Source organism: Oncorhynchus kisutch, linkage group LG2, assembly GCF_002021735.2.
Source record: "Oncorhynchus kisutch isolate 150728-3 linkage group LG2, Okis_V2, whole genome shotgun sequence".
NCBI lineage: Eukaryota > Metazoa > Chordata > Actinopteri > Salmoniformes > Salmonidae > Oncorhynchus > Oncorhynchus kisutch.
In genome coordinates, this window is record NC_034175.2 from 72,461,778 (window position 1) to 72,605,956 (window position 144,179).

At 43.1% G+C, this 144,179-nt stretch overlaps 6 protein-coding genes and 1 long non-coding RNA gene across 16 annotated transcripts in view; 2 read left to right on the top strand and 5 right to left on the bottom strand.

Annotated features, from left to right (window-relative positions):
- The window catches only part of LOC109903377 (interferon alpha/beta receptor 1a-like), a 20,892-nt gene extending 18,255 nt beyond the window's left edge, over positions 1–2,637 (bottom strand). Inside the window, exon 1 of one of the 2 annotated variants that reach the window (XM_031801283.1) lies at positions 2,537–2,637. Coding sequence is in view for 1 of the 2 variants with exons in the window: in XM_031801277.1 (XP_031657137.1) it covers positions 2,446–2,497 (52 nt within the window). In the remaining variant the exon portion in view is untranslated. Of the gene's footprint in view, positions 1–2,445 lie in introns of both variants that reach the window. The other variant, XM_031801277.1, reaches the window with a different exon arrangement.
- Positions 2,638–13,061: 10,424 nt separating this feature from the next.
- Positions 13,062–39,370, top strand: LOC109871044 (interferon alpha/beta receptor 1a). Of its 2 annotated transcripts, none has more exons than XM_031801263.1 (7): positions 13,062–13,173; positions 23,103–23,229; positions 24,088–24,272; positions 33,924–34,084; positions 36,214–36,367; positions 36,532–36,689; positions 36,831–39,370. In XM_031801263.1, the coding sequence occupies exons 2-7, from the start codon at positions 23,225–23,227 to the stop codon at positions 37,209–37,211; spliced, it is 1,044 nt and encodes a 347-aa protein (XP_031657123.1). In that variant the 5' UTR covers positions 13,062–13,173; positions 23,103–23,224; the 3' UTR covers positions 37,212–39,370. The 2 variants fall into 2 exon arrangements, with proteins under 2 accessions (XP_031657123.1, XP_020317413.2); XM_020461824.2 differs by having other exon boundaries at positions 13,065–13,283.
- An 11,300-nt stretch (positions 39,371–50,670) lies between these two features.
- LOC109871051 (interleukin-10 receptor subunit beta) lies at positions 50,671–63,011 on the bottom strand. 3 transcript variants are annotated; one of them, XM_020461837.2, is made up of 7 exons: positions 62,669–63,011; positions 62,026–62,152; positions 60,205–60,377; positions 59,720–59,874; positions 53,894–54,041; positions 53,574–53,719; positions 50,671–51,815 (listed from the first exon to the last, which is right to left on the bottom strand). In XM_020461837.2, exons 1-7 carry the CDS (start codon positions 62,733–62,735, stop codon positions 51,654–51,656), a joined length of 978 nt encoding a protein of 325 aa, XP_020317426.1. In that variant the 5' UTR covers positions 62,736–63,011; the 3' UTR covers positions 50,671–51,653. The 3 variants fall into 3 exon arrangements, with proteins under 3 accessions (XP_020317426.1, XP_020317436.1, XP_020317446.1); XM_020461847.2 differs by having other exon boundaries at positions 51,051–51,815; positions 62,026–62,168; positions 62,669–63,005; XM_020461857.2 differs by lacking the exon at positions 62,026–62,152 and having other exon boundaries at positions 51,051–51,815; positions 62,669–63,010.
- Positions 52,213–78,828, top strand: LOC116356294 (uncharacterized). The gene is made up of 3 exons (XR_004204812.1): positions 52,213–52,362; positions 53,848–54,093; positions 77,400–78,828. It is a non-coding gene; the product is annotated as an uncharacterized LOC116356294 (long non-coding RNA).
- Positions 78,829–80,009: 1,181 nt separating this feature from the next.
- crfb2 (cytokine receptor family member b2) lies at positions 80,010–96,455 on the bottom strand. Of its 2 annotated transcripts, XM_031801208.1 has the most exons (9): positions 96,306–96,455; positions 95,065–95,218; positions 94,286–94,415; positions 92,567–92,745; positions 92,150–92,295; positions 91,755–91,920; positions 91,545–91,657; positions 84,176–84,954; positions 80,010–82,916 (listed from the first exon to the last, which is right to left on the bottom strand). In XM_031801208.1, the coding sequence occupies exons 2-8, from the start codon at positions 95,111–95,113 to the stop codon at positions 84,181–84,183; spliced, it is 1,557 nt and encodes a 518-aa protein (XP_031657068.1). In that variant the 5' UTR covers positions 95,114–95,218; positions 96,306–96,455; the 3' UTR covers positions 80,010–82,916; positions 84,176–84,180. The 2 variants fall into 2 exon arrangements, with proteins under 2 accessions (XP_031657068.1, XP_020317459.2); XM_020461870.2 differs by having other exon boundaries at positions 80,010–84,954.
- crfb1 (cytokine receptor family member b1) lies at positions 95,764–105,679 on the bottom strand. 2 transcript variants are annotated; one of them, XM_020461882.2, is made up of 8 exons: positions 105,521–105,679; positions 104,999–105,114; positions 103,486–103,606; positions 101,561–101,721; positions 101,185–101,333; positions 99,647–99,806; positions 99,329–99,456; positions 95,764–98,974 (listed from the first exon to the last, which is right to left on the bottom strand). In XM_020461882.2, exons 2-8 carry the CDS (start codon positions 105,045–105,047, stop codon positions 98,087–98,089), a joined length of 1,656 nt encoding a protein of 551 aa, XP_020317471.1. In that variant the 5' UTR covers positions 105,048–105,114; positions 105,521–105,679; the 3' UTR covers positions 95,764–98,086. The 2 variants fall into 2 exon arrangements, with proteins under 2 accessions (XP_020317471.1, XP_031657044.1); XM_031801184.1 differs by lacking the exon at positions 104,999–105,114 and having other exon boundaries at positions 105,521–105,678.
- A 7,936-nt stretch (positions 105,680–113,615) lies between these two features.
- LOC109871076 (uncharacterized protein C21orf62) lies at positions 113,616–118,227 on the bottom strand. 4 transcript variants are annotated; one of them, XR_004204809.1, is made up of 4 exons: positions 118,102–118,227; positions 117,865–117,990; positions 114,977–115,897; positions 113,616–114,878 (listed from the first exon to the last, which is right to left on the bottom strand). XR_004204809.1 is itself a non-coding variant. In XM_020461909.2 (3 exons), the coding sequence occupies exon 3, from the start codon at positions 115,832–115,834 to the stop codon at positions 115,073–115,075; it is 762 nt and encodes a 253-aa protein (XP_020317498.1). In that variant the 5' UTR covers positions 115,835–115,897; positions 117,865–117,990; positions 118,102–118,227; the 3' UTR covers positions 113,616–115,072. The 4 variants fall into 4 exon arrangements, 2 of the variants coding, with proteins under 2 accessions (XP_020317498.1, XP_031657238.1); XR_004204808.1 differs by having other exon boundaries at positions 113,616–114,896; XM_020461909.2 differs by having other exon boundaries at positions 113,616–115,897.
- Between the last annotated feature and the right edge of the window lie 25,952 nt (positions 118,228–144,179).

Sequence of the window (144,179 nt, forward strand, 5' to 3'; positions counted from 1 at the left end):
GACATTTTAAAATACACACCGCATGGCCAAAAGTATGAGGACACCTGCTCATCAAACATCTCATTTCAAAATCATGGCCATTAATATGGAGTTGGTCCTCCGTTTGCTGCAATAACACCCTCCACTCTTCTGGGAAGGATTTCCACTAGATGTTGGAACATTGCTGCAGGGACTTGCTTCCATTCAGCCAGGAGAGCATTTGTGAGGTTGGGGACTGATTGTTGGGCGATTAGGCCTGGCTCGTAGTCGGCATTCCAATTCATACCAAAGGTGTTCCATAGGGTTGAGGTCAGGGCTCTGTGCAGGCCAGTCAAGTTCTTCCACACCGATCTCAACAAACCATTTCTAAATGGACCTCACTTTGTGCATGGGGGCATTATCATACAAGAACAAGAAATGGCTTCCCCAAATTGCTGTCACAAAGTTTGAAGCACAGAATTGTCTAGAATGTCGTTGTAGTTGGAGACTTTTATCTCCCTCACCAACTTTAAAAATCTGCTATCGGAGCAGCTAACCGATCGCTGCAGCTGTACATAGTCTATCGGTAAATAGCCCACCCAATTTACCTACCTCATCCCCATAATGTTTTTATTTATTTACTTTTCTGCTATTTTGCACACCAATATCTCTACCTGTACATGACCATCTGATCATTTATCACTCCAGTGTTAATCTGCTAAATTGTAATTATTCACCTACCTCCTCATGCCTTTTGCACACAATGTATATAGACTTTTTTTTAAATAAAAAAATAAATACAAATTATACTGTGTTATTGACTTGTTTATTGTTTACTCCGTGTGTAACTCTGTGTTGCTGTCCGTTCACACTGCTATGCTTTATCTTGGCCAGGTCGCAGTTGTAAATGAGAACTTGTTCTCAACGGTTAGGCTCTGCCCACCTCCTTGCTCGTTCTACCTACTCAGGTTTTGTTTAAAGCGCAAATTGTCTCGAAAACAAAACAGCCAAATACTCCGTCTAAACGTGAATCGATTCACAATTCCGGTATGGTTCTAGCAACAAATCCCTTTACTGTCATATCACATCAAAATAATTTAACAAACGCAAAATATACTTACTGTACACCGTTTTAAAGATTAACACAGTTGCAGCCGACAGTATTTTTCAGTGAAAACACATTTTCGGCGTCTGTCTGTTCGGAGACGCTGATGGCTAGCTAATTAGCACAGGTAACTGTTTTCCGTTAACAAGCACTGTAACATGGAAATATGGCTGAGTGGCAATCCAATCCTAACCCTGTGTAATGGAACCGGGAGTCAAGGACGAGCTGTGCGTTCGTGACTCAACTCTGGCCATCTATTCCGAATCCAGAGCGCTCGTCTGAGCGCCGGAGTGCAGAATAACTGTTTACAAACACTCTACAATACAATTATTGCCAGCAGCACAGGCACCATCCCTCTAGATAACATGAACACAACACAACACAATCAGCTCTTCTAGCTTGGGTACTTGACTGCGGTTGATGTCGGAACGCTCCGATCAACCCTACGCCTCCCAAAGGTGTTCAATAGAGTTGAGGTCAGGGCTCTGCAGTCCAGTCAAGTGTGCACTCTGAATTTATGAACGGACAATACTTTGCATTTGCGAACGTCCAGAGCACCCTGGCACTCCAGAGTGAATTGGACGCGAAAACGTAACAATTGTATCCATATAACATCGGGGCCAACATCTATATAGCTAATCCCAAATTTCGTCCTAACGTAGCTATCGAGTGGTGCAGCGGGCTAAAGCACTGCATCTCAGTGCTAGGGTTAGGATTACCACACCGCCGAGAGCCTGAAAACCAGCTTCTATCTCAAAGCCATCAGACTGTTAAACAGCAATCACTAACAGACAGGCTGCTGCCTACATAGACTTTAAATCATTGGCCACTTTAATAAATTGATCACTAGTCACTTTAATAATGTTTACAATAATTTGCATTACTCGTCTCATATGGATATACTGTATTTTATACAATCTATTGCATCTTACCTATGCTGCTCGGGCATTGCTCATCCATATAAATATATTCTTACTCCATCCCTTTACTTAGATTTGTGTGTATTAGGTAGTTGTTGTGGAATTGTTAGGTTAGATATTGCTGCACTGTCGGAACTAGAAGCACGAGCATTTTGCTACACTCACAATAACATCTGCTAATCATGTGTATGTGACCATTAAGATTTGATTTAAAGGCATCACTACAGACCCTGGTTCAATCCCGGGCTGTATCACAACCAGCTGGTGATCTGGAGTCCCATAGGGCAGTGCGCAATTGGCCCAGCGTTGTCCTGGTTAGGGGAGGGTTTGGTCGGGGTAGGCTGTCATTAACCGATTTGCCTAGTTAAATAAAGATTTACAAATATATGTAAAAAAAACAAAAAAAAACATCCATTACAGGGATCTCTAACTACAGCTAAATTAGCTAGTTGCTGTACTTACCATTGGTTATTGGGAGAGACCAGAGGAGAACGAGTGCAAAGCCCACCTTCATGATGAATAATGATTATTTAACAAGTAATCCAAAAACTACCTTCGCAGATCGTTCATCTTCCCACTCCCAGCTTTAGTTGCTGTGGCCAGTTGATTTGGTCCCGGTTCAATGGAACATCACCGGATAAACAATCCGATATGGACGCCAACGCAATGACATATATGGAGATGTGTGAATGACGTCGGAACTCAGTAACTTTACTCTGATTGGTCCTACGTGATTACGTTTTTTTGTACAGATATATAGATAGATAGCTTTGGCAATGTTAACACATGTTTCCCATCCCAATAACGCCCCTTGAATTGAATTGAATAGATAGATAGATAGCTTCTTAGCTAGTTCGTTTGCAATAACAAAATTATATTTGTTAATAGCAAATCTGAATGCGATGATGCACACGAGGTCTATTCACAAAACGACCAGCTAGCGATTGTTTAGCTAACACTAGCTATTTAGCGAGCTAGATGGGTGACGCATTTATTTATTTGTACTCAACCTTTATTTAACTGGCATATGTACAGTGTTAAACTGTGCGAATAGTGTTGTTGCACGTATACCTAGCAGGTAAATTTAATTTTAAACCACAACACTCTTCGCCCAGTTTAACACTGTAAATAGGAATTTGTTCTTAATTTACGTGCCTAGTTAAATAAATAAAAATGTATCACCCATCTACTTTAGTGCATAGAAAAGCAGTGTCTTTATTGCAGCGTCAAGATCAGACCTCCAACAAGATCGTTTTGAGACCTAGCTAGCAAAAGAACCAATGCCAATACAAAATTAAAAACAACACACCTCAACCTCAAATGTCTTTAATCCCACCTGGCCTATCAGAGGTCAACATGGAGCTACCATTATATTGCGTACACTTTTTCACTAATCCCACCTGGCCTATCAGAGGTCAACATGGAGCTACCATCATATTGCGTACACCTTTTCACTAATCCCACCTGGCCTATCAGAGGTCAACATGGAGCTACCAGCATATTGCGTACACCTTTTCAATACTTCCAGATCTTTTCTACAGGTTTATTTGGGTATCAGGGATTAGTTTCTACAGGTTTATTTGGGTATCAGGGATTAGTTTCTACAGGTTTATTTGGGTATCAGGGATTAGTTTCTACCGGTTTATTTGGGTATCAGGGATTAGTTTCTACAGGTTTATTTGGGTATCAGGGATTAGTGCCAATGGAACAAGACCAGTCCCAGATAAACACTGCATTTGTGGTCTAATGGCCAACATCACAACAACTATCAACTATCTGTGCTATTAAGTGTAGTATGCCTGCCTATCCTAGGGTTAGTAGGGAGCAGGCTTTCCTACCTGTCATGTAAAAATATTCCCAGCGTTAAATAGTTCCCAATCGTTATGCTTGTATTGTGATGTCATGTTGTACAATTTCTCACAGCGTGAAAATGTTCCAAATGTAATCATTGCACACGCATATCTTTGTGTGAATGGCTGAGCTTGTGCTGAAGGCATTTCATGGTGCCGTTGTCAGAGATATTACAACACTGTATATAGCCATAATATGACATTTTAAACGTCCCTATTCCTTTGGAACTTTGTGAGTTTAATGTTTACTGTTTATTGTTTAATTTACATTGATTTTAGAGAAAGGATATAGGAATCCTATTGGGCAAGGAATGGAGGAACGTACAGTATAACGGCCCACCCAGCAGACTGTCGACCAATCGCATTCATGTTGTCATGCTGTGTCGAGCGGTTGCTAAAGTCAAACGCGTGACAGTGTACGAGTCGAGAAACGTGCCTATTTTCCTCAAAAGTACGTAATATCACGATCCCAAAGTTTTACAGTATTACAGATATCAAGTTAATTATCTCACATCTCGGAAAATATTTGTATTGTTGTTCTTTCCTGTTGATGAAATTCATGCAAATGTTGGGTTTTTGAGCTAGCGCCCAATTGACTCCCATTTCCTCATTGAAGGAGCGCTCTCCTTGTACCAGAATCGCTCTGAATGAACCGCGTGGTCCATTGACGAAGCATTTGCGACGAACGCAATGGTAGTTATTCCAATGGAGTGGCCCATCTCATCAAAAGTATCTCTGCTGTTGCTAATGTCAGACTCCACCACTCTGTGAGGCACATCGATCTGCAGGTTGAACATAGTGAGATTGTAGACTCCTAAATGGATAGCTGTAAAATCCCCTAAACAAACTGCACTAACTATCTACTTCACATGCTGATATTATTTTTGGTATTATTGTTTGTACCTAGCCAGCCAGGCCATAGAGAGAGCATTGCAATGTTGATTTTTGTAGTTGACCTGAGCTTTAACGGATTTCCACAACGATTTTCACGTTGCTAGATTACCAACCATTTAATAATGCCTAAGTTAACCATTTGTTCACACATTTTTTGTTCTTTAACACGGTCAATTATAGAAATGGGTGGTTTTGGATTTTTACTTCAAGGACAATTTCAACAATCTGAATCTCACACTATGCAATTCGATGTCTGCTTGCAATTGAAACATTGCAACATGGCCTGATAGTTGCCTTCACACTGTGCGATTTCACAAGCTAATTCTTTACACTCGAGCCTCTCCCTTCTATCCTTCCTTTTCTGTGTACGATGGCTGTAAATACATTGAGAGAAGATAAAGGCATTTCTCCTAACGTTGTTCACCCTGTTATGCTGTGAAAGCAAGGGAGCCTTGTCCACCACATACAGCGTGCGGATGACAAGCTTTTTGAGACTTTATTTTTTGTCAGGAGTTTTTCAAATGTATTAATGAAAGTCATATGTTGCCGACTAGTGGACATTTAGTGTACTCTTCTGGCATAAATATCACAGTCTTCTTAAGCTAGGCTGAAGTGGCTTCCCCTCCTTTATCTGCACTATGTGAAAATAACTGTTTATCTCTCCACCATATTGCTTAGACTGTTCTTGTATTTTCAGACCAGTTCAAATTTAAAAGAGAAGAACCAATGTATTTGCCTGACTACCCAGACTCCTTGCTCTGGACATATGCTACACCACGCCCACAGACATTATTTTTTTTCTCCGCAATGAGTCTGGATCCGAGTACCTCCCCAACGATTTATAGAATGCAAACACACTCTAAAGGTTTTGATTGGTCCCAGAAACTGTTGGGTTTGGCCAGAGTTAGAACACACGGTAAAGCGGCGTTTAGAAAATGTGTCATTGGTTTTTGATACTCTGATTGGTTAGAGATGATCCAATCGCTGATGACTTTGTTTAGTACAACACCCCTCCTTTTGATGTCACCACCAATGACTTAATTGATGTCAGTTTCAGACTGAAGTATGTAGCGAACGACAGAACAGCGGAACAATTCAGTTAAATTCGTCAGGCAACCAATAATACTGATATGGACTAAACTAAAACCAAATCACGTTTTATTTGTCACATGCGCCGAATACAACAGGTATACCACCTTACTGTGAAATGCCCAATGCAGTTCAATAAATGGAGTTAAGAAAATATTTATATTTACTATTTATTTACTAAGTAAACTAAAGTGAAGAGAAAAAAAAATCAAATCAAAAAGTAACACAAGAAAATGCCATACAATAACAAGGCAGGGGGTACCGGTACCGAGTCAATGTGGAGGCTATATACAGGGGGTACCGGTACCGAGTCAATGTGGAGGCTATATACAGGGGGTACCGGTACCGAGTCAGTGTGGAGGCTATATACAGGGGGTACCGGTACAGAGTCAGTGTGGAGGCTATATACAGGGGGTACCGGTACCGAGTCAGTGTGCGGGGGTACAGGTTAGTTGAGGTAATTTGGAAAGTGACTATGCATAGATAATAAATAGCGAGTAGCAGCAGTCTAAAAAGTTCTGATGGCCATTTGATTAATTGTTCCATAGTCTTATGGCCCGGGGGTAGAAGCTGTTAAGGAGCCGTTGGTCGTAGAATTGGCGCTCCTGTATCGCTTGCTGTGCGGTAGCAGAGAGAACAGTCTGACGTGGGTGACTGGAGTCTTCAAAATTTTTAGGGACTTTTTCTGACACCGCCTATTATATAGGTCCTGGATGTCAGGAAGCTTGGCCCCAGTGATGTACTGGTCCGTACGCACTACCCTCTGTAGCGTATTACGTCCATAACAGGCGGGTGATGCACCCGATCAGGATGCTCTCAACGGTGCAGCTTGTTGTGGAATAATCAGAATTTACTTCTCATCAGAATGTGTTTGTATAATACTGTGGCAGGGTTGCAGTATCTGTTCTATGTCAAGACTAAGTTGCTTGGGCCGCAGAGAGGGGAGAGATCAAAGTATCATCATGTGTAAACATATCTTTTGCTCCACTGTGTCTGTGTGCCAGTTCACTCCCTACTTTTTCCATCGGGGATGGCAGTGTCTGGAATCATTGTATCCTCTCCGTGAGCTTGTCCAGGATTGGTTGTATTTAGAGTTGGTTGTATCTAAATGACAATTTGATATATGCCTGTTGATATGGAGGATTGGTTTATGGTTCTGGGGTTTGAGTAAGGAGACAAAGCTGAACGATTTATTATGTCTATGCTGTCTGACTATGTGTGTTCTTTGCTATTAAAGGATCGCAGTTGCAATGCAGAAGGGGCTCTCAGAGAATTCATTGATAGACACAGAATTGATCTGAGAGTCACAGGATTGTGATAGAGCTGATATAATTAAAGATGGACTTTGATAACTAACTCTGACTTGTGTTGTGGTTTGCTCTCATGATTTGGTAAATAGAGGAAATTTCCACGACAAGCTGTAGAACCTTTTGTGGATCTGTGGACCCATGCCAAATCTTTTCAGTCACCTGAGGGGGAAAAGGTGTTGTCTTGTCCTCTTCACAACTGTCTTGGTGGGTTTGGACCATGATAGTTTGTTGGTTATGTGGACACCAAGGAACTCAACTCTCAACCCGGTCAATTTCAGCCCCGTCGATGTTAATGGGGGCCTGTTCGGCCCTCCTTTTCCTATAGTCCACGATCAGCTCCTTTGTCTTGCTCACATTGAGGGAGAGGTTGTTGTCCTGGCACCACACTTCTAGGTCTCTGACCTCCTCCCTATAGGCTGTCTCCTCGTTGTCGGTGATCAGGCCTACCACTGTTGTCGTCAGCAAACTTAATGATGGTGTTGGAGTTGTGCCTGGGCATGCAGTCGTGGTTGAACAGAGAGTTCAGGAGGAGACTTAGCACGCACCCCTGAGGGGCCCCAGGGTTGAGGATCAGCGTGGCAGATGTGTTGTTGCCTACCCTTAACACCTGGGGGCGGCCCGTCTGGAAGTCTAGGATCCAGTTCCAGAGGGAGACGTTTAATCCCAGGGTCCTTAGCTTAGTGATGAGCTTCGTGGGCACTATGGTGTTGAACGCTGAGCTCTAGTATTTTTATTTATTATGGATCCCCATTAGCTGCTGCCAAAGCATTAGCTACTCTTCCTAGGGTCCAGAAAAATTAAGGCAATTTTATACAATTTTAAAACATTACAATACATTCACAGATTTCACAACACACTGTGTGCCCTCAGGCCCCTACTCCACCACTACGACATATCTACAGTACTAAATCCATGTGTATGTATAGTGTGTATGTTATCGTGTGTGTGTGTGTCTGTGCCAATGTTGGTGTTGCTTCACAGTCCCCGCTGTTCCATAAGGTGTTTTTTATCTGTTTTTTAAATCTAATTTTACTGCTTGCGACAGTTACTTGATGTGGAATAGAGTTCCATGTTGTCATGGCTCTATGTAGTACTGTGTGCCTCCCATAGTCTGTTCTGGACTTGGGGACTGAAGAGACCTCTTGTGGCATGTCTTGTGGGCTATGCATGAGTGTCAGAGCTGTGTGCCAGTAGTTTAGACAGACAGCTCGGTGCATTCAACATGGCAATACCTCTCGATGAACAGTGTTCTCACATAGGTGTTCCTTTTGTCCAGGTGGGAAAGGGCAGTGTGATTTGAGATTGCATCATCTGTGGATCTGTTGGGGTGGTATGTGAATTGGAGTGGGTCTAGGGTTTCTTGGATGATGGTGTTGATGTAAGCCATGACCAGCCTTTCAAAGCACTTCTTGGCTACCGACGTGAGTACTACGGGTCTGTAGCCAGTTAGGCAGGTTACCTTCACTTCCTTGGGCACAGGGACAATGGTGGTCTGCTTGAAACATGTAGGTATTACAGACTCGGTCAGGGAGAGGTTGAAAATGTCAGTGTAGACACTTGCCAGTTTTATTTATTTATTTATGTTTTGGGTGGTTGGTCATTCTTGATACACACAGGAAACTGTTGAGCGTGAAAAACCTAGCTGCATTGCAGTTCTTGACACACTCAAACCAGTGCACCTGGCACCTACTACCATACCCCATTGAAAGGCACTTAAATATTTTGTCTTGCCCATTCACCCTCTGAATGGCACACACACAATCCATGTCTCAATTGTCTCCAGGCTTATAAATCCTTCTTTAACCCGCCTCCTCCCCTTCATCTACACTGATTGAAGTGGATTTAACAAGTGACATCAATAAGGGATCATAGCTTTAATCTGGATTCACTTGGTCAGTGTGTGTCATGGAAAGAGCAGCATCCGTTACCTACCTTATCTTCATTCTTTGTATTCTCTGAAACATTTTCTTTACGTCTATCATTTTATATTTTTTTGTCTGCGTCTCCCTCCCTCTCTCTCTATATGTCTATATGTTCCAGTGGTGTGCCTGCCCCCAGTCTTTAGCAACGTGTCCATTGTCTCCTTCAACCTTGAGCACACTCTGACCTGACTGCCCTGTTCAGGGACTCCTGCCAACACCCACTTCACAGTTCAGAGCCTCAGGTACGCTCTTACTCTTCAGTCCCATGCTTTCCTTGTTCTATCCTTCTAGTGTAGCTGCTGAGTAAGTGCTTTTCTTTTTCGATCCTTCTAGTGTAGCTGCTGAGTAAGTGCTTTCCTTTTTCGATCCTTCTCGTGTAGCTGCTGAGTAAGTGCTTTCCTTTTTCGATCCTTCTCGTGTAGCTGCTGAGTAAGTGCTTTCCTTTTTCGATCCTTCTAGTGTAGCTGCTGAGTTAAGTGCTTTCCTTTTTCGATCCTTCTCGTGTAGCTGCTGAGTAAGTGCTTTCCTTTCAGCTGGTTACGTGGTAAAGGCAAAATACTACACAATTGCAGTGATACAATCTAGGACAGTTTAGATTTGATTGTCCTTAGCTTTGTTTTCCCCTCTATATCTCACTCTCGGTTACTCTATTTCACTTTGTCTCTCGTTCCCTCCTCCAGGAAGAACTCATGTGAAGGATTGTGCCAGGTTGAAGACCAACCAGCCATATGACCTCTTTAACAAGTTCAAGGATTCCTTCTGTTACTGTCAGGCCCGTGTTCAGGCCTTCACCCTTAGCCAGAAGTCCAACTGAGTGAAACTTTAGTCTGCTCTAGTGGTGTCCGTGTCAGGCTGTGGGAACTGCCCTTACATCCAGGGGCCTACAGCGCTCTCAAAATTAGGTGACTTCTAATGAGGTGCGCCAGGGACAAAATACTCAGGTGAGATTGACGATAAAAACATTTTTTTTAAATCAATTTTAGAATGAGTCTGTAACGTAACGAAATGTGGAAAAAGTCAAGGGGTCTGAATACTTTCCGAATGGAATATACCTAGAAAAGAAAGCAAGTTCTGAGAATGTGGTCAAACCCACTCACATTCCCTTTGAATATAACCTGGGAATGTCATTCTTTTTAATTCAGTTAAGAACAAATTCTTATTTACAATGACGGCCTACCCCGCCCAAACCCGGACGACGCTGGGCCGGCTTAGGGTATTTAGATCACATCGATAAAAGGACAGAATATCTTGTAGTTCACTGAACAGTGTCATGAACTGTATGTTAAATAACTAGGGAGAGTGAGGAGAGGTGTGGCCATGCAACTCTTGTGAATGCCACTTTTGTTAAATTCCCTGCAAAAGGGATTGAACCCACATGCAGGCATTTTAATAACAATCATTAGATACACATTTCAAGTCAACATAATATAGTAATATTTTTTACCCCAGTAGGTGCTGTATTAAAAATATGAAATGACTTTCTTTTGCTGTTGTTCATACTGCAATGTTTAATCCGTTTGTGTTATTTATTTTAATCCAGGCATTGTACATGATAAACAGTGTCTTTGAAGTCAACATGTTACCCTTTTTGGTAATGTACAAAGAAATACCATTCTTAAAATTCTCCAAATGAAGACATGAGCATCGTTGGGGTGATGGTTAAGGGTTTAATAATGGACATTATAAACTGGGTGTTTCGAGCCCTGAATGCTGATTGGCCGAAAGCCATGCTATATCAGACCGTATACCACGGGCATGACAAAACATGTATTTTTACTGCTCTAATTAAGTTGGTAACCAGTTTATAATAGCAATAAGAAACCTTGGGGGTTTGTGGTATATTGCCAATATACCACAGCTACGGCCTGTATCTAGGCTCTCCGCATTGCGTCGTGCAATAACAACAGCCCTTAGCCGTGGTATATTGACCATATACCACAAACCCCCTCAGGCCTTATTGCTTAAATATACTACAGCATCTGCATTACATGTAGCCTTAATTTCAACTACCTCTCTTTGTAGCCACTGGGGTTGGTAAGTTGCTCTCGTTCAACAGCCTCTCGTTCCACAGCCTCTCGTTCAACAGCCTCTCGTTCCACAGCCTCTCGTTCCACAGCCTCTCGTTCAACAGCCTCTCGTTCCACAGCCTCTTGTTCAACAGCCTCTCGTTCCACAGCCTCTCGTTCCACAGCCTAGGGTTTAGTGTAATATTTAGTCACAGTATTGTATGAAGTCACAGTATTGTCCTGGATTTACTGTCGGTGCCGGAGATGGCTGCTGTTTTACGGGCTACTAATCAATTGTGCTATTGAAGTTTTTTTGCGTTATTTGTAAGTTATTTTGCATATAATGTTTCTGCCACCGTCTCTTATGACCGAAAATAACTTCTGGAAATCAGGACAGCGATTTCTCACCTCGTACTGGACAAGATTTTTTCTTTAACGAGTCGGACGCAAAATATTTACTTCAGACACACGACAAGGCCCACATCCACATCATTCTTATGAAGAAGATATCTGGGAAGTAGGTCGGGGTCTTTGTAAGGATCCGACAGCGAGTGAGTAATCTTCCTCTATCATCAAATCAAATCAAATCAAATCAAATTTATTTATATAGCCCTTCGTACATCAGCTGATATCTCAAAGTGCTGTACAGAAACCCAGCCTAAAACCCCAAACAGCAAGCAATGCAGGTGGAGAAGCACGGTGGCTAGGAAAAACTCCCTAGAAAGGCCAATACCTAGGAAGAAACCTAGAGAGGAACCAGGCTATGTGGGGTGGCCAGTCCTCTTCTGGCTGTGCCGGGTGGAGATTATAACAGAACATGGTCAAGATGTTCAATGTTCATAAATGACCAGCATGGTCGAATAATAATAAGGCAGAACAGTTGAAACTAGAGCAGCAGCACAGTCAGGTGGAAGTTGAAACTGGAGCAGCAGCATGGCCAGGTAGACTGGGGACAGCAATCATCAGTCCTATTAGCCAACATGCAATCATTGTGTAATAAAATGGATGAGCTCCGATCAAAACTATCCTACCAACAGGGACATTAAACAGTAATATCTTATGTTTCACTGAGTTGTGGCTGAACAACGACATGGATAATATACAGCTGGCTGGGTTTTCGGTGCATCAGCAATATAGAACAGCTGTATCGGGTAAGACAAGGGGTGGAGGTCTATGTCCATTTGTAAATAACAGCTGTTGCATGAAATCTAATATTAAGGAAGTGGCCAAGCTTCCTGCCATCCAGGACCTCTATACCAGGCGGTGTCAGAGGAAGGCCCTAAGAATTGTCAACGTCTCCAGCCACCCTAGTCATAGACTGTTCTCTCTGCTACAGCACGGCAAGCGGTACCGGAGCTCCAAGTCTAGGTCCAAAAGGCTTCTTAACAGCTTCTACCCCCCCAGCCATAAGACTCCTGAACAGCGAATCAAATGGCTACCCAGGCTATTTGCATTGCCCCTCCCCCTTTTTGTACACTGCTGCTACTCTCTGTTTATTATCTATGCATAGTCACTTTAACTCTACCTACTTGTACATATTACCTCAATTACCTCAACTAACCTGTGCCCCCGCACATTGACCCTGTACTGGTACCCTCTGTATATAGCATCGCTACTGTTATTTTACTGCTGCTCTTTAATTATTTTTGCAAGCATGCATAATAACAAATCAACATGCTATATTAATATATGAACCTGGTGAAATTCACAAAGCATTTTAACAACTGTTACATTCACCCCTCCTGAATTTCACCAACCTTGTAAAACTAAACAAAATAATCTACCAAGCATAAAATAAAATAAATTAAACTATTGTTGCAAACTAACTAGCTAGCTATATATCTAACTATCCTTTTATGTGTTTACCAATATCTGATTATCCATTGATCTCATCCATGTCTTGACGACGGTGTCGCAAACTACGTACAAAAAACGTAATCACGTAGGACCAATCAGAGTAAAGTTACTGAGTTTCGACGTCATTCATACGTCTCCATATAAGTCATTTCGTTGTCGTCCATATCGGATTGTTTATCCGGTGATGTTCCCTTGAACCGGGACCAAATCAACTGGCCACAGCAACTAAAGCTGGGAGTGGGAAGATGAACGATCTGTGAAGGTAGTTTTGGGGGGAAAAACGTACCGTTGGATTACTTGTTAAATAATCATTATTCATCATGAAGGTGGGCTTTGCACTCGTTCTCCTCTGGTCTCTCCCAATAACCAATGGTAAGTACAGCAACTAGCTAATTTAGCTGTAGTTAGAGATCCCTGTAATGGATACGTTACCTTCGGTCAAACTCGGTGGGTTTATATCGACTTGATTTGTAATATCTGAGAGCTATTTAAACATTCGTTTCTAATGGCGGGTGGTACGTCAGTGGCTGAAACCCGTGTGTTAACTACATGAATATAGATGTCGACCCGATGATGTATATGGATACAATATTGTTATGTCTTCGCCTACACGGGGTGTGTTCGTAAATTCACTGTGGAGTATCAGATGGTGCTCCGGATGTTTTAGAAAATCAGAGCATTGTCAGATGTACCTTTTTTTTAAATAAATTAGGAGTGCTCTGGTTCGAGGTGTAATGGTTGCTCCAAGCATTCAGGCCACACATGCTAGTTACTACTTCCTTCTGACCATTTTTCTCTCGCCCTAGCAGAGCTGCTTAGTCTGTTAGGCACACGGCCATATTTTCACGTTACAGCGCTTGTTAACGGGAAATGGACGGACTGACGTTACCCGTGCTAAGTAGCTCGCTATCTGCTTCTCTGAGCAACTGTGTTTACACATTTGCGGCGTCTGTCTTTGTTTATACACTGAAAAATAATGTAGGCTGCAACTGCGTTCACCTTTTAAAACCGTGTACAGCAAGTATTTTGATGTGATATGCAAGTAAATGGATTTGTTTCTAGAACCGTGCCGCAATTGTGAATCGATTCACGCTTACATTGAGTCTTATATTGAGTCTTTTTTCTTTCACCTTTTATTTAACCAGGTAGGCCAGTTGAGAACAAGTTCTCATTTACATCTGCGATCTGACCAAGATAAAGGAACGCAGTGTGACACAACAACACAGATTCAGTCGGTGCGTCAGGGTAGCCTAGAGGTTAGAACGTTGTGCTAATAACCTGAAGGTTGAAAGTTCAAATCCCCGAGCTGACTGTCGTTCTGCCCCTGAACAGGCAGTTAACCTTCTGTTCCTTGGCCGTCATTGAAAATAAGATTTTTTTCTTAACTGACTTGCCTAGTTAAATAATAATATTTTTTTTTTTTTTTTTTTTTTTAAGAGTTAAATTACAATTTAGCAATTAAACACTGGAGTGAAAGATGTGCAAGTAGAGATACTGGGGTGCAAAGGAGCAACCAAAAAAACAATATAGTGAAATAATATACCTGCTGGAGCGTGTGCTACGCGTGGGTGCTGCTATGGTGACCAGTGAGCTGAGATGAGGTGGGGCTTTACCTAGCAAAGACCTATAGATGACCTGGAGCCAGTGGGTTTGGTGACGAATATGTAGTGAGGGCCAGCCAACGAGCATACAAGTCGCAGTGGTGGGTAGTGTATATGGGGCTTTGGTGACAAAACGGATGGCACTGTGATAGACAGCATGCAATTTGCTGAGTAGAGTGTTTGGGGCTATTTTGTAAATGACAACGCCAAAGTCTTTACGAAGTTTTACTAGGGTAGAGGTGTACAGAATGGTGTCGTCTGCGTAGAGGTGGATCAGAGAATCACCAGCCGCAAGAGCGACGTTGTTTTGTGTATACAAAGAAAGAGTCGGCCCGAGAATTGAACCCTGTGGTCGGAGAATCACATAGAGACTGCCAGAGGTCCGGACAACGAGCCATGCGAACTCTATCTGAGAAGTAGTTGGTGAACCAGGCGAGGCAGTCATTTCAGAAACCAAGGCTGTTGAGTCTACCGATAAGAATGTTGTGATTGACAAAGTCGAAAGCCTTGGCCAGGTCGACGAATACGGCTGTAGAGTAATGTCTCTTATCGATGGCGGTTATGATATAGTTTAGGACCTTGAGCGTGGCTGAGGTGCACCCATGACCAGCTCTGAAACCAGATTGCATAGTGGAGAAGGTACGGTGGGATTCAAAATGGTAGGTCATCTGTTTGTTAACTTGGCTTTGGAAGACATTCAAAAGGCAGGGTAAGATAGATCTAGGTCTGTAACAGTTTGGGTCTAGGGTGTCTTCCCCCTTTGAAGAGGGGGATGACCGCGGCAGCTTTCCAATCTTTGGGTCTCAGACGATACGAGAGGTTGAACAGGCTAGTAGGGTTTGCAACAATTGTGGCGGATCATTTTGGAGGTTCCTGATTGTCTAGCCCGGCTGATTTGTAGGGGTACAGATTTTTCTGTCCTTTCAGAACATCAAAAACTTTTAATGGGGTATGCTTACTTAATATGAGGAAAGCACTTTTAAAGAATAACCAGGCATCCTCTGTGTGTATTTTTATTTATTATTAGGGTCTGTAGTGATGCACTGAGATGCAGTGCCTTAGACCACTGAACCAGGGTCTGTAGTGATGCACTGAGATGCAGTGCCTTAGACCGCTGATCCAGGGTCTGTAGTGACGCCTCTAGCACTAAGATGCAGTGCCTTAGACCGCTGAACCAGGGTCTGTAGTGACACCTCTAGCACTGAGATGCAGTGCCTTAGACCGCTGATCCAGGGTCTGTAGTGATGCACTGAGATGCAGTGCCTTAGACCGCTGCGCCACTCGGGAGACTGAGGCTACCCTGCCGCCTCCACACTCTAACCACTAGGCTACCCTGCCGCCGGAGCTGTACTTTTATGGCCAAAATTGTAAAACATAGATGTCGATGCTTGGTTCAGATTTGGTCCGGACAACACACATATTTTAGGATAATTGCGCATTGGTGCTCTGATGTAAAAACAATCCTCGTCACATAGCAAAATATTTATTCCCATATGCGTGTAAAATGGTCGACACTGTAGAGCCCTGCATAGGATACATCACCATGAAGAGAATAACATTCATATCCATAATTAATTATGCATTTCTGTGTAGTACAGACCAGAGACCCGTAATTAAATTCTGTTACGGGGTGTAAATCCACTTTATTTACTGTAGTTCAATAACCAAAATATATATTTTCAGAGTCTATGTGTCATGTCATAGCTAACGCCCCTTTGTTTCTGCAGATATATAGTTGAATTTGAATTCAAAGCAAATATTTAAGACTATTTGGGAAATGTGGACATGTTCAGTTAATGAAGGGAGATTTTACTGAAATTCTCTTGCCAAACTTTGCATCTGTGCAGTTCTTCCAGTAAATGTATTTTCATAAAATGTTCAGTGTAAATTGTTAAAAGTAGTCCTTGTGCATAGAGATGTATGGCTTGTTAAACTTTTGAAGTTGATGGTTTTTGTTTGGGGGGGGGCTTGGCATTCATTTTTAAGTGAAAAATCTTGAGTCACAGTTTAATGCTGTCACTGTGGAATTGCCCTGTAGCCTAAGACCCTCTAGCAACCTTTTAATAGACTTGGAGAGGTTAGGTCAGGGAAGAGGAACTAAAGTCAGCAGACCCTAGCCTAGAGTTTCCTGAATTCCAATGTTCCAAATCGGTTTCAGTGCTTCAGTGACAGTTTGGAAAGTTATGCTGTTCTCCACGCTGTATAATTCCTTTATGGTTGAGTCACTTTCTGGATCTTGGATGTGTCATACTTCATGTTCAATGTACTGTTATTTACATTGTCATCAGCAGTGTAACTGGTTTCATTGTAGCCAAGCTATTTATAACCTGGGATGATTCCCGAAACCATGGTTAGCTTTCTGTCACACCCTCATACTTTTTTTTATTTTATAACTCCAACACCGTGGACTCTGTTTTGGAGTGCAAAGGCTGAGTTAGAGGAAACCAGTCATAACCAGTCATAGTCATGCACAGAACAAATTAGGTAACAGGAGGATCTCGATCCAGGATTTGTTGAATGTCTCCACAGTGACCAATAAACTTAATCTTGACATCTAGCCACTTAGTTAGCAAAACAAATGCATAGCTGAAGACCCTGAGCTGGATATAATTTGACACAGCTTAGATTTCTTATAGTTATACTTGGTTTAGCAGGCACCCTGACTTTGCCCCCCCCCCCCCCTGATTTAGAAAGAGGAAACAAAGATACAGATTTGAGTCCGAGGGTGCACTGAAGCTTAGCACACACAGATGTTAGGGGAACTGTTCCCTCTAAACTAGATGCCCCCCCCCCCCCCCCCCCCCCCCCCCCCATCTGATGCAACATCCTGTTGAGGCATTGGGTCTCAGTCAAGCAAGCTCTACAAGGTTTTTTTCCACACCAGCAGGAGTGGAAAATATCTCTGATTTTGTTCTGGCCATTCTCACACACACATTCTCAAGTACATTATTTTGGGGGGGAAAAGAAGGTATGAAATGCTTTTTAAATTTGTACACTTTTTTTGGGGGGGGGGGGGATTATGATGAAAGTGGCCATTTTAGGCTCTTAAGATATATATACATGCCTTATGATGACGGTATCATTATACTCCTTATTTTTATTTTAAATTTTACCTTTATTTAACCAGGCAAGTCAGTTAAGAACACATTCTTATTTTCAATGACGGCCTGGGAACAGTGGGTTAACTGCCTGTTCAGGGGCAGAACGACAGATTTGTACCTTGTCAGCTCGGGGGTTTGAACTCGCAACCTTCCGGTTACTAGTCCAACGCTCTAACCACTAGGCTGCGCTGCCGCCCCAAGTTTACTCTAACATATGGAGAAACCTGTCTTGATTCTTAAGTAAAAATGTTAACATGATGTTCAAATGTTAACATGATGTTCAAATGTTAACATGATGTTCAAATGTTAACATGATGTTCAAATGTTAACATGATGTTCAAATGTTAACATGATGTTCAAATGTTAACATGATGTTCAAATGTTAACATGATGTTCAAATGTTAACATGATGTTCAAATGTTAACATGATGTTCAAATGTTAACATGATGTTCAAATGTTAACATGATGTTCAAATGTTAACATGATGTTCAAATGTTAACATGATGTTCAAATGTTAACATGATGTTCAAATGTTAACATGATGTTCAAATGTTAACATGATGTTCAAATGTTAACATTATTTGCTAATATAAACAAAACAAAATATCAGTAAAAACACCCCCTTTTTCTTGGAACAATATTATAGTCGTTTCTGTTGGCTCAACTATCGTGTGCATTGTTTTTGCAGTTCAGTTGTTAAATTAAAATCTCTCTACTGTCATATCTAAGCCAAAATGACACCAATATCGATGAACATTTGCAAATCAACTTGACAGGCGGAACACGACACACCGCCTCTCGTCATGATCCGTCCGGCTGTTACAGAGAACCATTATACCAGATTTTTGGCAAGGTCGCTAGCATTAGGGTATTCGGGCAAGGTCGCTAGCATTAGGGTATTCGGGCAAGGTCGCTAGCATTAGGGTATTCGGGCAAGGTCGCTAGCATTAGGGTATTCGGGCAAGGTCGCTAGCATTAGGGTATTCGGGCAAGGTCGCTAGCATTAGGGTATTCGGGCAAGGTCGCTAGCATTAGGGTATTCGGGCAAGGTCGCTAGCATTAGGGTATTCGGGCACTTATAAAAAAATATATATATATTTTTTATATATAGAGTAAATCCATTTGAACTGAACAGGTTTTTGGTGCAACAATTTTTTATTAAATTCACAATGTGTCTCTCTCATGGGCACATTTCTGCTCATTTAAAAACTAAGGATGTGCTACCTTTAATATTTTTTTTTTTTTTAGCATTCCTAACATTGCTGACATCTTTCAGCCCTATCTCAGAGTTCTAAACCGGTCGACCAACTCAGTTGCTACGCAACAGTATCAGCTAGCATCTATCTAGGTAACACCAGTTGGATGAGATGCAAAGGAAGATTGATGATTTATTATTTTTATTTTTTTACAATTTAATCCGTTTACACAATACCCAATAATGGCAAAGCAATTTTTCAGACCCTTTACTCAGTACTTTGTTGAAGCAGCTTTGGCAGCGATTACAGCCTCTAGTCGTCTTGGGTTTGATGCTACAAGCTTGTCACACCTGTATTTGGGGAGTTTCTCCCAATCTTCTCCAGATCCTCTCAAGCTCTCAGGTTGGATAGGGAGTGTTGCTGCACAGCTATTTTCAGGTCTCTCCAGAGATGTTCGATCGGGTTCAAGTCCGGGCTCTGTCTGAGCCACTCAAGGACATTCTGAGACTTGTCTCGAAGCCACTACTGTGTTGTCTTGGCTGTGTGCTTATGGTCGTTGTCCTGTTGGAAGGTGAACCTTCGCCCCAGTCTGAGGTGCTGAGGGCTCTGGAGCAGGTTTTCATTAAGGATCTATCTGTACTTTGCTCCATTCATCTTTGCCTCTCCTGACTAGACTCTCAGTCTTTGGCGCTGAAAAACATCCCCACAGCATTATCCTGCCACCACCATGCTTCACCGTGGGGATGGTGCTAGGTTTCCTCTAGACGTGACATTTGGCATTCAGGCCATAAAGCTCAATCTTGGTTTCATCAGATCAGAGAATCTTGTTTCTCATTGTCAGTCCTTTAGGTGCCTTTTGGCTAACTGCAAGCGGGCTGTCATGTGCCTTTTATTTTTTTTTGTCTGGCCACTACTGTAAAGGCCTGATTAGTGGAGTGCTGCGGAGATGGCAGAACCTTCCAAAAGGACAACAATCTCCACAGAGGAACTCTGGAGACCTGTCAGTGACCATCAGGTTCTTGGTGTTTTTTTTGCTCTGACAGGCTCTATCAACTGTTGGTCCTTTATCTAGACAGATGTGCCTTTCCAAATCTTGTCCAGTCAATTGAATTTACCACGTGGACTCCCAAGTTGCAGAAACATCTCAAAGATGGTCAAACAACATAATAATCATCCCTTGCTCGTGTGACGTGTGCAGTCAAACTCCATGCTTACTAACTTTGTTAGCTATGTGATAAAATGAGTGTCTTTGAACCCAACAACTGTTTTAAGGGAAAAAAATAATAACCAAAGATGACTAAACATTCAATCAGTACTGAAAATCCAACTTTTTGGAACAAAATGTGCTGTCATCACCAGACGGACAATTTTTAAATCAAGTTGATGCATCTATTACAGGGTTTGTAGCGTACCGCCTAGTGTCACTGCCCTGGGATATGACGGTCTTGGGTTCGATATGTAGACAATTCTCTTTTGTGTGTAATGAGCCTATAGCCTGCTGTTCCATCTTGAGTTTTCATTTGAAGCATGTTGCTATATGTGGCTTGTTTTGGATCATTTGCAAAGACATTGGAAACTTTATTGTAGTCAAATTTTGTTCTCAAGTTATTGCAGTCACAGAGCAACCAGATAAAACCGGGGCGGCAGCGTAGCCTAGTGGTTAGAGCGTTGGACTGGTAACCGGAAGGTTGCAAGTTCAAAACCCCTGAGCTGACAAGGTACAAATCTGTCATTCTGCCCCTGAACAGGCAGTTCCTAGGCCGTCATTGAAAATAAGAATTTGTTCTTAACTGACTTGCCTAGTTAAATAAAGGTAAAATAAAAATGTGATTTAATGTTTACTGGAGAGCATAGGTGGAGTTCGCATTGTTGTCCTCAAGAATTTCCTTTTTCGGCTTCCGACCAATTTTAATACTCTACAAGTACATCAAATTTCCAGAGTGGGCTCTGCTAATTCTGTGTGAATCAGTTTATGAGCACTACCAACACAGTGAATGGGGAAAATGGATTCAAAGTCAATCCATCTGCTGGTGACTTGCTGAATGTGCAATCCTAAAGGAGGGCTGTGATTGGTTAATGAGCTATAATGTCCATTTCTATGTAATAGATGAATCATATCATTAAAAGTACCAGAGCCTACACTGGAAATGTTTCTTCTGAAGAAGAGTATATTGTTTACAAACGGTATATCTATAAAAAATAAGCTAAATCGAAAAGCGTCCTTAGGAGATATCAATATTTTTTATGTTGATTAAATGTGACATTTTTTTATTAAAAATAAAAATAGTCTAGACATACTCCATATTTGAGAGAACACAACAAGGAGTTATAATGACGCCAAGATGTCTATCATGTTTATCTACGTGTTTACAGATCATTAGGGTCTTAAATGGCCACTTTAATCATGTTTAAATGATAATAATAATAGTTTGCTACAAAGGTAAAAAGCATGTTAAACATCCTCCCAATGCTGTTCCTATGTGAGAATTACAAGAACATTCTGACATACTGAAAATATTTCTCGCTGCCGTGGAATCGGCCAATAGAAACGCTGGCGTGGAATCGGCCAATTGAAACGCTGGCTGGCTAGTGAGGTCACTGTCAATGTTGCCAGTCAATTGTTTCTTTCTCACCACGGGTGTGTTTGCTTATTTGTTCTTCAGAGATTTTAAATATTGGATAAATTCCTCTTTGTTGAATATTTCATGTTGTCCACAGGACATGTGAATTGGTGGTTGGCTGTGAAGAAATACAGTGTCGTGTATTTGGCTATGCCGGATTAAGTGATATTCCATAAAATAATTTATCCGTAATTAATATTACTTGATTGAGCTAATCATGTCAATGTAATTCATTAGAGTCGGCACCACGAAATAATATTTATAGAGCTGTTATCTTTCGAATAAACTCTTAAAGACCTAGTAATATTTTACATCAATAGCAGTCAATATTAATCATCTTAATTCAGTCTCATCTGAAAGTTGTAAATTCTTGGTTATCTGCATGAACCCTGGCTAACAAGTTGAATCAGCAATTCAAAATTGGGTTTAATTATTTATTTACTAAATACCTAACTAATCACACAATTAAACATACACATAATTAAATCATAACTTGATTACAAATTACGTCATAAAGGAAAACATCCCTAAGCGGGCGGAACAGATTTGACAGCTTGTTACACAAAAGAAAAGGGCTGGGTTTGAGTGAAACAGCGGGAAGACTGTGGAACAAAGGGTGAAGCTGTGCTATCGTAAATACAGTATTTTATACATTCTAAATTACCGCCCATTTGGAAAAGGAAAATACAATAAATATTTACTCTGAGCTGAGCTTCGGTAGGTTGGTGGTAGATGGAAGGCCGTGTTGCCCAACCGAGTCCTTTGAAGAATGTCTCTGCTGGTAAATTGGATACGTTGTTGTGTGGTAGATGGGATACTCTGTCTGTTCCTTCCTAACCTGCGTTTGCAGCTGCTGATGCTAATTCAACGGCTAGGAGGTATCACTTCTGTAGTGAATAAGAGTTCAAAGGTCAAACCATTCGCAACCAAAGCTCACGCTGATGTTGGCTTCGTTCTGTAGTTCTTATCTGAACCATTCTGACATCGGACCGTCGTCCTCACATCTTCGGAACAGGAGGTTATATTGTCGCCAAGGCTTTATATAGGAAGGGATAGGAGGGCATGTTTGAAAAGTGTCCCATCCCTTCACAGGGGAGGGCCACTGATTGAGCAGAGCCCTACCTTATGAAAACCCAAATCTCACATTTTAGAAGCTAAACTCACATTTCATCCCATCATGAATAATTTCATATTCAAACATTTATATTGAACAACAATTCCATGTGAATCCGATAACTCTGATGTGTAGACTTTCCACTGTAGAGTTTGTCATCTTATCATTGATGAGAATGTCTCAGATGACATCCGAACTGACATCATATTCATTAAGTACCACCGCATATGTTCAATTGGTCGGATTACCAGAATATAGTTCATTTCCTCGCACCTTCTGATGTTCCCAGAATCTTTGTTATCCAAAGGGGTTTGCAAATGTAACATCAGTAGGGTGGAGAGAGGAAAAAGGGGGAAAGAGGTATTTGACTGTCCTAAACCTACCCCCAGGCCAACAGCCTAAAGTATGCAAATGTTGAGGCTATTTTAACTTCAAAGTTGCTGCCGAATCAGTTGATAATATCCAACTCCCATCATATAACATGTAAACAACACGGTACCAAACAGTGAAGAACTATTCAGTGACCCGGTCTGCCTGTCTTACACTCTGTGTTCCAGTGCTTGCAGAGCTGCCTCAACCTCAGAACCTGACTCTGCTCACCCTGAACACACAGTATGTACTGACGTGGGACTGGGACCAGACGACCACAGGCAACTCTGTTACCTTCACTGTAGAGTACATGGCGTAAGTCACCAGATGCACTCGCAGACCCCTCCTACATGTCACATACTGTAGTTCACCTCCTACATGTCACATACTGTAGTTCACCTCCTACATGTCACATACTGTAGTTCACCTCCTACATGTCACATACTGTAGTTCACCTCCTACATGTCACATACTGTAGTTCACCTCCTACATGTCACATACCGTAGTTCACCTCCTACATGTCACATACCGTAGTTCACCTCCTACATGTCACATACCGTAGTTCACCTCCTACATGTCACATACCGTAGTTCACCTCCTACATGTCACATACCGTAGTTCACCTCCTACATGTCACATACCGTAGTTCACCTCCTACATGTCACATACCGTAGTTCACCTCCTACATGTCACATACCGTAGTTCACCTCCTACATGTCACATACCGTAGTTCACCTCCTACATGTCACATACCGTAGTTCACCTCCTACATGTCACATACCGTAGTTCACCTCCTACATGTCACATACCGTAGTTCACCTCCTACATGTCACATACCGTAGTTCACCTCCTACATGTCACATACCGTAGTTCACCTCCTACAGGTCACATACCGTAGTTCACCTCCTACAGGTCACATACCGTAGTTCACCTCCTACAGGTCACGTGATACCGTAGTTCACCTCCTACAGGTCACGTGATACCGTAGTTCACCTCCTACAGGTCACGTGATACCGTAGTTCACCTCCTACAGGTCACGTGATACCGTAGTTCACCTCCTACACCCAAACAGTGACTGACTCGTCTGCTTTATTTTACCACCATGAGAGTCACGATCTGGTATTAGGCCAAGACTGCCTCTCATCACTGACCCTCTCGCTCGCTCCCCAACAGGAAGTACAAGATGAAGATGAAGAAGAAGAACTGGAGCCGTGTGTGTGAAAGGACCACACGCACCCGCTGTGACCTCACAGGTTCTGATCTGCACTACCTGGGAATGTACGTTCTCCGAGTCCGAGCCAGTGCAGACGGAGTCAACTCGGACTGGGTCAACAAAGACTTCTGCCCTGATATAGATGGTGAGAGGAATGGGAGAAGGCAGACAGACTTGAGCACAGATGGGAAAAACTAAATGAGAGAAGAAAATCAACACAGTTGCGAACATTCACACATTTAAACGCCCACCAACACCCACACACCAACACCTACACACCAACAGCCACACACCAACAGCCACACACCAACAGCCACACACCAACAGCCACAAGCGTGTGTTGATTGAGTTTGAGTTTATTTTATTTTTTACAGGGACAGTGCACATTAATCAACGTTTCAGTAAAACTGCCGGTTTTAGCCAGCCGGCTAATTTTCAACCTCAGTCCCTGGGCAGGTTATTAAAAACAATTTCAATATAGACAATCATTGAGCAGTGAGCACCCGCAGAGCAACATAGGACAAGCAAGATGTAGCATACAGACAGAACAACATTGAACAGATAGCAGCAAGACAAAATTCATAAAAGCAACAAAGTGTTTCCATACCTCACAAGCTACAGACAACATGGAAAATGGCAACACACAGCTAGTGACCATGTTCACAAATCTGATTGACCTTTTAGCCATTTTGTGAAAGTGTGATATGTGGTGCAGTTATGTGTGTCTGATGGCAGTGTATTCCAGACATGGGAAGCTCTCACAGAGAAAACGGATTTACTAAAGGTGCTTTTCCTTAGGGGAACTATACAGTCACCTCTCATGGCAGACCTTGAGGATCTGCTGCCATATGTCTGGGTTTTCTGTTTAACAAAAATATTGAGTGGAGGGGGAGCCAGGCCATTGAGGATCTTGAATACAAGACATGCGTCGGTGTATTGCACAAGATTTTTCCTGCTCAGGAGCTCATGCTTTCTGAGGATGTAACAGTGATGATGGCTATTGGGCTTCCTATCAAGCACTTTGAGAGCCTGTTTGTTGACAGACTGAATAGGTTTTAATGTTGTACAGCAAGCTTGGGCCCAACTAGTCAAGCAATATGTTAAGTGGGGGAGTATCATAGATTTGAAGTACAGTTTTGCTACCTCCTGTAGTCAAACAATTTCGTATAAATCGGAAATGAGCTAGGTTGAATTTGGTTATTTGAATTCACTTTTTCACATGCTTTTTTAAAAGAGGTTGGAATCAAGTATGATGCCAAGGTACTTAAAATCAGATACCACCTGGAGCTTCTCCCCTGACAGACATCTGGCTCAGTAGCATATGTTGCCCTCTTTGTGAAGAACATGCAAACTGTTTTTTTTTTTCATTTCATTTTTCACATTGAGATGCAAACACGAGTCACTGAGCCACTTTGTAACCTGGACCATTACAGTAGTGAGTTCTTGTGCAGCTTGTTGTTTGCTCTGCATGCACATTAATATCACTATTAATCACAATGATTTATTCTAGCGCATCTAATATTGAGATTGCTTTTCAGGACTTATAGTTGGCTTTTGATGTTATTCAGAGGCATCTTTTCAAATTGACACTTGTGCTTAATGCAAGAAACTAAATGTGTGATTTTTTTTTTTCTTCTCTTAAAGTTAACAGATGGCGTCACACATTTGATAGGGTCACCTATAAGTATCTTGGGAATTGGTTAGATGAAGCTGAATTTGAAACAATATTGATAACCTGACGAAGAAACTGACGTTGAAATTGGGTTTCTATTTTCGGAACAAATCTTGCTTTTCAATATCTGTCAGAAATAATCTTGTTCAAAGCACTTTATCGGTCCTCGATTTATGGTGATATTGTCTATATGCAGACATCCACAAGTACCTTACATTAAGTCCAGAGTGTATCATGGTGCTTCAAGATTCATGGAAAATGCTACATCAATTACCCATGGTGCAATGTACCTCTCCACCAGGAGTCTAAAGCACTGGTACACAACTCCCTTTGTATCTCTGTTCATTACTGACCAGATCAGTCACTCAATACAGTCTTCGTTCAGTCGCTGCTGTCCTTGTCTGTTCCTAAGTCTAGATCTGAGGTGGGGAAGGCATCTTTTTCCCTTAATGCCTTCATCCTGAAATATGCTTCGAAAGATATTAAAGTTATGGGAGGTTAGTGTCTTTGCCTGTTTTTAAGACGCTGATCGACGACACTGTTTGTGATAGCTGCAGTTGTTTCTAATCTTCAAATGTATCTGTAACTTGTGACACTTAAGCTGTGTTCGAATACTCATACGAACTGCTCTAACTACAATTAGTGACTTAAATTGAGTATGTATTCTGCTTATTGGTCATAGTGTGGATGTAGTTAGTATGCCAAAAGTTTCCGGATGTTGTACTGAATTTTAACAAAGTTTATTTTTTTTTTTTTTTTTTTTTATTATTATTTTTTTTTTTATTAACAACAAATCAATACATAAAGCACATGAGGGAACACAAGCATACATAGATTACAAATAATAGACAATCGAGCTAGGGGGTACAATATCACATTACAATTACACAAGGACCTTAAGGGCATGCATATACTTACAATTCTAACAGCTTTTTTGTTAGTAGAGCATTTAACCGTCTTAAAATACAGTTCAATTTCTTTTTGTAGGGTACGAAAATGTGGTTTTCTGTTTGTAAATTTACATTTGTGTATATGAAATTTGGCCAAAAGAATAATGAAATTAATTACATAAAAATGATTCCGCTTATTTCTATTGTATGTAAAGAATCCAAACAGTACATCTCTCCACAATAGTGTAAAATCTTCATAAATGTGTTCAATTATAAACCTACTGATGTCTTGCCACAGTTTTCTTACATGCATACAATGCCAAAAAAGATGCACAACTGTTTCTGGGTGGTCATTACAAAAGGAGCAATTTGAGTTGATGTTTTCCTTAAACTTCTTCATATAGTGGTTGGCAGGATAATATTTATGAATAATTTTAAAGGAAATTTCCTTAATTTTGTTAACAAGTAGGTATGTTTGTGGCAACATCCAAACTTTTTTCCAACAGATATTATCAATAAATCCATTCCAATAAGGCATGACATAAGGTATAGATACAACATCCTGCTGAAACAAGGATCGTATCGCTCTGTTGTTGAATGGACCAAAAGAGAAACAAATCTTTCCTACTGATGAGTCAACAGGGTCAATAGAAGGTAGGCTCTGAGGGTCAGGTCTTGACATGTTCCTGAATAACATAGCAACACCTGAGGGAATGGCATCTAAAACAATTGCAAAATCTTTAGGTGTTACAGGGACCTTGTAAAGTGATAAGAATTCTTTATAACTGAGTAAAAAACCCTCTGCATTTACCAGTTGGCTCACCAATAGGATATTATTTCTGAACCAATATTCTAAAAACAGAGAGGTATTTTTATACAATATATCCCGATTATTCCATATATAATATCTGTGTGGAGAAAAATTGTGTTTATAAATTAAGGACCATGACAAGAAAACCTGCCGATGAAAAGCAGAAAGTTTCACTGGAACTTTGTCAATATTATAATTGCAAAACAACATGAAGTTAAGGCCACCAAAAGTAGAGAAGACATGATGAGGAATAAAATTCCAGATAGAAGTGGGTCTTCTTAGGAATTGTTTTATCCAAATGATCTTGAAAGTATTATTTAAAGTAGTAAAATCCAGAAAATTCAGTCCACCATTCTCATAAGTGTTCATTACAACAGTTTTCCTAATGTAATGGGTACGGTTTCTCCAAAGAAAGTTGAAAAGCATCTGGTCTATCTCCTTGCTTATTTTACGGTCAAGATATAAAGATAGAGCACCATATGTTAGTCTAGAGATACCTTCAGCCTTGGTTATCAGGACTCTACCTTTTAAAGATAAGTCCCTCTGTAGCCATTGATTTAGTTTCTTCTGGGTTTTTTTAATAAGAGGGTTAAAATTTAGTAAGCCTCTAGACTTCTGATCCTTTGTAATGGTTATGCCTAAATATGTAAGTTCTTCTTTTACTGGAATACCATAATATGAAGGTGTCACACAATCTTTGACAGCCATGAGTTCACATTTCTTAATGTTAAGATATAGACCAGACGCTTTGGAAAAGGATTGTATCACATTGATCGATATGGGAATTTGGTTAGCGTCTTTCAGAAAAAGTGTAGTATCGTCAGCCAGCTGGCTTATAATAATTTCTTTACCAGCTATGGAAATACCTTGTACAGGACTATTATTTAAAGAATTTGCAAGAAGTTGGGTGATTAATAAAAACAGGTATGGAGAGATAGGACAACCTTGCCTAATTCCTCTCTTTAACTCAAATCTAGGTGAGGTGCCATATTTCAATTTGATAGAGCTGTTACCATTTGCATAGAGAGTCTTAATAGCCTTACAGAAAAAATCCCCAAAGCCAAGTCTCTCAAGGGAGTGGAAGAGAAACTGATGCTCTACTGTGTCAAATGCTTTATAAAAATCTAAAAATAATATGAAGCTATCCTCAGTTATTAGGTCTGAGTAGTCAAGTACGTCTAATACTAGTCTGACATTGTTAGAAATATGTCTGTTCCTCATGAAGCCAGACTGTGTTTCATCAATAATTGCATCCAGAACTTCTTTAATTCTTTTTGCAAGTAGTGAGGCTAATATCTTATAGTCATTATTAAGAAGACAAATTGGACGCCAGTTATCGATGAGCAGCACTTCTTTTTTAGGTTTAGGTATCAGTGTTATTAACCCCTGACTCATTGTAGGAGGGAGAACATTGTTTTTAATACTCTCTAAAAAGACTTCAAATAGGAAGGGAGCTACTTGTTCAGAAAATAATTTGTAAAATTCTGATGTAATTCCATCAACACCTGGTGATTTATTGTTCTTTAGATGTTTGATAGACTCTATAATCTCTTCAACTTTGATGGGTTCATCACACTGTTTAGATTCTATATCACTGATAGAGTGAACATTATTCAGTGAGTTAAAAAACATATCTGTGGATTCCTGACAGTACGTAGAGCTATACAATTTTCTGTAAAAATTGCTGCAGTATTTAGCGATTAATTTTTGGTCATCTGTAATAACACCATCAATGTTTAACTTATGGATAGTGTTATTTTTAGAGTGAAATTTCTCAAGTCTAAAGAAATAGGATGAATTCTGTTCTCCCTCCTCAATCCATTTTTTCCTAGATCTAATAAAGGCTCCTTCTGCTTTTAATTTATATATATTATCCAGTTTATTTTGTAACTCAATTAGTTCAATCTTCTCCTCCCCCAAGAGGTCAGCTGGGGACCTCTGAGAAAGGGAAGTTATCTTAATGATCACCTTTTCCTCCTCAGCTCTTCTGGTCTTAGCAAGATTACTACCATATTTTCTAAGATATTTGGACACCTCAAATTTAAAGAGCTCCCAGTTCTTGCAATAAGATTTTTCTTCACAAGCCCTTTTCCAAAAGTGTGAGAGCAGATCTTTAACCTCAAATGTAACGATATCATTATTTAATAATGAGCCATTTAGCTTCCAGTAGGATGTTCTACCAAGGTTCGTATCAGGGGTAAATATTTTGATATCAATGTAAATAGCCTTATGGTCTGTGAGGGGAGTAGTACAAATATTTGTAGTAACACACTCACTATCAATACATTTGGATATAAGCCAAAAATCTATTCTGGATTGTCTGGAGCCTGTTTTGTTACTCCAAGTGAAAGATCTTTTGGCCGGAAACCTCTCTCTCCATATATCAGTAAGATCAAACTTTTCCATAAAAAGTATTAAACCCAAATTCTGATTGGTTGGCCTACCTGGGGGCCATCTATCAGTTGAATTATCTATTGTAATGTTAAAGTCCCCTCCTATCAATAATAACGAATTGGGAAATTTAGATAACCAATGAAGTATATGTTTCTCTATAGATTCAAGCAACTCATCATTCTCATGTTTGGTGTTGTACCCGTAGAAGTTTACAGTAATGAGTGTAATGTCATTGTAACTGATCACAAGACAAATAAAGTGACCAAAGGGGTCACATTCCGAGTGTAGAATATTACCACCAAAGGTATTTTTCATTGTAGTGACACCAGCAGAGCGTTCAGATCCATGGGAAAGCCAAATATCGTTGCCCCACTGTGACCTCCAGAAGTTGGCATCAGCAGAAATTGAGTGAGACTCTTGAAAAAAGCAAAAATCTGTTCGAAATTGTTTAGCAAATAGAAATAAGGCCTTGCGCTTCACACTGTTTCGTAACCCCCTAGCATTAAGAGATAATATAGACAAAGACAAAACAACAAAGATTATATAAAAGTATAAACTGTAGTAGGATGAGTCAAAGACGTAGGAGCAGTGAACGTAAACGATAAGGAACCGAGATCTGCACCATTTAAGTCAATTTAAAGTGAAAATAGCTTATTCCATAACCTTTGAAATTCAACTCAACTGGAAATTATGTTCAAGACCAAACCAAGGGTTCTTGTAGTAAGAGAGACTAAAAATCCTCTTTAGTGTAATCAGGAACTATTTTGAGAAATAAAATAAATAATAATTTAAATAAAAGGGTACCTACTATTTTAAGTACATATGAAAACTGATCATAAAATAATTGTATAACAAAATGTTTTACATATAAACGTTCCTAAGACCTTTTTTGGAAATAAGTATTAATAACTAAATAGAACAATAACCGTGTAAAGTCAGAGCAGACCTGTATGCCATTTAGGACAGTATCTTAGTTACTGTATACATAAAACATAAATTCAGCTTTCAATCTTCTTCGTAAGTTTATAAACAAAATAGGACTTCTGGTCATACAAGAACAAATTAATGAATTGAAATACCTGAGTATTCCTTTAAAATAGTCACCTGATGCTTGTTAGGTAAACCACATAAGGAAAATGAGAATACCATGGCTGAAACCATCAACCTGTTCCTTCTGGTGAGATTTTAGGGAGGAATATGGATTTCTGAACCGTTGATGAAACCTCGTCCTCCGACGAAGTAAGCAGCCTTCCCCTCACTTCGTGCTATCTTGATCGTTGGCCACAACTTGTTCCTTCTTTCTATGTCTTCCGGGCTGAGATGCTCGGCGAAACGCATACCATGGCTCTGAAGGAAGGCGTTCTTCCTAGCAGCTTTCCAGACAGCATCCCTGTAGAATCTGGTAGTGAATAGGATGATGATACCCCTGGGTCTTGAATCGCTTTGCTGTTGCTTCTTGCCGAGGCGATGTACAACGTCGATGGTATCACCAACTTTGTTCTTCTCTGCAGGCAAAACTTCTTGGCAGATACGGATAGCCTCTCCTCGCACATCTTCATTCTCCACCTCTGGCAAGCCGTAGAGTCTCAGGTTCCATTTTCTTGTGTATTGTTCCAGATCAGTGAGACGTCTATGGTAGACATTGTTATTCTTTTCCACCCTTTCCACATTTTTTTCAACTTTTGCCACTCTCGTTTTCACATCATTAATTTCACCACATGCAAACTCCACAGTCTTTTTCAAGCCTTCGATAACCATGGTGTTCGCGCCTACCATTTTCTCAATGGCGTCACACCTGGAGTTGATGAGTAAGGAGAGGGTAGCCACGATGTCAGAGTTCATGTTGGGTTTTTTGGAGGGTGGAGGTTTGCACGGAGTAACCGGTAAAGAGGGGAATTCGTCATCTTCAGCATTCGAAAGCATGATATTATCCATAGGCAAAGTGTAGTTATGGCAGTTGTCTATAAGCACGTTTCTCTCTTGTTGATTAGCAATAGAACGGCTAACTTTTTCCTTTCTTTTTTTGTCACGACTTTGCATGGACATGCTGAAATAAATTATCCAATTATCATTCCAGTCACAGGAAAGGTCTTATATCTTGAACAAATAAAAATAATGACTAAACTTTAAAGAAAAAAAAAAACAATTTTCACAATCTTTCTGAAGTTTGGTACGGACCCCGGAAAAAAGCGTCTGTTCAAGCAGCCATCTTGGCAGTTCTCCGAAATAGTTCTGAATTTTAACAAAGTATACAAGCAGTAGACACAATTTCTGTGCTTTTAGGGCCCATAATGCAATTCCTCAGAAAAGGGGGTGTGGCTTCACAACATTTTCGGATTTTATGTTTTTGGTGGAAAATATGCAGCCGAGGTCTGACGAGAGAGAGGATACAAATTCATTGCTTTAACTAATTATGACAAATGTTGAGGAATGTCATAAAGTAATTACTTTTCAAAAAAGTTACACATTTTGTTAGCTACGCTATCCTTACGAACCACATAGCATATTAAAGCAGTATGTACTGGTTTGTGAGCTTAGCTAGCTACCTAACGTTAGTTGGCTACTAATACATTGGACTTGCCAGTATATTAACTATATGCTATTTAACTACCTAACGTTTATTGACTTGATTATTCACGTCATGCTTAGCTAAGTGCTATAGTCGTTGTGCGTTCTCAATGGACATTGTTAATTCACTCTGGCTAGCTACTCCGATTTCAGAGCACTCTCTTGTGCCAGAGCGCAGAATACATTCTGAATTCATGAACGTGCTTCTACACCTGCATTGCTTGCTGTTTGGGGTTTTAGGCTGGGTTTCTGTACAGCACTTTGAGATATCAGCTGATGTACGAAGGGCTATATAAATACATTTGATTTGAACTCGCAATACCGGTGTCAGTAAACATCCGCAAAAAAAGCGTAATTACATTCTTTCCATTAGCATAGTTAGTCACCAACGCTCTGGATAACATGAAACCAGCCTAACCAGCTCTGCTAGGGCGAGTACAATGGTCAGAGTGAAGTGTTCTCTCGTTTGTGTCTGGAAGTAGCTAGCAAGCTAGCCAACATTAACCAGTTAGCTTGGGTGCTTGACTGCCATTTGACGGTCAGGACGTTCGGACTCGGCCAGAGCGACGAGCTCTGAATTTATGAATGCCCAGATCGCACGCTGGCACGTCAGATTTACGAACCCACCCGAAATTGTGCGATGTCTAGCTAGTAATTTGCAACGCTAACAAGCTAGCAAGACTTTGCACAGCAACAGTATCAATTTTCGGTAGACAGGCGAAGTGCAAGTACCCTCAACTGAAAGGGTACCGTTAGTTTACAGTATACTAAAACGAATTAATAGTATGTTTTATTTACTCATTAAGTAATACAGTATGTTAGTATCGGTAGTTGGTTTCTATGACTACGCTGCTATTTCCCTGTTTTGCCTTCTTGCCAGGTCGCCCTCGCAAAACAGGTTTTTAACAATGTGTCACGAACCGGCTCAAAGCCCGTAACAAAAGGTAGACAACGTGGATATAAGGAGTAACTAAACATATGTTTATTAAATAAAGTAACTAAGTACAATATACAATCACTAGTGTAAGTGAGTGTTCTGCATACATGAATGTGATAATGCAGGGTGTTGAAAGGTGCCAAAGCAAATGACCAAAAAAAACACCAAGATACACAACACAATCTGTAAAGGTGTCACCAGGCCCAGGTGTTTCCCATGTAGCTGACGACCCTCCCAACTCCGCCCACCTGCATCCTAATAAGGAAACAAGAACAAAGAGAGAATACGGCAGACAGAGTGGGAGGGTCGTCACAAATGGGCCTTACCTGGTTAAATACAATTTTAAATAACGCACCAACCGGCCCACACACAACAATATCCTCCCGCACACACACAACTACACTCACTCACAAACAGTTAATCTGTCATTCACCAAGAATCATTCCCAGGACTCTGGAGTTGCCTGTATGGCAACTATTGATTATTAGTGAGTTTAAGTCTTATCTGTTCTTCCCCCTGTCTAGCTTCGTTGGGCCCACCGTCCAGGGTGGAGATGGCTCCTGTGGGGAACCTGCTGGATGTGACCATCTCTGACCCCCTGACCAGCACCCAGCACTCCATGAAGAAACACGTCCTTTTCCTGTACTACCGCATCCTGTACTGGAGCCGCTCTGATGACCCTCAGGTACTGGCACAACCTTCTGTCTTGTTTTGTGGCCTCTAAAGACTCCTGGGCCTCCCCTCAGTAACCCTGGGACTGCTGTCTCCTGGGCCTCCCCTCAGTAACCCTGGGACTGCTGTCACCTGGGCCTCCCCTCAGTAACCCTGGGACTGCTGTCACCTGGGCCTCCCCTCAGTAACCCTGGGACTGCTGTCTCCTGGGCCTCCCCTCAGTAACCCTGGGACTGCTGTCACCTGGGCCTCCCCTCAGTAACCCTGGGACTGCTGTCACCTGGGCCTCCCCCAGTAACCCTGGGACTGCTATAAAATACCATTTACATTATGTCAGAATATGTCACTGAGGGAGGGTAATGTGACGTTTACATTATGTCAGAATATGTTACTGTTAGACATCAGGGATCCTCTGGGAGGAGAAGAGACACAGTCTGGTATCAATAACCATGACAGCCGTGAGTTGGGGAGGAGTGAGCACTTTGGGGTAGAGGTCAGGTCAGATTAACTGAGGAAGAACAGATCTCACCAAGGTTCTGTCTAACAACAGAGATGCATTGGCTGTTGGGTTGTGGAAGAGGAGACTCAGCCTAGGAGACAGGGTTAAATATCAATGCTTGTGTGAAGTGTTTTTTTTTGTCCCGAATCACCGCTGTAACGACCCTTTGGGAAGAATTAAACTTGGTTTAGCTTCTCTAGTGTCTGAGTTATTTAGCATTATGCAGGGAACTGGTTGGTGCTTTGTATTCTGGAAGGATTTGAAGGGTTCTATGATGGTGCTTTGTATTCTGGAAGGTTTTGAAGGGTTCTATGATGGTGCTTTGTATTCTGGAAGGTTTTGAAGGGTTCTATGATGGTGCTTTGTATTCTGGAAGGTTTTGAAGGGTTCTATGATGGTGCTTTGTATTCTGGAAGGATTTGAAGGGTTCTATGATGGTGCTTTGTATTCTGGAAGGATATGAAGGGTTCTATGATGGTGCTTTGTATTCTGGAAGGTTTTGAAGGGTTCTATGATGGTGCTTTGTATTCTGGAAGGTTTTGAAGGGTTCTATGTTGGTGCTTTGTATTCTGGAAGGTTTTGAAGGGTTCTATGATGGTGCTTTGTATTCTGGAAGGTTTTGAAGTGTTCTATAATGGTGCTTTGTATTCTGGAAGGTTTTGAAGGGTTCTATGATGGTGCTTTGTATTCTGGAAGGTTTTGAAGGGTTCTATGATGGTGCTTTGTATTCTGGAAGGTTTTGAAGGGTTCTATGATGGTGCTTTGTATTCTGGAAGGTTTTGAAGGGTTCTATGATGGTGCTTTGTATTCTGGAAGGATTTGAAGGGTTCTATGATGGTGCTTTGTATTCTGGAAGGATATGAAGGGTTCTATGATGGTGCTTTGTATTCTGGAAGGTTTTGAAGTGTTCTATAATGGTGCTTTGTATTCTGGAAGGTTTTGAAGGGTTCTATGATGGTGCTTTGTATTCTGGAAGGTTTTGAAGGGTTCTATGATGGTGCTTTGTATTCTGGAAGGTTTTGAAGGGTTCTATGTTGGTGCTTTGTATTCTGGAAGGTTTTGAAGGGTTCTATGATGGTGCTTTGTATTCTGGAAGGTTTTGAAGTGTTCTATAATGGTGCTTTGTATTCTGGAAGGTTTTGAAGGGTTCTATGATGGTGCTTTGTATTCTGGAAGGTTTTGAAGGGTTCTATGATGGTGCTTTGTATTCTGGAAGGTTTTGAAGGGTTCTATGATGGTGCTTTGTATTCTGGAAGGTTTTGAAGGGTTCTATGATGGTGCTTTGTATTCTGGAAGGTTTTGAAGTGTTCTATGTTCTCTGGAACTCTTCCAGTTGAAACAACATCAATAACCCTTCTGCTGTGTCCCTGTGTTACACCAGAGCAGATGGGTATGATTTATATATCATCTCTATGTCCCAAACCGTTCCTGGAGTACCCCCAACCGTTCCACTTGTTGAGACGTATTCAGGACTAGCACATCTGATTCAACTTGTGAAGGGCTTGATGATGAGTTCACCACTAGAATCCCATGCTCCTACTGGAATGGGTGAAATAAGTGGAACGTCTGGGGGGGTAGTGCAAGAGAGGGCAGCGTATCCCAACCCTGTCTGATTTTATAACGTGTTCTTATTGGATGTTCAGGGTCTGAAGCCTAAACTGTTGGACTCTAGCAACAACCTGGTGACGCTGCCTGAGCTGGAGGCCTGGACGTGGTACTGTGTCATGATCCAGTCTCGCTACGACTACTACAACAAGACTAGCAGCTACACAGAACCCCAGTGCATGCAGACGGAGGGTAGGAATGAACACTTCACACTAAAGACTTGGAGATTTGTTTCCAAATTGCTTGACAAATTACCTACCTGTATAATGTGTGTGTGTGTAGAGATGCCAGAGAGCGTGTTTTACAGGAGTAATAGCATAATAAGGCCACTAAAGTGTGACTGTCCTCGTCCTCAGGTGACACCCCGTACGGGCAGATCTTCCTGTACTTCCTGGTCTCCATGATGGTGTGTTTCCTGCTCGTGTTGCTTCCCTCCTACGCCTTCTTCAGGTTCTACAGAGTCCTCAAAAACACATTTTACCCCTCTATCCAGCTGCCTGCACACATCCAGGAGGTAGGCCTCACAAACGCTTACTCAACAGCATAACAGTAGTATCCAGGTGTACCGTCCATCCTGGTGGGTGTGTCTGGATGTTTAAGGGTGGTTGGGAATAAGTAATGACAATTTTATCTTTCTCTCTTCCCCTCCCCCCAGTACCTCTGTGACTCCTCCCCCGGCTCTGACATGCCCCGCCTCCTCACTGCTGATTCAGAGGCGGAGCTGTGCTGTGATAAGCTGACCATCTGTCCTGAGGTGGTGCTACTGGAGATACACGTCCCTCCTCCCCTCACAGCGCCCCCCTCAGAGCTGGAGCAGGACAGCGGCAGGCACATCCGCCAGGACAGCGGAGACTCTGGAATCTACTCCACAGAGGGAGGCTCCGCCCAGCAGGGTCGTAGTGGTGGGGAGCCAATCAGGAGAGACCAGGAAGTGGACTCCTGGCAGACACGGGTGCAGGTCAAGCTGGAGGAGATGGGAAGAGAGTCGGCTGACGAAAGAGATCTGGACGAGGGGGTTGTGGATGTTTGCGTCTGAGGAGAAATGGAGAGAGGAGAGCTGGGTGGAAAGCATCAATGATGGTGGCGGTTTGTAACGAGGAAATGAGAATGGTTGCACAGAATGTTCTCAAGTCTCCGTCTTGCTGCTTTTCCTCAAAGGACACTGAAGACGATGACGTCTCTGAGCCAAAGACGCATCGTCACCTGTCCTGCCTACATTAAAGGAAACATCTACTCCAAATATCTTATGATATTGTTTCATTAAGTCCACTGTTGATACAGTCCCAAAATGTTTTGCATGTCGACAGATAGGTTTTCAAAATATTGGACTTTCAAGAAGCAAAGTGTCACATAATGTAAAATGCATCATTGTGTGCCAAGTGACACTTTGCTTCTTGAAAGTCCAATATTTTGAAAACCTATCTGTCGACATGCAAAACATTTTGGGACTGTATCAACAGTGGACTTAATGAATTCCATGTTTCTGTGTTTTTTTTTTTTTTCAAGGGTATAGAAACAAGCTTTAAAATGTCAGATTTAGTATGGGGGGGGCCCATTTCACTTCAAGATGTCTAAAACTCCCCAGTCCATCTTGCTTTTCTATGGCCGGTGTAATGACTGACATGTTTTAGTGTAGTTTGGAACACGTTTATCTCATCTCAAGACTCGGCTGGTCACAGCCAAGGGCGTACTTTCTTGTTTCCAGTGAATTCTGAGACCGTCGCTCCATTTTTTGTGTCCTGTGAAGTGTGTGAATCCAGGGGGAAACAGGGTAGCTCATTGTGTTTAAACAACAGGGTATCAGTTTTAACCATTTCAATCCCAAAAAATCAACCTATTTTTCCAGTCAAGACATTTTCTTGAAAAGGAATGGTTCTGGTTAATTCATCTTCAAAACGAATCCTGTCGTGTGTTTGTGTGTGCCTTGGATAGATAAGAGAGTACATTGGCAGCAGTGCATTTCGGGTGTGGGCGTGTGTTGTCAGTGTAAGTACTGAATGTTTGAGAGTCGTGTGTGTGTGCTTAGTATAGATGATAGACAGTACATTGGCAGCAGTGTATTTGGTGTGTGTGTTGTCAGTGTAAGTACTGAATGTCCTGTGTGTACATAGTCACTGCACGTAGTCCGGGTAGCCATTTGAAGAGCTATTTCGCAATCTTAAGGCTTGGTTATAGAAGCTGTTCAGGGTCGTGTTGGTTCCAGACGTGGTGCACTGTGGTTGCTTGAGTCTTTCACAACGTTTGGGGCCTTCCTCTTGACACCGCCTGGTATAGTGGTCCTGGATAGCAGGGAGCTCTGCCCGGGTGACGGACTGGGCCGTAATCCGTGGTGGTTTGCCCTGCCACATCTGAGTGCCTGTTTTTTATTGTTACCTTTAGAAACGTTGAATTAGTTTTGTCCTTTTATGATTCTTATAGAATCTGACATCAGGAAGTGTCATGTTTTCTCTCTGATACCTTTTATTGTTTGACTTCATCTTTGTTTTGAAAGGTGCTTTGGTCCAACTGTTACTGATTGGGCCCCTGAGTCTTAAACAAGAACTGAATCCCTGAAGGTCTATGTTTATTGATGTCTCTCTTCCTCTTTCTGATGGTTTGTTCGCTGAGGTGGAACAACTTCTACCTAGAGCAGGGCTGCCCAACCCTCTTCCTGGAGATCTACTGTCCTGTAGGTTTTCAGTCCTGGCCTAGAGGTTTTGCCACCACATTTTGTCAAAGTTAAAACAAGGAAATAATAATCAGCATAGCATTTGGATAAGAAGTGAGATGAAACCAAATGCATTAACAAATCACCATACCTTGCATCTGTCAAAGCCTCATAACCACAGCCAATGCAAATATTTATCGTCTACGCTTTATACCAAGCTGACGTCTGACGCAGAGTTATATTTACCTAATGTGAGTTAAGTAGTGAATAGTGTTCCCAAAATATTGTCGCATTGTATATCGTTGGGCATGCTGTACAATACTGAGAGCCAGTTTCATCATAGCGCTTGATGGTTTTTGCGACTGCACTTGAAATGTTCTCCATTGACTGACATTCATGTCTTAAAGTAATGAAGGACTGTCATTTCTCTTTGCTTATTTGAGATGTTCTTGCCATAATACGGACCTGGTGTTGTACCAAATATGCTGTAAACTATTGCTTCCAAATGGAGTTGAATTCATATTAAAGAAAGTATCTCTCATCTCATACCCCTTTGCCCCAGGCCTTTTATTGTATACTGACACTACTGATTTTTGTAGTGTAGTCTGTGATTAATAAATTAACACTGGGGCGGGAAGATGTGATTGTGAACATGTTGCCGCACGTAGGTTATTGATAGATTCTGGGTTAAACTCAGAAGTATCTTATTTAAGGAGTGATGGCGACTGGTTTTTACATCAGAAATTGATGGTTATCTGTAGGAACCAGATGGCTTTGGAATGTGTTGGGTGGACGGGAGGAAGTCACAGGATTGCTATAGGGGATACGGATGGTGATCTGTGGGTTAGGAAAATGAGGGGTTGAGGTCAGATTGCCTTAAGGTAGAAATTATGGTTTATTACCTTTCTGTCAAACCATAATAGATGTAAGGATTGGTGAGAAGGAGTGCCAACATTTGGATTGTGTGTGTGCATATTACACACACACACACACACACTTGAAGTTGAAGTTTTACATACACCTTAGCCAAATACATTTAAATTCTATTTTTCACAATTCCTGACATTTAATCCCAGTAAATATTCCCTGTTTTAGGTCAGTTAGGATCACCACTTTATATTAAGAATGTGAACTGTCAGAATAATAGTGGAGGACATTATTTCAGCTTTTATTTCTTTCATCACATTCCCAGTGGGTCAGAAGTTTACATACACTCAATTAGTATTTGGTAGCATTGCCTTTAAATTGTTTAACTTGTGTCAAACGTTTCAGGTAGCCTTCCACAAACTTCCCACAATAAGTTGGGTGAATTTTGGCCCATTCCTCCTGACAGAGCTGGTGTAACTGAGTTAAGTTTGTCGGCCTTTCACACACTTTTTCAGTTCTGCGCACAAACCTTCTATAGGACTGAGGTCAGGGCTTTGTGATGGCCACTCCAATACCTTGACTTGGTTGTCCTCAAGCCATTTTGTCACAACTTTGGAAGTATGCTTGGAGTCATTGTCCATTTTGAAAATGCATTTGCAACCAAGCTTTAACTTCCTGATTGATGTCTTGATCTTGCTTCGATATAACCACATTTTCATTTTTCATGTTGCTATCTATTTTGTGAAGTGCACCAGTCCCTCCTGCAGCAAAGCACCCCCACAACATGATGCTGCCACCCCCGTGCTTCACGGTTGGGATGGTGTTCTTCGGCTTGCAAGCCTCCTCTTTCCTCAACACGACGATGGTCATTATGGCCAAACAGTTCTATTTTTGTTTCATCAGACCAGAGAACATTTCTCAAAAAAATACGATCTTTGTCCCCATGTGCAGTTGCAAACCGTAGTCTGGCTATTTTTTAATGGCGGTTTTGGAGCAATGGCTTCTTCCTTGCTGAGAAGCCTTTCAGGTTATGTCGATTTATAGGACTTGTTTTACTGTGGATATAGATACTTTTGTACCATCTTCACAAGGTCCTTTGCTGCTGTTCTGGGATTGATTTGCACTTTCGCACCAAGGTACGCTCATCTCTAGGAGACAACGTGTCTCCTTCCTGAGCGATATGGCGGCTGCATGGTCCCATGGTGTTTATACTTGCGTACTATTGGTTGTACAGATGAATGTGATACCTTCAGGCGTTTGGAAATTGATCCCAAGGATGAACCAGACTTGTGGAGGTCTTCCATTTTCTGAGGTCTTGGCTGATTTCTTTTGATTTTCCCATGATGTCAAGCAAAGAGGCCCTGAGTTTGAAGGTAGGCCTTGAAATACATCCACAGGTACACCTCCAATTGACTAAAATGGTTAAATAGCCTATCAGAAGCTTCTAAAGCCATGACATCATTTCCTGGAATTTTCCAAGCTGTTTAAAAGCAGTCAAGTTAGTGTATGTAAACTTCTGACCCACTGGAATTGTGATACAGTAAATTATAAGTGAAAAAATATGTCTAAACAATTGTTGGAAAAATTACTTGTGTCATGCACAAAGTAGATGTCCTAACCGACTTGCCAAAACTAGTTTGTTAACAAATTCGTGGATTGTTTGAAAAACAAGTTTTAATGAATCCAACGACTTCAACTATGTACTCCTCTAATCCTTACATCTTATGTTTCGACAGGAAGACGAAGTGATAGAGTAATAAACCGTTCTGTCTCCCTTAAGGTGACCTGACCTGACTTCAACCCCCTTGACGTCTAATCCAAAGCTTTCCACCCGTATCACCTATCGCACTACCTTGACTCCCTCCTGTCCACCCAGCACATTCCATAGCCACTCTGTCTCTCTACAGAGAACCATTCACCTCTGACATAAAACCCCAGTCTCTTCCACTCATTTATTTACTATGTTTATGCGTATAACACTGTTCAAAGTTTCCCCAAATCCAACAGTCCCTCCTACGGAAAGATAGCTTCCTAATGTTCAATTTACATAAACTTGGAAATTACATATAAATGGACAAACAATCATCAAATCAAATGTATTTATATAGCCCTTCGTACATCAGCTGATATCTCAAAGTGCTGTACAGAAACCCAGCCTAAAACCCCAAACAGCAAGCAATGCAGGTGTAGAAGCACAATGATAATAAAACACGAACAAATGATCATAAATTAACAAACATTCACCGTGAGGTTTACAAGCGTAGAGCCTTATGGCCTCTGTTCTATGATCACACCGCACACAATTTTATTTCCGTCTCTCATCACACAGCAAAATGACATTCCAGCTGAACCTGCTGTCTTGTTCCATGTCAGCTGGAACGCTTTTGTGTTTCCTTTTCTCTTCTTCTGGTTCCTAAGAGAGTGATAGCACAAGACTTGGAAAACCAAAAAAAGACACACAAAACATAACAGTATTAACAACGTGATAAGCAATGCATAATTATATATGCATGAAAACCAAAGTCTGAGATCATGACGATTCTCACTCTCTCTTCACCTGACTCTATACTTTTCTGCTGGATTCCACAAAAATGAAGACCCTAAAAAAACCTCATGCTTTTGCCCAGTCTTACCCTTCCGGCCCCAGGTTCTGAGAGGTCATTTTCACTTTGTTCCCCATCTCCTCCATTGCCACACCTCTACATCCTCTTAAGGTAACTCAGTACTGTATATGCTTTCACATCAACGCTTTCAACATGTTGTTTAGAGTACAATTATAACATCTATCCTCTTTTCATTCATTAGCCAAGAAAGCAGCTAACCCCAACCCAACTATGATGTTTAAAGTAGCTCCTAGACCCAACACTAGACCTAGACCCTGAATCCAACACTAACAAACACCTAACCTTTACCCTAACCTTATCCCCTAGCTAAGCTTACGTTAGCCAAAACAAATTGACCCTGAATCCAACACTAACAAACGCCTAACCTTTACCCTAACCTTATCCCCTAGCTAAGCTAACGTTAGCCAAAACAAATTGACCCTGAATCCAACACTAACAAACGCCTAACCTTTACCCTAACCTTATCCCCTAGCTAAGCTAACGTTAGCCAAAACAAATTGACCCTGAATCCAACACTAACAAACGCCTAACCTTTACCCTAACCTTATCCCCTAGCTAAGCTTACGTTAGCCAAAACAAATTGACCCTGAATCCAACACTAACAAACGCCTAACCTTTACCCTAACCTTATCCCCTAGCTAAGCTTACGTTAGCCAAAACAAATTGACCCTGAATCCAACACTAACAAATGCCTAACCTTTACCCTAACCTTATCCCCTAGCTTAGCTAACATTAGCCAAAACAAATTGCAATTCGTAACATATGAAATGGACATCCACAAATGAATACATACCATACGAAACGTAACAAATGATACTCATTTGATTGTTAAAGCTTTACGTTTACTATGTTCCGTCTACCCCTGAGTCCAGGTTGGAAGGACCTGTGGAAATAGAGGGGAGAGAGGCTGTCAAGATCAGGGATGAAGATATGCTACTAAACCTATTTGCATGGGCAGCTTTCCTCTTTGCAAACCCAGGTAAGTTACAACAAGTTACATACAACTCTCCTTCTGTGGCCTCCAACTGCTCTTAAATGAAAGCAAAACTAAATGTATGCTCTTCAACCGATCGCTGACCACACCTACCCACCCGTCCAGCATCACTACTCTGTACAGTTCTGTCTTAGAATATGTGGACAACTACAAATACCAAGGTGTCTGGCTAGACTGTAAACTCTCCTTCCAGACTCACATTAAGCATCTCCAATCCAAAATTAAATCTAGAATCGGCTTTCTATTTCGCAACAAAGCATCCTTCACTCATGCTGCCAAACATACCCTCGTAAAACTGACCATCCTACCGATACTTGACTTCGGCGATGTCATTTACAAAATAGCCCCCAACACTCTACTCGGCAAATTGGATGCGGTCTATCACGGTGCCATCCGTTTTGTCACCAAAGCCCCATATACTACCCACCACTGCGACCTGTATGCTCTCGTTGGCTGGCCCTCGCTTCATATTCGTCGCCAAACCCACTGGCTCCAGGTCATCTATAAGTCTTTGCTAGGTAAAGCCCCGACTTATCTCAGCTCACTGGTCACCATAGCAGCACCCACCCGCAGCACACGCTCCAGCAGGTATATTTCACTGGTCATCCCCAAAGCCAATTCCTCCTTCGGCCACCTTTCCTTCCTGTTCTCTGCTGCCAATGACTGGAACGAACTGAAGCGGGAGACTCATATCTCCCTCACTAGCTTTAAGCACCAGCTGTCAGAGCAGCTCACAGATAATGCACCTGTACACAGCCAATCTGTAAATAGCCCATCCAACTACCTCATCCCCATATTGTTATTTATTTATTTTGCTCCTTTGCACCTCAGTATCTCTACTTGCACACTCATCTTCTGCACATCTATCACCCCAGTGTTTAATTTGCCATACTGGAATAATTTCGCCACTATGGCCTATTTATTGCCTCACCCCCCTTATCCTACCTCATTTGCACACACTGTATATAGACTTTCTCTATTGTATTATTTGACTGTATGTTTGTTTATTCCATGTGTAACTCTGTGTTGTTGTTTGTGTTGCTTCGCTTTATCTTATCCAGGTCGCAGTTGTAAATGAGAACTTGTTCTCAACTAGCTTACCTGGTTAAATAAAGGTGAAAAAAAAAAAAAAAAGTTGAACAAAAAATTCAGTTATAGCTTGTTCCACTTGTACTTTTGCGATACTTGAGCAGTGACTAGACATTTGATTAAAATAATTTCCAACTCAACAAGTGTTACAGGTGAATCTAAAGGCAATATTGGTCGTGCATATAGTACATTCGTCAAGTATTCAGACCACTTAACATTTTCCACATTTTGTTACGTTACAGCCTTATTCTAAAATGGATTTAAAAATAATCCCTCAATCTACACTAATGACAAAGCTAAAACAGGTTTGTAGAATTTTGTACAAATTCATAAAGTACCTTTTTACATAAGTGTTCAGACCCTTTACTTAATATATTTTTTTATTTTATTTCACCTTTATTTAACCAGGTAGGCTAGTTGAGAACAAGTTCTCATTTGCAACTGCGACCTGGCCAAGATAAAGCATAGCAGTGTGAGCAGACAACAAAGAGTTACACATGGAGTAAACAATTAACAAGTCAATAACACAGTAGAAAACGAAGGGGGGGTCTATATACAATGTGTGCAAAAGGCATGAGGAGGTAGGCAAATAATTACAATTTTGCAGATTAACACTGGAGTGATAAAAGATCAGATGGTCATGTACAGGTAGAGATATTGGTGTGCAGAAGAGCAGAAAAGTAAATAAATAGAAACAGTACGGGGATGAGGTAGGTGAAAAGGGTGGGCTATTTACCAATAGACTATGTACAGCTGCAGCGATCGGTTAGCTGCTCAGATAGCTGATGTTTGAAGTTGGTGAGGGAGATAAAAGTCTCCAACTTCAGCGATTTTTGCAATTCGTTCCAGTCACAGGCAGCAGAGTACTGGAACGAAAGGCGGCCAAATGAGGTGTTGGCTTTAGGGATGATCAGTGAGATACACCTGCTAATACTTTGTTAAAGCACCTTGGGCAGTGATTACAGCCTCGAGTCTTATTGTGTATGACGCTACAAGCTTGGCACACCTGTATTTGGGGAGTTTCTCCCATTCTTCTCTGCAGATCCTCTCAAGCTCTGTCAGGCTGGATGGGGAGCGTTGCTGCACAGCTATTTTCAGGTCTCTCCAGAGATGTTTGATCGGGTTCAAGTCCGGGCTCTGGCTGGGCCACTCAAAGACATTCAGAGACTTGCAAAAAATGACTGTCTGTAGCTTGTGAGGTGTGGAAACACTTTGTTGCTTTTATGAATTTTGTCTTGCTGCTTTTTGTTCTATGCTGCTCTGTCTGTATGCTACGTCTTGCTTGTACTATGTTGCTCTGTCTGTATGCTATGTCTTGCTTGTCCTATGTTGCTATGTCTTGCTTGTTCTATGTTGCTATTGTCTATATTGTAATTGTTTTTAATAACCTGCCCAGGGACTGCGGTTGAAAATTAGCCGGCTGGCTAAAACCAGCACTTTTACTGAAACGTTGATTAATGTGCACTGTCCCTGTAAAAATAAAAATAAACTCAAACTCAAACTAAAACCCTGTTTTCGCTTTGTTATTATGGGGTATCCTAGGGGCATTGGCAGACACAATGTAACTAACTTAATTTATGTGCCCCTAATTGCCCTGAATTCCTCTGATCCTACAGCTATTAAATGCAGTAATCATGAGCCTATGAACCAGAGTTATACTGTTAACACTGAGGCGGTGTACCCTTGTAGGAAGATGTAGAGCAGGCCAGAAGGCAAAACTGAAAGAAAAAAAAGCCTAACCTCCATTAAATAAAATGATGGAAGAGCTGAAACAGTACTTCTATTCAAGGGTGTTTATTTACATAGCGATTCTGGAAGAAAAACAGTACTGTCACCAAAGGTATACGTTATGGGACAGCTTTATATATTAAAATATATATACAATACTCCCCCATCAACAGCTCAATCAAAATGGTGTGTGTGTGTGTGTACACCAATCACTTCTCCATCACAGAAGACCACTTTGTGCAGCTCACCCTGCACTATCAGTTCCAATGTAAATAACATGAGTAAGTCTACCTCTGATAAGCTTCCCAGTAAAGCATTAAAAACCAATTAAGCAACCCAGAAAAGTGTTAAAAATAGCCCATATTTACATATGCAGCCTGAGAAACAAGGTCCATGAAGTCAATAACTTGCTTTTAACAGATGACATTCATATTCTGACTATCTCTGAAACTCACTTAGATAATACCTTTGATGATACAGTGGTAGCAATACATGGTTATAACATCTACTGTAAAGGAAGAAATGTTAACAGGGGTGATGTTGCGATCTATATTCAGAAACACTTTCCTGTAAAGCTTTAGAGACGATCTAATGTTAAATACTGCTGAAGTAATATGGCTACAGGTTCATCTGCCTCACCCAAAGCCCATTCTGGTGGGAAGCTGCTATAGACCACCAAGTGCTAACAGTCACTATCTGGATAATGTTAAATACTGTTGAAGTAATATGGCTACAGGTTCATCTGCCTCACCTAAAGCCCATTCTGGTGGGAAGCTGCTATAGACCACCAGGTACTAACAGTCAGTATCAGGATAATGTGTGTGAAATGCTTGATATGTGATATCAACAGAGAGGTATATTTTATGGGCGATTTTAAATATTGACTGGCTTATCAAGCTGCCTACTCAAGAAAACGCTTCAAACTGCAACCAGTGCCTGCAATCTGGTTCAGGTTGTCAGTCAATCAACCTACCAGGGTATTTACAAACAGCACAGGAATGAAATCATCTTTACTAATTCTGCAGCCACCAGATGCTGCACTTGACACATTTATGAAACTACTTATTCCAGTTACTAATAAGCACACAGCCATTAAGAAAATGACTAAAAACTGTTCAATCTCCTTGGATTGATGAGGAATTTGAAAATTGTATGGTTGAGAGCGATGAGGCAAAAGGAATGCAAGGCAAATAAGTCATAAATGTGCACAAGTGCACAGCTGATTGGCAAACATACTGCAAATTAAGAAATGTGACTAAACTAAATAAAAAAGAATGACAAGCCACCGGTCTGACAATCTGGATGAAAAATTATTGAGCATAATAGTAAACAATTTTGTCCTCCTATTTGTCACATCTTCAATTTAAGCCTACTAGAGAGCATGTGCCCTCAGGCCTGGAGGGAAGCTAAAGTCATTCCGCTGCCCAAGAATAGTAAATCCTCCTTTACTGGCTCAAATAGCCAACCACTCAGCCTGTTACCAATCCTTACTTCTGAAAAAAATGGTGTTTTACCAGATACAATGTTATTTCACAGTAAACAAATTGACAACAGACTTTCAACACGCTTATAGGGAAGGACACTCAACAAGCACGGCACTTAAATGACTGATGATAAACTGATTGTGGGGGCTGTCTTGTTAGACTTCAGTGCAGCTTTTGACATTATCGATCATAGTCTGCTGCTGGAAAAACTTGTGTTATGGCTTTACACCCCCTGCTATAATGTGGATAAAGAGTTACCTGTCTAAAAGAACACAGAGGGTGTTCTTTAATGGAATGCTCTCCAACATAATCCAGGTAGAATCAGGAATTCCCCAGGGTAGCTGTTTAGGCCCCTTACTTTTTCAATCTTTACTAACGACATGCCACTGACTTTGAGTAAGGCCAGTGTGTCTATGTATGCGGATGACTCAACACTATACATGTCAGCTACTACAGTGACTGAAATGACTGCAACACTTTAACAAAGAGCTGCAGTTAGTTTCGGAATGGGTAGCAAGGAATAAGTTAGTCCTACATATTTCCAAAACTAAAAGAGTTGTATTTGGGACAAATCATTCACTAAACTACATCTAGTAATGAATAATGTGAAAATTGAGCAAGTTGAGGTGACTAAATTGCTTGGAGTAACTCTGGATTGTAAACTGTCATGGTCAAAACATATTGATACAACAGTAACTAAGATGGTGATAAGTCTGTCCATAATAAAGCTCTGTTCTGCCTTCTTAATAGCACTATTAACAAGGCAGGTTCTACAGGTCCTAGTTTTGTAGCACCTAGGCAACTGTGCAGTAGTGTTGTCAGGTGCCAGAAAGAGGGAAAATTGCAGTTGGCTCAGAACAGAGCAGCACGACTGGCACTTAAATGTACACAGAGAGCTAATATTAATAATACGCAGGTCAATCTCTCTTGGCTGAAAGTGGAAGACAGATGGATTTCATCATTACTTGTTTTTGTAAGAGGTGTTGACAAGCTGAATGTACCGAGCTGTCTAAAATACTAGCACACAGCTCAGACATGCCACCAGAGGTCTCTTCACAGTCCCCAAGTCCAGAACAGACTATGGGAGGCACACAGTACTACATTGAGCCATGACTACATGGAACTCTATTCCACATCTGATAACTGATGCAAACAGTAGAATCAGATTTAAAAAGCAGGTAAAAATACACCTTACGGAACAACAGCGACTGTGAAGAGACACAAAAGGTACAGACACATGTAAACAGTACGCACACATTGTTGTATGGTGGTATTGAACATGTTGTGGACATGTGGTGGTGTAGGGATGTTATATGATGTCCTGTTTAATCTTTAGTTCATTCAGTACAAACATAGTTCACTGTTTTATCCGTTGTATTATATGTAATGTGGGTATTTTGGTGTGTTTGGATCCCAGGAAGAGTAGCTGCTGTTTTGGTAGGAACTAATGGGGATCCATTATAAACCCCAGGAAGAGTAGCTGCTGTCTTGGTAGGAACTAATGGGGATCCATAATAAATCCCAGGAAGAGTAGCTGCTGTCTTTGTAGGAACTAATGGGGATCCATTATAAACCCCAGGAAGAGTAGCTGCTGTCTTGGTAGGAACTAATGGGGATCCATAATAAATCCCAGGAAGAGTAGCTGCTGTCTTGGCAGGAACTAATGGGGATCCATTATAAACCCCAGGAAGAGTAGCTGCTGTCTTGGTAGGAACTAATGATGATCCATTATAAACCCCAGGAAGAGTAGCTGCTGTCTTGGCAGGAACTAATGGGGATCCATAATAAATCCCAGGAAGAGTAGCTGCTGTCTTGGCAGGAACTAATGGGGATCCATTATAAACCCCAGGAAGAGTAGCTGCTGTCTTGGCAGGAACTAATGAGGATCCATTATAAACCCCAGGAAGAGTAGCTGCTGTCTTGGTAGGAACTAATGAGGATCCATTATAAACCCCAGGAAGAGTAGCTGCTGCCTTGACAGGAACTAATGAGGATCCATAATAAACCCCAGGAAGAGTAGCTGCTGTCTTGACAAGAACTAATGGGGATCCATAATAAACCCCAGGAGGAGTAGCTGCTGTCTTGACAGGAACTAATGGGGATCCATAATAAACCCCAGGAAGAGTAGCTGCTGTCTTGGCAGGAACTAATAGGGATCCATAATAAACCCCCAGGAAGAGGAGCTGCTGTCTTGGTAGGAACTAATGATGATCCATTATAAACCCCAGGAAGAGTAGCTGCTGCCTTGGCAGGAACTAATGGGGATCCATAATAAACCCCCAGGAAGAGTAGCTGCTGTCTTGGCAGGAACTAATGGGGATCTATAATAAACCCCAGGAAGAGTAGCTGCTGCCTTGACAGGAACTAATGAGGATCCATAATACACCCCAGGAAGAGTAGCTGCTGTCTTGACAAGAACTAATGGGGATCCATAATAAACCCCAGGAAGAGTAGCTGCTGCCTTGACAGGAACTAATAGGGATCCATAATAAACCCCCAGGAAGAGTAGCTGCTGTCTTGGCAGGAACTAATGGGGATCTATAATAAACCCCAGGAAGAGTAGCTGCTGCCTTGACAGGAACTAATGAGGATCCATAATAAACCCCAGGAAGAGTAGCTGCTGTCTTGACAAGAACTAATGGGGATCCATAATAAACCCCAGGAAGAGTAGCTGCTGTCTTGGCAGGAACTAATAGGGATCCATAATAAACCCCCAGGAAGAGTAGCTGCTGTCTTGGCAGCAGCTAATGGGGATCCATAATAAACCCCAGGAAGAGTAGCTGCTGCCTTGACAGGAACTAATAGGGATCCATAATAAACCCCCAGGAAGAGTAGCTGCTGTCTTGGCAGGAACTAATGGGGATCCATAATAAACCCCAGGAAGAGTAGCTGCTGTCCTGGCAGGAACTAATAGGGATCCATAATAAACCCCAGGAAGAGTAGCTGCTGTCTTGGTAGGAACTAATGGGGATCCATAATAAACCCCAGGAAGAGTAGCTGCTGTCTTGGCAGCAGCTAATGGGGATCCATAATAAATACAAATACAAAGTGTGTAGATTGATGAGGATTTTTTTCAATATATATTTTTAATCCATTTTAGAATAAGGCTGTAATGCAACAAAATGAGGAAAAAGTCAAGGGGGCTGAATACTTTCAGAATCCATTGTAGACCCATTGCTGATGATGTCATGATGTCTTGACTGCTGTGTCACAAGCTAAATACAAAAACGCCATTTTCCATAAAATTATTTGGAGTGTGTCATATCAGTCAGCTCATAATGAGAACTCTCTCTGGTGGAATAGTGGGTCACCATTCCATTGCCCTATACTCACGATATCATAAAATGCCAGTGTACCAAGGCCAATAATGAATAAAAGGCATTATTGATCATTATCATACACATTACACCAGGGTTCCCTAACTGGCAGTGGTTATATTCGCCCCCCCCCCCCCCCTCTCAGTCAAATGGTTATTTTATTTTTAACAGCAGGAAATCAGCTCGTAGTGATTTTAGGCATAATAGAGAGGAACATGTGATCGTATACAATTGGAAACAAGGTCTGAAATGATTGTTTCAGTTAAATATATTTGTTTGGGTTCTTGCGGCTAATTTGCACACGATCACAACTTATTTGTAATAATTTTTTCCGAACCCCCAAGAGATAAAAAAAAATCGGGCCTGCAGCTGAATCTAGTAGATGACACCTGCATTACACTAAATTATCTCTCTTAGAATTTCATCACAGGGATGAATAAATAACAAAATCCCTGATGTCAGTTAGACTATTATTTCTCACTAAGAGATACGTCCTCTTCTCTGCCATCCATTGATGTCTTCGTTTCTTCCTCACATCCGTCTTTCACCCATATTTTCCCCATCCACTTCAAGATCTTTGTGATTGGGTGCAGCCGACATTAAAGGCGAGTCGAGACTGACTGATCAACCAATCACCTTGCATCATAAATAACAACTTAATATTGTTTATAGATCGGCCTGTCAGTCGCGGTGTTGATGCTCTCGAACACTGCCTTTCTTTTGTATTGTCAGTCAGTCTGGTTATGTGCTTTATGTTCTGTCCACCAGAGGGCGCTCTCTCTCTCTGTCTCTGTCCCCGCAGGCATGATGCTGACCTCATGGTACACCTCATCAGGCTGGGGGCTGCTCTGCAAGGCCAGGATGGAGGAGCACTGAGGATCCAACAGGTACTGCATGGGGTGGAGAGGGGAGAGGAGAGGAGACTTTGGTCACACTAAAGGCATCAGCTTGAAAACCGAATTAGTGTGCTCGCATACTCCCTTAATTAAAAGATATTGACTTAAAAAATTGGAACAAAAACACCAATAGTACTGTTTGTCTATCTAAATAGAATTCTAGAATTAATAGACAGAATGAATCTAATATAACTCAAGAAATCTAACATTTATTTTGACATTTTTTTTTTGCAGAAGAGATCTTAGTCACGCAATTTTACATCTAAGATCTTTGGTGCAGAATTTCTCAAGTGAAAAAATGGTCATGATTTGTCTCTTGTTGAAAGACAATAAACAATTTAAGAATCCCTACTGTTGACCAATCACAGACAAGGTGTGTAGGCTACCAACTTCGGCTTTCCTCGAGAAAAAAATGCTGTGCGCACAAAGAGCCAAAAAAACAACAACTCTTGACGAAGACTAAACCGAACGAAAAAGTCACAAAATGTTGTCGTAATATATGCACGAACTGTTCTGAACTGTTTCGGATGGGAAGCATGAGGTAAGTAATCTCTTTAAAGGCCTTTCAGACTTATCTCCTTAAAAGGTCTTTCAAACTAATCTCAATTAACCAAAAACCTCGTGAAATTTGGTCATATTTTATTTATTTAACTAGGCAAGTCAAGTAAGAACAATTCTTATTTACAATGACGGCCTACCATAAGGCAAAAGGCCTCCTGTTGGGACGGGGGGTGGGATTAAATATAGAACAAAACACACATCACGACAACAGAGCTACACTACATAAAGAGAGACCTAAAGACAACAACATGGCATGGCAGCAACACATGACAACAACATGGTAACAACAACACAGAGTACAAACATTGTTGGGCACAGACAACAGCGCAAAGGGCAAGAAGGTAGAGACAACAATACATCACACAAAGCAGCCACAACTGTCAGTAAGAGTGTCTATGATTAAGTCTTTGAATGAGGAGATTGAGATAAAATTGTCCAGTTTGAGTGTTTGTTGCAGCTCGTTCCAGTCGCTAGCTGCAGCGATCTGAAAAGACGAGCGGCCCAGGGATGTGTGCACTTTGGGGACCTTTAACAGAATGTGACTGGTGTAACAGTTTAACTTTCATCCGTCCCCTCGCCCCAACCCGGGCTCGGTGGTTAGAGCGTTGGACTAGTATACGGAAGGTTTGAAGTTCAAATCTGTCGTTCTGCCCCTGAACAGGCAGTTAAACCACTGTTCCTAGGCCGTCATTGAAAATAAGAATTTGTTCTTAACTGACTTGCCTAGTTAAATAAAGGTCAAATAAAAACATAGACAACTGACACCCACGAAGCATCGTTACCCATCGCGCCACAAACGCCGCGACAGCACTTGCAGAGCAAGGGGAACAACTACTTTAAGGTCTCAGAGCAAGTGACTTCACCAATTGAAACGCTATTAGCGCGCACCACCGCTAACTAGCTAGCCATTTCACATCCGTTACACTGGCAGAACAGATGCACATTTATGTTTAAGCAGTCTGTCCACAAGAGATTAAACTAAAACCATTCATCATTATGCCAAGATATAACAGGACACACTGATTACATGGAACTCAGCCAAAGACAGAGCCTCATTGACAGTCCTTTTCTTCCCCTAAACAGAAGCATGAACATGTCATTATTGGGTTTGCAAAAGAACAAATGGTACAGTTACTACACACAAAGAAACACACAGTGTATTATTCATTAAAACACACTGATCATACTGACCACTGTGAAATGTCCAGGCAGCTTGACCTTGGGTCTGAGGAAGCTGACCACCCTGTAGCAGTGCCAGAATGCTAGAACCACCAGGGGCACAGACACAGCCATCACCACAAACATCCCCAGGGCCATCACCCAGGGCCTGTCCTTGCCTGCAGACGGTTTGGGGTTGGGGAAAGTGGACACCGGGGACGAAGAATTGAGTTGAGCAAGAGTAGACTTGTACACGGAGAATCATTGAAGGCAACAATCTAATACTCATAATTTGTGTTTTTTACAGATGTAAAAAAATGGGAGGACAAGAAAGAGATAGAGATGGCGCTTACCCTTAGCGGTGCTCTCACACGTAATGTTGCTGGGCTGGCTTTGTTTGAAGAACCTTTCGGTTACCACCCAGACCTGAAAACAGTACCTGGTCCATTGCTCCAGCTCCAACACCACTTCATGCAGTTGGATGCCATTCATCCGTTTGACCTGCAGGGGGAGATAGAGGAGAATTAAGGAAGCAGTGAGCGCCACACAATGAGTATGTTGTACACACATTGTAATTATTTCATATTAAACTGATTGGCAGCCGGGCACATTATGCAATAGTCATGTAAACACCTTACTCTGATTATCTTAAACATCGGCGTACGGTCAAAATTAAAGTAAGCATTCGCCGATTTAAACATCTTTTTTTCTGAGCCATCTTTTAAATGATTAGGACATGTAAAATCGGCGATCCAGCAGTGTAATTGATCTGCGCACGGGGCTAGCACCAGCCGAGCGGTCCTCCCTCAGCGCGATTTAAGTGAGTTCGGGAACAACTGAATGTATGTGTCTCAGAAGTAGCTTTCACATACAGTAGTACAAACTTCGGTAACACTTCCTTTGAAAAGGGATCTTTACTACACCGCAATCAACCGTGCATTTACACTGTAACAACTATTAGAGTTAACAATAACAACCCCGAGTAGTAGTTGCAGTATGTAATTACAGAGGTGTACCAATGAATGGTTGTTACCATGCTTGTTTCAAATGGGCAGGTTTCCCACTAAATTCACCAACTTTGTGTGTTTTCCCTTCTTATCAGCTGCATACAAGCTACAACTGTCACAAAGGTTGTGACCCCTCGTCGGTGCGCCACCACATTCACCAACGTACTGTTCTGTTTCTTATCAGCTGCATCTGATTCAGCTACAACTGTCACAAAGGTTGTGACCCCTCGTCGGTGCGCCACCACATTCACCAACGTACTGTTCTGTTTCTTATCAGCTGCATCTGATTCAGCTACAACTGTCACAAAGGTTGTGACCCCTCGTCGGTGCGCCACCACATTCACCAACGTACTGTTCTGTTTCTTATCAGCTGCATCTGATTCAGCTACAACTGTCACAAAGGTTGTGACCCCTCGTCGGTGCGCCACCACATTCACCAACGTACTGTTCTGTTTCTTATCAGCTGCATACAAGCTACAACTGTCACAAAGGTTGTGACCCCTCGTCGGTGCGCCACCACATTCACCAACGTACTGTTCTGTTTCTTATCAGCTGCATCTGATTCAGCTACAACTGTCACAAAGGTTGTGACCCCTCGTCGGTGCGCCACCACATTCACCAACGTACTGTTCTGTTTCTTATCAGCTGCATCTGATTCAGCTACAACTGTCACAAAGGTTGTGACCCCTCGTCGGTGCGCCACCACATTCACCAACGTACTGTTCTGTTTCTTATCAGCTGCATCTGATTCAGCAACAACTGTCACAAAGGTTGTGACCCCTCGTCGGTGCGCCACCACATTCACCAACGTACTGTTCTGTTTCTTATTAGCTGCATCTGATTCAGCTACAACTGTCACAAAGGTTGTGACCCCTCGTCGGTGCGCCACCACATTCACCAACGTACTGTTCTGTTTCTTATCAGCTGCATCTGATTCAGCTACAACTGTCACAAAGGTTGTGACCCCTCGTCGGTGCGCCACCACATTCACCAACGTACTGTTCTGTTTCTTATCAGCTGCATCTGATTCAGCTACAACTGTCACAAAGGTTGTGACCCCTCGTCGGTGCGCCACCACATTCACCAACGTACTGTTCTGTTTCTTATCAGCTGCATCTGATTCAGCAACAACTGTCACAAAGGTTGTGACCCCTCGTCGGTGCGCCACCACATTCACCAACGTACTGTTCTGTTTCTTATTAGCTGCATCTGATTCAGCTACAACTGTCACAAAGGTTGTGACCCCTCGTCGGTGCGCCACCACATTCACCAACGTACTGTTCTGTTTCTTATCAGCTGCATCTGATTCAGCAACAACTGTCACAAAGGTTGTGACCCCTCGTCGGTGCGCCACCACATTCACCAACGTACTGTTCTGTTTCTTATCAGCTGCATCTGATTCAGCTACAACTGTCACAAAGGTTGTGACCCCTCGTCGGTGCGCCACCACATTCACCAACGTACTGTTCTGTTTCTTATCAGCTGCATCTGATTCAGCTACAACTGTCACAAAGGTTGTGACCCCTCGTCGGTGCGCCACCACATTCACAAACGTACTGTTCTGTTTCTTATCAGCTGCATCTGATTCAGCTACAACTGTCACAAAGGTTGTGACCCCTCGTCGGTGCGCCACCACATTCACCAACGTACTGTTCTGTTTCTTATCAGCTGCATCTGATTCAGCTACAACTGTCACAAAGGTTGTGACCCCTCGTCGGTGCGCCACCACATTCACCAACGTACTGTTCTGTTTCTTATCAGCTGCATCTGATTCAGCTACAACTGTCACAAAGGTTGTGACCCCTCGTCGGTGCGCCACCACATTCACCAACGTACTGTTCTGTTTCTTATCAGCTGCATCTGATTCAGCTACAACTGTCACAAAGGTTGTGACCCCTCGTCGGTGCGCCACCACATTCACCAACGTACTGTTCTGTTTCTTATCAGCTGCATCTGATTCAGCAACAACTGTCACAAAAGTTGTGACACCTCGTCGGTGTGCTGGATGCCTGAGAAACTGCAGTAAAAGTGCAATAACTGCAGTCGACTGTGGTATTTTGGACACATTAATTGCAGAATAACTGCAGTTACACTGCAAAAGTACTGCAGTAAAAAAGTTATTTATTTATTTTGGAGCGTACTGCACTAGAACTGCCTTTATACTGCAGTGTACTGCGGTCATACTGCACTAGAACTGCCTTTATACTACAGTGTACTGCGGTCATACTGCACTAGAACTGCCTTTATACTGCAGTGTACTGCGGTGATACTGTCTTTATACTGCAGTGTACTGCGGTGATACTGCACTAGAACTGCCTTTATACTGCAGTGTACTGCGGTGATACTGCACTAGAACTGCCTTTATACTGCAGTGTACTGCAGTCATACTGCACTAGAACTGCCTTTATACTGCAGTGTACTGCGGTCATACTGCACTAGAACTGCCTTTATACTGCAGTGTACTGCGGTGATACTGCACTAGAACTGCCTTTATACTGCAGTGTACTGCGGTGATACTGCCTTTATACTGCAGTGTACTGCGGTGATACTGCACTAGAACTGCCTTTATACTGCAGTGTACTGCGGTGATACTGCACTAGAACTGCCTTTATACTGCAGTGTACTGCAGTCATACTGCACTAGAACTGCCTTTATACTGCAGTGTACTGCGGTGATACTGCACTAGAACTGCCTTTATACTGCAGTGTACTGCGGTGATACTGCACTAGAACTGCCTTTATACTGCAGTGTACTGCAGTCATACTGCACTAGAACTGCCTTTATACTGCAGTGTACTGCGGTCATACTGCACTAGAACTGCCTTTATACTGCAGTGTACTGCGGTCATACTGCACTAGAACTGCCTTTATACTGCAGTGTACTGCTGTGATACTGCACTAGAACTACCTTTATACTGCAGTGTACTGCGGTCATACTGCACTAGAACTGCCTTTATACTGCAGTGTACTGCGGTCATACTGCACTAGAACTGCCTTTATACTGCAGTGTACTGCGGTGATACTGCACTAGAACTGCCTTTATACTGCAGTGTACTGCGGTCATACTGCACTAGAACTGCCTTTATACTGCAGTGTACTGTGGTCATACTGCACTAGAACTGCCTTTATACTGCAGTGTACTGCGGTCATACTGCACTAGAACTGTCTTTATACTGCAGTGTACTGCGGTCATACTGCACTAGAACTGCCTTTATACTGCAGTGTACTGCGGTGATACTGCACTGTGAGGGAGCCTATGCTTAATAGGCTCTAATTACTTACCCTTGAATGTGCACTGTTCATCCTATACTGTGTCTTCACTCAGTGTTGTTGCTAGCACTTGACCCCAAAATAAAGTTAACTTTGTTGAGCTGGCAAAAACAGATCAGTAGGGCAATCTCACTGACTGGGATCTACTATGGGTGGCATCTCAGCTGTGAAAAAAAAAACCCACATTGTTTCAAAGCATAGTACATTTCATGTTTTGCCCAAGTACAATGTAATTACTAAGGTTTTACACAGGCTGTAGCTAGTTAAAATGAAGTTAATCTTGAGCGGCCCTCATTTGAAAGCTTCCGGAAGTTTCACTTCACAACAAGGTACAGAGATGAAGTGAATTCTGGAATTAAACTTCCGGAAGCTTTAAAATGGAGTGCCAGATTGTCCGTATGGATCATGTACTCTAGTTAGTTACATTACATTAGTTACAAGTAAGTACACCTCAAGATACACTTCATTTGAACTATCTACATCCTGTGTAACTCCTAGTAATTACATTGTACTAAGGCAAACATTTAAATATAATATGCTTTGAAACAGGGTATTTATCCTCATCTGGGATGACCAAGTTAACCCAGATTGGTACATTTTATTTTGGCGGCAACCGCTAGCAATAACATTGAGTGGAGATATATTTACAACAGTGCACTTTCATGGCTAAGTAATCAGAGCCTATTGAATAAAAAAAAAATATTGGGACACCCAGCGCACCGACGAGGGGTCACAACCTTTGTGACAGTTGTAACTGTACGCAGCTGATAAGAAACAGAACACTAAGTTGGCGAATGTATTGGACAACCTGCCCTTTTATCACAAGCATGGAAAACAAGCATTCATTGTTGCACCTTTTTTTTTGTAATTACAGACCACAATTACTTCCATGTGGTTGTTACAGTGAATTACAATACTCGTTAAAGTGTAATTACACACACTGTAATAAGGACCACTAATAAGGACCACTAATAAGGACCACTAATAAGGACCACTGTAATAAGGACCACTAATAAGAACCACTAATAAGGACCACTGTAATAAGGACCACTGTAATAAGGACCACTGTAATAAGGACCACTAATAAGGACCACTGTAATAAGGACCACTGTAATAAGGACCACTGTAATAAGGACCACTGTAATAAGGACCACTTATAAGAACCACTAATAAGGACCACTAATAAGGACCACTAATAAGGACCACTAATAAGGACCACTAATAAGGACCACTGTAATAAGGACCACTGTAATAAGGACCACTGTAATAAGGACCACTGTAATAAGGACCACTGTAATAAGGACCACTGTAATAAGAACCACTAATAAGGACCACTAATAAGGACCACTAATAAGGACCACTAATAAGGACCCCCATTTAAAATGAAAAGCGTTAGCCAAACTTTATACGTCCAAACTCAAATATACTTCCCAAAAATAAACACGATTGCTGTGGTATAATATTATTTTTGATTGCCGATTTTCTGCATTTATCAGAGTGTCATCCGGTAGTCTGATTTCAGATGTATCCATGTTAAAAGAGGATTATTAGGGAAATCGTTCCTTCTTGCAAAGCATGTAAACGTTTTATATCAAACTATTATATTAATCTATCTACAATAATCCCATTATTGTGTGCATGTAACCGTACTCAATGTGTCACCAGATGATCCCCCCTACGGTTATCAAGTTCACCATTGGCAGATGGAAAGTAGTTTATGTGCTCAGACCCTAAACCTGCATCTCATACTCCTTATTGGCTACTGTCACTATGACATCAGAAGTGAAAGGTCAGGCAAACTGCTATACTTTGTTTCGCCATTCCTCAGATCCCCTGGTTGTAGGCAGTGGACATTACACTCCAAATGTATAATCCCAGATGGAAAGTAAAATGGCCACCATACCTTCTTCTCCTGGCCCTCCTTCCAGTAGGTGATGTTAAAGGTTGCATGATTGTAGATCTCTTTAAACTCAGAGATCCTGAGCACTGGGTCTTCGATGCTCACTTCAATGTTCGCACCACTGGAGACTAGAGTCACACTGGGAGGGCCTAAAGTGGCTGTGGAGAGAGACAGAGAGACATGGGAAAGAAAGTGACCTAAAGAAAGTGGCGACCTCTCAGGGGTAAAGAAATGACATGGCATCTGCTAGCGGATCACCATAGTCCATTAAAGAGCAAAAGCTGTCAGGCTCCAGTCTGTAATGATACACTCTGCTTTGCCCTAACCTCTGGTTAAACAGTACCTGTTATTACACTTTCATTCCCATCTCTAGTGCACAGCAAAAAAAACTACTATGAAATGCCCATGTATGTCTTAGGGATAGGTTATGAATGTGTTATGAAATCCTTATGTAGATTGAAGTTACAGATGGGTAACTAGGAACTCACTGTGTTCATCCATGACAAACTCCTTAGTCTCCACCCAGTGAGATGTCTCTCCCTCTCGTTCTGCCCTCACTTGGAAAGTGTACACTCCAAATTTGTTTAGATGTCTGGTGAAGTCACAGCATAGGGCAGTTGTGTCCAAACATACGACCCGGTAGCTGTTCCTGATGCTCTTCCTGTGTTCAAAACAAGACACCACTGTGTTGTTATTGCGGTAGATGGCAGGGTAGCCTAGTGGTTAGAGTGGAGGGGCGACAGGTAGCCTAGTGGTTAGAGTGGAGGGGCGGCAGGTAGCCTAGTGGTTAGAGTGGAGGGGTGGCAGGTAGCCTAGTGGTTAGGGTGTTGGACTAGTAACCAGCAGGTAGCCTAGTGGTTAGAGCGTTGGACTAGTGACCAGCAGGTAGCCTAGTGGTTAGAGCGTTGGACTAGTGACCAGCAGGTAGCCTAGTGGTTAGAGCGTTGGACTAGTAACCAGCAGGTAGCCTAGTGGTTAGAGCGTTGGACTAGTGACCAGCAGGTAGCCTGGTGGTTAGAGCGTTTGACTAGTGACCAGCAGGGTAGCCTAGTGGTTAGAGCGTTGGACTAGTGACCAGCAGGTAGCCTAGTGGTTAGAGCGTTGGACTAGTAACCAGCAGGTAGCCTAGTGGTTAGAGCGTTGGACTAGTAACCAGCAGGTAGCCTAGTGGTTAGAGCGTTGGACTAGTAACCAGCAGGTAGCCTAGTGGTTAGAGCGTTGGACTAGTAACCAGCAGGTAGCCTAGTGGTTAGAGCGTTGGACTAGTAACCAGCAGGTAGCCTAGTGGTTAGAGCGTTGGACTAGTAACCAGCAGGTAGCCTAGTGGTTAGAGCGTTGGACTAGTAACCAGCAGGTAGCCTAGTGGTTAGAGCGTTGGACTAGTAACCAGCAGGTAGCCTAGTCGTTAGAGCGTTGGACTAGTAACCAGCAGGTAGCCTAGTGGTTAGAGCGTTGGACTAGTAACCAGCAGGTAGCCTAGTGGTTAGAGCGTTGGACTAGTAACCAGCAGGTAGCCTAGTGGTTAGTGTTGGACTAGTGACCAGCAGGTAGCCTAGTGGTTAGAGCGTTGGACTAGTAACCAGCAGGTAGCCTAGTGGTTAGAGTGTTGGACTAGTAACCAGCAGGTAGCCTAGTGGTTAGAGCGTTGGACTAGTAACCAGCAGGTAGCCTAGTGGTTAGAGCGTTGGACTAGTAACCAGCAGGTAGCCTAGTGGTTAGAGCGTTGGACTAGTAACCAGCAGGTAGCCTAGTGGTTAGAGCGTTGGACTAGTAACCAGCAGGTAGCCTAGTGGTTAGAGCGTTGTACTAGTAACCGAAAGGTTGCAAGTTCGAATCCCCGAGCTGACAAGGTACAAATCTGTCGTTCTGCCCCTGAACAAGCAGTTAACCCACTGTTCCTAGGCCGTCATTGAAAATAAGAATTTGTTCTTAACTGACTTGCCTAGTAAAATAAAGGTAACATTTTTTTTTAAATACTATTGTTACCAGTGTTTGTAAACTGTTTGTTTGTTCAGTGTATGTACGCTGTTTGTATGCCTGAAACCAGTTCTGACAAGTAATTGTGTAAAAAAAAAAAAATTGAAATAGTTGCACCTATTCCTTATAGATATAGTGAGTGTATGTTGGTGTGTGTGTGTGTGTGTGTGTGTGTGTGTGTGTGTGTGAGGGTGTATGACACAGATTCTTCTGGGGACGACAACTTGTGGGTGTGTCATTTCTCCTCTTTCCCAGCACCCATAAGCAGGAAGTGTGCCATATTTAAATGTTCACCCTCACTTGGTTGTGTTGTTTGGTTCTGTTCATATTACCACTTGTATTCTGATCTGTAGGTGAGGTTTCCCGTGTGGTTCTGAGGGGGATCCCACTCCAACACTAGTCCCATGTTGATGGAGGTAATTCTGATGTTACTGGGACTTGGAAGTTCAGCTAACACTGCTGTAAAAGCACAGTTCTACACAGTTGAACATACCGACATATACACATCATTCAGGGGGATTACAGGCTTTAGATACACAAGGGTATTGAGTCAGATGAGGAAAATGTTATTTTATATGTATTGCCGATTAAGAGTTTTTTACTTATTTATTTTTTAGAGAGAAATTAAGCCCATTGCACTTCCTCGAGATGACCACATATGGTATGTGGGTAAAACCTTAAGCCATTGTGTATGTAATATATTTAGCCTACGTCATCAGTATGTCAATCTAACAGAGACCAACATGCGACGTGTTTCCTTTGGTCCCCACTAGTGACAGTAAAAGTAGATTATGGAATGTATAAGTGTTAAATAAATGTAGGCTATAAAAAAAAGACTGTGAAATTATCACGAAATATCAACAACAACAACAAACAAAAAGTTCGTAAACCAGTCGTGATAGAATGGTTTAAAACATTAATCTATAATCAAACGTTGGTAGACTATGCTGTGGTAAAATCGAAAGAGATACTGACCTGTCATTCCATGTAAAGTTAAGCATAATAGTTTGACAAACGAGATAGTAAACACCGTAGATTGCATGTTGCCCAAGAGATGTTCTGTGTTGTCCAGCGACACTTAAATGTTCCGTTGGCTATATTTGCTTCAGGCCGCTCTTGAGAGTTTATTGTGTACTTTCTGAAAGGGCGGAGAATTGCGGGGAAGCGAAACCAAGCTGAGTGATATAAATACAGAAGAAGCCCGGGCAGGTTTCCATTGAACCAAGTTTAGTCGATGTCGGAAAAAACCTTTAGGCTTGTTTATCTTAATGGAAACGGCAGATATATTCATTTTCAAAAGATCGACAAAATGTGTATCCGTTCGACAGGGGTGGATCTTTATTTTGTCTTACTTTATTGCGACAAATTATGATTGAATGAGCAGTGTTTTTCGAGTAAATGATTGCCTAATACGTTTGATAGAAAACAGGGCACGTGATGTTTCGCCATAACTATATAGTTTCACTCCACATTTCATCCTAAATGCCTACTGCTTGTCAAGTAATTTTTCAAATATAAAAATGATATTTGTCAAGTATTGTTCTGACTTGCAAGATTGCCTGAACTGCTGCTTCACCTTGCTTCTTTGTAACGTTACATTCGTTACTTTGATTTCTGAGTCAAAACGGAAAAAGGCTAATTTATTGTTCCCGAATTTGAAAAACGGAAATCGACATTGTTTGTCATTTATGGTGTCAAAATTAGACAGAGAATAATGGGAAACAAATAACAATATTTATTAAATTTATATTTTCGTTTTGTACAGAATATTCTGTACTTCTTGGTAGGAATATAGAATATTCCTGGTGCTTTAGGAGTGTTTTCAGCCTGGGTTACCAGCACAAAGAAAGGAGTCGACTGTGTGAGTGTGACAGGAAATCAAAATACTCATCTTAGTTTAAAGACAGGCTCCTGAAAGAGGGACATTTCTTTTTTTGCTGAGTTTATATATACAGTTGAAGTCGGAAGTTTACAGACACTGAGGTAGGAGTCATTAAAACTTCTTTTTTTTAAACACTCCACAAATTTCTTGTTAACAAACTATAGTTTTGGCAAGTCGATTAGGACATCAACTTTGTGCGTGACACAAGTAATTTTTCCAACAATTGTTTACAGACAGATTATTTCACTTATGATTCACTGTATCACAATTCCAGTGGGTCAGAAGTTTACATACACTAAGTTGACTGTGCCTTTAAACAGCTTAGAAAATTCAAGAAAATTATGTCATGTCTTTAGAAGCTTCTGATAGGCTAATTGACCTTCAAACTCAGTGCCTCTTTGCTTGACATCATGGGAAAATCAAAAGAAATCAGCCAAGACCTCAGAAAATAAATTGTAGACCTTCACAAGTCTGGTTCATCCTTGGGTTCAATTTCCAAAAGCCTGAAGGTACCACGTTTATCTCTACAAACAATAGTATGCAAGTATAAACCCCATGGGACCACACAACTGTCATACTGCTCAGGAAGGAGACGCGTTCTGTCTCCTACAGATGAACGTACTTTGGTGCGAAAAGTGCAAATCAATCCCAGAGAAACAGCAAAGGACCTTCTGATGATGCTGGAGGAAAGTACAAAAGTATCTATATCCACAGTAAAATGAGCCCCATATCTACATAACCTGAAAGGCCGCTCAGCAAGGAAGAAGCCACTGCTCCAAAACCACCATTAAAAAAAGCCAAACTACGGTTTGCAACTGCACATGGGGACAAAGATCGTACTTTTTGGAGAAATGTCCTCTGGTCTGATGAAACAAAAATAGAACTGTTTGGCCATAATGACCATCGTTATGTTTGGAGGAAAAAGGGGGAGGCTTGCAAGCCGAAGAACACCAAGCCAACCGTGAAGCACGGGGGTGGAAGCACCATTTTGTGAGGGTGCTTTGCTGCAGGAGGGACTGGTGCACTTCATAAAATAGATGGCTTCATGAGGAAAGAAAATGATGTGGATATTTTGATGCAACATCTCAAGACATCATTCAGGAAGTTAAAGCTTGGTCACAAATGGGTCTTCCAAATGGACAATGACCCCAAGCATACTTCCAAATTTGTTGCGAAATGGCTTAAGGACAAAGTTAACCAATTGGAATGGCCATCACAAAGCCCTGGGCAGAACTGAAAAAGCATGTGCGAGCAAGGAGGCCTAGAAACCTGACTCAGTTACACCAGCTCTGTCAGGAGGAATGGGCCAAAATTCACCCAACTTATAGTGGGAAGCTTGTGGAAGGCAACCTGAAACGTTTGACCTAAGTTAAACAATTTAAAGGCAATGCTACCAAATACTAATTGAGTGTATGTAAACTTCTGACCCACTGGGAATGTGATGAAAGAAATAAAAGCTGAAATAAATCATTCTCTCCACTATTATTCTGACAGTTCACATTCTTAATATAAAGTGGTGATCCTAACTGACCTAAGACAGGGAATTTTTACTAGGATTAAATGTCAGGAATTGTGAAAAACTGAGTTTAAATGTATTTGGCTAAGGTGCATGTAAACTTCCGACTTCAACTGTATATCATCTCTCAGTATGTGATCACACATTTTGGTACTTGTTTCTCTACGATAATAATCTTGATTTGTGTTCAACCAAATAGAGAAATGAGCAAAGAGTGGGATGAGGCACAAATTTGAGGGGGACTGGCCTATAGCACACCGGGCTATGAGCGCGTATTGGCGACACCGTGCGCTTGACCGCTTAACACGGTGCCTGACCAGTACTACGTTTCTTCCAGTAAGCACAGGGAGTTGGCTCAGGTCTATCGCCTGACTCCTCCAATCCCCCCGTGTGCCCCTTTTGGGGCTGCCTCTCGTGCCTGTTGCGCTGCCTTGCCTCATATATTGGAGAGGCAGGGTAGCCTAGTGGTTAGAGCGTTGGACTAGTAACCGGAAGGTTGCAAGTTCAAATCCCCGAGCTGACAAGGTACAACATCTGTCGTTCTGCCCCTGAACATTGAAAATAAGAATTTGTTCTTTACTGACTTGGCTGGTTAAATACAGGTCAAATACAAAAATATCGCCGCCACTCAGCTTTCGCTGCCTCCAGTTCTGCTTTGGGGCGACGATATTCCCCAGCCTGTGCCCAGGGTCCCTTGCCGTCCAATATCTCCTCCCAAGTCCAGAACCCTCTGCTCCTTGTTACCACGCTGCTTGGTCTGTTTTTGGTGGGTAGTTCTGTAACGATGTTCTACTTCTGACGAGGAGTATAAAGGATCGGACCAATGTGCAGCGTGGTAAGTGTTCATGTTATTTATTAGGAACAGAAACACTAAATAAAATAACAAAGAGAGTGAAACGAAAACGAAACAGTCTTGTAAGGTGCAGCAACACAAAACAGAAAACAACTACCTACAACCCATAGTGGGAAAACAGGCTGCCTAAGTATGGTTCTCAATCAGAGACAACGATTGACAGCTGCCTCTGATTGGGAACCATACCAGGCCAAACACAGAAATACAAAACGAAAATATAAAAAAGGAAAACATTCCAGAAGCTATTAATGGAGTGGATGTACGTATCAGTGGATGGGCTGTATCAGTGGATGGGAGAGCCATGCTGTATCAGTGGATGGGAGAGCCATGCTGTATCAGTGGATGTACGGAGCCATGCTGTATCAGTGGATGTACGGAGCCATGCTGTATCAGTGGATGGGAGAGCCATGCTGTATCAGTGGATGGGAGAGCCATGCTGTATCAGTGGATGGGAGAGCCATGCTGTATCAGTGGATGGGAGAGCCATGCTGTATCAGTGGATGGGAGAGCCATGCTGTATCAGTGGATGGGAGAGCCATGCTGTATCAGTGGATGGGAGAGCCATGCTGTATCAGTGGATGGGAGAGCCATGCTGTATCAGTGGAGGGGAGAGCCATGCTGTATCAGTGGATGGGAGAGCCATGCTGTATCAGTGGAGGGGAGAGCCATGCTGTATCAGTGGATGGGAGAGCCATGCTGTATCAGTGGATGGGAGAGCCATGCTGTATCAGTGGATGGGAGAGCCATGCTGTATCAGTGGATGTACGGAGCCATGCTGTATCAGTGGATGGGAGAGCCATGCTGTATCAGTGGATGGGAGAGCCATGCTGTATCAGTGGATGTACGGAGCCATGCTGTATCAGTGGATGGGAGAGCCATGCTGTATCAGTGGATGGGAGAGCCATGCTGTATCAGTGGATGGGAGAGCCATGCTGTATCAGTGGATGGTAGATTCATGCTGTGTAAGTGGATGGGAGAGCCATGCTGTATCAGTGGAGGGGAGAGCCATGCTGTATCAGTGGAGGGGAGAGCCATGCTGTATCAGTGGAGGGGAGAGCCATGCTGTATCAGTGGAGGGGAGAGCCATGCTGTATCAGTGGATGTACGGAGCCATGCTGTATCAGTGGATGGGAGAGCCATGCTGTATCAGTGGATGGGAGAGCCATGCTGTATCAGTGGATGGGAGAGCCATGCTGTATCAGTGGATGGGAGAGCCATGCTGTATCAGTGGATAGTAGATTCATGCTGTGTCAGTGGATGGGAGAGCCATGCTGTATCAGTGGATGGTAGAGCCATGCTGTATCAGTGGATGGTAGAGCCATGCTGTATCAGAGGATGGTAGAGCCATGCTGTATCAGAGGATGGTAGAGCCATGCTGTATCAGTGGATGGGAGAGCCATGCTGTATCAGTGGAGGGGAGAGCCATGCTGTATAACAGTGGAGGGGAGAGCCATGCTGTATCAGTGGAGGGGAGAGCCATGCTGTATCAGTGGAGGGGAGAGCCATGCTGTATCAGTGGATGGGAGAGCCATGCTGTATCAGTGGATGGGAGAGCCATGCTGTATCAGTGGATGGGAGAGCCATGCTGTATCAGTGGATGGGAGAGCCCTGCTGTATCAGTGGATGGGAGAGCCATGCTGTATCAGTGGATGTACGGAGCCATGCTGTATCAGTGGATGGGAGAGCCATGCTGTATCAGTGGATGGGAGAGCCATGCTGTATCAGTGGATGTATGGAGCCATGCTGTATCAGTGGATGGGAGAGCCATGCTGTATCAGTGGATGGGAGAGCCATGCTGTATCAGTGGATGGGAGAGCCATGCTGTATCAGTGGATGGGAGAGCCATGCTGTATCAGTGGAGGGGAGAGCCATGCTGTATCAGTGGATGGGAGAGCCATGCTGTATCAGTGGAGGGGAGAGCCATGCTGTATCAGTGGAGGGGAGAGCCATGCTGTATCAGTGGAGGGGAGAGCCATGCTGTATCAGTGGAGGGGAGAGCCATGCTGTATCAGTGGATGTACGGAGCCATGCTGTATCAGTGGATGGGAGAGCCATGCTGTATCAGTGGATGGGAGAGCCATGCTGTATCAGTGGATGGGAGAGCCATGCTGTATCAGTGGATGGGAGAGCCATGCTGTATCAGTGGATAGTAGATTCATGCTGTGTCAGTGGATGGGAGAGCCATGCTGTATCAGTGGATGGTAGAGCCATGCTGTATCAGTGGATGGTAGAGCCATGCTGTATCAGAGGATGGTAGAGCCATGCTGTATCAGAGGATGGTAGAGCCATGCTGTATCAGTGGATGGGAGAGCCATGCTGTATCAGTGGAGGGGAGAGCCATGCTGTATAACAGTGGAGGGGAGAGCCATGCTGTATCAGTGGAGGGGAGAGCCATGCTGTATCAGTGGAGGGGAGAGCCATGCTGTATCAGTGGATGGGAGAGCCATGCTGTATCAGTGGATGGGAGAGCCATGCTGTATCAGTGGATGGGAGAGCCATGCTGTATCAGTGGATGGGAGAGCCCTGCTGTATCAGTGGATGGGAGAGCCATGCTGTATCAGTGGATGTACGGAGCCATGCTGTATCAGTGGATGGGAGAGCCATGCTGTATCAGTGGATGGGAGAGCCATGCTGTATCAGTGGATGTATGGAGCCATGCTGTATCAGTGGATGGGAGAGCCATGCTGTATCAGTGGATGGGAGAGCCATGCTGTATCAGTGGATGGGAGAGCCATGCTGTATCAGTGGATGGGAGAGCCATGCTGTATCAGTGGATGGGAGAGCCATGCTGTATCAGTGGATGGGAGAGCCATGCTGTATCAGTGGAGGGGAGAGCCATGCTGTATCAGTGGATGGGAGAGCCATGCTGTATCAGTGGAGGGGAGAGCCATGCTGTATCAGTGGATGGGAGAGCCATGCTGTATCAGTGGATGGGAGAGCCATGCTGTATCAGTGGATGGGAGAGCCATGCTGTATCAGTGGATGTACGGAGCCATGCTGTATCAGTGGATGGGAGAGCCATGCTGTATCAGTGGATGGGAGAGCCATGCTGTATCAGTGGATGTACGGAGCCATGCTGTATCAGTGGATGGGAGAGCCATGCTGTATCAGTGGATGGGAGAGCCATGCTGTATCAGTGGATGGGAGAGCCATGCTGTATCAGTGGATGGTAGATTCATGCTGTGTAAGTGGATGGGAGAGCCATGCTGTATCAGTGGAGGGGAGAGCCATGCTGTATCAGTGGAGGGGAGAGCCATGCTGTATCAGTGGAGGGGAGAGCCATGCTGTATCAGTGGAGGGGAGAGCCATGCTGTATCAGTGGATGTACGGAGCCATGCTGTATCAGTGGATGGGAGAGCCATGCTGTATCAGTGGATGGGAGAGCCATGCTGTATCAGTGGATGGGAGAGCCATGCTGTATCAGTGGATGGGAGAGCCATGCTGTATCAGTGGATAGTAGATTCATGCTGTGTCAGTGGATGGGAGAGCCATGCTGTATCAGTGGATGGTAGAGCCATGCTGTATCAGTGGATGGTAGAGCCATGCTGTATCAGAGGATGGTAGAGCCATGCTGTATCAGAGGATGGTAGAGCCATGCTGTATCAGTGGATGGGAGAGCCATGCTGTATCAGTGGAGGGGAGAGCCATGCTGTATAACAGTGGAGGGGAGAGCCATGCTGTATCAGTGGAGGGGAGAGCCATGCTGTATCAGTGGAGGGGAGAGCCATGCTGTATCAGTGGATGGGAGAGCCATGCTGTATCAGTGGATGGGAGAGCCATGCTGTATCAGTGGATGGGAGAGCCATGCTGTATCAGTGGATGGGAGAGCCCTGCTGTATCAGTGGATGGGAGAGCCATGCTGTATCAGTGGATGTACGGAGCCATGCTGTATCAGTGGATGGGAGAGCCATGCTGTATCAGTGGATGGGAGAGCCATGCTGTATCAGTGGATGTATGGAGCCATGCTGTATCAGTGGATGGGAGAGCCATGCTGTATCAGTGGATGGGAGAGCCATGCTGTATCAGTGGATGGGAGAGCCATGCTGTATCAGTGGATGGGAGAGCCATGCTGTATCAGTGGAGGGGAGAGCCATGCTGTATCAGTGGATGGGAGAGCCATGTTGTATCAGTGGATGGGAGAGCCATGCTGTATCAGTGGATGGGAGAGCCATGCTGTATCAGTGGATGGGAGAGCCATGCTGTATCAGTGGATGGGAGAGCCATGCTGTATCAGTGGATGGGAGAGCCATGCTGTATCAGTGGAGGGGAGAGCCATGCTGTATCAGTGGAGGGGAGAGCCATGCTGTATCAGTGGATGTACGGAGCCATGCTGTATCAGTGGAGGGTAGATTCATGCTGTGTCAGTGGAGGGGAGAGCCATGCTGTGTCAGTGGACGGGAGAGCCATGCTGTATCAGTGGAGGGTCAATAACACAATAGGAAAAAAAGAAAGTCTATATACAGTGTGTGCAAATGGCGTGAGGAGGTAAGGCAATAAATAGGCCATAGTAGCAAAGTAATTACAATTTAGCAGATTAACACTGGAGTGATAAATGAGCAGATGATGATGTGCAAGTAGAAATACTGGTGTGCAAAAGAGCAGAAAATCAAATAAAAACAATATGGGGATGAGGTAGGTAGATTGGGTGGGCTATTTACAGATGGGCTATGTACAGCTGCAGCGATCTGTCAGCTGCTCAGATAGCTGATGTTTAAAGTTAGTGAGGGAAATATACATCTCCAACTTTTTTTGCAATTCGTTCCAGTCATTGGCAGCAGAGAACTGGAAAGAAAGGCAGCCAAAGTAGGAATTGGCTTTGGGGATGACCAGTGCGATATACCTGCTGGAGCGCGTGCTACGAGTGGGTTTTGTTATGGTGACCAGTGAGCTGAGATAAGGCGGGGCTTTACCTCGCAAAGACTTATAGATGACCTGGAGCCAGTGGGTTTGGCCACAAATATGTAGCGAGGGCCAGCCAACGAGAGCATACAGGTCGCAGCGGTGTGTGGAATATGGGGCTTTGGTGACCAAATGGATGGCACTGTGATAGACTGCATCCAGTTTGCTGAGTAGAGTGTTGGTGGCTATTTTGTAAATGACATAGCCGAAGGATCGGTAGGATGGTCAGTTTTACGAGGGTATGTTTGGCGGCGTGAGTGAAGGAGGCTTTGTTGCGAAATAAGAAGCCGATTCTAGATTTAATTTTGGATTAGAGATGTTTAATATGAGTCTGGAAGGAGAGTTTACAGTCTAGCCAGACTGTAGTTGGCTACATAAAGTAATGGAGAAAACTGACGTTTCTGAAGCAGGTAGCTCTGGCTGGGCAGCTTCAGCTTGTAGCAGGTTTAGGGACTAATTTACTTCCATAGATACTTCTAGCTATAGCCAGGAACCAGGTAGGGCTAGCTAGCCAGCCTGCTACTGACTGAAAAACACCAAAAGAAAGATGCCCAGGGTCCCTGCTCATCTGCGTGAACGTGCCTTAGGCATGCTGCAAGGAGGCATGAGGACTGCAGATGTGGCCAGGGCAATAAATTGCAATGTCCGTACTGTGAGACGCCTAAGACAGCACTACAGGGAGACAGAATGGACAGCTGATCGTCCTCGCAGTGGCAGACCACGTGTAACAACACCTGCACAGAATCGGGACATGTACCGGATGGCAACAACAGCTGCACGAGTTACACCAGGAACGCAAAATCCCTCCATCAGTGCTCAGACTGTCCACAATAGGCTGAGAGAGGCTGGACTGAGGGCTTGTAGGACTGTTGTAAGGCAGGTCATCACCTGCAACAACGTCGCCTAGGGGCACAAACCCACCGTCGCTGGACCAGACAGAACTGGCAAAAAGTGCTCATCACTGACGAGTTGTGGTTTTGTCTCATCAGGGGTGATGGTCGGATTCGCGCTTATCGTCGAAGGAATGAGCGTTACACCGAGGCCTGTACTCTGGAGCGGGATCGATTTGGAGGTGGAGGGTCCGTCATGGTCTGGGGCGGTGTGTCACAGCATCATCTGACTGAGCTTGTTGTCATTGCAGGCAATCTCAACGCTGTGCGTTACAGGGAAGACATCCTCCTCCCTCATGTGGTACCCTTCCTGCAGGCTCATCCTGACATTACCCTCCAGCATGACAATGCCACCAGCCATACTGCTCGTTCTGTGTGTGATTTCCTGCAAGACAGGAATGTCAGTGTTCTGTCGTGGCCAACGAAGAGCCGGGATCTCAATCCCATTGTGCACGTCTGGGACCTGTTGGATCGGAGGGTGATGGCTAAGGCCATTCCCTCCAGAAATGTCCAGGAACTTGCAGGTGCCTTGGTGGAAGAGTGGGGTAACATCTCACAGCAAGAACGGGCAAATCTGGTGCAGTCCATGAGGAGGAGATGCACTGCAGTACTTAATGCAGCTGGTGGCCACACCAGATACTGACTGTTGCTTTTGATTTTGACCCCCCCCCCACCCTTTGTTCAGGGTGACATTATTCTATTTCTGTTAGTCACATGTCTGTGTAACTTGTTCAGTTTATGTCTCAGTTGTTGAATCTTATGTTCATACAAATATTTCAGTATAGACCTCCAGGAGGCTGAATATACACAGTACACTCAGTACCACAGACACCGAGACAGACACCAAGGGTCAGTACCACAGACACTGAGGGACAGACAGACACCAAGGGTCAGTACCACAGACACTGAGGGACAGACAGACACCAAGGGTCAGTACCACAGACACTGAGGGACAGACAGACACCAAGGGTCAGTACCACAGACACTGAGGGACAGACAGACACCAAGGGTCAATACCACAGACACTGAGGGTCAGTACCACAGACACCGAGGGTCAGTACCACAGACACCAAGGGTCAGTACCACAGACACCAAGGGTCAGTACCACAGACACTGACAGACAGACACCAAGGGTCAGTACCACAGACACTGAGGGACAGACACCAAGGGTCAGTACCACAGACACTGAGGGACAGACAGACACCAAGGGTCAGTACCACAGACACTGAGGGACGGACAGACAGACACTAAGGGTCAGTACCACACACCAACAGGTCACTGACCATCTCGAATCCCACCGTACCTTCTCCGCTGTGCAATCTGGTTTCCAAGCCGGTCACGGGTGCACCTCAGCCACACTCAAGGTACTAAACGATATCATAACCGCCATCAATAAAATACAGTGCTGTGCAGCCGTCTTCATCGACCTTGCCAAGGCTTTCGACTCTGTCAAACACCATATTCTTATCGGCAGACTCAGTAGCCTCGGTTTTTCTAATGACTGCCTCGCCTGGTTCACCAACTACTTTGCAGACAGAGTTCAGTGTGTCAAATCGGACGGCATGTTGTCCGGTCCTCTGGCAGTCTCTATGGGGGTACCACAGAGTTCAATTCTCAGGCCGACTCTTTTCTCTGTATATATCAATGATGTTGCTCTTGCTGCGGGTGATTCCCTGATCCACCTCTACGCAGACGACACCATTCTGTATACTTCCGGCCCTTCCTTGGACACTGTGCTATCTAATTTCCAAACGAGCTTCAACGCCATACAACACTCCTTCCGTGGCCTCCAACTGCTCTTAAACGCTAGTAAAACCAAATGCATGCTTTTCAACCATTCGCTACCTGCACCCGCACGCCCGACTAGCATCACCACCCTGGATGGTTCCGACCTAGAATATGTGGACATCTATAAGTACCTAGGTGTCTGGCTAGACTGTAAACTCTCCTTCCAGACTCATATCAAACATCTCCAATCTAAAATCAAATCTAGAGTCTGCTTTCTATTCTGCAACAAAGCCTCCTTCACTCATGCCGCCAAACATCGACTTTGGCGATGTCATCTACAAAATAGCTTCCAATACTCTACTCAGCAAACTGGATGCAGTTTATCACAATGCCATCTGTTTTGTTACTAAAGCACCTTATACCACCCACCACTGCGACCTGTATTCTCTAGTCGGCTGGCCCTCGCTACATATTCATCGCCAGACCCACTGGCTCCAGGTCATCTACAAGTCCATCCTAGGTCAAGCTCCGCCTTATCTCAGTTCACTGGTAACGATGGCAACACCCACCCGTAGCACGCGCTCCAGCAGGTGTATCTCACTGATCATCCCTAAAGCCAATACCTCATTTGGCTGCCTTTCGTTCCAGTTCTCTGCTGCCTGTGACTGGAACGAATTGCAAAAATCGCTGAAGTTGGAGACTTTTATCTCCCTCACCAACTTCAAACATCTGCTATCTGAGCAGCTAACCGATCGCTGCAGCTGTACATAGTCTATCGGTAAATAGCCCACTCAATTTACCTACCTCATCCCCATACTGTTTATATTTATTTACTTTTCTGCTCTTTTGCACACCAGTATCTCTACCTGTACATGACCATTTGATCATTTATCACTCCAGTGTTAATCTGCTAAATTGTAATTATTTGCCTACCTCCTCATGCCTTTTGTACACAATGTATATAGACTCTCTTTTTTTTCCTACTGTGTTATTGACTTGTTTATTGTTTACTCCATGTGTAACTCTGTGTTGTTGTCTGTTCACACTGCTATGCTTTATCTTGGCCAGGTCGCAGTTGTAAATGAGAACTTGTTCTCAACTTGCCTACCTGGTTAAATAAAGGTGTTCTCAACTAGCCTACCTGGTTAAATAAAGGTGTTCTCAACTAGCCTACCTGGTTAAATAAAGGTGTTCTCAACTAGCCTACCTGGTTAAATAAAATGTGTTCTCAACTAGCCCGACCTGGTTAAATAAAGGTGTTCTCAACTAGCCTACCTGGTTAAATAAAAGGTGTTCTCAACTAGCCTACCTGGTTAAATAAAAGGTGTTCTCAACTAGCCCGACCTGGTTAAATAAAGGTGTTCTCAACTAGCCTACCTGGTTAAATAAAAGGTGTTCTCAACTAGCCTACCTGGTTAAATAAAAGGTGTTCTCAACTAGCCGACCTGGTTAAATAAAAGGTGTTCTCAACTAGCCTACCTGGTTAAATAAAAGGTGTTCTCAACTAGCCGACCTGGTTAAATAAAGGTTAAATAAATAAATAGAAAACCACTGACAGACACCAAGGGTTTAGGGGCTATACAGTAAAATGTTAACTGTTGTGGTCTGATCTGTGCTGTTAGGTCCTGGTACATTACCTGTGCTGGTTGCAGTAGAACTGGTAAAGGCACAGTGGAGCTCAGATAGACTGAGGGTCATGGTCACACAATACTCCGGCCCTGGCTCCTCAGTAGAGGTGACCCACAATGTTCATATAGTTAATGATTATAGCCATGTTTTACAATGCTACATATATAGATAGCGTACATTGATCGTTATCATCATAATGGTCTGATTCGTAGCCATGTGTAGCTATAATACCATCCATGAGATACAGTATTTGTCCTATGACTTTTGTTCATTCATTGTTGTTGTGTATTAGATTCACTATCTGTACCACATTTTGATTTTATTAACTAGGCAAGTCAGTCAACAACAAATTCTTATTTATAATGGCGGGCTACCGGGGACCAGTGGGTTAACTGACTTGTTCAGAACGACAGATTTTTACCATGTGAGCTCGGGGATTCGATCCAGCAACCTTTCGGTTACTGGCCCAACGCTCTAACATTAGGCTACCTGCTGCCCCTATTGATAAATAAACTGTGGGTTAGAGATGGGAGATGAGCCCCTTCCTGCTAAACCTGAGGGTTAGAGATGAGCACCCTCCCCCTGAACCTGTGGGTTAGAGATGGGAGATGAGCCCCCTCTCGCTAAACCTGTGGGTTAGAGATGAGCCCCCTCCCCCTGAACCTGTGGGTTAGAGATGAGCCCCCTCCCCCTGTGGGTTAGAGATGAGCCCCCTCCCCCTGTGGGTTAGAGATGAGCCCCCTCCCCCTGAACCTGTGGGTTAGAGATGAGCCCCCTCCCCCTGAACCTGTGGGTTAGAGATGAGCCCCCTCCCCCTGAACTTGTGGGTTAGAGATGAGCCCCCTCCCCCTGAACCTGTGGGTTAGAGATGAGCCCCCTCCCCTTGAACCTGTGGGTTAGAGATGAGCCCCCTCCCCTTGAACCTGTGGGTTAGAGATGAGCCCCCTCCCCCTGAACCTGTGGGTTAGAGATGAGCCCCCTTCCCCTGAACCTGTGGGTTAGAGATTAGCCCCCACCCCCTGAACCTGTGGGTTAGAGATTAGCCCCCTCCCCCTGAACCTGTGGGTTAGAGATGAGCCCCCTCCCCCTGAACCTGTGGGTTAGAGATTAGCCCCCTCCCCCTGAACCTGTGGGTTAGAGATTAGCCCCCTCCCCCTGAACCTGTGGGTTAGAGATGAGCCCCCTCCCCCTGAACCTGTGGGTTAGAGATGAGCCCCCTCCCCCTGAACCTGTGGGTTAGAGATGAGCCCTCTCCCCCTGTGGGTTAGAGATGAGCCCCCTCCCCCTGAACCTGTGGGTTAGAGATGAGCCCCCTCCCCCTGAACCTGTGGGTTAGAGATGAGCCCCCTCCCACTGAACCTGTAGGTTAGAGATGAGCCCCCTCCCACTGAACCTGTGGGTTAGAGATGAGCCCCCTCCCCCTGAACCTGTGGGTTAGAGATGAGCCCCCTCCCCCTGAACCTGTGGGTTAGAGATGAGCCCCCTCCCCCTGAACTTGTGGGTTAGAGATGAGCCCCCTCCCCCTGAACCTGTGGGTTAGAGATGAGCCCCCTCCCCCTGTGGGTTAGAGATGAGCCCCCTCCCCCTGAACTTGTGGGTTAGAGATGATCCCCCTCCCCCTGAACTTGTGGGTTAGAGATGAGCCCCCTCCCCCTGTGGGTTAGAGATGAGCCCCCTCCCCCTGTGGGTTAGAGATGAGCCCCTCCCCCTGAACCTGTGGGTTAGAGATGAGCCCCCTCCCCCTGAACCTGTGGGTTAGAGATGAGCCCCCTCCCCCTGTGGTTTAGAGATGAGCCCCCTCCCCCTGTGGGTTAGAGATGAACCCCCTCCCCCTGTGGGTTAGAGATGAGCCCCCTCCCCCTGAACTTGTGGTGGTGTAATTCTTAGAGCGAGAGGTGAGTTTCCTTGAACACAAACAGTGTGTGTTCTGGTGAGAGGAAGTAGTGGGGGAAAAAAAACACACGTATCTACATCTGCAGTACGAGGTAAAGAACCCCTCAGAGAGGAAAAATGTGCCGGATGTAATTATTATATTAGACTAAATACTGATCTACTTTGTCATCCTCAGTCCTGGTGTTATTGTCAGGTTCTATTCAAAAGAAAATGTGAGTGGGTTTGGACCAGATTCTCAGAACTTGCTTTCTTTTCTAGGTATATGTACCTTTTCACGTATCTCTACACTGTAAAACAACAACAACCTCCAAATGAAGTAGATCCAGTGCATTTGGAAAGTATTCAGACCCCTTCTTCACGTTACAGCCCTTACATGGATTAAATCACTTTTTCCCCCTTCTCTCTATTTCTACCAGTGGTGTGCCTGTCCTAGACTACAGTGAGTCAGTCTTTTGCCTTTACCACGTAACCAGCTGAAAGGAAAGCACTTAACTCAGCAGCTACACGAGAAGGATCGAAAAAGGAAAGCACTTAACTCAGCAGCTACACGAGAAGGATCGAAAAAGGAAAGCACTTACTCAGCAGCTACACTAGAAGGATCGAAAAAGGAAAGCACTTAACTCAGCAGCTACACTAGAAGGATCGAAAAAGGAAAGCACTTACTCAGCAGCTACACTAGAAGGATCGAAAAAGGAAAGCACTTAACTCAGCAGCTACACTAGAAGGATCGAAAAAGGAAAGCACTTAACTCAGCAGCTACACGAGAAGGATCGAAAAAGGAAAGCACTTACTCAGCAGCTACACTAGAAGGATCGAACAAGGAAAGCACTTAACTCAGCAGCTACACTAGAAGGATAGAACAAGGAAAGCATGGGACTGAAGAGTAAGAGCGTACCTGAGGCTCTGAACTGTGAAGTGGGTGTTGGCAGGAGTCCCTGAACAGGGCAGTCAGGTCAGAGTGTGCTCAAGGTTGAAGGAGACAATGGACACGTTGCTAAAGACTGGGGGCACCACTGAAACATATAGACATATAGAGAGAGAGGGAGGGAGGGAGACGCAGACAAAAAAATATAAAATGATAAGACAGTCACACAGAACAGGACAGCCAGAGAGACAGGTATTAAACAGGACAGCCAGAGAGACAGGTGTTAAACAGGACACCAGCCAGAGAGACAGGTGTTAAACAGGACACCAGCCAGAGAGACAGGTGTTAAACAGGACAGCCAGAGAGACAGGTGTTAAACAGGACAGCCAGAGAGACAGGTATTAAACAGGACACCAGCCAGAGAGACAGGTATTAAACATGACACCAGCCAGAGAGACAGGTGTTAACCAGGACACCAGCCAGAGAGACAGGTGTTAAACAGGACACCAAGCGAGACAGGTATTAAAACAGGACACCAGCCAGAGAGACAGGTATTAAAACAGGACACCAGCCAGAGAGACAGGACACCAGCCAGAGAGACAGGTATTAAACAGGACAGCCAGAGAGACAGGTATTAAAACAGGACACCAGCCAGAGAGACAGGTATTAAACAGGACACCAGCCAGAAAGACAGGTATTAAACAGGACAGCCAGAGAGACAGGTGTTAAACAGGACACCAGCCAGAGAGACAGGTGTTAAACAGGACACCAGCCAGAGAGACATGTGTTAAACAGGACAGCCAGAGAGACAGGTGTTAAACAGGACAGCCAGAGAGACAGGTATTAAACAGGACACCAGCCAGAGAGACAGGTGTTAAAACAGGACAGCCAGAGAGACAGGTGTTAAAACAGGACAGCCAGAGAGACAGGTGTTAAAACAGGACAGCCAGAGAGACAGGTATTAAACAGGACAGCCAGAGAGACAGGTGTTAAACAGGACAGTCAGAGAGACAGGACAGCAGCCAGAGAGACAGGTGTTAAACAGGACAGCCAGAGAGACAGGACAGCAGCCAGAGAGACAGGTATTAAACAGGTTACAGCCAGAGAGACAGGTATTAAACAGGACAGTCAGAGAGACAGGACAGCAGCCAGAGAGACAGGTATTAAACAGGTTACAGCCAGAGAGACAGGTATTAAACAGGACAGTCAGAGAGACAGGACAGCAGCCAGAGAGACAGGTGTTAAACAGGACACCAGCCAGAGAGACAGGTATTAAACAGGACAGCCAGAGAGACAGGTATTAAACAGGACAGTCAGAGAGACAGGACAGCAGCCAGAGAGACAGGTATTAAACAGGACACCAGCCAGAGAGACAGGTATTAAACAGGACAGCCAGAGAGAGATATTATAGTAGAGCAAAATATTAGTACCAGAGATAATACACAAATCAAACATGTCAAGAACATGTTGTTTCAGAGAACAATGAAGCTACTGTAGGTAACGGATGCTGCTCTTTCCATGACATACACTGACCAGGTGAATCCAGGTGAAAGATATGATCCCTTATTGATGTCACTTGTTAAATCCACTTCAAAATCAGTGTAGATGAAGGGGAGGAGATAGGTTAAAGAAGGATTTTTAAGCCTTGGGACATACATTGTGTGTGCCATTCAGAGGGTGAATGGGCAAGACAAAATATTTAAGTGTCTTTCAATGGTGTATGGTAGTAGGTGCCAGGTGCACCGGTTTGAGTGTCAAGAACTGCATCGCTGCTGGGTTTTTCACGCTCAACAGTTTCCTGTGTGTATCAAGAATGGTCCACCACCCAAAGGAAATCCAGCCAACTTGATAACTGTGGGAAGCATTGGAGTCAACATGGGCCAGCATCCCTGTGGAACGCTTTCGACACTATGTGGAGGCCATGCCCCGACGAATTGACTGATCTGAGGGGTGCAACTCAATATTAGGAAGGTGTTCCTAATGTTTTGTACACTCCGTGTATTTCTTTGCTGTCCATTTTGATGTGATATTTTGAAGTGTTTTCTGTATTAGTTGTGTTTCTGTGGTTTGAAGGATATCTGTCAGGAACATGAAACTTCTAATGTTCTACTGAATAGTTTCTTAACTGTGTTTATAACAAACAATAAAACAAAATGTTAAGAATGGTAGAAAAATATTTTATTACATACAACATTAAGGATAAAAAAAAAAAAAATGTAGAAGATTTATAAAAAAAATTGATTGGCGTTAACAAATATTACATTTATTTTACAGATAAACGTTGATTGTAAAATTTGTAAAAATTTGTAAAATACACACTTCAAAAGAACGACTTTTTCCTGAATATGTAACAGATTAAATGTTTCTTACAGTATAGCAAAAAGCAAGTAAACAAGTACTACTACGATGATCGCATAAACACTAAAAAGTATGTTGACCTTCTGAATAAGTACAGAATACTGTATTGTATAGCTTGACCAGTGATGACGTTTGCCCGTTAGCATTAGCCAGTAGTACTAATGCTGTCTGTGAACATCGATAATATAACCCCAAAGTACTTGTAAACCTAATTTAAACATTTGATAAATGGCTCTCACATATTACCTCAACTCCGCTGAGGTAATATGTACTTTACATTGCTAACACACTAAAACGACATGCACAGCACACTTATTTAAACTGACACACAGAGAGCAAAACCTCTTCTCAAGTCTCCAAAAGTCTAAACACATTTTCTGCTTTACACACATTTTGCAATTCGAAATGACACTTTTTTTTAAATGCACTGCACACGGTTCTCTGCAGAAGACACAACAATCTGACATAAATTCACATGTTTGCCATTTCAAAACACTGCCATTCAAAATGACATGACATGAGCTAATTGGCCAATACATGTGCCACCTGGCCAAACACCTCAATGGTTAATTGTTACCACTTCAATCAGGAAGTAAGCACTATGAAAAGACCACAGGTGAGCACCTTTTGTTTTACAACAATAATGGAAGCCGTTGCAGAGAGATGTAGAGGAAGGGTGAGAATGAGAGGGGGAGGAAGAGTGAGAGGTAGGAGTAGAGCTGGTAGAGGAATTCATGGCCAAAGACAACTTTCAAATGAAATCAGAGCAACCTTAGTTGATCATGTCATCAACCATGGGCTGACAATGTGAGAGGCTGGACAGAGAGTGAAATCAGAGCAACCTTAGTTGATCATGTCATCAACCAAGGGCTGACAATGCGAGAGGCTGGACAGAGTGAAATCAGAGCAACCTTAGTTGATCATGTCATCAACCATGCGCTGACAATGTGAGAGGCTGGACAGAGAGTGCCGTTTTACTGTCGCCTGTGTCCTCCGGACGTTGAGACTGGAGTACAGGTATGTAACCAACATTTCTTTCACACTATGTAGTACACCCCATGTCATAGTGTATCAGTTGGGTGACACCTGTTTACTTCATGAACGGCTGATGTCATACACCAACTGCACACATTTCAGCAAACCCACCATTTCTCGTGCAATACCTCCCACCATACTCACCATTTCTGAACCCCATAGAAGAGTTATTTTCGGCATGGTGGTGGAAGGTATACGACCGGCAGCCCTTAGTGCGCAGGCCTCTTGTGTAGGCTATGGAACAGGCATGTGATGAGATTGATGTGGGTGGGATTCAGGGATGGATAAGGCACTCAAGGCGCTTCTTCCCTCGATGTCTGGCAAGGGAAGATATTGCCTGTGATGTGGACGAGGCGTTGTGGCCAGACCCAGCTGTGATGTGGACGAGGCGTTGTGGCCAGACCCAGCTGTGATGTGGACGAGGCGTTGTGGCCAGACCCAGCTGTGATGTGGACGAGGCGTTGTGGCCAGACCCAGCTGTGATGTGGACGAGGCGTTGTGGCCAGACCCAGCTGTGATGTGGACGAGGCGTTGTGGCCAGACCCAGCTGTGATGTGGACGAGGCGTTGTGGCCAGACCCAGCTGTGATGTGGACGAGGCGTTGTGGCCAGACCCAGCTGTGATGTGGACGAGGCGTTGTGGCCAGACCCAGCTGTGATGTGGACGAGGCGTTGTGCTGCCTAATTATTTTTCACGCCTTTTTTTTCTATATATTTCTTTCTGCACTTTTCTTTTTCAGTTGACAGTTTTTTTGTCAGCATATTTTTGTTCATTCCAATGTAAATATATCTGCTGTGCATATGTTGCACTGACTTGTTTTGGTGAAAAATAAAATGTTTCAACAGCATGTGTGTGTATCTGCAAATATTTCTGTGCATCTGAAGAATTTTCTAGAATTTGAACTATTTTAGTATTATGGCAAAGCATCCTAAAGATGAGAGTGCTTTTCATTATGCCCAACAGTGTGTAGTTGGTTAGACAAACATCTGGTAATATGAACGAAGTGTGGGCCCATTTCATGCTAATGTTTGACTTTGATATATGAAGTTTGTCGCAGTGCTTCATTTTTCAGGATATTAGTATATTTTGCAGTTTGGGTGTGTGGTTTTGTGAATTGTGTTAAGTATTTGGATAAAACCAGCCTAGTTTACAAAATTGTGTTTTAGCAATTGGGAAAAACTAACAATTTAATGATGTAAAAAAAAAACATAATTCTATATGTCTAAATACTTTTAAAAAACTGCAATAATATAGTACAGTCCATATCAATACAATTGGTTGGCCGACGACTCAAACTAAATACTCCGCTGTTCTGTCGTTCGCTACATACTTCAGTCAAACTGACATCACAAGGAGGGGGTGTTGTACAAAACAAAGTCATCAGCGATTGGATCATCTCTGACCAATCAGAGTATCAAAAACCCAATGACACATTTTCTAAACAGCGCTTTATCCACGTGTTCGTTCTGGCTCTGGTCCAATCCATCAGTTTCTGGGACCAATCAGAATGGTTAGAAAGTGTTTGCATTCTAGAAATCGTTGGAGGTACTCGGATCCAGACTCATTGCGGAGAAGAAACTAACGTCCGTGGGCGTGGCGTAGCATATGGCCGGAGCAAGGAGTCTGGGTAGTCAGGCAAATACATTGGCTCTTTCTCTTTTAAATTTCAACTGGTCTGAAAATACAAGAGAAGTCAAAGCAATATGATGGAGAGATAAACAGTTATTTTCACATAGTGCAGATAAAGGAGCAGTCGGTAGCCTGGTGGTTAGAGCGTTGGACTAGTAACCAGCAGGTAGCCTAGTGGTTAGAGCGTTGGACTAGTGACCAGCAGGTAGCCTAGTGGTTAGAGTGTTGGATTAGTAACCAGCAGGTAGCCTAGTGGTTAGAGCGTTGGACTAGTAACCAGCAGGTAGCCTAGTGCTTAGAGCGTTGGACTAGTAACCAGCAGGTAGCCTAGTGGTTAGAGCGTTGGACTAGTAACCAGCAGGTAGCCTAGTGGTTAGAGCGTTGGACTAGTAACCAGCAGGTAGCCTGGTGGTTAGAGCGTTGGACTAGTAACCAGCAGGTAGCCTGGTGGTTAGAGCGTTGGACTAGTAACCAGCAGGTAGCCTAGTGGTTAGAGCGTTGGACTAGTAACCAGCAGGTAGCCTAGTGGTTAGAGCGTTGGACTAGTAACCAGCAGGTAGCCTAGTGGTTAGAGCGTTGGACTAGTAACCAGCAGGTAGCCTAGTGGTTAGAGCGTTGGACTAGTAACCAGCAGGTAGCCTAGTGGTTAGAGCGTTGGACTAGTAACCAGCAGGTAGCCTGGTGGTTAGAGCGTTGGACTAGTAACCAGCAGGTAGCCTAGTGGTTAGAGCGTTGGACTAGTAACCAGCAGGTAGCCTGGTGGTTAGAGCGTTGGACTAGTAACCAGCAGGTAGCCTAGTGGTTAGAGCGTTGGACTAGTAACCAGCAGGTAGCCTAGTGGTTAGAGCGTTGGACTAGTGACCAGCAGGTAGCCTAGTGGTTAGAGTGTTGGACTAGTAACCAGCAGGTAGCCTAGTGGTTAGAGCGTTGGACTAGTAACCGGAAGGTAGCCTAGTGGTTAGAGCGTTGGACTAGTAACCGAAAAGTTCCTGGATCGGATCCCCGAGCTGACAAGGTAAAAATCTGTCGTTCTGCCCCTGAACAAGGCAGTTAACCCACTGTTCCCCGGGTAGACGGTCATTGTAAATTAGAATTTGTTCTTAACTGACTTGCCTCGTTAAATAAAGGTTATAACAAAATAAAGGAAGGACAAGGAAGCCACTTCAGGCTACCTTGGGACCTTGATATTTATGCCAGAACAGTACACTGAATGTCCACAGGTAGGCACCATATGGCTTTCATTACCAAATAAAAAAAACTCCTGGCAAAAAAAAAAATGGAATGGTTAATTGTGCAACAAATTACTTCTCTCATCGCCTCATGTAACCAAAATACTCATCTTCCTCCTCCTCTTCCTCAGAGGTAGCAGTGTGCGTCTGTGTTATGGCAGGCTCTGTGGCCCAACACTTGGTGTCAGAGGGCAGGAAGGGAGTGGTGGGCTCAGGGGGCCCCCCCAGAGAGCGGGGTTCTGGATCCTTCATCTCCTCATGTCTACCTAGGGTTACAGACAGCAGGTTGACATCCAAGCAGCTCTCCTCCTCCTCCGGATGAAATCCCCCTGTGTCCCTCTCTGAGGAAAGACTGAAGCTCAAGTCCTGTCCCCGTGAGGCACATTGAGCTGGCTCTGTAAGCTGACTGGTTTGTGAGGGTCCAGACGGTGGATGGTTGTTTGATAGAGACATTGAGAGGCCGTCAGGCCTGAGCAGAGATTCAGGCTGCTGGTCGCTGGTTATGAAGAGAGGAACGTGAGGGCGGTTGGACTGCGTCTCAGCGGTGGTCTGAGTGTCAGTGGGAGATGCCAGAGAGCGTGTGCTTAGATAGGGGTGTAGGAACACCTCTGCTCTAGAGGAAGAGGAGGAAGAGAGGGGGTTATGAGAGGTCAGACCAGCAGTGATCCCTCGTGTCTTGTATCCTTGTCCTCCCCCACTGCTTCGCTCTGTCTCTGCCTCGCTTTCTTCCTCACTCTCTGTGTCCTTCCCAGTGCTTCCTAAAGGGGGCGATGGTGGCACTAGAAGCACTAAGGGACATGGTTTCTCATCACAGGGCACTGGGTATAGGCTCTCCTCGTGGTGTTGTATTGAGCTCTGCAGAGGAGAGATAGAGTTCATCTGTGAGGTGAGACACGTACCACAGAATAAGACCATGGCTACCGAAAATGTTTTTAAATACGTAGATTACGTAGACTAAAAAACCAAAACAAGTCTTAAATCAACAGAGCGTTGCGCCTCTTTTGACACCATGTGTGAGCCTGTGACTAAGGTCACCTCATGAATACTAAAAGCACCGCTGTGGTCAACACTTCATGATAGAACAAATCAAACAGTGAGCAGATGGGAAACAACCTAGCTTTCATTGGCACATTGTTAGCCTGGACCCCCCCCCCCCTCCACTGTGTGATATGTTAATTCAGCTGTGTGGTTTAAATCAGCCCCCCCCCCCCCCTCCACTGTGTGATATGTTAATTCAGCTGTGTGGTTTAAATCAGACCCCCCCCCCTCCACTGTGTGATATGTTAATTCAGCTGTGTGGTTTAAATCAGACCCCAGCCCCCCCCCCCCCCCCCCTCCGTGATATGTTAATTCAGCTGTGTGGTTTAAATCAGACCCCAGCCCCCCCCCCCCCCCCCCCCTCCACTGTGTGATATGTTAATTCAGCTGTGTGGTTTAAATCAGCCCCCCACACTGTGTGATATGTTAATTCAGCTGTGTGGTTTAAATCAGACCCCCCCCCCCCTCCACTGTGTGATATGTTAATTCAGCTGTGTGGTTTAAATCAGCCCCCGCCCCCCCACTGTGTGATGTGTGGTTTAAATCAGCCCCCCGCCCCCCCCCCTCCACTGTGTGATATGTTAATTCAGCTGTGTGGTTTAAATCAGACCCCAGCCCCCCCCCCCCTCCACTGTGTGATATGTTAATTCAGCTGTGTGGTTTAAATCAGCTCCCCGCCCCCCCCCCCCCCTCCACTGTGTGATATGTTAATTCAGCTGTGTGGTTTAAATCAGCCCCCCACACTGTGTGATATGTTAATTCAGCTGTGTGGTTTAAATCAGCCCCCCCCCCCCCCCCCCCCTCCACTGTGTGATATGTTAATTCAGCTGTGTGGTTTAAATCAGACCCCCCCCCCCACTGTGTGATATGTTAATTCAGCTGTGTGGTTTAAATCAGACCCCAGCCCCCCCCCCCCCCCTCCACTGTGTGATATGTTAATTCAGCTGTGTGGTTTAAATCAGCCCCCCACACTGTGTGATATGTTAATTCAGCTGTGTGGTTTAAATCAGACCCCCCCCCCCTCCACTGTGTGATATGTTAATTCAGCTGTGTGGTTTAAATCAGCCCCCCGCCCCCCCCCCCTCCACTGTGTGATGTGTTAATTCAGCTGTGTGGTTTAAATCAGCCCCCCACACTGTGTGATATGTTAATTCAGCTGTGTGGTTTAAATCAGCCCCCCGCCCCCCCCCTCCACTGTGTGATATGTTAATTCAGCTGTGTGGTTTAAATCAGACCCCCGCCCCCCCCCCCTCCACTGTGTGATATGTTAATTCAGCTGTGTGGTTTAAATCAGCCCCCCGCCCCCCCCCCTCCACTGTGTGATATGTTAATTCAGCTGTGCGGTTTAAATCAGCCCCCCGCCCCCCCCCCCCTCCACTGTGTGATATGTTAATTCAGCTGTGTGGTTTAAATCAGCCCCCCACACTGTGTGATATGTTAATTCAGCTGTGTGGTTTAAATCAGCCCCCCGCCCCCCCCACTGTGTGATATGTTAATTCAGCTGTGTGGTTTAAATCAGCCCCCCGCCCCCCTCCACTGTGTGATATGTTAATTCAGCTGTGTGGTTTAAATCAGACCCCAGCCCCCCCCCCCCCCCCTCCACTGTGTGATATGTTAATTCAGCTGTGTGGTTTAAATCAGCCCCCCGCCCCCTCCCCTCCACTGTGTGATATGTTAATTCAGCTGTGTGGTTTAAATCAGACCCCAGCCCCCCCCCCCCCTCCACTGTGTGATATGTTAATTCAGCTGTGTGGTTTAAATCAGCCCCCCACACTGTGTGATATGTTAATTCAGCTGTGTGGTTTAAATCAGACCCCCGCCTCCCCCCTCCACTGTGTGATATGTTAATTCAGCTGTGTGGTTTAAATCAGCCCCCTGCCCCCCCCCTCCACTGTGTGATATGTTAATTCAGCTGTGTGGTTTAAATCAGACCCCCGCCCCCCCCCTCCACTGTGTGATATGTTAATTCAGCTGTGTGGTTTAAATCAGCCCCCCACACTGTGTGATATGTTAATTCAGCTGTGTGGTTTAAATCAGACCCCCCCCCCCCCCCCCCCCTCCACTGTGTGATATGTTAATTCAGCTGTGTGGTTTAAATCAGACCCCCGCCCCCCCCCTCCACTGTGTGATATGTTAATTCAGCTGTGTGGTTTAAATCAGCCCCCCGCCCCCCCCTCCACTGTGTGATATGTTAATTCAGCTGTGTGGTTTAAATCAGACCCCAGCCCCCCCCCCCCCTCCACTGTGTGATATGTTAATTCAGCTGTGTGGTTTAAATCAGACCCCAGCCCCCCCCCCCCCCCCCCCCCCCCTCCACTGTGTGATATGTTAATTCAGCTGTGTGGTTTAAATCAGCCCCCCACCCCCCCCTCCACTGTGTGATATGTTAATTCAGCTGTGTGGTTTAAATCAGCCCCCCACCCCCCCCTCCCCCCTCCACTGTGTGATATGTTAATTCAGCTGTGTGGTTTAAAACAACAACAATGTTTGCAAATATGGACTTCGACCTCATTGGTTGTTTTTTTTGCTCTGACATGCACCGTCTACTGTGGGACCTTAAATAGACAAGTGTGAGCCTTTCCAAATCATGCCCAATCAATTTAATTTACCACAGGTGGACTCCAATAAAGTTAATCGAAACATCTCAAGGATGATCAATAGAAACAGAATGCACCGGAGCTAAACTGAGTCTCATCGCCAAGGGTCTGAATTCTTTACGTAAATACGTTTCTTTTTTATATACATTTGCAAAAATGTTTAATAACTTGTTTTTTGCTTTGTCATTATGGGGTATTGTGATGTCATTACGGGGTATTGTGATGTCATTACGGGGTATTGTGATGTCATTATGGGGTATTGTGATGTCATTACGGGGTATTGTGATGTCATTATGGGGTATTGTGATGTCATTACGGGGTATTGTGATGTCATTACGGGGTATTGTGATGTCATTATGGGGTATTGTGATGTCATTATGGGGTATTGTGATGTCATTACGGGGTATTGTGATGTCATTACGGGGTATTGTGATGTCATTATGGGGTATTGTGATGTCATTACGGGGTATTGTGATGTCATTACGGGGTATTGTGATGTCATTACGGGGTATTGTGATGTCATTATGGGGTATTGTGATGTCATTATGGGGTATTGTGTGTAGATTGATGAGGGAAATGTTTTATTTCATAAACTTTAGAATACAGCTGTAACGTAACAAAATGTGGAAAAAGTCAAGGGGTCCGAATGGTTTCTGAATGCACCGTATACAAAAGTATCCGATAAAGAGACTAGGAGAGAAACAAGAGGGCTTTTGTTTGAACCAAGTTGGTTGCAGCAGCCTGGGGCTTCAGCTGTCTGGTAAACACGGTGCCGTTTCAGTCTTTGTGACCACAGCACAATTACATGCATCACAGTTGGTTGGGTGTGTGACTTGCAGCTCTTTCCGGCATTGTGCAGGGCTGTATTTCTTTTAGGGTGTAGATCAGCTTTAACAATGCAGACAGATTGTAGCTTCTATCAATGTAATTGTCTGCATCACTTCCAATCCCCCTGTATATTTTTAGTTGTTGTAAACATATACAGTACCAGTCAAAAGTTTGGACACCGACTCATTCAAGGGTTTTTCTTTATTTTTTTACTATTTTCTACATTGTAGAATAATAATGAAGACATTGACTGGTACTGTATATATTAAAATATATTTATATTTTCCTTTATAATTTCCCCCTAACTTTACCACTCCTCCTCTAATTGGATTAAACAAAATTTTTCACAAAAGTTCTGAACTTATATACACGGACAAAGTATACTTTACATTAGTTATCTTGTAGTTACTAATCCCATCCTTCAGCTCCACACAACCCCTCTCAGAAAATCTCTTCACACCATCACTTTTATATTTCTACTTGCCATATATTTTTCAACTGTGCTATGATGTTCACAAAAGTTTTGAATCTTTCTTATTCTCATAGTTTCTACTGATTGTATATTAAATATTTGTTTTTTAATTGCTAAAAGTATTACTATATTATTTATCAAATCACCCAGTAGTGCTAACTGCTGAGTTAGTTCCAAGTCAATGTTGCACTTCTCCAACCATCCTGGACCTGCGACCAAAAACAATCTACACATGTACAAAATTATTTATTCAAAATGTTTATACTAATTTAAATAGACACATTTTAAGTTTTGAATCCACCGTTATTTTGCTGCAATTAGTTGATTGTAATTCTGGGTAGAGCAGACATTTCCATGTATTTCTGTAAACTGCATGTGTGACTTAACTCCACCAGTCATATTTATGATATAATTTATAAAGATTATACTTTTTTTTGTAATGTTTTTTTATATTTTTAAATCTATTAGTATATTTGAGTTGAACCACTATCTGTTTTATTATTTGTTCTGTCTTTTCTGGTGGATTAAACTGAAATTGAAACCAACTTTCTAAGGCTTGTTTTAAATATAGCAATATTTTGGAGATTATTTCATTTTAAAATATCCTAAAGTAATAGATCGTAACCTGAATAAAGGGAAAAAGGCCATTCTTGAACATGGGGTGAGACATTCTTACTAATTTGCTAGAGAACCAGTCTAGATTTAAAATAACGTTTGTATGACTGAAGCTTTTAGTAAGAGGTCTAAGAGGTCTAATCATTTCTGCCCTCCGAATTCATCTTCATTATATAAATAATCCTGTTTAATTTTGTCTGATTTGCCATTTCAGATAAACTTGAATATTTTTTGATGATATCATTTAAAAACACAGGTTGTTAGGTATAGGCAGGGTCAAATCCAGTCAGCTGATGTTCTGAAAGAGCTGCAAAATCTGGACCCATACAAATCAGCCGGGCTAGACAATCTAGACCCTTTCTTTCTAAAATGATCTGCCGAAATTGTTGCAACCCCTATTACTAGCCTGTTCAACCTCTATTTCATGTCATCTGAGATTCCTTTTATTTTACCCCTTTTTCTCCCCAATTTTGTGGTATCCAATTGTTTAGTAGCTACTATCTTGTCTCATCCCTTATCTCATCGCTTATAAATTCCAGGCATACTTAATCAAATCCTTTTTAAAGTCAGCTATGAATACCAGACCTGGTTTCCCAGATTATTTTTATAGTGTTCTATTGTTTCCAGTATTTATCTTATATTATCTCCATTGTATCATCGATGTAAAAAAAAAAATCTGTCTGATTAGGTTGAATAATATCAAACAATACATTTTTAATTCTATGTACTATGCATTTGACTAGAACACTGACATGTAAGGGGCCTCCAATTTAGTTTAAATGGACTGGATCTTTATATTTACCACCTGGGTCCTGTTTCAGTAATAATGAAATCACACCTTGTTGAGTATCTGGTAATCTACCATTTCTATTAAAACATGCTAATCGTGGTCTTCTGACTATATTAAAAGTGTGGTATACTTCCACTGGTATGCCATCCAACCCTGGAGTTCTCTCAGACATACATAAAGCCTTTAATTGCATCAAGAAATTCATCCTTTGTAATTTGGCCTTCACACTAAAAAAAAAACATGTGCTTAAAGTACTTTGCTTCCCCTTTCAAAATATAGTTTGGTGCATCATGGGTTATTTTTAGTAGCATTTTCAATGTTGAAGATTAAAATAAATAATTGTGAAGGGCTGTCAATCTCCACTGTCTGAGCCTCCTGTTGACATTTTAGCATGAGCTAATGTTAAGATTTGTGACCTAACACTCTTCAGTCAGTTCTACCTTGTTCCAGACCTCTTTTTCCTCCCCAGTTTCATGGTATCCAATTGGTAGTTACAGTCTTGTCTCATCGCTGCAACTCCTCAAGAGAGGCGAAGGTCGAGAGCCATGCGTCCTCCGAAACACAACCCAGCCAAGCCGCACTGCTTCTTGACACACTGCTTGGTTAACCCGGAAGCCAGCTGCAACCGTGTGTCGGAGGAAACGCCGTACAGCTGGCGACCAAAGTCAGCGTGCATGCGCCCGGCTCGCCGCATGGAGTCGCTAGAGCACGATGGGACAAGGACTACGCCAAACCCTCCCCTAACCTGGACTAACTTGCCGCCTCATGGGTCATCCGGTCTCGGCCAGATGCGTCACAGCCTGGGATCAAACCCGGGTCTGTAGTGACGCCTCTAGCACTGTGATGCAGTGCCTTAGACCGCTGCGCCACTCGGGAGGCCAGTCCCAGACCCCTTCTGATCGAGTATTCCAACCATGTCCTGCCTTCTAGGGTGTTTTTCCTAGTTTCTGTGCTTCTGCATTGCTTTCTCTCTGGGGTTTTAGGCTGGTATCTGTGAAGCACTTTGTGACAACTGCTGTTGTTAAAAGATATTTATAAAATTGATTTTATTGATTGATTGAAACCAGGGCTAGAATAGATCTATCTGTATCAGTCTATAGCTTACCAGTACTTCTGGAAGGTGTTGTCTCAGACAGATGAATCCAGTGCGGAACAGTAGGGTAGTAGTAAACAGCCCAGACAACACAAGCAAACACAAAACCACTGAGATCTCTGCGCCTGTGGAGAGAGATCGACAGTCAGAACACAAAGACCACATATGTGCTTGCGCGCACGCACGCACGCACGCACGCACACACACACACACACAGTGTACCTGCGTTGTACTTGGCAGCTGTGAAGGCACAGTGTGGTTGGCTGTAGGAAGAGTTCTTGTCGCTTCTCTCCTCGCTGCCCCTTATTCTGACGGAGACACAGTACTCTCTGCCTGGAGCCAGGTTATTTAGAATCTTTTCTTTCAGAGACTTCATCTCCTCAGAGTACTGGACACACAACAGAAACCAATCAAACCAATGCGTCATGCTTGAATACACCGAGTTATTCAGCACTGAAATGAGAACATGGCATGCAATAAGTAAAGCATCTCTGACGATGCAGTGATGATGTTATACTGTGTGTGAATCTGTCACTCAATATCAAAATGACCCCATGTAGCTCCAACCCTTAGGCATGTTTTAGATTTTCAAAAGGTTTGGCTCTTCCTGTCCTCACCTTAGCTCCATGCCTGCTGCTTCTGATGCTTAAACTGTAGCGGAAACTGTCGTAGACATCCCACAAGCCGTCCACAGGAGGCCTCAGGTTCACACATAGAGTGCTGCCGCAGGCCTTAACACTCACCAAGGGCGGGTCCAGGAGGGCTACAGGACACACAGAGGGACAAACAGCACTTAGTGGCTGGTGTTCAACCAAGCAGTTTTAAAGTCTCTCCAGAAAGGGGAGAACATGTTTTTTTTAAATGAAGAACATCTCAGCCTACTAGTTGTTCCGCTAGCGCTCTTGAACACAACTCCAACGTATTATAACATTAACCCTACAAACTCCATTCCCGGCCCCTCCTTCCCCCACAACCCTGATAAGCACTGGCCTGCTCTCCTTTTCGGGCGTGACTGAGGAAACGCTGACACTCACTGCCATCGATGGGTTTAAAGCCGCTTTGGTTGCCCGGGGGTGAGACTTCGTTCCCAGACACAGCGAACACCCTGTTGTAGTAGGTGTGACTGCGGCTTGAGAATGCTTTAGTCAGGTTACACACCAGAGGGGACTCCACGTGCTCACAACCAGCCACCACCTCCCAAGACTGGCCACCCCTAATTTAAATGAGGGGGGAAAAAAAAGAGAGAGGTAATGATAGACAGAGAGAGAGAGAGAGAGAGAAGATCAAGTCTAGTTTATTTGTTTGCTAGTTGGCCATTACACAGTACCGTAATTTACGGACTATAAAGCCACTACTTTATTCCCACGCTTTGAACCTCGCGGTTTATACAATGACGCGGCTAATTTATGGATTTTTCCCCACTTTCACAAGATTCATGCCGCCAAAAAAAACTGAGCACCGTCACATAATGTGACGTAAATCGAGCGCGCTCAAACTTCCCATCATTCTGATTACGGTAGTAATCGGTAGTAATAATTTTACGGTAGTAATCATTTTGTCACCCTCATCATGTCAAAGACACGGAGAAATGCATATGACGCAGCTTTCAAGTTGAAGGCGATCGATCTGGCTGTTGGAAAATGAAATAGAGCTGCTGACAGCGTCGAGCATGGTCAAAAAATCCACTATCATCAACGGGTTTCGAAAGGCTGGACTGCTGCGTGTTGAAGAGGGCAGCGATCCAACATCGGATGAAGCAATTCTGAGGCTATTCAACTCCGACACCGAAGGAGATGACTTCAGTGCACAGGAGGAGGAAGATAGTGACCAATGACTTTCTTGGTAGGCTACTGTTTACTGCTATTTTTAAAAATGTTTGTTACAAGCAGTGTTTCGTTTAAAAGCCTATACATTTTTGTTACAAGCCGTGTTTAATTTAAAGGCTGTGTAAAGTTCATTTGTTTCAATGTACCGGTAGGCACTTGCGGCTTATAGACATGTGCGGCTTATTTATGTACAAAATATATATATTTTTTTAATTCAGTGGGTGCGGTTTATATTCGGGTGCGCTTAATAGTCCAGAAATTACGGTAGTTAGTATGGTGTGTGTATCATTGAGCTAAAATACAAGAAGACACTCCCAAGTCATGTTCTGACAAGTCTATCTTCACCTAGGTATATGATATAGTTCGGTTCTAATTCTCATTATGAAAGCTTAACCAAGTTTATTCTTCCCAGAGGGTCAATACAACTGCATTAGACAAAACATGTTTCCACCACCGCCACTAGTATATATACTCCAATTTAGGCACAACTCCTTCTCTCTAATCCTTACATCTATTATGGTTTGACGGGAAGACTAAGTAATAGGGCAATAAAGCATCATTTCTCCTTTTAAGGGGACCTGATCTGACCTCAACCCCTCATTTTCCTAACCCACAGATCACCATCCGTATCCCCTATAGCAATCCTGTGACTTCCTCCCGTCCACCCAACACATTCCAAAGCCATCTGGCTCCTACAGATAACCATTAACTTCTGATGTGAAACAAAATCAGTCGCTATCACTCCTGATACTTCTGAATATAAACAACGGTCTAAGTTTAACCCAGAATCAAAACAATATGTTGTGATTACAGTACTGAATCATTCAAAGAGCAAACACATCAAGGGAAAGCAGTTTGGGCCTATTTAACTGAGAGGATCAAAGAGCGAGAGAGATACTCATACTGAACGACACACCTACATCATACCTGCTAGAGAAAATCATCACGCGGTAGTACACGCTCCTGGGGGACCCCGAGCCTGGGTCCCACCTCAGCTGGTGGACAAAATGTCTGGAGGAGAGAGTCACATTGACTGGAGCAGGCAGATCACACACAGCTGAGAAAGAAGAGAAAAATACATTTGATTTTAGTGTGTCGTTTGAGTCCTGGATGCTGATTGGCTGAAAACCTGTGGTATATCAGACCCGTATACCACAGCATACTATGACACAAAAATCACTTGTTTTTGCTGCTCTAATTACATTGGTAACCAGTCTTTAATAATAGCAGTAAGGCATCTGGGGGGGGGGGGGGGTTGTGATATATGGCCAATATACCACAGCTAAGAGTTTTTATCCAGGCACTCCACTTCGTGTCGTGTGTAAGAACAGTCTTTAGCCGTGCTATATTGGCCAAATACCGCACCCCTTCGGGCCATATTGCTTAAATATACCCACTCAGGCCTTATTGATAAAAGCAACTTAAAGTATAGGCCTACACCCACACCATTTTGTTGTTGGGGTACGGCCACACCATTCAAACTCAGGAAAGATTATTTTTAACATATTTCGTTTTCCATCCCCCCCAAAAATGCTATTTCACCCATAATGGAATTAATTATAGGTCATTATTTCAAAGAAATCACACTGGACAGTCACTCGGAAATACAGTAATGATGACCACAATTATGAAGCCGTAACATTACTGAGGAAAATATATATTGTACAAGATGCAGAGGGACGACAAGCTATTCAAAAATGTCTCACCTGAATGTGCCTGTAGTAACCAGGTAACCATCCATATCACTGGAGACATGACACCATTGCCACAACACTCGGTGTGTCATGTCAATCAAGCTGACTCATACATCCTCCACCTTGACTCCACTGTGCAGCAGCTCTCATGTGCATCCTCTTCTAGCTGAAAAGGACAGACGGGCTTCATTGTCTCTTTGGGTGTGGTGTTTGTTCACTTGGTTTCAAAGGATCGGATGATTGAGTTGTGGATGTACTGTTTAACCGTGTTCATTCTTATGTGGTTGAGGGCGTCTGGGGTTCATAATTCACAACTCAAACCAACATTGTGCTGGAATTTTGGAAAGATAAAAGGAAACAGACTAATTTGGTAAGCTACATTAGGCTATTGCAATCAGGGTGGTGTCAGAATGTGTTTATTTTCCTTAACTCTTTTTTTTTTACAGAAATCTGCTGCTTTGTGATAATGGAAATGGGAACTTTTGTAGCTATGTGGCATAACTAGTTGATATCACAAATTCTCGTTTCAGGTGGCCAACTAGCAGAGGTGGATACTTGAGTAAAAGTACCACAATAGAAAATGAGTCGAGTAAAATTCACCCAGTAAAATACTACTTGAGTAAAAGTCTAAATGTATTTGACTTTAAATATACTTCAGTATCAGAAGTAGAAATATTTTCAAATTGCATATATTAAGCAAACCAGACCGCATAAATGTATAGTTTTTATTTACGGATCGTCAGGGGAACACTCCAACACCCAGACATAATTTACAAACTGAATCATTTGTGTTTAGTGAGTCCTCAGATCAGAGGCGGGAGGACCAGGGATGCGTGAATTGGACCATTTTCCTGTCCTGGCTAAGCATTCAAAATGTAACATGTACTTTTGGGTTGTCAGGGTTAAACTGTATGGAGTAAAAAATTTTACATCATTTTCTTTAGGAATGTAGTGAAGTAAAAGTAGTCAAAAAATATAAAATAGTAAAGCAGATAAGTAGTTTTAAGGGGGTAACGTTAAGTGGTACTTAAAGTATGTTTTACACCCCTGCCAACTAGCTACATCAACATTACCAAAATAAACGTGCAGAGAGATAGTAAGAACAAAACACGATAACCGCTAGTAAAACAAGTTAGCTGTCGGTTCCACTAATGCCATGATTCCGTTAGCTTATCGCTAACAAAGCCTAGGCCAAACGGTGGATATCCTTTGACAACACCAAGCATAATGCAATTACAATAAAACATAGCTACCGTTATGAGATGACATTTCACATTTCTGCCTGGTTGGCAACAGAAAGTCAAACAAGAAGAGCCAGTCCTTTGCCACAATTGGGGTGCTTTCCGTAACTGCTGCCTTGCCAGCTTGTAGAAATACAAAAAGGTTTTTGCCGCGTTCAAATCAACTGGGAACTCGGAAATCTCCGATTTACAGGCGTTAAAAAAACGAGTTACGGTTGGGAAAATAATTTCGAACCGTCATCCAACTCGGAATCTCGGGCCTCTTTCTAGAGATCAGATTTTCTCCCATGAAGATCATCGACCTCGTATTTTTCCGAGTTCCCAGTTGTTTTGAACGCGGCATAACAACGCTGCTGCTGGAAATGACGACAATGTTGAGCAACCAACCACAGATCTTTATAAGAACGGATTGGCTTTTCCTGGGGGACATTGTTTCACACTAAGCATTTCTTTTTTTAGAGAGCAGTGTACTTTAACATGACACACAAGTCTCGACGTATCAAGGAATTTCCCACATAATAACTTTTACAAACAATAGCCTAAAAAAAACACATTCTACACAAAAACCGGGTCACGATTTGATCATTGAGCTCTAATTCTTCTTTCATAAAATTGCACGTACATTACAATGAATGAAACGGACACATCAGTGGTATTCAAAGTCGGGGTGGAGGAACTGCATTAATGTCACCAAATAACAACAAAAAATACAAATTAATAGTACATGCTATAGTATGGGACAATATACAAACGTTTTTGAGAAACATCATTTCAAAAATCAAGTGTATCTGAATGAACAGAATCCTGATAACACGTAGAGCCATTTTAAGGCGGTCATTCGTTTTTAGGGTGAGGATCGTGAAAGTGTGAATACCTCTGTTTTACACACTTTCTCAACAGAAGACAATATTTGGGAAGGAATGGATGTGATAGAAGGCCTATCCAACCAAGTGGAATATCTGTGCAATTATCGGCTAAGACACTTACACTGTAGGCCTACACGGCACGCATGTGTAGCAGTGTGATGTTGTTCCCCTAGATTATGCACCAAGTTGCACACAATGACCAATTCAAATAGGCCAGGTCACTGAGGGGGATGTTAATCATTTGATAATAATAATTCAGTGTATTTTTTTAAATGTAAATTTAAATTTTTTTAAAATTTTTTAAGCTAATGTTTTTCTTTGGTGTACAAACACTTTTTCATATCAATATTGTACATGTGATTGTAAAAGTTTTGTATATTTTGGTTTGGTCCATCACGGGTTATCTGTATTTCCATACCCCCTTATTGTTCTCTTTTGCCTGACCTTCGGCTAGCAAGGTGCCTGAGAGCTATGACTGTGCCAAGGGTTAACATAATGTGTGTTGTCTCTTCATGTGCAGGTGCCTGAGAGCTAGGACTGTGCCAAGGGTTAACATAATGTGTGTTGTCTCTTCGTGTGCAGGTGCCTGAGAGCTAGGACTGCGCCAATGGTTAACATAATGTGTGTTGTCTCTTCATGTGCAGGTGCCTGAGAGCTAGGACTGCGCCAATGGTTAACATAATGTGTGTTGTCTCTTCATGTGCAGGTGCCTGAGAGCTAGGACTGTGCCAAGGGTTAACATAATGTGTGTTGTCTCTTCATGTGCAGGTGCCTGAGAGCTAGGACTGCGCCAAGGGTTAACATAATGTGTGTTGTCTCTTCGTGTGCAGGGCAAATAAAAATAATTCAACCAGCAGACCTTCAGTTGTGGCAGCGTCCTAATTAAAAGTACACACCGCAGAACGAACAACGCTACACACGCACGCATCAATGTCCCATATAGCCTGAGAAGTCTTCTTCCTCCTCCTCCTCTGTCTCATTGGGAGACTGCACAGTGCCAGTGTGCGTTACCAGGCAGTCAGAGTATGTCTTTGTACAGCTGACAGCATGTCTATCTGAATATTCAAAGTATTTGTGTGTGCAGTCTGCCCGTGACAGTACTAGGCCTGTATCTTCCTGTATCTCACCCTGTGATCCCATGCTGTCCAGTCCTAATGTCCTCTGTAAGGAGTCTATGGGAAGTAGAGGCTTCTGCTCCTGTTTGGAACAGCCTAATAAAACATCGGTCTCATGCTCCTCCTCCTCCTCCTCCCTCTTTAAAGCCCCCAGAGTCACAGAGAACAGATTGACGTTACCAGAGGTCTCCTCCCTCATCTCTTTCTCCACCTCCCTCATCTCTTTCTCCTCCTCTCCACCCAACCCTACAAGTCCCAGAGGTCTGGGTTGATCACCGTCTAGACTGGAAATGACCTTCGTTAGTTCACCTTTGACCTCGCTCTGACCCTGACCTCCAAGCACCACCACTCCCACAGGAACTTCCTCTTCCTCCTCAGCTGCTGTCTCAAAACTCAACCCCCCAGAATGCCCTGCTACGTTAAGAAGGGCAACATTAGCCCCTGATGCTTCCTGGGACTGTATGGTGCTGGAGCTGCTATCAAAGGAGAGCCCCGCATCGCGGTCCATGTAGACCGCGCCGTTTCCCCCCTCCTCCTCTTCATCCTCCTCCTCTTCCTCCCCTGCTCGGTTCGAGTTCTCTCTGTTGTGGTGTGCTTTTGTTGTGAGGGCCTTCCCTTGTTGCTCTGGCTCAGAGGATATGGAGACCAGGTCAGGAACTGTTCTCTCTGGGGTGACTAGGTAGCCCTCAACCAGGGCAGTCTGCAAGGGGAGAGGGAGAAGAGAGAGGCTGTGTTAGACACAGAGAAAAGCACAGTGATGTCACTGCCTGAAGCTGATTTAACTTTATGTGGACAACAGGGCATGAAAGAGTTGAAGTTAATGTTATTTGCCTTTTGCAGGAATTTACTTTGGCTTTGCATTTCTTAAGCTCCTCAAACTCACATCCAGGACCAACAAATCAACAAATGGCAAAGCCAAACAAATAATATCATAGACAAACAGTGAGTTTGATGAATGTAAACATGTTTCCCATGCCACTAAAGTCCTTTACATTGAAACAAATGGAGTGAGAGTGTAGGGTGTGGTTAGCTACAAGATAGAGCCATTTCTCACCAGTGATCTAGGCAGATGGGTCTTCAACTTGCACAAGAACCCAGTGTAGAACAAGATAAACATGAGAACCATCAGGCCTGCCCCACTCACAATGAGGAGAACCGACACCCCAGCTACAACAGCAGGGACTGGGGGGGGGGGACAAGTCATGGTTATACCCCAATCCAAGGTGCACTGAATGAACAGAATAATCCTGATAACAAAGAATTCCATGCAATATATTTAAAATAGTAACACAATGCCAACACATGACCTAATATCTGGCATGGTAAAACTGAGGATGAAGCATTGACTAACATAACTATAGACAATATTCACCTCTGTTAGCCTCCACAATACTGGTGTGTGCACACTTCCACTCAGAAAGCTGTGTTTTTTGGTTGGTGTTGATCATCGTATGCACCCTCACACAGTACTCTGTGCCCACATTCAAGTTCTCCAGCATATAACTTAAATGAGTTGTACGGGTCTCTTTGATCTGAAAATGAATATGATCGAAGAGTATTCATTTTTTAAATTAAATGGTCCTCATTCTCATTAAATGGTCCTCATTCTCATTAAATGGACCTCATTCTCATTAAATGGTCCTCATTCTCATTAAATGGTCCTCATTCTCATTAAATGGTCCTCATTCTCATTAAATGGTCCTCATTCTCATTAAATGGTCCTCATTCTCATTAAATGGTCCTCATTCTCATTAAATGGTCCTCATTCTCATTAAATGGTCCTCATTCTCATTAAATGGTCCTCATTCTCATTAAATGGTCCTCATTCTCATTAAATGGTCCTCATTCTCATTAAATGGTCCTCATTCTCATTAAATGGTCCTCATTCTCATTAAATGGTCCTCATTCTCATTAAATGGTCCTCATTCTCATTAAATGGTCCTCATTCTCATTAAATGGTCCTCATTTGTAAAAATAAAAAAAATACATTAAAAAAATAATATATATAATATATATATATACGTATAGAATGACACTACAATGAAGACAGGGAAAGGAGAGGCAGGAAACACAGGGAAAGGAGAGGCAGGAAACACAGGGAAAGGAGAGGCAGGAAACACAGGGAAAGGAGAGGCAGGAAACACAGGGAAAGGAGAGGCAGGAAATGATAGGCAGGAAACACAGGGAAAGGAGAGGCAGGAAACACAGGGAAAGGAGAGGCAGGAAACACAGGGAAAGGAGAGGCAGGAAACACAGGGAAAGGAGAGGCAGGAAACACAGGGAAAGGAGAGGCAGGAAACACAGGGAAAGGAGAGGCAGGAAACACAGGGAAAGGAGAGGCAGGAAATGATAGGCAGGAAACACAGGGAAAGGAGAGGCAGGAAACACAGGGAAAGGAGAGGCAGGAAACACAGGGAAGGGAAAGGCAGGAAACACAGGGAAAGGAGAGGCAGGAAACACAGGGAAAGGAGAGGCAGGAAACACAGGGAAAGGAGAGGCAGGAAACACAGGGAAAGGAGAGGCAGGAAACACAGGGAAAGGATAGGCAGGAAACACAGGGAAAGGATAGGCAGGAAAGGATAGGCAGGAAACACAGGGAAAGGAGAGGCAGGAAACACAGGGAAAGGCAGGAAACACAGGGAAAGGCAGGAAACACAGGGAAAGGCAGGAAACACAGGGAAAGGAGAGGCAGGAAACACAGGGAAAGGAGAGGCAGGAAACACAGGGAAAGGAGAGGCAGGAAACACAGGGAAAGGAGAGGCAGGAAACACAGGGAAAGGAGAGGCAGGAAACACAGGGAAAGGAGAGGCAGGAAACACAGGGAAAGGAGAGGCAGGAAACACAGGGAAAGGAGAGGCAGGAAACACAGGGAAAGGAGAGGCAGGAAAGGATAGGCATTGTTGTTTTTACCCGAGTCTCTCCTGCGCTCTTCCAGTCGATCTGAAAGGATACGGTGCTCCCATAGACATTTTGAATGGTTTCCATCTCAGGCAGTGTGATGTTGATTACCAGACAATTGCCACATCCATCCAAAGACAATGTCGGAGGACCAATAACAGCTGTGGAAGATATGATACTGTAGCATCATTTCACAATTAAATATTTTAATTTTTTAATTTTTTACAACATTATATTAAATATTATAAGACACATTGACACACAAATACATGCCTAGATTGTGTTATGTGATGTCAAAGAATGGCCCTCACACAAACACCTGGTTAAAATCCCAAGCAGAAGTATAGTCATCCACCTATTAGCAAGACAGAATGACCAGCAGACGTACTCTGTGTGTAGGGGGTGAAGGTGATCACGGTCAGGGGCGACTCTAAGAGCTCGTGGGAAGCCTGAACACACAATCTGTATTCTTCTTTGGGGTACTTCAGATCCAGCTTCTGATTTGTCATGTTGGTTTGATGCTGTAGCTGTAGGGTCATGTTGTTTTCTCTGTTAGGATAGAAACGAGGAGGTACATTTTCAATGTAGCGAATAAAATTACAAAGTAGACCCAGTTAAATTACTTCATTGACAAAATACAGTGAGTTCATTTTGGATTCCAAATCATTATAATTTTGAATCAATGTGGCCTTCAGACCTCAACAAGATATATTCTATCTGAGAGTGGTGTTGTGTAACCACATTTTCAACCAGAAAGTAGTCTTTCCTGTTCCATAATGGCTTACGAGTATTTATTCATGCATATATTATATTCCAAAAAGATTGGAAATGTATCTGATGATTTATCCATATTGGAAATGTATCTGGATGATTTATCCATATGTACATTAGATGATGCCCACATTGATCATGTCCAGGGTTAATACATATCTGGGTATCTGGATTGACGAAAAAGCTATCTTTCTAAAAAAGCAAATTACTGAGTTAGTTAAGAGGTCTTTAGGAATAGGGAATGTCTTTCGTTAAATAGCAGAAAACAAATCATTCAGTGTACATTCATTCCGATTTTAGACTACGGCGAAATCCTCTATATCAGGTTTACCCAAACTGGGGAACACGCAATGCCGTCGGGGGTACGCCAAATAAAAATGTGATTCACAGACCAAAAATATTATAATCAAACAGCACATTTTATATTTTTCCAACGGGACTATACATTTGGGTGAGTTTTTTTTCTTCCCCTCACCTGAGTAGCCTCATTTCACTGCCAAAAATAAGATAAACCATCTGGCGAAATAACAACAATGTCAAATACAGGTAGCCTTGTCAAATTATTAAGATCCAATCACATTAGCCGTTACTCATCCAATCACATTAGCCGTTACTCATCCAATCACATTAGCCGTTACTCATCCAATCACATTAGCCGTTACTCATCCAATCACATTAACTGTTACTCATCCAATCACATTAACCGTTACTCATCCAATCACATTCACCGTTACTCTCTCGATCGAAACCTTCACTCTTGCACAGACATTTAGAAATTAAACATGACAATGTGAAAAAAATGTTTTGAGCGAGAATTAAGATGACTTTCGAGTAGTAAGACGTGTATAAAAGCAACAGATACCATTAATAAGAAGGGGCTAGAAGCGTCTTATATGGTGAGCTACCGAGTGGCTAGGACAGGCAAGCCCCAAACTATTGTGGAGGACTTAATTCTTCCTGCTGCCGCGGATATGGGCTGGGACAATGCTGGGGGAAAAGGCCCAAAACAACGATACAGACAATGCCTTCATCAAACAACACTGTCTCACGATGCATAAGTGACATGGCATGAGATGTTTTGAAACAAATACTGCTTCGCACACAAGCCAGTGAATTCTATGCGTTACAGCTGGATGAGTCAACAGACGTAGCGCACCTGGCACAGCTCCTGGTGAGTGTCCATTACGCTTACGGGGGGTCAATTAAGGAAGACAAGACTCTTCTGCAAACCACTGGTAACCAGGACAACAGGAGAGGATATTTTGAAAGTACTGGACAGCTTTGTGACATCAAATGGACTTTGGTCAAGATGTGTTGGGATCTGTACTAATGGAGCAAAAGCCATGACAGGGAGACATTATCATTATTATTACTACACCTAACGTCTGACACACGTTACAACCCAGTCATATCAAGTGTCATGGGAATCAGATCTCCATCATTCATCTAAAGTCCATAAACCTTAACCACAATGCAGTAGTAGAATTATTCAATATGATAAACACAAACAAAATCATGATTATGGGTGATGTAGGTGACAACCTGTGTAAGATCTTGTACATGGTCCCGGGTGGTGTGCCTGGCCCAGGGATCCAGCGGAGAACATGGTGGAAGTTGAGAGAATCGATGGTAACATTGACCGGAGCAGGGAGGTTACACAGGGCTAGGATGGCAAAAGGGGATACAGAGAGGGACTGTAATCGTTAAACTCGTAAATGAAGATAACATACAGTATGTCAGTACAAGACACTATACTGCCCACAGACACAGACTGTTTGTGGGTGTATGTCTGAGAGCAACTAGAGACTTCAGTATCTTATCCCAGCCCAAGGTACAGTAAATCAATAACTTGCTACCTAGCCACCAGTAACCCCACCATGTTATGTAATCAATGGCCAATGGTTCCTTTCTTAATTTGACCATGACAGTTTATTACAAATGAGTCTTCAGTCTAAAAGACAGTATGGTTTGAAGTTTTTACCTTTTTTTTAACTAGGCAAGTCAGTTAAGAACAAATTCTTATTTTCAATGACGGCCTAGGAACAGTGGGTTAACTGCCTGTTCAGGGGCAGAACGACAGCTTGGGGATTTGAACTTGCAACCTTCCGGTTACTAGTCCAACACTCTAACCACTAGGCTACCCTGCCGCCCCTGACATGCATCCGAAAGGTACTGAGAAGTTCAGGAGACCATCAGGCAATAACGTTGTGTGATCTTCTGTGTTGAAAATAACACCATCATTGACTATGTTCTTTCCCCCTCTGATTTAGAGCATGGTCTTGTCCGCGCCATTCTAACGTCTTGTGGGCATAGTAGCTGGAAACAAGTGTTCCTGAGTCGTGTCTTTCAGTGAAAGGCATCATAATATTGTTAAGCTTAGAATGTTAAAAAGAGAGCCACATTTATAGGAAGAAAACAGAAACCGGTCTGTTAATTACAACCGCATCTAGAATCTGCCCCAAATTTTGTCTTGCGACCGCATTTTCAACTTGATCCCTAGTTTGGGAAACTCAGCACTGTTCAGCAGTAAACACGCTCAGCAGTAAACACGTTCAGCAGTAAACACGTTCAGCAGTAAACACGTTCAGCAGTAAACACGTTCAGCAGTAAACACGTTCAGCAGTAAACACGTTCAGCAGTAAACATGTTCAGCAGTAAACATGTTCAGCACACGTTCAGCAGTAAACATGTTCAGCACACGTTCAGCAGTAAACATGTTCAGCACACGTTCAGCAGTAAACATGTTCAGCACACGTTCAGCAGTAAACATGTTCAGCACACGTTCAGCAGTAAACATGTTCAGCACACGTTCAGCAGTAAACATGTTCAGCACACGTTCAGCAGTAAACATGTTCTGCACACGTTCAGCAGTAAACATGTTCAGCAGTAAACACGTTCAGCAGTAAACACGTTCAGCAGTAAACACGTTCAGCAGTAAACATGTTCAGCAGTAAACACGTTCAGCAGTAAACACGTTCAGCAGTAAACATGTTCAGCAGTAAACACTGCTACGTTGAACCTGTTCATAAACCCATAATAGCAGTGGGCAACTTACCATAAAAACACTGCAACATCAAATAAATAGATAGAAGGAAATATTTCATATCTTTTTTATTCCTAAAACCCTTTTAAAAAATTATCGAGAGGACTGGTCCATTGTTGGTCAATGTTCTGAAAAACAAAAGACATTAGAATCAAGAAGTAAAAATGAAGTTCTCACTCACACAAAAGGTTAAGGTAATGCAGTACTGTGAGGTTTGTGTGGCGTCTATTGCTCTAACGATCAGGTTGTATGATCTAACGTTGGGACAGGTGAGCAACACTTCACTCAATCTATGCTTACTTTAGGCTACTGTTATGTGTTTATATAAATATGTTGTCTACAACCAGTATGCAACTCTTGAAACGATTAAACACAACAAACAATTTTAATGAAGAAAATAAAATAGAGATTTGTGTCGTCTTCCAAGTCTACAGTGTTTCTAATAATGACTTCGCTTGTAAAAGGGGTAACGTTACGCTTGTCCTACACGTTTCTTGATCCGAACTAAATGCTGGCATTAATAAATAATTATACCTGAAGATATGCCTTCCTTGATGAATCCCTTTCAAAGAACGTGATATTTCCCCCCGTGGGTAAAAGCAGAAGAGAAAATAGACATGTAAACACATAAACAGTCTGACCGTGCTGTGAATACTAGCAATTTGTTCGTTTCTTTCGGTCACGTGTGTTTTCCAAACGTCACTCGTTTTCGTGAAATCACATGATAACCAGGTCGAACGCTCCCAAAAGGCAACGGGCAAATATGTGTGTAACTAAACCAAGATAGACCAGGGCCTGCCATTTGCAATGGGAACAAATGAGTCATATTGAGATGAGATCCTATTCGCCCGTTCTAGCAGATATCTGCATATTCATGTTAGGGAACCCTACTCGGTGAAGTGCGCGTGTGCAATAACTAAATTCGTCTTTGCGTTCCTTCTAAACAATGCATTTTTTTACAACTTTGGCAAATGTTAAAGTCTACAAAACATAGTCCACTCTGTTTACAACAGATTCTAGTTTTGGGAACAGAAAACTGTATTGAGATAAAAATGTTTAATCGATGAGAAAATGTGCAGAATGTTGGCCAAAATCCATCTCGTTGCGTCTTCTACCACTGCCGGCCACTGGGCTTCCTCTCACTACCATATTTGGTAGGGAGTTTAAACGCCAAGCGGATGCTTTACATTTATACATCTGGTGAAATATCTGTCTCATTGTTCTATTTGTGGAATGGACTTCTTCTATGGTATATTGACGATCGCACAATTAAATGTGCATCCGGCAACCTGCTGTGCGGGATGGAAACTGGATTCCCCAAAATGGAACAAAATACCAACAACAACAAAAAACTAACAAAAAATAAACTAAATCAAACAACTTTTCTGTTAACAAAATAAACCATATGATCCATACACAGGCTCACGGGGAACCTGGGAGGGTGGGCCTTCAGAAGTAAGATCCTTAAGTCCCAAAAACTTTCTGCCGCAAACACAATAATGTCCAGTTTCTTATTATTATACGTATTTGTGACTTGTGCCGCACAGTTTATAACTGTGGAAATGAACGCCACAAAATCCACCCTTTTAACGCACAGGCTATCTTTTGGCTGGCAGCAAACATTTACTACAGACTGTGATGCGTCCACAACCACATATTCACTAGCATCACTTATTTTCTCAATTCTGTTAATCGCTTCTGCATAAGAGATTCGATTGACCGCTCTGATTTTTGTCACCTCAATCTCCTTCACGTTTACAGGGCACTCCAGGATGTCTGGATTAGTTTATTTTGTAAATATTTTCTTAACTATATTTTCTGAAAACTGCATTGTTCGTTAATAAAGGCTTGAAAAGAATCATTTCACGGTAAGGTCTACACTTCACCAGGGCGTAGCCTAACGTGATCAGAAATCTCAACTAGCAAGCAAATCGCAGCAATGAAGAATTGAGTGCGTGCGCGTGCGCGTTCACGCAACACCGGTCCTTGGCGTTATGCCGGAATAGGCGAGACCAAAAAAATTCGCCCCAGCACAAAACTAGAATAGTCCCAGTAAGCATAATGACGTTAAAAGGACATCTAAAATACGTATTTACAAGACGAAGTTAGGTTCAATTTAGGTTCTGAATGGAAGGTGAAAAGGTATTTTCCATATGTTTAAATAACATTTTCCAGGATTTTGAAAAGGCATCTTTTCCCCCCAAAAAACAAACATATTTTATGGATGTTGAAATCAGGTTCATTTTCGGTTCTGAATGAAAGTTGAAAATAAGTAATTTATATACGTCTATGTTTGGGCCAAATCAAGAATGGTCTAGACTGGACAAAAACTGAACCTAACATATGATTGGTTCAAATTTGGTCCGGATCAAAAATCTATGTCTGTGGACGTTGAAATCAAGGCCTGTTCGGAACTGCACCAAAAAAAGACATCCTCCTGTGCTAACTGAGGTATAACTTACAGTGTTGCCTAAAATTACATTCTTTATGAATGCCCATCGATGTGGTAAACTTAGATGTCGGCTTGTGCTTACTGGGGTGTGGCCTACAATGTCATCCGGCAATGTAATTTTATGAATGCCCATCCATGTGGTAGGCCCACCATCTATAAAACAGGAAGTTGCATTGGCTTTATTAGTCCTGATTCCTGTGACTAATTCATTTGTCTATTTAAGCTCTGAAATCAGCTACTCAACTTCATCAGGAGTTCTCGAGCCTATTTGCAGTGTGTTTACACATAGTGGGAAATGTAGAAGTATTTGTCTTGTTTCGCTATGATCAGCTTGTCAAACATTGACCGATATAATCTTGAAACCACTGATCATGACAATGGGAGTGAAACTCCTGGACAACAGTTGTGATTTCTCCATTCTTGTCCTGTTTTTAGGATATGAGTGCCATTTAGGTTCCGGTATTTGATCTGGAGAAACCTACATGATGTAAAAAGTGTCTGCATCATTATACATATTTTTATTTCCAGTCTGTAGGCAATAGAAAAGGCCACACTCTTTCTACCATATCCTATTTCTGCTACATGATTTACGTTAGATTAATGAAAAACATTGGTGGAGCGCTTAAGAGATGCGTCCCTTCACCCTGGAGAGGTGCGCAGGGAATGGACAAGCAAAATATGTTGCAGTGGGTACTGCTTATTAAATGCGGCATAAGCACACACCTAAAAAGCCCATATGCCACTGGTTGAGAGAAATTGTCATTGTTTGTGGGCAGAATTATGTGAGGTTTTGTGTGTTGTTGTTGTTGGAGGTGCATCTTGGTCAGTTTAGGTCGTTGATCGGCCGCCATATTCGGCCGCCTAATGCCCCATGTACACTATGAGCGTTGCCGACAAGCTCTTTATCAAAAAACGACAGGTCCCTCAGACTTTCTTTTTCTTCATTCACCCAGTGGCAGCGGATCAGACACCAGCGGATCAGACACCAGCGGATCAGACACCAGCGGATCAGACACCGGGAACCAACCACAGCAGGAGTTTTCAGGTAAATGGTATTCAAACTGAACATCTGTCGTCACCCTTGAGATGACTCCTTTGACAGGTGCTCTACAGCGAAGTTCAAAACCCAACACTTCTGTTGTTCGGATTCTTTTCAGGCTCACTGCAATCTTCCTCTGTTCTTCAGAAAAACAATTAATACATATGTACTCCACTTTTTCCCAGCGTTTTCACAATTTTCGACACCTCAAACGGGTTTCCCACATAAGCATCCCAACAAGAAGCGATTCATTATCATTCATACACATATCCTCCACTCCAATTTTAGACCATTTCCTTTTTGTTCCAGTTTTCACTACTACCGTTGTCCATTCAGAACATTCGTCTTCATCAACTTGGCTCGACGCGCTGCTTGATTCGAACTCAGGATCCACTTCCGCCATCTTTTTCTTTAGCCGGAACCATAGTCCTCAACGAATGGACTTCTTCTTCTACGATATAATGGCAGTCTGCAAACCAACGTTAAAGGTGCATGCCGCCACGTACTGGGCTGGAGTGTGTGGTCAATCACAGTTTGCAACATTTCTGAATCCTCCTACCTAACTCAGTACTTCTGAGAAAATACAAAATAAACCTACTAACTTCTAATAGACCCTCCCCTTCCCACGAATGCCTTCCAACCCCCCCAACCCCCAACCTCAATGACCCCACACTTCAATCTTTCCCTCTCTTCAACATACTTACAACAATATAACAACACATGCTCCACAGTTTCGCGACCATACACTTCAGACACAAACCATTCACATGCTTGCTAACCAGTTGTAATGACGAGTTCAATGTACAATGTCCTAACCGCTGTCGAGCAAACACCACCTCTTCCTTCCTGATCTGACTTTTGAATCTTGGTCCACCGACATTTCTTTGGAGGGCATATAAAATGCCGGCCATTGGGCTCAGAGTCCCATCTCTTCTGCATCTCTCAAAATGTCTCTTAAATTTGGTCTCACCTCTACCCAGTGGAACATTAATATCAATTATGTCTCGTTTCAAAGCTCTTTTAGCTAACTGGTCTACAATTTCATTCCCTTTCACACCTGAATGTGCTGGGACCCAGCAGAATCTCACTATCACACCCAGTGTCTCAGCTCTCCATAATAACATGAATACCTCCAATAGTAAATCCCTTCTATCAGATTTACCAGATGATAAACTATCCAATCCAGAAAGAGAATCTGAGCATCCTATAATTCTAACAGGTTGTACGTCCTCCACCCACTGGAGGGCAACTATTATCACCAACAGTTCAACTGAGTGTTCTGACAGTTCATCTGTCACTCTTCTACATATCTGCACATCAAATCCAGGAAGGTAAACGCTCCTGGGCTCCACTATCTGGGTTCTTGGATCCATCTGTGAAAAGTGGTAAAAAAGCATAACTTCTACCAATGTAAATGTCAACCAGTTTCCCTTTATCACTGACTTCTGACCAATCTTTCCTTTTTCTCTACCAAGGTTAGATCAACAACAGGATCTGGGAGTAACCATGGAGGAACATCCTCTATCAACACAGAAAAGGTCAACCTCCAACTCCCTTAAACCACTGTCATCAGCAAGCTTTCCAACTGTCCAACCAAAACCACTGCCTTGTCTACTAGTTTATTCCCATCAGTCATCTACAACAGTAGCAGTGGGAGGCTCAACCTCACAGCCTTTCAACCCAATAAGCTAATGACACTTTATTACACCATATATCCAAAGGCATCTCACCTGCCTCCACTAGTAAGACACATACAGATGTTGATTTAAATGCACCAATACGTATCCTTTAAGCTATATACCAGATTATGTCCAGTTTATGAATCAAAATCTTTGCTGCTTTGCTGTTCCATAAACTATACACCTGGAAAAGGGAATGGATTTGAGTTGGTGCCCCTCAAAACATTGAATGTTTTTGTACTTTGCCGTTTGTGTAGCTCCAAGGTGCCCTCTATGGGCCATACACTGACACCTGTAAATGTGTGCGCACATCGACACAGAAATAATTGCGTTTTAGACATTGTCACTTTTATTGGTTTTTAATAACATAATACTCATATTCAACATTAATGGAGTGTAGACATAGCCCACACTCACCTATATAAACAAATGATTTCTACCTTATAAAACAGTCAATAATCTGCCTTGAACCAAATTATACACAAATAAAAGCCACCAAACTGTGATACGTGATTTATAGATGACGTATTAAATATGTCATTGAAGGCTTGTACCCAGAGCAATTTATACAGCCAGTCCCAACACCAGAGAGCTTTTCTATATGTGATTTATACATGTTTCTGCAAAGCATACAGTTGAAGTGGAAAGTTTACATACACTTACGTTGGAGTCATTAAAACTCATTTTTTTCAACCACCCCACACATTTCTTGTTAACAAACTATAGTTTTGGCAAGTCGGTTAGGACATCTACTTTGTGTATGACACAGGTCATTTTTCCAAAAATTGTTTACAGACAGATTAATTCACTTATAATTCACTGTATCACAATTCCAGTGTGTCAGAAGTTTACATACTCTATGTTGACTGTCTTTAAACAGCTTGGAAAATTCCAGAATATGATGTCATGGCTTTAGAAGCTTCTGGTAGACTAATTGACATGATTTGAGTCAATTGGAGGTGTACCTGTGGATGTATTTCAAGGCCTACCTTCAAACTCAGTGCCTCTTTGCTTGACATCATGGGAAAATCAAAAGATATAAGCCAAGACCTCAGAAAAAGAATTGTAGACCTCCACAAGTCTGGTTCATCCTTGGGAGCAATTTCCAAACGGCTGAATGTAACAAGTTCATCTGTACAAACAATAGTACGCAAGTATAAACACCATGGGACCACGCAGCTGTCATACTGCTCAGGAAGGAGACGCCTTCTGTCTCCTAGAGATTAATATACTTTGGTGCGAAAAGTGCAAATCAATCCCAGAACAACAACAAAGGATCTTGTGGAGATGCTGGAGGAAACAGGTACAAAGGCCTCTATAACCACAGTAAAACGAGTCCTATATCGACATAACCTGAAAGGCCGCTCTGCAAGGAAGAAGCCAAAGCTCCAAAACTGCCATAAAAAAAGCCAGACTACAGTTTGCAACTGCACATGGGGACAAATATCATACGTTTTGGAGAAATGTCCTCTGGTCTGATGAAACAAAAATATAACTTTTTGGCCATAATGACCATTGTTATGTTTGGAGGAAAAAGGGGGAGGCTTGCAAGCCAAAGAACACCATCCCAAAAATGAAGCACGGTTGTGGCAGCATCATGTTGTGGGTTTGCTTTGCTGCATGAGGGACTGGTGCACTTCACAAAATAGATGGCATCATGAGATAGGAAAATTATGTGAATATAATGAAGCAACATCTCAAGACTTCAGTCAGGAAGTTAAAGCTTGGTCGCAAATAGGTCTTCCAAATGGACAATGACCTCAAGCATACTTCCAAAGTTGTGGCAAACTGGCTTAAGGACAACAAAGTCACGGTATTGAAGTGGCCATCACAAAGGCCTGACCTCAATCCTGTAGAACATTTGTGGGCAGAACTGAAAAATCATGTGCGAGCAAGGAGGCCTACAAACCTGACTCAGTTACACCAGCTCTGTTAGGGGGAATGGGACAAAAGTCACCCAACTTATTGTGGGGAGCTTGTGGAAGGCAACCTGAAACGTTTGACCGAAGTTAAAAGATTTAAAGGCAATACTACCAAATACTAATTGAGTGTATGTAAACTTCTGACCCACTGGGAATTTGATGAAAGAAATAAAAGCTGAAATAAATCATTCTCTCTACTGTTATTTTGCCATTTCACATTCTTAAAATAAAGTGGTAATCCTAACTGACCTAAAACAGGGAATTTTTATTATGATTAAATGTCAGGAATTGTGATAAACTCAGTTTAAATGTATTTGGCTAAGGTGTATGTAAACTTCAAACTTCAACTGTAGCTACCTTCAAAAAATGTCCTGATATGATACAGTGAAGAAAAAAAAGTGCTTGAATCAAAAGGTGCTTTAAAATCAAAGTAGCAACACTAGTTAACAAACATGACATGAAACACAAGCACCCATCTCCTGCTACGGAGGCTCATGGATCGTTCTGCCCGGATTGTGAGTGACTGAGATATACTTTAGGGTGCAGACAGTGAGCGTGAGGAGCGACACATTTTGTTATGACCTAGCCTAAATGTTTAATCCACAGTAAATGGTTCCCCAGAGGTGTGACCTAAATTCTCCAAATGGGGAACACTAGCGTCAGATTTCTGTCTCTACAGAGAGAGCCTGTGCTTGAGAGATTGTATCCGAGTTGTGTTCCGTCCTCATTAACATGACATAGGAAATGTTTTAATATTCCACTGGAATATTTCACTAATGCTATGTAACCGAATGTGTAGAATTAGAGACCATATTCAACATTGCCAGCTCTCTTAAATACATGGATCTGGTTGGGATCTGATGCGTCTGAATGTTGTAGTGTCATGTCAATGTAGAATAATCCAGAAAACTTCATTTCCCAACTGTCATTAGTGAGTGTGTTCTGGAGTGACCTAATCTAGAAAACTTCATTTCCCAACAGTCATTAGTGAGTGTGTTCTGGAGTGACCTAATCTAATCTAGAAAACTTCATTTCCCAACAGTCATTAGTGAGTGTGTTCTGGAGTGACCTAATCTAGAAAACTTCATTTCCCAACAGTCATTAGTGAGTGTGTTCTGGAGTGACCTAATCTAGAAAACTTCATTTCCCAACAGTCATTAGTGAGTGTGTTCTGGAGTGACCTAATCTAGAAAATACCCACCATTGCTCACCACAGGGCAGGCAGAGGAACTGAAGCGTCACGTCACCCATCTTCAACAATTATCTACAAGACGAATATAAGAATATGCATGTACAATCGCACGCCTAGGCACACGCACACGCAGAACAGAAGTGTTGGCTGCAGTCGGTTTGTGAGGGTGGTTTTAGATGAATGATATGACTATGTCTCTTTCCGGATGTCAGCTGAAAAATAAAACATGTGCTATTTGTTATTTGAGTTGGAGATCAGAAAATATTTCCTAACACCTCTTGTGATGTTTCTTCTTCTCCCTCTTATTAATATTTTTTTTTTAAACCAAGGGTAAGATTTATTAACTTTTACTAACATGGTCTAATCCCTGGCAGGGGTACTACTTAAAAACTAAAAGCGTACATTCTAGAACATGAGCAGAATGACATATTGTGGACCATAGGGGTGAGACCAAGGCCGTTCCAGGACAACCCTGTATTCTAGAACACCAGAAACGCAGTGATGTAATCAATCCAACATGGGCCGGACGGACCCAGTCACCAGAGCACACCAGTCCAAAAGGCTTCTACGTCAGCTTCATCTTGAATGACAAAACCCAACCAAGTCCAGCTTAAGGTGGGTCCACAACCGTACAGTTCAACTAAGAACAGTCACATGACCTGACGATCCATTAGGGTTCCAACCAGGAAGACCCATTTATAGGGGAGCCATGGTAACCTGCTTCAAAACAACATGCCTTAATAGGCCATCTGCACCGAATAACTGAAGAAAAGAGCAGCTGGCAAAGCTAACTGTCAGATAGCATTCATAACAGCAGGCCTATAAGGTAACTGTCAGATAGCATTCATAACAGAAGGCCTACAAGCTAACTGCCTGATGGCCTGCTGTTATGAATGCTTACAAGCTAACTGTCAGATAGCATTCATAACAGCAGGCCTACAAGCTAACTATCTGATAGCATTCATAACAGCAGGCCTACAAGCTAACTATCTGATAGCATTCATAACAGCAGGCCTACAAGTTAACTATCTGATACTGTAGCATTCATAACAGCAGGCCTACAAGCTAACTGTCTGATAGCATTCATAACAGCAGGCCTACAAGCTAACTGTCTGATAGCATTCATAACAGCAGGCCTACAAGCTAACTGTCTGATAGCATTCATAACAGCAGGCCTACAAGTTAACTATCTGATAGCATTCATAACAGCAGGCCTACAAGCTAACTGTCGGATAGCATTCATAACAGCAGGCCTACAAGCTAACTGTCAGATAGCATTCATAACAGCAGGCCTACAAGCTAACTGTCTGATAGCATTCATAACAGCAGGCCTACAAGCTAACTGTCAGATAGCATTCATAACAGCAGGCCTACAAGCTAACTGTCTGATAGCATTCATAACAGCAGGCCTACAAGCTTTCTGTTAGTCTTTAGAGCAGCAGACGGATGCCGTCCTTGTCTCGTTCTCTGTCTCGTTCTCAGTCTCTTTCCATCTCTTCTTCTCTGCCTTGCTCTTGCATTGATACTGCAAGATGTCTCCTTCTTCTTCTCAGAGATGGTTGTCTTGTCTTGTCCAGAGTCTTCTTGTGGATATTGGAATAGTGTTTTCTGCAGCGTAGAAACGCACTATATAGAAACAAATTGAAAAGCAGCATAGCTGCAGTAACATTCAGTAACATCAGGGTGAATGGAGCTCTTGCACTTACCACTTCAGTGTTATCCATCCAGCCCAGTCTAGTTTCCATAGATCTATTTAGCTGAGGGACTGACCCAGCCCTGCTCTCTGCTCAGAGCCTACAGGTCTAGTAGATGAAGGTGAAGAGGCAGTCCTGTTGGGGGTCTGGGGGCTGGTCCAGAGGGGTGGAGGGGTACAGGGGCTGGTCCAAGGCGGTGGAGGGGTACAGGGGCAGATGGGGGAAGTACTGGGAGAGGGTGGGCATGGGAGGGGCGCTCACGCTGTAGGCCTTTAGGGACGATAAGCCATTAAGCAATGCTACATCCAGGAAGGAGACATGGAGGATAGACGAGGGGTCAGTGGAGGCTAGGGACCCCATCCCGTCTATATCCTCAGTCCCAGAGGCGATTGTGAGGACCTGCTCCGGGTGTGGGGCACCCTGGGCAGCGCTGTGGACCCTCAGCTTACGGAGACCGAACAGGGCCAGGTACTGGGTGGGGATGGCCAGGGACCCGGGTCCACAGTAGGACAGGCGCAGGTCTGGCACCACACTCCCATTCAGTAGCTCTGTGAGGACCCAAGGCTCTCTGAGCCACATGGTCAAGCTACCCTGCTCCCTCAGGCCCCCAGGGGTCAGCTCTGAGTGCGACATGGTGCGGCAGCTGCACAGCAGGTTTGCCAACGCCTCGTCACAGTCCTGGATGTGGGTGGAGCAGCTGCATTTCCGCAGGCTGTTGCCGTGGGCTGCACTGTTGAAGAGCAGGGTGCTGTTGCCGGGGCCCGTGGTCGAGGCGACGGTTGTGGGGACGAGTAGAACCCACAGAGTCCACAGTAGCCACGGCAACAGGACAGGAGGGAAGCGACAAGAGGAGGCCCTGTTTAGAGACATCTCCACGGAAACCAAATGGACTACATCTTCACCGAGTGGATATCCTGAAGCCTGTAAACAAATCTGTAGGATGGGAGGTGAAAGTTATGCAGATTTCTAAAAACAAAGTGTACTTTGAGATAGATTTAAACCTAATATAGACACCAAGACAAATCAAAAACAAAGCAAAATTGAAACCAAGACAAATCCTACCTGTGGGAAAAATGTGTCAGATAACCTTCTGCCTCTGTCACAGAAGAACTCAATCATACTCACTCGCTCAGAATAGCACATGATAAATCTCTGTTCTGTCCTACAGTAACCTAGCTGCTTCTTATTTAAAATTCCAGTTTATTGGTTGGAGGTCCGTGAGAGACAGCCAGCTGAATTCAGCTCTTTATTTCCAGGCGCCCGTAATTTAGCCCAAAAATGTTTTGCTCTCCAACTTTATTGGGGAGAGGTCCTTCAGGGCTTGGGCTACTGCGGATGGCATACGACTGTCTATAAAAATGCCTGTACCGTGCTGCGGTAAAGGCAGAGGCCAGCCACATTAAAACTGTCAGGAAAAATAAAACACTGCCTCTTTCTTTCCCCATCGAGGAGCAGAGGAAAGGAGAATAAAGGACTTCCAGAATAACTTTTTCCCTCTTTTTGTTTTTAAAGGAGAGGACATTCCGATGTTGTGATTGGCATCACAGTTGGACAAAATGTACTTAGTTGTCTGAAACAAGTCTGAAAAAAAATAGAAGGATGGCTCTGGTCACAAAGAATCCTATTTATTTATCTCTTATATAATCAGCATATAGCGCTGATGATAGTCTGACAGTCTGGCACTGTAGTGGCAACTGAAGCGATGTAAGAGGATATGTTTGGTTGAAAAGCCAGACTAACAGAGGATTCGGCTATGTCGATCCCCACTCCTCAGCCTAGCATCAAACATCTCTTATCCATCACAAAACATCAAGACATTCTCAGTCTTTAAACGGAATATACCATAGACCTTAAACCTAAACTAGAAGCTCAGCAGCCATGACTCCATACAACACTGTGTCAACTTACTCCCACTCTGTGTTAAGGTGTCTGACTGCTCCATGTAGCGTTTGTATCCTTCAATCACCGGATCCCTACTAAGTACACAGACCACAGCCCAGTCTACATTACCAGAGCCCAAGCTCTACAGACTACTGTTCTGTTCCATTCCTATACAGACCACAGCCATGACTAACAGGTCTGCATTACTATAGAGCTCAGTGCAGCTTTATAGACTACTGTTCTGTTCCATTCCTTCCCACTCCTTTACTGTCCCAATCCAACGTATCCCCCTCTCTTTATGTCACACCAAACTTTGCCTCTCCCTCTGTCTCTCTCCCTTGCTCCCTTCCACTCCCTTCATTAGCTTCAAGCTCCAGCTGCTGGGCCGGATGCTGAAGGAAAGGAAGACGGGGAGGGAGAGAGAGAGGAAGGTGGCTGCTGTTCCAGTCAGCTATGAGGAGCGGCGCAGGGCATTCCTCTGACATCATGTTCCGCATGCGGCCGCAAGCACCCAACCGAATCCTCCCTCTCTTTCTCTTTCTCTGCCTCTCCAAATCATCCCTCTCTTTCTCTTTCTCTGCCTCTCCAAATCATCCCTCTCTCCCTCTCCAAATCATCCCTTTCTGCGTCTCCAAATCATCCCTCTCTGCGTCTCCAAATCATCCCTCTCTCCCTCTCCAAATCATCCCTTTCTCCCTCTCTGCCTCTCCAAATCATCCCTTTCTCCCTCTCTGCCTCTCCAAATTATCCCTTTCTCCCTCTCCAAAATAGTCACTCTTTTTCTCTGCCTCTCCAAATCCTCCCTCTCCTTCTTCCTCGAAATCCCATTTTCTGTCTGAGTCTGTCTGTCACGTACACACACACACACACACACACACACACACACACACACACACACACACACACACACACACACACACACACACACACACACACACACACACACACACACACACATACATACATACATAGGATAAATGAGACGATGTGGCTTGATTATTAAAAGTATGGCTACTTACAGGGTAGAGCGCAGGCAGCAGTCAGGGAGGCATGTGCTTCTCAGACGTTATGATTCAGCTCCGCTCCAGACGCTGCAACTTAGCCTTCCCCATCTGTTGGCAGACACAGTGGAACTCCTCACCCGTCTAGCAGACGCAAGGGGGAGAAACAGTCAGCCCAGAGAGAGGCACAGAGGGGAGAGACAGAGAGCGCTGGGAAGAGTGAGAGAAGGAGAGGAGAAAGAAAGACAGACTTACTCTCTGAACATGGGATAGCACGGACAGTCTTCGGTGATGATGACACGGGACATAAATAATCTGCCCATTTTCTCCTCATGTCACTCGCTTTCATTCCCTCTCTCTCTTCTTTCTTCCCTCCCTCTTCCTCCCCCCCTCCCTCTCTTATTTCCCTCGCTCCCTCTCTTATTTCCCTCCCTCCCTCTCTTATTTCCCTCCCTCCCTCTCTTATGTCACTCCCTCCCTCTCTTATGTCACTCCCTCCCTCTCTTATGTCACTCCCTCCCTCTCTTATGTCACTCCCTCTCTCTCTTATGTCACTCCCTCCCTCTCTTATTTCACTCCCTCTCTCTTATTTCCCTCCCTCCCTCTTGTCGATGTTCCTCAAGCTGCCATCTGCTGGTAGAATATAATAAGCCTACTACTGAACAAATCTTTTACCATTCAGACTAATACAGACTACTTACACTATTAAAATTGCAGTATTCAAGATCATATCTATCAAATCATGTTATTTGAATACCAAACAATGAATCTGAAATGTTTTTACCCCCCCCCCCCCCCCCCACACACCGTTTGTCTTCCATGGAACATTGTGAGACTGGGGCTCATGGGTAAGGACTGACAGTGTACAGAATAGAACCAAAAAATCTAAGAGATACCTCTGCTTGCAGGACCATGCATGATTTGTAGTATTCAAACCCTCTCTGCCATGACTCACTCACCAAAGCACACTAATACACTGGCTGTGTCCGAGTACCATTACTTGTGTAACAGTATAACTTTAGACCGTCCCCTCAACCATACCCGGGCGCGAACCAGGGACCCTCTGCACACATCAACTCTTCACAGATGAAAGCAGGTGCACACTGAGCACATGTGACAGACGTGACAGTCTGGAGATGCCGTGGAGAACGTTCTGCTGCCTGCAACATCCTCCAGCATGACTGGTTTGGCGGTGGGTCAGTCATGGTGTGGGGTGGCATTTCTTTGGGGGGCCGCCATGTGCTCGCCAGAGGTAGCCTGACTGCCATTAGGTACCGAGATGAGATCCTCAGACCCCTTGTGAGACCATATGCTGGTGCGGTTGGCCCTGGGTTCCTCCTAATGCAAGACAATGCTAGACCTCATGTGGCTGGAGTGTGTCAGCAGTTCCTGCAAGAGGAAGGCATTGATGCTATGGACTGGCCCGCCAGTTCCCCAGACCTGAATCCAATTGAGCACATCTGGGACATCATGTCTCGCTCCATCCACCAATGCCACGTTGCACCACAGACTGTCCAGGAGTTGGTGGATGCTTTAGTCCAGGTCTGGGAGGAGATCCCTCAGGAGACCATCCGCCACCTCATCAGGAGCATGCCCAGGCATTGTAGGGAGGTCAGAGCAAGTGACGTCACCGATTGAAGCGCAATTTAGCGCGCACCACCGCTAACTAAGCTAGCCGTTTCACATCCGTTACATTGACATAGCTGTCTCTTTGCTCAATGTGAGGGCCAAGGCCAGTGGTAAGCAACCCTGTTCCTGGAGTGTCGAAGGTACTGAAGGATTTTGTTTCAACTAGGCACCACACCTGACCAACTGAGCTAATTGATCAGTTCAGAGATAAATTCAACACACCTGGTCTTCCAGGTTGGGTAAATGAAAAACAGGAAAAGCCTGAGGCAGTCTAGAGTTGTGTTTGAATATTGGTGTGACCACTATCTGCCCCGTGCAGCGTCACATCTCCTTTGCATAGAGTTGGGCCTCTATAGAAAACACACAATCTTGTGGCCCAGTGGGTGATGTGGCTCAAACTCAGGAGCTCCAGTGCCCCAAACGATTCTGGGATGATGGATTCACTGAGACCCCCAAAGAGTTCCAGATTGACATCAACTTTGTACTGCATGCGTGTGTGTGAGTGCACGTGCATACTTGTGTATACACAAACTCAATCCCCCCCCCAAAAAAAACACAAACTCAAAATAGTTCTGGGCCACTAAAGTCCATGGAGAATAAGAACACCTCCTCCCAGCTGCCCACTGCACTGAAGATAGGAAACACTGTCACCACAGATAAATCCACTATAATTGACAATTTCAATAAGCATTTTTCTACGGCTGGCCATGCTTTCCACCTGGCTACCCCTACCCCGGTCAACAGCACTGCACCCTCCACAGCAACTCGCCGAAGCCCTCCCCATTTCTCCTTCTCCCAAATCCAGTCAGCTGATGTTTTGAAAGAGCTGCCAAATCTGGACCCCTACAAATCAGCCGGGCTAGACAATCTGGACCCTTTCTTTCTAAAATTATCTGCTGAAATTGTTGCCAACCCTATTACTGGGGGTGGCAACCTCTGTTCAACCTCTCTTTCGTGTCGTCTGAGATTCCCAAAGATTGGAAAGCAACTGCGGTCATCCCCCTCTTCAAAGGGGGGGACACTCTTGACCCAAACTGCTACAGACCTATATCTATCCTACCCTGCCTTTCTAAGGTCTTCGAAAACCAAGTTAACAAACAGATTACCGATCATTTTGAATCCCACCATATCTTCTCCGCTATGCAATCTGGTTTCAGAGCTGGTCATGGGTGCACCTCAGCCATGCTCAAGGTCCTAAACGATATCTTAACCGCCATCGATAAGAAACAATACTGTGCTGCCGTATTCATTGACCTGAGCAAGGCTTTCGACTCTGTCAATCACCACATCCTCATCGGCAGACTCGATAGCCTTGGTTTCGCAAATGATTGCCTCGCTTGGTTCACCAACTACTTCTCTGATAGAGTTCAGTGTGTCAAATCAGAGGGCCTGTTGTCCGGGCCTCTGGCAGTCTCTATGGGGGTGCCACAGGGTTCAATTCTTGGACCGACTCTCTTCTCTGTATACATCAATGATGTCGCTCTTGCTGCTGATGAGTCTCTGATCCACCTCTACCCCGACGACACCATTCTGTATACTTCTGGCCCTTCTTTGGACACTGTGTTAACAACCCTCCAGACGAGCTTCAATGCCATACAATTCTCCTGGCCTCCAATTGCTCTTAAATACATGTAAAACTAAATGCATGCTCTTCAACCGATTGCTGCCTGCACCTGCCCGCCCGTCCAACATCACTACTCTGGACGGTTCTGACTTAGGTATTTGTAGTTGTCCAAATATTCTAGGTGTCTGGTTAGACTGTAAACTCTCCATCCAGACTCACATCAAACATCTCCAATCCAAAGTTAAATCTAGAATTGGCTTCCTATTTCGCAACAAAGCATCCTTCACTCATCATGCTGCCAAACATACCCTTGTAAAACTGACCATCCTACCGATCCTCGACTTCAGCGATGTCATTTACGAAATAGCCTCCAATACCCTCCTCAATAAATTGGATGCAGTCTATCACAGTGCCATCCGTTTTGTCACCAAAGCCCTATATACTACCCACCACTGCGACCTGTACTCTCTCGTTGGCTGGCCCTCGCTTCATACTCGTCGCCAAACCCACTGGCTCCAGGTCATCTACAAGACCCTGCTAGGTAAAGTCCCCCCTTATCTCAGCTCACTGGTCACCATAGCAGCACCCACCTGTAGCACGCGCTCCAGCAGGTATATCTCTCTGGTCACCCCCAAAACCAATTCTTCCTTTGGCCACCTCTCCTTCCAGTTCTCTGCTGCCAATGACTGGAACGAACTACAAAAATCTCTCAAACTGGAAACACTTATCTCCCTCACTAGCTTTAAGCACCAGCTGTCAGAGCAGCTCACAGATTACTGCACCTGTACATAGCCCATCTATAATTTAGCACAAACAACTACCTCTCCCCCTACTGTATTTATTTATTTTGCTCCTTTGCACCCCATTATTTCTATCCCTACCTTGCACATTCTTCCACTGCAAAACTACCATTTCAGTGTTTTACGTGCTATATTGTATTTACTTCGCCACTATGGCCTTTTGTTGCCTTTACCTCCCTTATCTCACCTCATTTGCTCACATTGTATATAGACTTATTTTTCTACTGAATTATTGACTGTATGTTTGTTTTATTCCATGTGTAACTCTGTGTTGTTGTATGTGTTGAACTGCTTTGCTTTATCTTGGCCAGGTCGCAGTTGTAAATGAGAACTTGTTCTCAACTTGCCTACCTGGTTAAATAAAGGTGTTCTCAACTAGCCTACCTGGTTAAATAAAGGTGTTCTCAACTAGCCTACCTGGTTAAATAAAGGTGAAATAAAAAAAATAAAAAAAAATACAAGGTTGTACATTTGAGAAAGGAAACCAGTAAAAAAATCCTTCTATATTCCTGTTCTGAAGAATCATGTCAAATACCAACAGTTCCCCTGACTTTATATTCACATTACATCATCATCATCAGAACTGAGAGATCTTCTGAGTCACACATTTACAGCACTCTGAAGAGGGAGATCCCCCAACCACATTCCATAACCCAGCCTTTGATCAACTGTAAGGGCACACCTATAGCTCTGCACCGATGAATAGTCTACTCCCTCACAATTACATTAAAAACAATATCAACCGTTTTTTTTGTCAGAATACTACAATAACCTACTTGGTGCACTAGTACCAGTTGACAAATGTACCACTTACAGTAGTTTACTTACCGGAGAGATGGTTTCATCAGTTTCTCAGAGATTGTTTATGGTGGTGTGTTCAAAACAACCTACATCTGTCTTTTACAAACTAATTATGACAAATGTTGAGCAATGTAATAAAGTAATGACTTTGCAAATATGTTATGTTAAGCTGTCCTTATGAACCACATAGCATATGAGTACAGCAGTGTGTACCGGTATGTTAGCCAGCTACCTAATGTTAGTTGGCTACTTATACATCAAACTTGCCAGTATATTAACTATATGCTATCTAACTACCCAACGTTTATTGACTTGATTATTCCCGTCATTCTTAGCTAAATAGTATAGTTGTTGTGCGTTCTCAGTGGATATTCGGGTGCTTTTGTAAAGTAGCTCTGGCTATCTACTCCGATTTCAGAGCACTCTCGTCTGAGTGTACCAGAGCGCATAATAATGAATTTAAGAGGGCTAAACACCAGGTGAATATGGCCAGTGTCAGTAAACGTTGGCAAAAAAAGCTTAATTAAATGGTTGCCAGCAGCACAGTCACCAACGCACTGGATAACTGCCTCTCCAGCTCTGCTAAGGCGAGTAAAATGGTCAGAGTTGTCTCATGTGTCTGGAAGTAGCTAGCAAGCTTAGCCAATGTTAGCTTGGGTGCTTGACTGCCTGTTGTAAGGTCAGAACGGTCAAAACAACCCTACTCCTCTGCCCGAACATCCAGTGTGCGCGAATTTACGAGCGCACTCTGGCACTTCAGATTGAATTTAAGAACACACCCGAAGACATCAAATGTCTAACTAGTTATTTGTTATGCTAACTAGCTAGCAAGAGGTTGCCTAGCAACAGCATCAACTTCTGGGAGACAGTCGAAGAGCTCGTAAACTCAATTGAAAGGATACTGTTAGTTTATAGACTTCTAAAATGAACTAATAATATAGTATATACACTCATTCAGTATGTACAGTATGTTAGTATGGGTATTCAAACACAGGTTAGGGCATTCTGGGATGGCAGGGTAGCCTAGTGGTTAGAACATTGGATTAAAAACTGGAAGGTTGTAAATTCAAATCCCTAAACTGACAAGGTAAAAATCTGTTGTTCTGCACCTGAACAAGGCAGTTAACCCACTGTTCCTAGGCCGTCATTGAAAATAAGAATTTGTTCTTGCCTAGTTAAATAAAATACATTTTGGGAACCTTTAAAGAACAGACTATGTGTTCTGGGAACGTTCTTGCAACATTAAGTCAATTATTAAAACATTTTATAACTATCAGCACAACGACAGTTTTTGCGTTCCGAGAACAGAACCAACCTTGGTTTGCTGGGAGGTTGGAAGAATAACAGACAGGGGAAAGAGATGGAGAGAGATTAGGTATTCTTTCAATCTAAATTCTTAATGCGGTCCTTTCTACTGTTTGTTCACTACTGCGTGTTCCTTCTAAAAGCACATGGTATAAGCAATAAACAGCCTACTGCAATAACCTACATATAATATAGCCTGCAATTCAATTACTGCGACGTTTCCAAGGATTTTCAAAGTCGTTCAGTTCAGATACTCCCCCCCCTTCATCTTGGCCTTTGACCCAGTTCTGGATTGATCCCCAGGAGACTTCTAGTTGAATCAGCCCTCACCTGAAAACATTATTAGCTCAGGGCTACCAAGGGCCAGTTGAATCAGCCCTCAGCTGAAACAAGAATTTAAAGACAAAAGATCACTTCATAAGATGTCACAAAGGAAGATCATGCTCAATTTGGTCATTAAGCAGGGTCTGTAATCACAACATCTCAGAGTAGGACCCTCTAATTATTGGGACAGTAAAGCATTTTTTCCCCCTTCTGGCTCTGTACTCTAGCACTTTGCATTTCAATTGCTACAAAGTGAAGACTGTCAGCTTTAATCTCAGGGTATTTCCATCATTATCGGGTGAACCGTTTAGAAATTACACCACTTTGTGTACATAGTCCCCCCCCATTTTAGGAGACCAAAAGTATTTGGGCAAATTCAAATAAAGTAAAGTCTTTGATCCCATATTCATAGCACGCAATGACTACATCAAGCTTCTGACTCTACAAATGTGTTGGCTGCTTTTGCTGTTAATTTTGGTTGCGTTTCAGATTATTTTGTGCCAATAGAAATTAATGTATAACGTATAGTGTCATTTTGGAGTCACTTTATTGTAAATAAGAATATAATGTTTCTTAACACTTCTACATTAATGTGGATGCTATCATGGTTACGGATAAACCAGAATTAATTGTGAATAATGATGAGTGGAAAATGTACAGACAGAGGCATGAATATTATACCCCCCAAGACATGATAACCTCTTAAGATTATTTTAGTGCTACGATGTTTGAGAAACTCAGTACAGAACGTTAAGCTGAATTTTCTAAAAAAGCTAGTCCAACGTTAATTCAGTGCCAAGTGACAGCGCTTACCATGCGACCCTGGCTGTAGCCAGCTAGCTAACTTTACCCAATGTTAACGTTGCTGTAACGTTAGTAGTAAGCACACCAGCAGCAACAACCTTATGATAGCCAGCAGGTCTATATAGTTAGGCCAGTGAAATTGTTTATGATGAGGTGCTCAACATTGAGAATTTAAAATCTGAGTGAACCAAAGTTAGCTAGCCTAGCTTAGTAACTGCTAAACTTAGCCACCTATACGGCAACTAACCGTCCAGGCAATAACACAATCAATATTACGGAGCTAGGTTATATGGCAATAAATTACTTTACAGCAACTATCGTAAAACAGTTTAGCTAGATGTGTTCTACATTTTAATGTCAGGGCACAACTTTGTATTGAACCAACGTTTACTAACTAGATATTTTTAATAATATTTTAGCATAACATTATATGTCCAGTAGCTGTCAAAAAACGTATACTGGGGTACTGAACTACTAGGTTCATTCACAGCAGTATGTGGAGCCAAACATAGTCCGGATGTATAGTGCCAGTTTCATGTGAACAGGGACATCGGCTGCAGGCAACATCTTTCCCCAGAAAGTAACAGGGTCACAATCACTAGCCTGCTCCTTCAAAGACACATTTTCTTGCAGCTCAATCAACTCCATCTGCAGTGAGGCAACATCTACCCATCTGAAGATCTGTTTTGCTTCTTCTGACAACTCACATTTGTGACCAAGAAGGGGTTCTGGATGAGCAGTAGCAATTCTCTTCCAACAGTGAAGTCATCAAAGCGAGCCTTGAAGCTATCCATTCGTTTTGGATGGTTGGGCAACATCTTTGTCTCCATCCGTTTGCACCAGAAGTTTGGGGAGTTGGCAAGTTCTCCCTGGGGATTCTTAAAAAGCGAACATTTCTGGAAAGCCTTGAACTGCTGACAGTGGGATCTGTTTGATCTTTTCTCTGAGTTCATCTTTTTGTTTACCTTCAAGCAAGGCGTCAGCTACTTCACACATACATTCTTTTTACCATCTCAGTGTCTGAAAATGTTTTTTTTTGTTTTCACTAAACCCAAGCTATCCTCAGTGAACACTCCATTGCTCATTGTTGGGCTGTCAGGGAATTGACAAGGACTTTGGTGGACCTCTCATATTGGAATTTGAATTGGTTAAAACCTCTACAGGATTGGTGTCCCTCCACCGGGACGGTTGAGCTAACTTGCGCTAATGTGATTAGCATGATGTTTAAAGTAACAAGAACATTTCCCAGGACATATACATGTCTTATATGGGCAGAAAGCTTAAATTATTGTTAATTTAATTGCACTGTCCAATTTACAATAGCTTTTACTGTGAAAATTCCATGTTATTGTTTGAGTAGAGTGAACAACAGAACTTTTATCATGGCAACTGGTTTGATACATTCACCTCTGAAGGTAAATTATGTACTTACATTCAGTAATCTGGCTCTGATTTGTCATCCTGAGACTCCCAGAGATAAAATGTAGAATAGTTTTGTTTGATAAAATAAGTTTTTATATTCAAATGTAGGAACTGGATTCTTAAGTTTGAACCCATGCTGTTTCTTTCTGCCTTCTTGGCCCAAGGTTCTGCAGAGGATATTTAGATTGTGATTGGGTAAGATGCGGCATTTGCATATAACCACGCGATTGGATTAGACAGGGCACTAGTATAGAGGTGGGTGTTGCTTCAAGAGAGATTGCTGAGTTCGAGGCCGCTGCGCAACGGTTGAAAAAATTTATAAATAAACTGTCTAAAAAATTATGTATTAACATTTATATAACAAAATACAATGTTGTACTGTCCCAATTGACCCTTCTCTAGGTCCAAACCGTGGTCCGCCAGTTCAGTTTGGCTGCCCTAAGTTATTTACCACAGACGTGTTCAACATTCAGGGCGAAACTTATCCTGAAAACAAAAGGTTGGTAACAGGGCAGTCGGCAGATGTCTCTGTAGTGACACTGCCTAATACCGAACAGGCGTGTTTGGGTAAATAGTGTAAATGACCTGTAAAGTGGTTAAACGGAAAATTTGTTGGGAAAATACAGAAGATCATCCAGTAAAACATTAGACATATTTTTTTAGAGTACACACAATACCATGGCCCAGCAGATGATGTGGCTGAATTTCAGGAGTCTCATCAGTGCCGCAAAGGATTCTGGACTGATGGACTCATTGAGGCCCCAAGAGTTCAAGATTGACGTCAACTTTGTACAGTGTGTGAGTGCGAGTGCACATGCATACAAGCAGTGGCGGATTTAGGTATAGGCGACATGGGCGGCATCCCAAGGAGGCATCTTGCCGGGGGCGACACGAGGCACCCGCACCAACAAATTCGGAATGGTGACATTTCCCCAATCGGTTTTTCTATCGCTCATTTGCACATTACGTTAATGATATCATGTCACCGTGTGGGACTGTGGGTCAATTAACCTTGTCGGAGTGGACGCCCTGATTCTAGTTTGTGAGCTAGGCAGTTTATGTTGTGGAAATATACAGTCAATTATATTTCTCAAGTACCGGAGCCTGTGAGTTCAAATCGACTTTCATAAAAGTCAAGCTGGTCCATGAGTACAACTACTTTCCAGTCTTGGCTCTTCTTATCAGGGCGATAAACCAATATCAATAATTATCGAGGTAATTACTTCCCTCAATAACGATATAAAAAACGCCTAGATTCATTTTCGATAATGTCGATATAGAATAATTAGGTACAGCAGTCCGTTTCACCTCTGTGACACAGCTAGGAACGTGCGGAGAAGTGCGGAGAAGTGACTATATGCGCGTGGAGTGGTATACGCCCACTAAAAAAACCCACTTAGCACTTAGAGTGATGGAGTAGCCACGATTAACCACGGAAAATGAGTGATGTAGGCGAAAACAGTGGCGGTGATCGCCATGGAGAAGGAGCAGCATCCAACGAAGAAATGATTGATTAAAAGGGTTCAACTGTTTCAGTAATTTGGAAGTGGTTTGGCTTTTTGAAGTCCGACAAAGAGCAGAGCAATGTTCGGTGCAAATTGTGTCGTAGACAGGTGGCTACAAAGTCTGGTAATACGACAAACCTTTTTCAACATCTGAAGCAAAATCACTCTTTGGAACATGCAGGGAGTTTGAGTTTGCGCCACGGTATTGATAAACGCCCCTTAAGCACCAGCCAATCTAGGGACGTTTGCCCGAAGCAGTCAACACTGACAGAGTTTATGCCCTACAAGCAAACATCGAAAGGACAAAGACGTTACAAATGCTATTATGAATTGCATTGCTAAGGACATGCTACCAATTAGCACAGTTGAAAATGAAGGTTTCAAGAGGCTTATCAATTTAATTGACCCCAGGTACGTGCTCCCTGACCACAAACATGGAACAATTTTCCTTCAAGTACAATTTTATGTGTAGTTCACATATATATTTTTAAATTGTTACCTTTATTTAACTAGGCAAGTCAGTTAAGAAGAACTTCTTATTTACAATGACAGCCTATCAGGGAACAGTGGGTTAACTGCCTTCCTCAGGGGCAGAACGCCAGATTTTTACCTTGTCAGCTCAGGGATTTGATCCAGCAACCTTTTGGTTACTAGTCCAACGCTCTAATCACGGTTTGTTCAGGCATTCTCGAGTTTAAAGCAGATATGCAGCTTTTAAACATGCTTTGATTGATAATATTGTGATAATTATTGTTATCGAAAGAAAAAAATATATAGATATTGTGATAATTTATTTGCCATATCGCCCAGCCCTACTTCTTATACATTTTTCCTCCCCACGTCACACCTCTTAATGACCCCTCCCCTCTGGCATTTAGTCACCGATATATTGCATTGCACTGAGTTTAGTTTGGTTTCATATTAGAGCATGGAACCCGTAGAGCCACACTGATAGTTCAAAAATACAGACATGTACTCTCCTTAAGACAGGTTCATGCATGTAGGACCATAGCAACAGTCCTTGACACTTTACATAAATAACCATACATGTCATCCTGCTAACTCCTCTGAAAGGGACTCTCATGTTCTGGAAAAGACCCAAGAGGTGTAACCATAGCAACAGTACATATCAGGCCATTACACAGTTACAGGAATAACCAGTCGTGTCCAACCCCAGACAGGTGCATGTCTAATGGTGTTTAATGACCCATCTTACTAGCTCTTCTACAATTTTTTTAAACATTTATTTTTGTATATATATTTTTATTTATTGAATATTCGAAACATCCAATATACTTGTAGTGAAGGCTCTCAACAGCTACATCATACCAGTCATCCAACAAATCAAATCAAATTTATTTCTATTTCCCTTCGTACATCAGCTGATACCTCAAAGTGCTGTACAGAAATCCAGCCTAAAACCCCAAACAGCAAGCAATGCAGGTGTAGAAGCATGGTGGCTAGGAAAAACTCCCTAGAAAGGCCAAAACCTAGGAAGACACCTAGAGAGGAACCAGGCTATGTGGGGTGGCCAGTCCTCTTCTGGCTGTGCCGGGTGGAGATTATAACAGAACATGGCCAAGATGAAATGTTCATAAATGACCAGCATGGTCGTATAATAATAAGGCAGAACAGTTGAAACTGGAGCAGCAGCACGGCCAGGTGGACTGGGGACAGCAAGGAGTCATCATGTCAGGTAGTCCTGGGGCATGGTCCTAGGGCTCAGGTCCTCCGAGAGAAAGAAAGAAAGAGAGAAAGAGAGAATTAGAGAGAGCACACTTAAATTCACACAGGACACCGAATAGGACAGGAGAAGTACTCCAGATATAACAAACTGACCCTAGCCCCCCGACACATAAACTACTGCAGCATAAATACTGGAGGTCAGGAGGGGTCAGGAGACACTGTGGCCCCATCCGAGAACACCCCTGGACAGGGCCAATCAGGACGGATATAACCCCACCCACTTTGCCAAAGCACAGCCCCCACACCACTAGAGGGATATCTTCAACCACCAACTTACCATCCTGAGACAAGGCTGAGTATAGCCCACAAAGATCTCCGCCACGGCACAACCCAAGGGGGGGGCGCCAACCCAGACAGGATGATCGCATCAGTGACTCAACCCACTCAGGTGACGCACCCCCTCTAGGGACGGTATGAGAGAGCCCCAGTAAGCCAGTGACTCAGCCCCTGTAATAGGGTTAGAGGCAGAGAATCCCAGTGGAAAGAGGGGAACCGGCCAGGCAGAGACAGCAAGGGCGGTTCGTTGCTCCAGAGCCTTTCCGTTCACCTTCCCACTCCTGGGCCAGACTACACTCAATCATATGACCCACTGAAGAGATGAGTCTTCAGTAAAGACTTAAAGGTTGAGACCGAGTTTGCGTCTCTGACATTGGTAGGCAGACCGTTCTATAAAAATGGAGCTCTATAGGAGAAAGCCCTGCCTCCAGCTGTTTGCTTAGAAATTCTAGGGACAATTAGGAGGCCTGCGTCTTGTGACCGTAGCGTACGTGTAGGTACAGTGCCTTGCGAAAGTATTCGGCCCCCTTGAACTTTGCGACCTTTTGCCACATTTCAGGCTTCAAACATAAAGATATAAAACTGTATTTTTTTGTGAAGAATCAACAACAAGTGGGACACAATCATGAAGTGGAACGACATTTATTGGATATTTCAAATATTTCAAATTGGGCGTGCAAAATTATTCAGCCCCCTTAAGTTAATACTTTGTAGCGCCACCTTTTGCTGCGATTACAGCTGTAAGTCGCTTGGGGTATGTCTCTATCAGTTTTGCACATCGAGAGACTGAAATGTTTTCCCATTCCTCCTTGCAAAACAGCTCGAGCTCAGTGAGGTTGGATGGAGAGCATTTGTGAACAGCAGTTTTCAGTTTTTTCCACAGATTCTCGATTGGATTCAGGTCTGGACTTTGACTTGGCCATTCTAACACCTGGAAATGTTTATTTTTGAACCATTCCATTGTAGATTTTGCTTTAGGTTTTGGATCATTGTCTTGTTGGAAGACAAATCTCCGTCCCAGTCTCAGGTCTTTTGCAGACTCCATCAGGTTTTCTTCCAGAATGGTCCTGTATTTGGCTCCATCCAACTTCCCATCAATTTTAACCATCTTCCCTGTCCCTGCTGAAGAAAAGCAGGCCCAAACCATGATGCTGCCACCACCATGTTTGACAGTGGGGATGGTGTGTTCAGGGTGATGAGCTGTGTTGCTTTTACGCCAAACATAACGTTTTGCATTGTTGCCAAAAAGTTCAATTTTGGTTTCATCTGACCAGAGCACCTTCTTCCACATGTTTGGTGTCTCCCAGGTGGCTTGCGACAAACTTTAAACAACACTTTTTATGGATATCTTTAAGAAATGGCTTTCTTCTTGCCACTCTTCCATAAAGGCCAGATTTGTGCAATATACGACTGATTGTTGTCCTATGGACAGAGTCTCCCACCTCAGCTGTAGATCTCTGCAGTTCATCCAGAGTGATCATGGGCCTCTTGGCTGCATCTCTGATCAGTCTTCTTCTTGTATGAGCTGAAAGTTTAGAGGGATGGCCAGGTCTTGGTAGATTTGCAGTGGTCTGATACTCCTTCCATTTCAATATTATCGCTTGCACAGTGCTCCTTGGGATGTTTAAAGCTTGGGAAATCTTTTTGTATCCAAATCCGGCTTTAAACTTCTTTACAACAGTATCTCGGACCTGCCTGGTGTGTTCCTTGTTCTTCATGATGCTCTCTGCGCTTTTAACAGACCTCTGAGACTATCACAGTGCAGGTGCATTTATACGGAGACTTGATTACACACAGGTGGATTGTATTTATCATCATTAGTCATTTAGGTCAACATTGGATCATTCAGAGATCCTCACTGAACTTCTGGAGAGAGTTTGCTGCACTGAAAGTAAAGGGGCTGAATCATTTTGCACGCCCAATTTTTCAGTTTTTGATTTGTTAAAAAAGTTTGAAATATCCAATAAATGTTGTTTCACTTCATGATTGTGTCCCACTTGTTGATGATTCTTCACAAAAAAATACAGTTTTATATCTTTATGTTTGAAGCCTGAAATGTGGCAAAAAGGTGGCAAAGTTCAAGGGGGCCGAATACTTTCGCAAGGCACTGTATGTACGGCAGGACCAAATCAGAGAGATAGGTAGGAGCAAGCCCATGTAATGCTTTGTAGGTTAGCAGTAAAACCTTGAAATCAGCCCTTGCTTTGACAGGAAGCCAGTGTAGGGAGGCTAGCACTGGAGTAATATGATACATTTTTTAAATTCTAGTCAGGATTCTAGCAGCCGTATAGTAGTCTAACCTAGAAGTGACAAAAGCATGGATGAATTTTTCTGCATCATTTTTGGATAGAAAGTTTCTGATTTTTGCAATGTTACGTAGATGGAAAAAAGCTGTCCTTGAAATGGTCTTGATATGTTCTTCAAAAGAGAGATCAGGGTCCAGAGTAACGCAGAGGTCCTTCACAGTTTTATTTGAGACAACTGTACAACCATTAAGATTAATTGTCAGATTCAACAGAAGATCTCTTTGTTTCTTGGGACCTAGAACAAGCATCTCGGTTTTGTCCAAGTTTAAAAGAAGAAAGTTTGCAGCCATCCACTTCCTTATGTCTGAAACACATGCTTCTAGCGAGGGCAATGTACAGCTGTGTGTCATCCGCATAGCAGTGAAAGTTAACATTATGTTTTCGAATGACATCCTCAAGAGGTAAAATATATAGTGAAAACAATAGTGGTCCTAAAACGGAACCTTGAGGAACACCGAAATTTACAGTTGATTTGTCAGAGGACAAACCATTCATATATTTCCGACAGATAAGATCTAAACCAGGCCAGAACTTGTCCGTGTTGACCAATTTGGGTTTCCAATCTCTCCAAAAGAATGTGGTGATTGATGGTATCAAAAGCAGCGCTAAGGTCTAGGAGCACGAGGACAGATGCAGAGCCTCGGTCTGATGCCATTAAAAGGTAATTTACCACCTTCACAAGTGCAGTCTCAGTGCTATGATGGGATCTAAAACCAGACTGAAGCATTTCGTATACATTGTTTGTCTTCAGGAAGGCAGTGAGTTGCTGCGCAACAGCCTTTTCAAAATTTTTTGAGAGGAATGGAAGATTCGATTTAGGCCGATAGTTTTTTATATTTTCTGGGTCAAGGTTTGGCTTTTTCAAGAGAGGTTTTATTACTGCCACTTTTAGTGAGTTTGGTACACATCCGGTGCATAGAGAGCCGTTTATTATGTTCAACATAGGAGGGCCAAGCACAGGAAGCAGCTCTTTCAGTAGTTTAGTTGGAATAGGGTCTAGTATGCAGCTTGAAGGTTTAGAGGCCATGATTATGTGTGTGCAAATATAATCAAGAATTAGAACAATGACTGTCTGTACCATGGTAGAAATGAATGAACTTATAGCCAGACTGGCTAGAAGGCTTATCTACACACGCTGGCCTAGGCTCGGTCATATATAATCTTAATAGGGAGAGACGATGTGACAACCATACAGACATTGTACTAGAACAGAGATGACACGGGCTGGTACTAAAACTGATGACGTCATTTTCAGTTTATAACCTGTGGTAAAATGTGTAAGGGGCAGTACTCTCGTGAATAAACACTGCTGGTTGACTTTTAAAGACTGGTCTCTGTCCATTTTAAACAAATAAGTGTCTTACAAACTCTTATGAATTGACAGTGAGTGATTCATTTGAATTGGGCATTAAAAACAGAGGAATTTAATTCCTGTAACACATGAAAATGTTATTTTTTATTATCTTTCATTTATACATGTTTTTATTTTATATTTTGACTTTTATCTTTGACCATCATTCTCTCTCACACACAGCAACTCCACTCCCACCTGTCTCCACTTCCACATACCAACCCTCAGCCCATCCCACCTATCTCTGCTGGCCACCCTCCCACCTGTCTCCACTTCCACATACCAACCCTCAGCCCATCCCGTCTATCTCTGCTGGCCACCCTCCCACCTGTCTCCACTTCCACATACCAACCCTCAGCCCATCCCGTCTATCTCTGCTGGCCACCCTCCCACCTGTCTCCACTTCCACATACCAACCCTCAGCCCATCCCGTCTATCTCTGCTGGCCACCCTCCCACCTGTCTCCACTTCCACATACCAACCCACAGCCCATCCCATCTATCTCTGCTGGCCACCCTCCCACCTGTCTCCACTTCCACATACCAACCCTCAGCCCATCCCACCTATCTCTGCTGGCCACCCTCCCACCTGTCTCCACTTCCACATACCAACCCTCAGCCCATCCCACCTATCTCTGCTGGCCACCCTCCCACCTGTCTCCACTTCCACATACCAACCCTCAGCCCATCCCACCTATCTCTGCTGGCCACCCTCCCACCTGTCTCCACTTCCACATACCAACCCTCAGCCCATCCCATCTATCTCTGCTGGCCACCCTCCCACCTGTCTCCACTTCCACATACCAACCCTCAGCCCATCCCGTCTATCTCTGCTGGCCACCCTCCCACCTGTCTCCACTTCCACATACCAACCCTCAGCCCATCCCACCTATCTCTGCTGGCCACCCTCCCACCTGTCTCCACTTCCACATACCAACCCTCAGCCCATCCCGTCTATCTCTGCTGGCCACCCTCCCACCTGTCTCCACTTCCACATACCAACCCACAGCCCATCCCATCTATCTCTGCTGGCCACCCTCCCACCTGTCTCCACTTCCACATACCAACCCTCAGCCCATCCCATCTATCTCTGCTGGCCACCCTCCCACCTGTCTCCACTTCCACATACCAACCCTCAGCCCATCCCATCTATCTCTGCTGGCCACCCACTTCGGGTTTCTAGCTCAAAGCTCTTCTGCAATTAATAATTAAAACACATGGTCTGGAAAATTCTCAATAGCTACTGCCTGGGAAGGTCTCCCCACTCAGAAGTAAGAGATGGGGCGGGGGTAGTTTGACCTCAGGTCTCCCCACTCAGAAGTAAGAGATGGGACGTGGGTAGTTTGACCTCAGGTCTCCCCACTCAGAAGTAAGAGATGGGACGTGGGTAGTTTGACCTCAGGTCTCCCCACTGGAAGTCTGAGGTAGGGGGAGCGGGGGAATCTATCAAATAGTGCACCTCTAACTTTGTACAGTACTAATGCAATTAGTAAAATCAGTCACACTACAAAACAAACCACAATTCATTCATAATACTGTGAATATATAGTTTCACAGACATGTTGCTTTTTTTCTGGTTTGTGTGAAATCATTAAGAATAATATAAAACCAGTCTGCACAGCACCAAGGAGAATTGGTTTAGTCTTGGCTATTGGTTGACAGTGTTGCGGGATGGGTAATGTATTGATGCTTGAGGGACAAATCAACAAATTAGTTTCTATTTGTCACTTTCTTAAATATTTATGAGTTTTATTTTTTGTATACATTTTTATATTTAAATAGTTTTAAATGTTATGATTATTAATGTGTGTTGTTCCTAATGTCTGAATAACAATGACTGTTAGTGCAAAATGGTGCTTTTCTTTGGTTCGTGTCAAGGATTTCCTCCTCTTCTTCCGAAGAGGAGAGGCGAAAAGGATCAGAGGACCAATATGCGGCGTCGTAAGTGTCCATGGTTCTTTTAATACGTAAACGTACACATGAACAACTGATTACAAAAAACAAGAAACGTGTGAAACCCTAAACAGCCCTATCTGGTGCAAAACACAGAGACAGGAACAATCACCCACAAACACACAGTGAAACCCAGGCTACCTAAGTATGATTCTAAATCAGAGACAACTAATGACACCTGCCTCTGATTGAGAACCATACTAGGCCGAAACATAGAAATACCCCAAAACATAGAAAAACAAACAGACTGCCCACCCAACTCACGCCCTGACCATACTAAATAATGACAAAACAAAGGAAATAAAGGTCAGAACGTGACAGTTCGGGGGCGCTGAAGGGAGGTTCGCCCAGGGATACATACAAGCTAGAACCACCACTGCTTACACGGTTGTACATTAGAGAAAGGAAACCAGTAAATAATTATTCTTTGTTCCTGTTCTGAAGAATCATGTCAAATACCAACAGTTCCCCTGACGTCATATTCACATTACATCATCGTCATCAGAACTGAGAGATCTTCTGAGTCACACATTTACAGCACTCTGAAGAGGGAGAGCCCCAACCACATTCCATACTATAAACTTTCCAAAAACTGTACGGGCATACCTACGCACACAGCTCTGCAACGATGAATAGCCTACGTCATCACAATTACATTTCTAAAAAACAACAACATTAATTTCCAGAATACTACAATAATATACTTGGTACACAATATATATATATGTATATATACAGTGGGGAGAACAAGTATTTGATACACTGCCGATTTTGCAGGTTTTCCTACTTACAAAGCATGTAGAGGTCTGTAATTTTTTATCATAGGTACACTTCAACTGCAATCTAAAACAAAAATCCAGAAAATTACATTGTATGATTTTTAAGTAATTAATTTGCATTTTATTGCATGACATAAGTATTTGATCACCTACCAACCAGTAAGAATTCCGGCTCTCACAGACCTGTTAGTTTTTCATTAAGAAGCCCTCCTGTTCTCCACTAATTTCCTGTATTAACTTCACCTGTTTGAACTCGTTACCTGTATAAAAGACACCTGTCCACACACTCAATCAAACAGACTCCAACCTCTCCACAATGGCCAAGACCAGAGAACTGTGTAAGGACATCAAGGATAAAATTGTAGACCTGCACAAGGCTGGGATGGGCTACAGGACAATAGGCAAGCAGCTTGGTGAGAAGGCAACAACTGTTGGCGCAATTATTAGAAAATGGAAGAAGTTCAAGATGACGGTCAATCACCCTCGGTCTGGGGCTCCATGCAAGATCTCACCTTGTGGGGCATCAATGATCATGAGGATGGTGAGGGATCAGCAAAGAACTACACGGCAGGACCTGGTCAATGACCTGAAGAGAGCTGGGACCAAAGTCTCAAAGAAATCCATTAGTAACACACCACGCCGTCATGGATTAAAATCCTGCAGTGCACGCAAGATCCCCCTGCTCAAGCCAGCGCATGTCCAAGCCCGTCTAAAGTTTGCCAATGACCATCTGGATGATCAGAGGAGCAATGGGAGAAGGTCATGTGGTCTGATGAGACAAAATAGAGCTTTTTGCAACCCTGGTCAAGAACTACAGGTTACGTGTGTTCTCTGTAATTGCAAACAAAGGTTTCTGTACCAAATATTAAGTTCTGCTTTTCTGATGTATCAAATACTTAGTGGGGCAAAAAAGTATTTAGTCAGACACCAATTGTGCAAGTTCTCCCACTTAAAAAGATGAGAGGCCTGTAATTTTCATCATAGGTACACTTCAACTATGACAGACAAAATGAGAAGAAAAAAAATCCAGAAAATCATTGTGGGATTTTTAATGAATTTATTTGCAAATTATAAGAACGATACATGAGGTCGGGACTAAGCTAAACATAACAGTTTATTTGCATCAAGGAGTGGAGCACGGGAATCAGACTATTAGGATGCGACAACAATTTTCAGCGTCACAAAAAAAGGAACAATCTCCAGAGGCTACATAATTTTCATGCTCTTCAGCTCCAGGAGCTCCGTTCAACAGTCTTACAAGACAGATATCACATATTCAAACAGAACCAGGTCTAATAATGTTTTGCAACACAAGGAGGGGGTGCCCTTTAGGACATCTACTTTGTACATGACACAAGATATTTTTCCAAAAATTGTTTACAGACAGATTATTCCACGTATAATTCACTATATCACAATTCCAGTCGGTCATAAATTTACATACACTAAGTTGACTGTGCCTTTAAACAGCTTGGAAAATAGAGATCCTAGAGATGAACGTACTTTGGTGCAAAAAGTGCAAATCAATCCCAGAACAACAGCAAAGGACCTTGTGAAGACGCTGGAGGAAACAGGTACAAAAGTATCTATATCCACAGTGAAACTAATCCTATCTCGACATAACCTGAAAGGCCGCTCAGCAAGGAAGAAGCCACTGCTCCAAAACCACCATAAAAAAGCCAGACTATGTTTTGCAACTGCACATGGGGACAAAGATCATACTTTTTGGAGAAATGTCCTCTTGTCTGATGAAATAAATATAGAACCGTTTGACCATAATGACCATCATTATGTTTGGAGGAAAAAGGGGGAGGCTTGCAAGCCGAAGAACATCATCCCAACCGTGAAACACAGGGATGGCAGCATCATGTTGTGGGGGTGCTTTGCTGCAGGAGGGACTGGTGCACTTCACAAAATAGATGGCATCATGAGGAATGAAAATTATCTGTATATATTGAAGCAACATCTCAAGACATCAGTCAGGAAGTTAAAGCTTGGTCGCAAATGGGTCTTCCAAATGGACAATGACCCCAAGCAGACTTCCAAAGTTGTGGCAAAATGGCTTAAGGACAACAAAGGTATTGGAGCGTCCATCACAAAGCCCTGACCTCAAACCTATAGAAAATGTGTGCGCAGAACTGAAAAAGCGTGTGCGAGCAAGGAGGCCTACAAACCTGACTTAGTTACACCAGTTCTGTCAGGAGGAATGGGCCAAAATCCATACAACTTATTGTGGGAAGCTTGTGGAAGGCTACCCGAAACGTATGACCAAAGTTAAATAACAAAGGCAATGCTACCAAATACTAATTGAGTGTATGTAAACTTCTGACCCACTGGGAATGTGATGAAAGAAATAAAAGCTGAAATAAATAATTCTTTCTACTATTATTCTAACATTTCACATTCTTAAAATAAAGTGATGATCCTAACTGACCTAAAACAGGGAATTTTTAATAGGATTAAACATGGAGTTTAAATGTATTTGGCTAAGGTGTATGTAAACTTCAGACTTCAACAGTATATATATATATATATATATACACATAAACTCATCGCTGCTGCCCACTGACCGGACTGACACAAACTGGAATCCTTTTATACAAAAGCCCAAGCTCTTAATTAAAACTTCTTTGGGATAGGGGGCAGCATTTTTACTTTTGGATGAAAAGCATGCCCAGAGTAAACTGCCTCCTCCTCAGTCCCAGATGCTAATATATACATATTATTATTAGTTTTGGATAGAAAATACTCTGACGTTTCTAAAACTGTTTGAATGATGTCTGTGAGTATAACACAACTCATATGGCAGGCAAACACCTGAGAAAAAAATCAAAACAGGAACGTTGTTTCAGGCTTCTACTGTGAAGTGGGACCGGATGAGAGCTCTTTGAGTCAGTGGTCTGGCAGAGAGCCACGGGCTGGTCATGCGCATTTCACATGAGAGCGACCTCCGTTCCATTGCTTTTCTACAGACAATGGAATTCTCCGGTTGGAACATTATTGAACATTTATGATAAAAACATCCTAAAGATTGATTCTATACTTAGTTTGACAAGTAATATAACTTTTTGAACTTTTCGTCCGACTGGACCTGAATTTGTTTACCAAACACCCTAACAAAAGAAGCTATTTGGACATAAATTGACATAAATGATGGACATTATCAAACAAAACAAACATTTATTGTGGAACTGCGATTCCTGGGAGTGCATTCTGTTGAAGATCATCAAAGGTAAGTGAATATTTATAATGCTATTTATGACTAATGTTAACTGCGCAACACTGCATATATTTCTTTTGGCTGGTTTGGGCTATGAGAGCCGTACTCAGATTACGCTTTTTCCGTAAGGTTTTTAAAAAATCCGACACAGCGGTTGCATTAAGGAGAAGTGTATCTAAAATTCCATTCATAACACTTGAATTTTCATCAACATTTAGAATTAATATTTCTGTGAATTCATGTGGCTCTCTGCACAATCAAGTTTTAGAACGTAACACTCCAATGTAAAATGAGATTATTTTATATAAATATTTATCGAACAAAACATACATGTATTTTTATTATTATTATTATTATATATTTTTTTTAACTTTTATTTTACGAGGCAAGTCAGTTAAGAACAAATTCTTATTTTCAATGACGGCCTAGGAACAGTGGGTTAACTGCCTTGTTCAGGGGCAGAACGACAGATTTTGTACCTTGTCAGCTCGGGGGTTTGAACTTGCAACCTTCCGGTTACTAGTCCAACGCTCTAACCACTAGGCTACGTTGTGTAACATGAAGTCCTATGAGTGTCATCTGATGAAGATCATCAAAGGTTAGTGATTCATTTTATCTCTATTTGTGCTTTTTGTGACATTATCGTTTGTGGAGGTTTCGCTGTAAAGAATTTTGGAAATCAGACACTGTGGCTCGATTAACGAGAATTTTATCTTTAAAATGGTGCCTAATACTTCTGTGTTTGAGGAATTTGATTTATGAGATTTCTGTTGATTTGTATTTGGCGCCCTGCAATTTCATTGGCTGTTGCCTTCCCAGACATGTTAACAATCACAAACACCTGGCACAGGCAGGCCAACAATGGTGGATAAAAAATACTTCAACTGTTCTACCCTTTCACACACATTTCCTCACAACCTTGACATAGTACAAATGTTAAAGACATTTAAGGCAATTACATTTAAGTGTAGTTACTCAACCCTGGACCTTAGAGGATGCTTTCCTGTGGACATAGACATGGAAACGCTGGTCACTTTAATAATGTTTACGTATTGCTTTACTCATCTCATATGAATATACTGTATTCTATTCTACTGTAATTTAGTCAATGCCACTCTGACATTGCTCATCCTAATATTTATATTTTTCGTAATTCCATTGTTTTACTTTTAGATTTCTATGCATTGTGAATTGTTTCATATAAATATATATAAACAAACATGCACTGTTTGGGGGAACACAAGCAATAACATCGGCTAAATATGTGTGGGTGACCAATAAAATGTGATATGATTTGAGAAGCCGGTGTTTTGGAGGATATATTGGTAATGGTTTTGATGAATTCGAGGGCAGGCAAACCGTGCCAATATGTCCTCCAAACACCATCTTCGAGGGCAGGCAAACCGGGTCAATATGTCCTCCAAACACTGTCTTCGAGGGCAGGCAAACCGGGTCAATATTTCCTCCAAACACTGTCTTCGAGGGCAGGCAAACCGTGCCAATATGTCCTCCAAACACCGTCTTCGAGGGCATTATCACTTTTATACAATGGGTTACTCGCATATTTAAATAATGATTGACATATTTTCATTAAAAAATGTTATTTTGATGAATTGATTCCCATTTCGTCCTTCCACAAGATATAGTCCCGACACAAATCTAGGGTTGCTACCTAACCCTGCTGGTCGTTCAGTCGTTGCTCTGTCTCTCTCGGTCTCTCTTGTTTGTTCTAAATGTTCTATTGCCATACTGGCTGTCAACTTCTTATCTCTTGCTTGCTAGCTAGCCAACTACGGCTAACTTACAGTCACGTCAAAATATGCAGCCAGAATAACAACAAAGTAGCTTCATTTGCATTTGTTTAAGCTGTTTTCTAGTGACATTTATTTGGATACATCCATAACAATGAGCTAATGAGGTGTCACTTCACCTGGCATAGAAAATGTGCTCTCGTCAGGACACTGTTGTTCAGAGGAGCTAGCCAACAACACAGTTAACACAATCACTTCAAACTGAAGCTGGACACTGTTGTTCAGAGGAGCTAGCCAACAACACAGCTAACACAATCACTTCAATCTGAAGCTGGACACTGTTGTTCAGAGGAGCTAGCCAACAACACAGCTAACACAATCACTTCAATCTGAAGCTGGACACTGTTGTTCAGAGGAGCTAGCCAACAACACAGCTAACACAATCACTTCAAACTGAAGCTGGACACTGTTGTTCAGAGGAGCTAGCCAACAACACAGCTAACACAATCACTTCAAACTGAAGCTGGACACTGTTGTTCAGAGGAGCTAGCCAACAACACAGCTAACACAATCACTTCAAACTGAAGCTGGAAAGACTGAAAACTAACTGCACTTTGTTTCCAATTGACATTTCTTTGTTAATATCCATAAAAAGGATGCCAGCTGATTCATGCTTTTGACTGTATGAGAAACGCTGTCTGTCTGTCTGTATCGTCCCGACTCCCAACATGTTCATCACTATGGGACAGCTGGAAATCGAATTTGACTATTGAAACGATGTTACAAATGTCAGAGAGACAGACAGCAAGGTTAATACAAATATCTGCTGTTGAAAACTAAATATTAGACTAAAAGTAATGTGAGATAATGTCTAGATGCTTTTTATAGTGGAAATCAAGTTTATAAATTGCCTGGCTGGGCTGATGAGACAGTGGAATAGACACCAGCTAAATACTTAATTTAGTTAATGTGATGTCATGTAGGTTACAGTTTAAGCTGTTAACGTCTGTAAAACTGTAAAGGTCATATTCTGACTTGATGGTCAATTTCATTATGGGAACAATTCAAACATTTGTCTGTGTAAGTTACGTATGGTCCAAAAGGTCATGACATTTCTTGTTGTTGGTGAAACCCCCTGACAAGGTACAAATTTGTCATTCTGCCCCTGAACAGGCAGTTAACCCACTGTCCCTAGGCCATCAGTGAAAATAAGAATTTGTTCTTAACTGACTTTGTTAAATAAAGGTTAAAAAAAAATGGGTTATCCACTTAGACGAATACTGCTGTGAGACACAAGGTTAGTGTCTGTGTTGTCTATCATAATTTCTAGGAAACAAAGATTTGTTATTTTTCAACTGTAGAACAGGTTTCCTCATTTTAGTTTCTATTTTCTAAGCAGCTTCTGCATTTAGTTACTTTCTAAATTGTTTAGTAAATTGTTTTCAAGGACCGCCGCCCTCCCCATCCACCCTCTGTGATCCACTTATCATGACCGGATCATTACAGGCCTACAGCCCTCTGTGATCCACTTAACCTTGACCGGATCATTACAGGCCTACAGCCCTCTGTGATCCACTTACCATGACCGGATCATTACAGGCCTACAGCCCTCTGTGATCCACTTACCATGACCGGATCATTACAGGCCTACAGCTCTCTGTGATCCACTTACCATGACCGGATCATTACAGGCCTACAGCTCTCTGTAATCCACTTACCATGACCGGATCATTACAGGCCTACAGCTCTCTGTGATCCACTTACCATGACCGGATCATTACAGGCCTACAGCTCTCTGTGATCCACTTATCATGACCGGATCATTACAGGCCTACAGCCCTCTGTGATCCACTTAACCTTGACCGGATCATTACAGGCCTACAGCCCTCTGTGATCCACTTACCATGACCGGATCATTACAGGCCTACAGCTCTCTGTGATCCACTTATCATGACCGGATCATTACAGGCCTACAGCCCTCTGTAATCCACTTACCATGACCGGATCATTACAGGCCTACAGCTCTCTGTGATCCATTTACTATGACCGGATCATTACAGGCCTGCAGCTCTATTTTACACTGATCAACATACCTAAAAGGAGGAGCTTCTGATTCTACATTTCTAAGGCTTTAATCATTCTTTATCTGAAATGTTTGGTTGCATTCTAATGTGATTGTCTCTGTTTCTCTGTCTGTCTCGCTGTCTGTCTCTCTGTCTCTCTGTCTTTCTGTCTTTCTGTCTCTATCTGTCTCTCTGTCTTTCTGTCTCTCTCTGTGTCTCCCTGTCTCTCTCTGTGTCTCCATGTCTCTCTGTCGCTCTGTCTTTCTGTCTCTCTGTCTGTCTTTCTGTCTCTCTGTCTTTCTGTCTCTCTGTCTGACTATTTCTCTCTGTCTGTCTCTAGCTCTGCTTCTGTCTCTCTATCTGTCTCTCTGTCTTTCTGTCTTTCTGTCTTTCTGTCTCTCTCTGTGTCTCCCTGTCTCTCTCTGTGTCTCCATGTCTCTCTGTCGCTCTGTCTTTCTGTCTCTCTGTCTTTCTGTCTCTCTGTCTGACTATTTCTCTCTGTCTGTCTCTAGCTCTGCTTCTGTCTCTCTCTCTGTGTCTCTCTCTGTCTCATTCTCTGTCGCATTCTCTGACTCATTCTCTGTCTCCGTCTCATTCTCCCTCTGTCTCTCCGCCTCTGTCTCTCCCCCTCTGTCTCTCAGTCTCTCTGTCTCTCCGCCTCTGTCTCTCCGCCTCTGTCTCTCCGCCTCTGTCTCTCCGCCTCTGTCTCTCCGTCTCTCTGTCTCTCCGCCTCTG

Excerpts from the sequence above, each read along its gene's own strand:
- LOC109871044 (XM_020461824.2), top strand. The coding sequence starts at position 13,232 with ATGAAGGTGGGCTTTGCACTCGTTCTCCTCTGGTCTCTCCCAATAACC. Across the intron at positions 24,273-33,923 it reads CTTCTGCCCTGATATAGATG|CTTCGTTGGGCCCACCGTCC; the intron begins GTGAGAGGAATG and ends CCCCCTGTCTAG. Across the intron at positions 34,085-36,213 it reads GCCGCTCTGATGACCCTCAG|GGTCTGAAGCCTAAACTGTT; the intron begins GTACTGGCACAA and ends TTGGATGTTCAG.
- LOC109871051 (XM_020461837.2), bottom strand. The coding sequence starts at position 62,735 with ATGCAATCTACGGTGTTTACTATCTCGTTTGTCAAACTATTATGCTTA. Across the intron at positions 53,720-53,893 it reads GTGTGAGAGCACCGCTAAGG|GCAAGGACAGGCCCTGGGTG; the intron begins GTAAGCGCCATC and ends AACCGTCTGCAG. Across the intron at positions 51,816-53,573 it reads TGCCTGGACATTTCACAGTG|TACCTGTTGGATCCTCAGTG; the intron begins GTCAGTATGATC and ends CACCCCATGCAG.
- crfb2 (XM_031801208.1), bottom strand. The coding sequence starts at position 95,113 with ATGTCTCCAGTGATATGGATGGTTACCTGGTTACTACAGGCACATTCA. Across the intron at positions 91,921-92,149 it reads GCAGCAGGCATGGAGCTAAG|TACTCTGAGGAGATGAAGTC; the intron begins GTGAGGACAGGA and ends TTGTGTGTCCAG. Across the intron at positions 84,955-91,544 it reads AACACCTTCCAGAAGTACTG|AGCTCAATACAACACCACGA; the intron begins GTAAGCTATAGA and ends TCTCCTCTGCAG.
- crfb1 (XM_020461882.2), bottom strand. The coding sequence starts at position 105,047 with ATGAAATATTTCCTTCTATCTATTTATTTGATGTTGCAGTGTTTTTAT. Across the intron at positions 101,722-103,485 it reads ATGTACAAGATCTTACACAG|AGAAAACAACATGACCCTAC; the intron begins GTTGTCACCTAC and ends CTATCCTAACAG. Across the intron at positions 101,334-101,560 it reads CTTCACCCCCTACACACAGA|CTGTTATTGGTCCTCCGACA; the intron begins GTACGTCTGCTG and ends TATCTTCCACAG.
- LOC109871076 (XM_020461909.2), bottom strand. The coding sequence starts at position 115,834 with ATGTCTCTAAACAGGGCCTCCTCTTGTCGCTTCCCTCCTGTCCTGTTG.